At 37.0% G+C, this 144179-nt stretch overlaps 2 protein-coding genes and 3 pseudogenes across 3 annotated transcripts; 3 read left to right on the forward strand and 2 right to left on the reverse strand.

The window, feature by feature from the left end:
• The first annotated feature begins 12361 nt into the window (after positions 1 to 12361).
• LOC113070216 (membrane-bound transcription factor site-1 protease) lies at positions 12362 to 20726 on the forward strand. Its single transcript, XM_026243439.1, has 20 exons — positions 12362 to 12600; positions 12699 to 12809; positions 12967 to 13076; positions 13464 to 13580; positions 13748 to 13815; positions 13932 to 14034; positions 14692 to 14843; positions 15632 to 15793; positions 16060 to 16204; positions 16310 to 16498; positions 16655 to 16827; positions 17003 to 17118; positions 17235 to 17391; positions 18090 to 18214; positions 18360 to 18437; positions 18543 to 18683; positions 18815 to 18946; positions 19531 to 19657; positions 19785 to 19915; positions 20034 to 20726. Exons 1-20 carry the CDS (start codon positions 12423 to 12425, stop codon positions 20243 to 20245), a joined length of 2727 nt encoding a protein of 908 aa, XP_026099224.1. The 5' UTR covers positions 12362 to 12422; the 3' UTR covers positions 20246 to 20726.
• Positions 20727 to 20852: 126 nt separating this feature from the next.
• Positions 20853 to 23118, forward strand: LOC113070217 (putative sodium-coupled neutral amino acid transporter 8; annotated as a pseudogene).
• An 810-nt stretch (positions 23119 to 23928) lies between these two features.
• Positions 23929 to 25332, forward strand: LOC113070214 (putative sodium-coupled neutral amino acid transporter 8; annotated as a pseudogene).
• Positions 25333 to 25855: 523 nt separating this feature from the next.
• necab2 (N-terminal EF-hand calcium binding protein 2) lies at positions 25856 to 105492 on the reverse strand. Of its 2 annotated transcripts, XM_026243440.1 has the most exons (13): positions 105109 to 105492; positions 99135 to 99159; positions 75370 to 75478; positions 71704 to 71729; positions 71346 to 71443; positions 47299 to 47435; positions 46801 to 46925; positions 41929 to 42008; positions 37565 to 37621; positions 30498 to 30610; positions 28494 to 28571; positions 27641 to 27732; positions 25856 to 27345 (listed from the first exon to the last, which is right to left on the reverse strand). In XM_026243440.1, exons 1-13 carry the CDS (start codon positions 105424 to 105426, stop codon positions 27317 to 27319), a joined length of 1287 nt encoding a protein of 428 aa, XP_026099225.1. In that variant the 5' UTR covers positions 105427 to 105492; the 3' UTR covers positions 25856 to 27316. The 2 variants fall into 2 exon arrangements, with proteins under 2 accessions (XP_026099225.1, XP_026099226.1); XM_026243441.1 differs by lacking the exon at positions 37565 to 37621.
• A 7757-nt stretch (positions 105493 to 113249) lies between these two features.
• Positions 113250 to 144179, reverse strand: part of LOC113070236 (hydrocephalus-inducing protein-like) — a 41495-nt pseudogene continuing 10565 nt past the window's right edge.

The following is a 144179-nucleotide window of genomic DNA, read 5'->3' on the forward strand; positions in this document are numbered from 1 at the left end:
GCAGCAGGAAGTGTGTCATTTTCCAAATGCTTTGAATTCAGCATCTTATTTTTACTCGATTTACTTAAAACTTCATCAGAATAATGACAAAACACGGCCAATGAAAATCTGTTGTGGGGATATTGATATTTGATATAGTGTTGCCATGGCAACGTGTCAAACTTGAATGTTCTGTTATGGTGAGTTTGAGGCAGACAACAACCTCAGATTTACATGAAACTCAAAACACATATCAGTATTAGTGATAGCTAGACAATGGCAAAAGCTTTTAAAAGGGCGTGAATGAGGCACTCTATAGCGCCACCTTTTGTCAAAAGTGGGGGGGTTAGTTTTAGCTACAGACACCAAACTTGGTACATAAATTGTTCTTATCAAGACGGACAACTTTCTAATTCACAGTCATAAGCTACGATCAACAGGAAGTCGGCTATTTTGATTTGAATGTGTATTTTTGAGATTTTACAGTTGTGAATTAATGAATACTCCTCACAGGGGAAGTACACTATACACACCAAACTAGGTCTACATGAAGAAAAAACATCGAGGAACTTAAATTGCGAACAGATTTTGGTTAGCTGGAACGGTTTTGTCGTGGTGATTTTTTGAAATGACAGTAAAAAGGGAATCATTAATTGTCTTGTATTCTTAAATTGCAGCTTCCAAACACTTAAAAAAAAAAAATCATACAGAGATCAAATCATTCTGAGGATATATGCATAGTTTCATGACTTTACAACACTGTATGATTAAAAGAAAATAAAAAAACTGTCAGACATCTCAACTCACTCTGTCCCTCTGTTTGAGGAATGTATGTGTGCTGACTGAGTGTGTGTGTGTGTGAGTGGGGGATGGGCATGAGCTGAGTGGCAGACACAATGAGAGAGAGAAAGAGAGAGAGAGAGAGAGACTTAATCATCTCTTTAATCACCAGAAAAAAAAAAGTATTTTAAATTGTTATTTTTTGTTGTTGTTGCTAACATTGCTGTTTTCATTACAGCTTAAGAAATCTCTTAGGCCTTATCCTTTTCTGACAGTTTCAGGAATTAAAAACAAAATTCTAAAAATACTTATTTGTGCTGCAAATAATAATTTCAACTCATTTGATACTGACCTATTCCATCCTGTAACATGACATGTATCTACATTTTTAAAATATCATGGATGTAACAGTACATGTAACAAGACTAAGATGCTTTCACAAATGCTTATAAGTCATTAAAGGATTTAATAACACTGTAAAATAATGTCTAATTTGTTAACATTAGTAAATGCATTGGTAACACTTTATAATAACTGCACTCATTAGTAAATAGTCAGTTCATGCTTTATAAAGCCTTGTCCCAATATTAATAGTCAGTAGTAAGCAGTTTATAAATACAGCTATAAATAGCTTGTCCTTGGTTTGTTAAAAAGGAGAGTAAAGGGTCAGTTATCTTCCTATGAAAAATAAAAAAATAAAAATAAACAAACAACAACACTGATTGATACAGAACTCAGAAATGTTATTGTGGAATTATGATAAAATCAGACTGTAAATGAATTCATACTCCTCCAAGAAGAGTAGTTCACACCAAACTTTTTCAACATGATGCCAATATACTGAAGATGTTAAATTGTGAATGGGTTTAGGATACCTTAAATGTTGTGGCCATAGCGATTTATTAAAGTAACATAAAAAAAATACAATAGTTATTTTACTATATCTTTACAATTTTTCATTCCAACTCTTCATATTTTTTTATATAAGTAGAAGTCATCATTTGAAGGAAGCACAATAAGTTTCATAGCTTTATTATGTTCAGGAGCCAGCATAAAATTAAAACTATCATAACTTATAAATCAAGCTCGCAATTCTTAGTACCAATAATGGCCACTAGATGGAGATATAGGATTACTTTAAAATAATTATTGTAGAAACGAGTATGATTTAAATCATTTATAGAGATCTTTCAAAGAAAAATATGTATTTTATGTATTTTACTGATAAAATGACCCTCACTTAATTAGAATAACATGCTGAAGTATTGTGAAATACTGTATATTAAGTATAATTCTTAATAGGCTTTATGGACAGATAAGTTTTGAGTGACTCTTGAAGGATCAGCACCACATCCTCTTTTACCACTGTTTAAAGAATTTATCTTACAGAACAGTTGCGAATGAATTTGGATAGCTTAAATGGTTTTGTCGTGGTGATTTTTTGAAATAACAGTAAAAAAGGAACCAGTAAATGTCTTTTATTGTTTTAAAGTGCAGCTTCTAAACACTTCAAAAAAATGTACACATAGAAGACAAGTCATTCTGAGGAAATATGCATAGTTTCACGACTTTACAACACTGTATGGATAAAAGAAAATGTGAAAACTGTCAGACTTCTCAACTGACATGATCTCACTCTGGCCACTCTGTGTGAGGAAAGGGAGGGGGAGAGGGAGGGGGAGTGTGAGGGGGTTGGTGACTGTGACAGTGTGTGTGGACTGTAGGGAGGTGCTGTCTGGCAGAGAGAGAGAGAGAGAGAGAGAGACCTAATCATCCCTTTAATAATCAGGAAAAAAAAATCTATATTTTAAATTGTTATTGTTTTTGTTGTTGCTAATGGTGGCGTTTTTTTCCTTTCATTACAGGTTAAGAAATCTCTTAGGCCTTATCCTTTTCTGACAGTTTTAGGGATTTAAAAACATCCTAAGAACCCTAATTTGTGCTGCAAATAATAATTTCAAACTCATTTGATACTGACCTATGACAACATGTGACGTGACATTTATTAATCTCATGGATGTAACAGTAAAACTCTTCAACTGACAGATAAAGCTGCAATGCAAGCAAAACTATTTCACAAATGCTTATAGGTCATTAAAATCATTACAAAACACTAATAAATTATTTAAGGATTTGGTAACACTGTAAAATAATGTCTAATTTGTTAACATTAGTAAATGCATTGGTAACACTTTATAATAACTGCACTCATTAGCTAAGCATTAGTAAATAGTTCATGATTATAAAGCCTTTTCCCTTAATAATAGTCATTATTAAGCAGTAATACATCTTTAAATAAATATAAAAATAAGGTGTTACTAAAGTTCTATATATTGTTCTGTGTATGTGATTTCAAAGTCTAGATTGGTCGGATTAACCCTTTAACTGCCGCATCCCTTTAAACTTGATTGTCAGAGGGTTACTGTAAATGCTTATGCCCGCTGGGCACAGTTTTCCCGATGCCACCGGGGTGGCGTTGCACTGACGGCTTGAGCCCGACATCGCTGCTTGCAGCTATATTTATTTTTATTTTTTATTAAACCTTCCGGGGGTTTTTGGGGGCCTTAACATGCTCAAAAACTCTTGAAAATTGGCACACACATTGGAATCTGCGGCCATCAGGACGCCGCAGAGGCTGGGACCCGGGCGTGGCACAGGGGCTCTACAGCGCCCCCTGGAACACAGTCAGAAATCTTGAACCATAGCTCACACACACTTGCATGTATTTATATGAAACTCAGTAGACTTATAGATCTCATTGAGCTGAACAACTTTCACACTTTATGTCATAGGCTCCGCCCAACAGGAAATCAGCTATTCAGGGCTGTTTAAAAAAAGCATGCTCTGGAATTTGAAATACTCCTCTGAGGTTTTCAACCCGTTCGCCACGAAACTCGGTGAACATGATCTCAAGACATTGAGGATGAAAAATTGCGAGGGGATTTTTGATATCTCGAACGGTTTGCCCGTGGCGAGGCGTGGAACTTATGGCGAGAAATGAGAAACAGGAAATGTCTAATAACATCCACATACATTTCCTGAATTTGATCAAACTTCATGGGTTTGTTCGTTGTATGATACCGATTGTATATATGTGACTATTAAGAGTCAACGTTATAGCGCCACCAACTGGCAGCAGGAAGTGTGTCATTTTCCAAATGCTTTGAATTCAGCATCTTATTTTTACTCGATTTGCTTAAAACTTCATCAGAATAATGACAAAACACGGCCGATGAAAATCTGTTGTGGGGATATTGATATCTGATATAGTGTTGCCATGGCAACGTGTCAAACTTGAATATTCTGTTATGGTGATTTTGAGGCAGATAACAACCTCAGATTTACATGAAACTCAAAACACATATCAGTATTAGTGATAGCTAGACAATGGCAAAAGCTTTTAAAAGGGCGTGAATGAGGCACTCTATAGCGCCACCTTTTGTCAAAAGTGGGGGGGTTAGTTTTAGCTACAGACACCAAACTTGGTACATAAATTGTTCTTATCAAGACGGACAACTTTCTAATTCACAGTTATCAGCTACGACCAACAGGAAGTCGGCTATTTTGATTTTAATGTGTATTTTTTGAGATATTACAGTTGTGAATTAATGAATACTCCTCACAGGGGAAGTACACTATACACACCAAACTTTGTCTACATGAAGAAAAAACATCGAGGAACTTAAATTGCGAACAGATTTTGGTTAGCTTGAACGGTTTTGTCGTGGTGATTTTTTGAAATGACAGTAAAAAAGGGAAACATTAATTGTCTTGTATTTTTAAATTGCAGCTTCCAAACACTTCAAAGCATTTTTTCATACAGATATCAAATCATTCTGAGGAAATATGCATAGTTTCACGACTTTACAACACTGTATGGGTAAAAGAAAATGTGAAAACTGTCAGACTTCTCAACTGACATGATCTCACTCTGGCCACTCTGTCTGTGTGAGGAAAGGGAGGGGGAGAGGGAGAGGGAGTGTGAGGGGGTTGGTGACTGTGAATTTTTGGTGACTGACAGTGTGTGTGGACTGTAGGGAGGGGCTGTCTGGCAGAGAGAGAGAGAGAGAGAGAGAGAGACCTTATCATCCCTTTAATAATCAGGAAAAAAATATCTGTATTTTAAATTGTTATTGTTTTTGTTGTTGCTAATGGTGGCGTTTTTTTCCTTTCATTACAGGTTAAGAAATCTCTTAGGCCTTATCCTTTTCTGGCAGTTTTAGGGATTTAAAAACATCCTAAGAATCCTTATTTATGCTGCAAATAATAATTTAAAACTCATTTGATACTGACCTATGACAAACTGTGACGTGACATGACATTTATTAATCTCATGGATGTAACAGTAAAACTCTTAAACTGACAGATAAAGCTGCAATGCAAGCAAAACTATTTCACAAATGCTTATAGGTTATTAAAATCATTACAAAACACTAATAAATTATTTAAGGATTTGGTAACACTGTAAAATAATGTCTAATTTGTTAACATTAGTAAATGCATTGGTAACACTTTATAATAATGGCACTCATTAGCTAAGCATTAGTAAATAGTTCATGATTATAAAGCCTTTTCGCTTAATAATAGTCATTATAAAGCAGTAATACATCTATAAATAAATTGTTCTTGGTTTAAAAGCACATATATTACAAAGGAGTTTAAAGTCTCAGTTGTCTCATAAAATAAATAAATAAATAAACACAACCCAGTTTGATTCAGAATTCAGAAATATTTATTTCAAGATGCAATAAAAGGAAACTGTACACTTAAATAGCTTTTGAGCGATTCTTGAAGGACTAGCATCACCACTTCTTGTACGATGGTTTGAGGAATATATCTTCCAGATAGTACCGCCGCTCCCTATATGCAGAGTATGCAGTATTCGCAGGGCACCAAATCCCAGAAGGGGCACCATCCCAGTTGCTCAAAAAAAAAAAGAAAAAAAAGAAAAAAAACATGCGCCATTCTCCCATCCGCGCTCGTGACAGATCACACCACATGTTTGCGGCTGAATGTTCGTAATTGATGGATGGACATCTATGCCTGGGTATAGGACATCAGCAATCCGGCACAGAGAAAAGAAAACTAAAGAAAGAAAAAAAAAACAGGCATAAAGCTGTCTTGACATTGGACATTCGAGAGTCTCAAATTTAGGGACGGTCTCTAAAGTTACATGTGATATTGTTATACACTTTTCTAACGTCAGTAGCATTTGAAGAGAATGACTTACAAAAACAATTGTAATTGTTCATCTAGGTGACAGCTATAATGCACAATTAATTTGAATGTTTGATATTTATTACAACAAACTGTAAGTCATATGTAAATTATGCTACTATTTCACATGGGCTCAAATGCAAAGTTTTCAAAACAATTGTAATGTGTTCATATAGGTGATGGCTATAATGCACACCTTATAAATTTTTTATAAATATAAAAATAATGTGTTACTAAAGTTATATATATTGTTCTGTGTATGTGATTTCAAAGTCTAGATTGGTCGGATTAACCCTTTAACTGCCGCATCCCTTAAAATTGTATTGTCAGATGGTTACTGTAAATGCTTATGCCCGCTGGGCACAGTTTTCCTGATGCCACCGGGGTAGCGTTGCATTGATGGCTTGAGCCCGACATCGCTGCTTGCAGCTATATTTCTTCTTATTATTATTTTTTTTATTTTTTATTAAACCTTCCGGGGGTTTTTGGGGGCCTTAACATGCTCAAAAACTCTTGAAAATTGGCACACACATTGGAATCTGCGGCCATCAGGACGCTGCAGAGCCTGGGACCCGGGCGTGGCACAGGGGCTCTACAGCGCCCCCTGGAACACAGTCAGAAATCTTGAACCATAGCTCACACACACTAGCATGTATTTATATGAAACTCGGTACACTTATAGATCTCATTGAGCCGAACAACTTTCACACTTTATGTTATAGGCTCCGCCCAACAGGAAGTCAGCTATTCAGGGCTGTTTAAAAAAAGCATGCTCTGGAATTTGAAATACTCCTCTGAGGTTTTCAACCCATTCGCCACGAAACTCTGTAAACATGATCTCAAGACATTGGGGATGAAAAATTGCGAGGGGATTTTTGATATCTCGAACGGTTTGCCCGTGGCGAGGCTTGGAAATTATGGCTAGAAATGAGAAACAGGAAATGTCTAATAACATCCACATACATTTCCTGAATTTGATCAAACTTCATTGGTTTGTTCGTTGTATGATACCGATCGTATATATGTGACTATTAAGAGTCAACATAATAGCGCCACCAACTGGCAGCAGGAAGTGAGTCATTTTCCAAATGCTTTGAATTCAGCATCTTATTTTTACTCTATTTACTTAAAACTTCATCAGAATAATGACAAAACACGGCCGATGTAAATCTGTTGTGGGGATATTGATATCTGATATAGTGTTGCCATGGCAACGTGTCAAACTTGAATGTTCTGTTATGGTGAGTTTGAGGCAGACAACAAGCTCAGATTTACATGAAACTCAAAAGACATATCAGTATTAGTGATAGCTAGACAATGGCAAAAGCTTTTAAAAGGGCGTGAAGGAGGCACTCTATAGCGCCACCTTTTGTCAAAAGTGGGGGGGTTGGTTTTAGCTACAGACACCAAACTTGGTACATAAATTGTTCTTTTCAAGACGGACAACTTTCTAATTCACAGTCATCAGCTACGACCAACAGGAAGTCGGCTATTTTGATTTGAATATTTAAATTGAGCTCTGATTTAATGCATACTCCTCACAGGAAATGTTCACTATACTCACCAAACTTTATCTATATGTTGAAAAAACATTGAGGAACTTAAATTGCGAACGGATTTTGGTTAGCTTGAACGGTTTTGTCGTGGTGATTTTTTGAAATGACAGTAAAAAGGGAATCATTAATTGTCTTGTATTTTTAAATTGCAGCTTCCAAACACTTAAAAAAAAATTCATACAGAGATCCAATCATTCTGAGGACATATGCATAGTTTCATGACTTTACAACACTGTATGATTAAAAGAAAATTAAAAAACTGTCAGACATCTCAACTCACTCTGTCCCTCTGTTTGAGGAATGTATGTGTGCTGACTGAGTGTGTGTGTGTGTGTCTGTGAGTGGGGGATGGGCATGAGCTGAGTGGCAGACACAATGAGAGAGAGAGAGAGAGAGAGAGAAAGAGAGAGAGAGAAACTTAATCATCTCTTTAATCACCAGAAAAAAAAAAGTATTTTAAATTGTTATTTTTTGTTGCTTTTGCTAACATTGCTGTTTTCATTACAGCTTAAGAAATCTCTTAGGCCTTATCCTTTTCTGACAGTTTCAGGAATTAAAAACAAAATTCTAAAAATACTTACTTGTGCTGCAAATAATAATTTAAATCTCATTTGATACTGACCTATTCCATCCTGTGACATGACATTTATCTTAATTTACATAATCTCATGGATGTAACAGTAAAATTGTTCAGCTCACAGATGAAGACTAAGCTGTAATGCAAGCAGAACTTTCACAAATGCTTATAAGTCATTAAAGGATTTTATAACACTGTAAAATAATGTCTAATTTGTTAACATTAGTAAATGCATTGGTAACACTTTATAATAACTGCACTCATTAGTAAATAGTCAGTTCATGCTTTATAAAATCTTGTCCCAACTTAAATAGTCATTAATAAGCAGCTTATAAATACAGCTATAAATAGCTCGATCTTGGTTTATAAGCACATTTATTAAAAAGGAGAGTAAAGGGTCAGTTATCTTCCTATGAAAAATAAAAAAATGAAAATAAACAAACAACAACACTGATTGATACAGAACTCAGAAATTTTATTGTGGATTTATGATCAAATCAGCCTGAAAATGAATCATACTCCTCCAAGAAGACACAAGTAGTTCACACCAAACTTTTTCAACATGATGCCAATATACTGAAGATGTTAAATTGCAAATGGGTTTAGGATACCTTAAATGGTGTGGCCATACCGATTTATTAAAGTAACATAAAAAAATACAATAGTTATTTTACTATATCTTTAACATTCTTCATTCCAACTCTTCATAATTTTTTATATACGTAGAAGTCATCATTTGAAAGAAGCACAGTAAGTTTCATAGCTTTATCATTTTCAAGAGCCAGCTTAAAATTAAAACTATCATAACATATAAATCAAGCTTGCAATTCTTAGTACCAATAATGGCCACCAGATGGCGCTATATGATTACTTTTAAATAATTATTGTAGAAACAAGTATGATTTAAATCATTTATAGAAATCTTTCAAAGAAAAATAATATGTATTTTACTGATAAAATGACCCTCACTTAATTAGAATAATATGCTGAAGTATTGTGAAATACTGTGTATTAAGAATAATTCTTTATAGGCTTTATGGACAGATAAGCTTGGAGTGACTCTTGAAGGATCAGCATCACATCCTCTTTTACCACTGTTTAAAGAATTTATCTTACAGAACAGGTGCGAATTAATTTTGGATAGCTTGAATGGTTTTGTCATGGTGATTTTTTGAAATAACAGTAAAAAAGGAACCAGTAAATGTCTTTTATTTTTTTAAGTGCAGCTTCTAAACACTTCAACAAAATGTACACATAGAAGACAAGTCATGCTGAGGAAATATGCATCGTTTGATGACTATACAACACTATATGGATGATAGAAAATTAAAAAACTACCATACATCTGATGTCACTGTCCCTCTGGGTAATGTGTGTGTGTGTGTGTGGGTGTTTGTGTGTTAAGTGTGTGTGTGTTAAGTGTGTGTGCTGAGTTTGTGTGAATGTGTGGGAGAGGGGATGGGCTTGGTGTCAGAGAGAGAGAGAGAGAGAGAGAGAGAGAGGGAGGGAGACCAGCAGAAAAAAAAGCAATTTGGTGTTGTTGTTGTTTTTTCATCATTACAGCTTAAGAAATATCTTAGGCCTCAACATCAACTGTTGCTAGCCTACTCCCAAAATTAATAGTCATTAGTAAGCATTTTATAAATACAGCTATAATTAAATTGTTCATGGTTTATATGCACATTTATTTTGAGGAGATTAAAGGCTGTAATCTTCCTAAAAAAAAAAAATAAAAAAAAAAATAAACAAACACAGAACTCAGAAACATTTATTTCAAGATGCAATAAAAGAAAACTGTACACTATATATATATATATATATATATATATATATATACATACAATTGCATAAGTTAATATATTTTTTTTTTATCAAGTGTACAGCTAATAATAATAATAATAATAATAATAATAATGCATTTTATTTAAGGCGCCTTTCAAACCACTCAAGGTCACCGTACAACAAGTAACAACAGTAACAATATTAAAACAAAAAATAACAGCAAAAAACAATGTCAATAAAAAACCACAATAATATTAGAATAGCACAACATATTGTGCAATACTATATTAAGACTTTATATATAGGCTTTTTGAACAGATAGGTTTTGAGAGATTCTTGAAGTACTAGCATCACCTCCTCTTGTACGACGGTTTGAGGAATATATCTTCCAGATAGTACCGCCACTCCCTATATGCAGAATACGCAGTCTTCGTAGGGCACCAACTCCCAGAGGGGGCACCATCCCAGTAGCTCAAAAAAAATAAAACATGCGCCATTCTCCCATCGGCGCTCGCGACCGCTCGGACATTTGCGGATGAATGTTCGTAATTGATGGATGGACATCTATGCCCGGGTAAAAGACATCAGCAATCCGGCACAGAGAAAAGAAAAATAAAGTAAAAAACAAAACAAAAACAGGCATAAAGTTGGCTTGACATTGGACATTCGAGAGTCTCAAATTTAGGGAAAAGTCTAGTCTAGACGGGTCGGATTAACCCTTTAACTGCCATATCCCTTAAAATTTGATTGCCAGAGGGTTACTGTAAATGCTTATGCCCGCTGGGCACAGTTTTCCCGATGCCACCGGGGTGGTGTTGCACTGACGGCTTGAGCCCGCCATCGCTGCTTGCAGCTATATTTATTATTATTATTATTTTTTTTTTTTAAGCGATCAGATTTTCCTCTTTCATCACATGCATTTCACTTTCTCATAATGTGGCTAAAGTATATTTTTTCAGACAGCACCATTCTAGAATAATTCCCAGGGAGCTGCTTATGAGTCCGCTCCACCAGTCGTCACCCACACACGCTAGTGTATCTCACTCTTCATCCACAGTCTATACATAGCACAGCTTAGAGAAAGAGAGCAAACTAATAGCAGCTAATGATGTATTTTTGTTCTTATTACTGAAACCAAAGTGCCTCTAAGAATAACCCCTGGTCATAGTTTGAGAGCATATATGCAAGTAATTATCATTTAAATGATGTTGGGGTCAGCTCTACAAGAGCACGAGTGGGGGCTTGAAATGTAATATAATTACAGTATATGCACTAGTCTCGTCTGTATATCTTTAGAGGGAATTAATGAGCAGTAATGGGCCAGAGAGGAAGACTGACATGTCAGAGCTGGTCAAAGTGGTTTGCTGGCTTGAACACCTACGAATCCTATCCAAGTGTTGCACCTGCACTTTACAAGAGTGTTTTTATTTTTTATTAAATGGTTTTTTTATTAAATACCTGGAAATGTTTGATTGCTATTATTGCTCTGCTCTGTTTGAAAATCAATTGTAAATATTCTACACAATCTCTGGTCCCTCCAGACGTTATTCAAAGAGCCAATAAAAATGCAAATGAAGGTGTAGACGTTGATCATGTGGTTAGGTTGGTGTTCGACAGATGGACAGAATGTGATACGATGTAAGTTTTGTCATTTTTTTTTTTATTGGGTTTACATTTATTGTTACTTTTGGGCCAGTGTTTTTGAATTCAGTTGATTTGAAATATAAGTTATAGTTATCTAGCTAGTCTTAGAAACTGTTAGAATGGGTCATTCTATGACATCTTTTTCCAGCAAAAGTTTTACATTTTTATTTTTAGGTTCTGGGGTGATGGTGTCTACAGAGATTGCATAAAAGTGTTTGAGCTATGAGAAATAAATGTGTGGTCTTATAAAGTGAATAAAAATGGGGAACATGGCCTGAAAGAGTGATAAATTACACGATAGTTCAAAAAAATGGAAAGACATTTGAAGTGGGCATTTTTAATAATCCTCCTCCTCCTCAGGGCCTGATTACTTTACAGCATATTATATGGGTTGGCAGAAGTGTGTCACCTAGTAGAGGTTCTTTTTATATGTTTTATAACAAAGTATATCCATGGCACAAATAAAATGATCAAAAGTGAAAGTGACGTGACATTCTGCCAAGTATGGTGACCCATACTCAGAATTTGTGCTCTGCATTTAACCCATCCGAAGTGCACACACACACACACACTGTGAGCACACACCCGGAGCAGTGGGCAGCCATTTATGCTGCGGCGCCCGGGGAGCAGTTGGGGGTTCGGTGCCTTGCTCAAGGGCACCTAAGTCGTGGTATTGAAGGTGGAGAGAGAACTGTACATGCACTCCCCCCATCCACAATTCCTGCCGGCCCGGGACTCAAACTCACAACCTTTTGATTGGGAGTCTGACTCGCTAACCATTAGGCCACGACTTCCCACATCATAAAAAAATGAAGTGAATAATTTCTCAATCCTTTTCTCTTTCAGCGGGCACTGATGGGGCGTCCCCATGCAATGACACACGCTGGATGCAGAAGTGGCAGTCATGGCAGTCATCAAGGCCGCTCAGGAGGACAAGTCTTTCTCTGAGCTCTGGATTCTGGCATGCTACAGGAAGACACTCCAGTCGCCGTCTCCTACGGGCCATCCCCAGACATGTCGCCCAGATACTGCAAGCAGATGTGCTCTGGCAGATGGGACACACTGGTGTGTGTTAAAGTAAATGCTGTTGTAATTAATGTTCCACTCCTTTTGGAGATCAGGTTTGCGATGAAGCTTGTGTTCCTGTTTGTGTTCACATGCAGGCTCTGGGGTGAAGGTTGCAGTATTTGACACTGGGCTGAGTGAGAAGCACCCTCACTTTAAGAATGTCAAAGAAAGAACCAACTGGACCAATGAGAAAACACTGGATGATGGTTAGACCTAAAACAATGCCATGAGACAAGTTTAAACGCATTCAAACAATCATTATTGCACTCTGAGTGAAGTCGACTGAATCAACCCATATGAATTGTTCAGATTATGAGCGTTAATCATTCTTTTATCTTTGTCTGTCTGGCATTCCTTCGTCAGGGTTGGGTCATGGTACCTTTGTTGCTGGGGTTATTGCCAGCATGAGAGAGTGCCAGGGATTCGCTCCTGATTCTGAGCTTCATATCTTCAGGGTTTTTACCAATAACCAGGTAGCACACAACACTCAAATCCATGATCCTATACAACCACCTTTCAGGATTAAAAATGTCTTTACTGTCACTTTCAGTCAGTTTATGCATCCCGGTTGGATAAGCGTGTAAATTAATGTTTTAAAAAAATTGAAAAGTTTTCACAAGAAGTATTAAGCAGCGCTACTGTTTTCAACACTGATGATAAGAAATGTTTCTTGAGCACTGAATCAGGATGTTCGATTGAAAGGGATACTTCACCCAAATGGAAAATTTGTCATTTACTCATTCTCAAGTTGTTCCAAACCTGTATGAATTTCTTTTTTCTGCTGAACACAAAAGAAGCTCTTTTGAAGAATGTTGTAAGCCAAACAATTTCTAAACACATGCATATGTTCTTCTTCTTAGGTATCCTACACCTCCTGGTTCTTAGATGCCTTTAACTATGCCATCCTGAAGAAGATAGATGTATTAAATCTCAGTATAGGGGGACCAGACTTTATGGACCATCCTTTTGTTGATAAGGTATGGACAAATTAAATTGACATTTATTCATTGAGCATAAAAAATAATTTTGATAAGAGCCAACCAATTTTAGCAGGGTAATTTTAGGTGCCGTGTAAAAATACACTGTACATCAATGTTCATGCTCTCTGAAATGTAGTGCTCTAATAAAAAATCTGTTTAACAAGGTTTGGGAGCTCACAGCCAACAAGGTGATTATGGTATCTGCTATTGGCAATGACGGCCCACTCTATGGGTAAGAAAAGTAGACAAATTTTTAGACAAATAGATTTGGCCAATATTCCCAACATACCTGTTGATACTGATATATATATATATATATATATATTTATTATCTTTTGTGTCTTCCAGAACTCTGAACAATCCAGCAGATCAGATGGATGTAATTGGTGTTGGAGGGATTGATTTTGAAGACAACATTGCCAGGTTCTCATCCCGGGGCATGACAACATGGGTGCGTTCTGTCTTTTGGTGACATAACAGTACTGCATTTTTCCTGTGTAGCTGCGTAAAGAGGCCAGTTAGAACATGTTTGTGCATTTTGATCTGACCTAAAAAGGGCAGACAGACACCTCCTGCTACACAGAGTTGGAGATATCTAGCCTCCCCTGCTTCAGGAAGGAGAATAAATTGAAGAGATGTACTTCAAAAGACTCGGTACATTTACTGCACCTTTGAAGTTGTTCAAAGAATTACAGCTTTGTAGATTTTCAATAAAGTTGCATATAAATGAATGTCCTTGAGATATAAGATATTGAAAATGGATTTCCCAGTTAAAGAACTGAGTGAGATTACAAAAAAATAGAATTACAATAAAAGTTTAGACCATTTAAAATAATCAAAGCATGTTTTATTTATTTGAAATAATAAACAAGTGTTTACCTAAATATATTGAATTGTTTTGGATTTAAAAACAAAAAATTGGGCAATTATACAAATAGAAATATTAATTTGCGTTGTGAATCAGTTTATTATAAAGAAGTGAACTCTTGCTCGCCATGCTGAATTTAGATTAAATGTCCGCTGATGTAACATGCTGCTCTCTTTCCCACTCGTCCCAGTATCTGTCAGTCTGTCTTGTTGGCTCACTGTTTTGCTCTCTGTTGATCAGGAGCTGCCAGGTGGCTATGGCAGGGTGAAGCCTGACATTGTGACGTACGGCTCTGGTGTGCGTGGCTCAGGATTGAAGGAGGGCTGTCGTTCTCTCTCTGGCACCAGTGTTGCATCACCTGTAGTGGCCGGAGCTGTCACACTACTGGCCAGGTGGGATATATGATCAAAAATAATATGAAACTCACAGATTCCCCAAAGTGCTTTGCATTAACATTCAGAAACTCCCTTTCGGAATATTGTCCAATTGTAATTTTGTTTTGTAGGACTTAACAGAACTAAAAAAATAAATAAATTATATATACTCCACCTAAATTAGGGCTGTCTGATTTCAGGACTATATACTTAATAAAAGGGAGTGCACTTTAATTATGTCATTTTATATCCAATTTAATCAGTGATTCAGATCAGGGTTTCATTATTAGGTCTGTGTTCGCTGCTTTATCAGGGCGCTGATAGTGAGCTCATGTGTACTTTGTACAATTATTGCTATAAACACAACTGATATGAAGTTGAACTAAATAAATTGGTCCCCTAAGCCAATGGTTTCCTGCACAAGTGCCTTATTTTTTCCCCTTTTGTCTTTATGAGTGAAAAATAAATTGAAATTTCATCCTGAAAGAAAAGACAAACAAGAAACGAATGAATTGTCAGAATCAATCTTATTTTCCACTGGGAATTTAAAGGCATAGTTTCTCTTTTACTATCTTAGCTCTTGCTATATATTTGATGTAGTCTGTACTCCCAGACTGTGATGGGCTAATCCAATTTGTCTGTGTTTCCACTTTATACAGTTTTCATTTCACCTCCTTCAGTTCTTTCTTTCTATCTCTTTCATATACATGTCTGTTTTCCAGTCCTCAACCTGCGGTTGCACTAAAATGAAATGCCATCAACCCACATCCATTTAAATGAGCCATGTTTGTCTTTTGTCTTTCCAGCACTGTTTTGAACAGAGAGTTGGTGAACCCGGCCAGTATGAAGCAGGCCCTGATCGCCTCAGCACGCAGGCTGCCGGGCGTCAACATGTTTGAGCAGGGCCATGGCAAACTCGATTTACTCAGAGCCTACCAGATCCTTAACAGCTACAAACCTCAAGCCAGGCATGTCTCTGGCATACGCACAAATATAGTGTTCTGCTCTTTGACTACCATTCTGCTCACGTAGCATGCTCACATTATCTTATTCATGTATGCTGAATTAGCCATTTAAAATGTAGCCGGCACCTCTATCGCACGCTCTTCAAGATTTAATTATGTTCCAGCCTGATTATAGAGTAGACTTGACACGGTTCATTATCTTGCACTGGCTCTCAGTGAGGTCATTGTCCTCTAATGAATTTCTAATGGTGTTTTTTTATTTTCTTTAGCCTGAGTCCGAGCTATGTAGATCTGACAGAGTGCCCATACATGTGGCCCTACTGCTCGCAGCCTATTTACTACGGTGGCATGCCGACAATTGTCAACGTGACCATTCTTAATGGTATGGGTGTGACTGGAAGGATTGTGGACAAGGTAGGAAGTAATGGATCGATTGCAATGCAAACTCTTTATGTTAAATTGTAATTTCAAACAGTCGTGGTCCATTTGATTCAGCTCAGTTATGTTGTGCATCCGCAGCCCATCTGGCAGCCCTACCTTCCTCAGAATGGGGATTATGTGGACGTGGCGGTGTCTTACTCGCCTGTACTCTGGCCCTGGGCTGGATACCTGGCTGTTTCCATATCTGTGGCCAAGAAAGCTGCATCGTGGGAAGGCATCGCTCAGGGCCATGTCATGGTTACAGTAGCCTCACCAGCAGAGAATGATGTGAGTAACAGTATGGTCCCTGAAATCTCCAGTAAGGTGAAAGTGCTCTTCTCCTTAAATCATAAGTTAATTTTATTGGCTTATGAGCACACTTCTTCAACCTGTAGTAGTGAAATTTGAGATCATGACCTGTTGTCTTCATGTGTTTGTATCCAGTCAGCAATAGGTGGCGAGATGACCTCTACTGTTAAATTACCAGTGAAGGTCAAGATTGTCCCTACTCCACCACGTAGTAAGAGGATTCTGTGGGATCAGTACCACAACCTACGCTATCCTCCTGGCTACTTCCCCCGAGACAACCTGCGTATGAAGAACGATCCACTTGACTGGTGAGCCTCCACTACCAAAAATAATCTACGTTCAATTCGTTTTTAGAAAATGCATTGCACTGTGAAAAAGAATCTCTAGAGGGCAGCATTTCATAGCTTGAATCTAGTAATAATTTTACCCCGGTTTTTCTTTTATAAGTGTGTAGATGACATTGGTTTTTCTGTTGTTTTGAAGGAATGGTGATCATATTCACACTAACTTTAGAGACATGTATCAGCACCTTCGCAGCATGGGCTACTTTGTCGAGGTCTTGGGTGCACCAATCACATGCTTTGATGCCAGTCAGTATGGTAGGTGTTCATCTAGAGGAGTGTTTTCTGTATAAATGATTCTTTTTTTGAAGATGGATTGGTTTTATGGTGCAAGTAGTGATGGAAATCATCGGTCTCTGCGTGCATGATTTTAGGGACCTTACTGATGGTAGACAGTGAGGAAGAGTATTTTCCAGAGGAAATCACCAAGTTGAGGAGAGACATCGATAACGGCCTGTCTCTCATCATCTTCAGCGACTGGTACAACACATCAGTCATGAGAAAAGTCAAGTTCTATGATGAGAACACCAGGTACTGAGAAGATAAAGGCATACCGTAATCTTTTGTGTCATTGTCTCTATCGTTAAAAGATGATTTATCAGTCCACTGTACTGCATGTAATTCTGGGTAAATGTTCAGTGGGGTCCAATAGTCTGAGGTCTGTATGTTTAAAGAAAAAATGTAGGAAAACGTATAACATTTATTATAATAATAATAATGTGTTATGTATTTTTAGTTCATGGGAAATATTTTTCTACTTATTACTTTAATCCTGAATCCATGAACTAAGTCTTAAGGTTTAAAAAAATAATAAAATACTTAGTTCAGTTGTTTTGGACACCAAAGTATATGGCAGGAAACCTAACTAATGCTAGGTTACTGAAAGTTAGCATTTCAATAGACCTTAATTTGTGTCAAGACTGCCTTGCTAATTACTTGATTTAATTGTTTTCACCTGACATTTTTATTCACCGATGGGTTTGTCTAATTTTCCAATTATCTTCTGTTTTCCTGTCCTAATTCAAATAAATGGTGCTTCCCATTAGGGTATTTAAGCGCCCTAATTAAAAACTAATGTTATTTTGGGGGGATTCATTGTGCGGTTTCTATTATTGGATGTGACAAATGCTTTTAAATGGGCCTCTTAGTAAAGTGTCCAATTCAGGACAATCATGTTTTGTTTGTCAAATAAAGGCAAATTTTGAAACTTGTGTGTTACACATTTGCAGACAATGGTGGATGCCGGACACAGGGGGCGCTAACGTGCCAGCCTTGAATGACCTGATCTCAGTCTGGGGTATGGCCTTCAGTGATGGTCTGTATGAAGGTGACTTCACAATGGCAGATCATGACAGTAAGACTCTATAACTTCTCACTATAACTAGCTGTATCATAGATTCTCGTTAAATACATGATATTGAGTAAACTGTTTTAATAGCAATAAGTTTGTACGAAACAAAAAATAGATTTCAATAATATACCATATCTTTTGCTTCTAGTGTATTATGCCTCGGGGTGCAGCATTGCTCGTTTTCCTGAGGATGGGATTGTCATTGCTCAGACCTTAAAGGATCAAGGTACACGGCACCTGCTGTGATCGTACACCTCATATCACTGCTGTGTCTGTGGAGACCAGCTAAAGGCTGCCTCTAATCCTCGTGTTATTGTCTCAAAATTTCTAGGTCTGGAGGTCTTGAAACAAGAGACAGCAGTGGTGGAAAATGTGCCTGTGCTTGGACTGTACCAAACACCCTCTGAGGGGGGAGGCCGCATCGCACTCTACGGAGACTCCAACTGTATTGATGACAGTCATAGACAGAAAGGTAATGGGCATTTGGGTATAGAAACTCACAATTTGGGAAAACAAGTCTGAGTTTTAAAAAAACTAGCCACACTAAATGTTTGGAAATGTTAATTTAATTAAATGTGTTTGGGTTCTCTTTTCTCCATTTAGATTGTTTTTGGCTTCTGGATGCTCTGCTGCAGTACACTTCCTATAGCATGACACCGCCCAGTCTCACACACTCTAAAAACAGAGTGGCGTCCCCTATAGGCACAGACAGGCCATTACCACAGAGATTGGAAGGTAAAACTTTTTAAAATAATTTTTTTAAATAACTTTGATCAGTTCTTAAATCATTGTAATGCATTTACATTTCATTTTATTTTATTTGTAATTCTTTTTTTTTAATGCACTTTCAATCCATTCATTATTTTTCAGTATTTTCATTATTAATTCATGTATTTTTTTTAATGCATTAAGGGGCGGTCACACTAGACTTTTAAATTGTGAATTTTTTTTGGACGCCGCTGCAAATATGGGCAGGAGCAGGATATAACATTAGGCACTAGGGGTGCACGATAAATATCGGCCGATAATTAATGCGCATCTCGTCAGTAAACCCTGTTCTCTAATCAGCGGTAAATTCCATCAGGTGCGTGATTTCACATAGAGCAGCTGTTACTACACAGAGCCGTTGTTAACACATCTCTGTTATCACAACATGGATTTCGATGTACTTGTACTGTGTCTTTTGCGATGGTGTCGAAAGCTTATTATATTGTACTCTGTCTTTCTCTCTATATATTTAAATGTATACACACTAATTATTGGATTTAATCTGATGATGATGATTATGATTTATATTATTATTATTATTATTTCGATAGGTAATCACCTCTACCGTTACTCCAAAGTGCTGGAGGCTCATCTGGGTGACCCTAAGCCTCGTCCTCTACCTGCATGTCCTCATCTGTCTTGGGCTAAACCCCAGCCGCTTAATGAGACTGCTCCCAGGTCAGTACACATGAGACCGCTGCCATTCTCAACTACTGCACTGTCACTGGAAACCAATCTAAATTTGGATGCATTGTCTTTTAATATCAACATCTGACAAGGTTTGTTGACATTGATTTGTTCTCAGCAATCTGTGGAAGCACCAGAAGCTACTGTCAGTGGACATGGACAAGGTTGTTTTGCCTAATGTGAGGCCATATCGGCCTCAGGTTCGACCTCTGTCTCCTGGAGAAAGTGGAGCCTGGGACATCCCTGGAGGTGAGGAATGAACTTTTGCTGCGTGTTTAAGAATTAATCAACCAGATGTACCCCCCAAAAAAAGCCTTTTAGAATTCAGCCAGCACGTTGCAGTAATCCATGTCTGTGTTTTACTCAGGGATAATGCCCGGCCGCTATAATCAAGAGGTGGGCCAGACCATCCCAATGTTTGCTTTTCTCGGCGCCATGGTTGTTCTTTCCTTCTTTGTGGTGCAACTGACCAAGTCCAAGAGCAAGCCGAAGCGCAGGAAACCTAGAGTGAAACGGCCGCTTTACCTTCAGCAACAGCAACAACAAACCCCTCACTCAGGCAAAACCCCCACCGTATGATCCGCAACCAACCACATCTGGACAAACTAACGGGGAACAGTTTTCCCTGCGGTGTGTGTGATGCCATAACCCCATAATAATAATGAGATCTGAAGGCTGTGTCTGTACATTTCTGGAGATGAACCAGCCACCTGTGCCCAGATGAAGGCCTTGTTTGGACATCAGTGTTCCCTCTCTTGTCTTTATTCAACACTTGCCTTTCAGTTTAGTGACCAAATGGAGGAATGTTTCCTTTTTTTAATTTATTGATGAATAATTGACTATTGACCCTTGCTTTCTATGTCAAATTGGACAACCGAAACCAGCCATTCAGTTTTCTTTGATCAAAATATTGGACTTGTTTCCACACATTCTCATTTTTGTATTCAGTCAGACTGTGTTTTTATAAAACGGTTGTGTGCTTAAGTCTTTTGTAAATAGCATCATGATTTCACTGTGGAATTATCAATGTTTTAAATATATCTTATCCGATATGAAGCAAGAAAACCTGCCTCTGTCTTTGTAATAAATCATGTTACAATGAAGGGAAAAACAAGATCAAGAGATGATTTAGGTAAACCATCAGAAGTATATGTGCCTATGCAACGGTTATGTTTACTTTAGCTACTTTGGATGATGGATGAACCTATTTGTTCTTAGTTTGCGTAAAATACATGTGCATAAGATGGATGAAGCTGTCGCAGTTTGACTGTTAGGGCCACTTATTTGCCTGAACATTGTTCAGCTCAGCAGTAAAATCTCACTTCAGGACATTTATTTGGAGGAAAGCCATATTTGACTTGGTCCATGTTTGTGTTTATCTTCATTACACCTCATACAAACAAACAAACATGTGCTCTCATATATCTTTCTAACAGGTTACAAACCAAACACCTTTAATGAAATTATAATTCAATGCACATTCTTTAATTTAAATATGATGTTTGTTCCCAGAGGCTTAATTTTCAGCAGCTATTACTCTTGTTTTTAGTGTCACATGATCTTTCAGAAATCATTAGTAAGCTGCTTTGGTGCTCGGGAAACATTGCTCATTCGTGTTGAAAACAGTTGTTGCAGCTTAATATTTTTGTGGAAACCATGGTACACTATCATTCAAAAGTTTGGGCTAAGTAAGATTAAAAAAAAGAGAGAAAGAAAGACTTTTATTCAGCAAGTGAGACTGAAGACTGTAATTGGTGCTGAAAATGATGCTTTGTCAGCAGACTCATCGCAGGAATCAGTTACATTTTAAATTGTCATTATTTCATTATATGACTGTTTTCATGGAGTTTTTTGATAAATATATCTTTAAACATTTATCTTTTTTTTTTTTTTTATCCGTGTAAGGAATCATTGTTGCTGAAAGTGCAGAAAATATAACAAATTGAGTTTCCTGAGGTAAAAAACATTCTTCACAATCCTAGGCTTTTTGTAACTGAATACTGGTGTTCTTCAATCTTAATCGGTTCAACAAAGTCTGCTAAGCAGTCCTGTAGATTCCTTCTCTTTTGCTTCAGGCCAGAGTGAAATCGACTAATTCCAATAGAAGAGTTAGGGGCTGGGAAGTCTCTCTAAATCTCGTTCCTGATCCATTTTTAATGGGAAGATTAGCCTGTGAAAATGTCAACAGTCCCTTTCAGGTGACGCAACCTGATAGAGGCTAATGACATGAGGAACATGGGAACTAACCCTGACCAGTTATCTGTGCCTAAGTGGATTTCCCAAGTCTTGTCATAAAGGAGGTCACATGTTCCACTTGTCCCTCATATCTAGAAAGTTCCAAGCTTTGCTTGTGATTTTCTTGGGAACATGGAGGAACTGGCTAGAGAAAGCATCAGCTTTTTAACAAAGCCCTCTCTGGACACAAACGGAGAGAAGCTGGGCTCGTTTGGAGCGGTTTTCATCATGCTGAAGTCGTCGCTGGGTGCAGGGCTTCTCATCTTTCCCTGGGCTTCTGAGAAAGCTGGAGGATTCACTCAGCTGTCACTGTGAACATGTCAAGTAGTTCTGTGCGGTTGCAATGAAACTGATTGTTTAAACATTTTATGACTCAGGTTTTCTCATGGTTTCATCACTGTGGCTTATACCATATCGATCATATGCACACTAAAATAATTATCTTTCCAGTGTGTCCAATAATCATTTTTAATCAGTGGACTTGTCATCCTGGGCAGTTCGTCTTCAGTCATTGGACAAAACACACATCAGGCTGTGGTCAGAGAAGTGTGCGGTCCTGCCATAGACAACCTCTGTGAGATATGCTATGTTTTCAACCTCTTCTTTATATCTGTTGCTTTTCTGATCATAGTGGCCAACCAGCTTCAGAAATGTAAGCAAAGCTGTTAATAAGGCTTTGACCTTTTCTTTTTATTACTAATTGCTCATATAGTGTCCTTGTAAAGTAGCCATTAATCATTATCCATATCCTCACATTGATTCATCTCCGTTCATCTCTCCCAGTGTGTGAGTTAATTACAGGCTTTGTAGAATCAGAGATGCAGTGCTACTGATAGTCTGATACACAGAGCAGAGATTTGTCCTGTTTCTCCTTTGTCTCTTCTTCATTTTCCCTCTCTCTGCTCCAAGGGAGATCAGCATACAGAAGTAATTCCTATAGTGATTTTTTTTCTAGTTATACTCTGCTCAAGGTGTATCTAATCAGCTAGACATTGGTGTTTACTCACAAGTCAGAGTGATTTCTCTTTTATAAGGGAATGATTTTAAATTAGTTATTTTTAGTGAATTGTGTGCAACAGTTTACAAATGATTCTTTTGGGTCTCAGTCGAAATGTTTTTGGAAAGGGCATGGAATTTGATTGAAAACTTTGGGAAGCCTGTTAAGAGTTGGGAGTAAATAAATAAAACGATATGAATTTTATGAAGCGCTTTTATATTATTGCTTCTGTTTTTCATTAGGACTTTTATGGTCAATTGGCGTGAGAGTGCACAGCATTATGAATAGCTTTAAAATGACTCTCCTCTGACTAACAAGCAAAGCTTTCTTCCCCATGCATCATCCAGATCATTTGTTTTATGTCAGCCGCATTTATTTTCTCATCTATAGTCTTTGATATTTACTTTTGCTCCGTGTTCTAGGACGTTTTGCCGCCACGTATCTCACTGTAGCCATCACTGTGAAATAGCACATGAGGCCGATCCATGAGCTCAATCTGTCGCCTCTTTACAGAAGTTGGGTGAGTGTGAAGTGACAGAGCTTTCAAATGTAGTTGCAAATTGTATAAAAGATCCCAGCATCTCTAGAACCATCTTTCCTCTTGCCATGCCCCGACAAATCTTTCATCCGTGAAGCCACCTGCTTAACTATCATTTTTATTATTATTTAGATTAAGCTCATGGGCTTCTATGTTCAGTGTCATCCCGACTATTTGCTTTGGCTTTCAGGTGAGTTTTCTTACTTTTATCCAACATGCTGCCATTTCACCTTTGAGGAAAAAGAGAAATTGTTTCACTGAATATCTTCACTCCATTCCACAAATGAGGGGAAGCCAAATTGCTTTTGCTCTCGCTTTAATATTTAAGGTCAGGTCAGATGCAAAGCTTGAAAAATGGTGCATCTTTGAGGTGAGTTTTATTTGGCAACGCTGGGGGATTGTCAGAAATGTAATAAAAGTCCACTGGCATAGCAGAAGAGCGCTGAATTTCTCTGTGTCCGCTGCCCGAAGCTGATTGATTACAAAGCGGCAATGGAAGGAAGAGGGAAATGGAGATTTGAAAAGAGCTGTGCAGCAGGGGAATCGGTGAGAAATGGCCTAGTGCAGAAAGTTAGTTATTACAGGAAAAGCCTTTTTCGGTGCAGGCAAAGCGTGCTGGAGATCAGATGTTTGAACACAGCTGTGCTTGTGCTGATACTGTGTCTGTTTCCTGCATTGCTGTCTACAGTAGTATGGAGAACCGAAAGTTGTCCCACTAGGTCTTTCTTCTCTGTGGTATCCATGTTCATCTGCCTCATCATCTACTCTCTCAAAGGTCAGTAATTACAGCTCATTTATCAAAACTCGATAAGAGAACTTCAAATGGAATCATGCTTCCTGTACATTAACAAAATTATGTTGTGAATGCTAAATTTTACAAGCCACATTTAGCCGTCATTTAAATGTATTCACTTCAGAAATATAAATATAGAGATTTAAGTGACACTAAAGACAAAAACTATTCCATTTAAAATAAATTTGTTTCTATTCAAAGCATCCTGAAAAAAAAAACCCCATCACATTTATACAAAAATAACAAGCAGCACACATTTACTGAACCTGTTAAATTATTTACATGTTTTTAGATCACTTTTTTATTTACATTTTTATCAAGGAGAGTGTAATGGTTGACTGGCATACATACATTTTCTAATGTGCATATTGTTTAACAGATGAGCTGGACTATTTTGTAGGAGTCTTTTGGTATCTGCCATTTGGGAGGAACGTTGCTCCTGATTTTGTTTTGATGTCATACAGTGGGGGTGATGTGACCATGATCGTTGCCAGACTGCTGTTTGGAATCTCAATCATCACCATCTTCCCCATCATTGTCCTGCTTGGAAGGTATACAGCAAACTGTCTTCTGGCTATTAGGAGAAGAGTTACAGTACATTTCTAGATGAATTGACATGTCTGTGTGTGTAGATCTGTGATTCAGGATCCACTGCTGCGGCGACGACACAAACACACAGCGGTGAAAGAGTCTTGCCTTGACCACAGTCTGGGTCACAATCACAATCACTCTTCTCATCGCAGTGTTTGTTCCAGACATTAGCAAAGTGATCATTGTGGTCGGAGGAGTCAATGCTTTCTTCATCTTTATGTTTCCAGGTAATTGGGTCTTGTCATCTTGAAAAATGAATATTCGCAATTAAAAAGAAGTCATGTGTTTTATATTATTATTACATTCTGATTTATAAAAATATTCCTCTTGATGTGACAAATTTAAATAAGAATAATGGATTCAGCTTGATTCTCATAACAAAGTGTCTGTGCGTTTTGGTATAATGTAGCATGATGTGTATATTTGTATAATTTTGTATTCATTTGCACTATTTTTTTATTGAAGGACTTTGCCTAATATTAGTGGTGCAGTCTGTTCACACTTTTCACTAAATCACACTTTTCTGTGGTACCTATATATTTGGCCAGAGCACTTCTATTGCGATCATGCAACTCATAAGTGATATTTACATTTCTGGCTGTTACTGTTCAGCACAAGGACATTGTATTGTATTGGTTGACATCATTTTAGACATTGCTCCAATACTTCACGCATAGTTATGTTACAATCAAGTTTGCATGGAATGTCATGTAAATCTTAACTATTTATATATTGTCATTTTTTTCATGTTCTGCATTTGAATGGCCAATGTCACATTGGAAAAGATGTGAGCTTAGTTATAATAAAAGAGTATAGGACATGAAATTAGAAAAAGAGCAGAAGCTGTCTTTATATTTGGACTATTCTTTAGGGCTAATTGGAAACTCATTTGTACACAAGCAAGGTTAAAAATAAAAATAAAAAATGTCTGAACAATTGATCGTGAAAATGTAATGTTCTTTTTTTCCCGTTAATTCAAAATCAGTTCATTTCAACACCCATTGACTGAAAAAAGCTGAGAAATGCAGAGACAGATCCTTTTTCAGTACTTTATTGAATAGCAGCACTCTACATAATCTAGAATTTTAACAAATTTAAGACGAATATAATACTCTGCATCCCTTCAATAAATCTCTACACTCACTTATAAGAGAGAAAGCCAGTATACGGAAACATACATGGATATAAGAAGTAGTATTCTTCAAACGATGCCATTAAAATTGACTGCTCATATAGTAAGTTTTAATCATTTCATATATATATATAGAGAGAGAGGTTTTGGTTCCGTTACTGGAGTAATATAAAAGAAAATAAGAAATGCACAAAATCCATTTAAAGTAGCACAGCTAAATTCTACCGCAAATAATTTACTGGACATTCATTTGTTACATGCACTCACTGTGAGGGATAAACAAACCAAACAGAAGGCAGGATTGGTGGGAAAGCAAACGGAAAGGAACAATGAGGTTTGGGCCGTGTTGGTTTTGAGTCGTTTACACATTGAGCCAACCATAAATTCACACAAATACAACAGCCTTTGAGTTACTGATCAACAAATAAGAGCTGTGAAAGTCTGACCCACTTTGAAAAATCCTCTACTATGAGAACAGTTTTTGCTCGTCCTGAGAAATGACATGACGTCAAATGTTCAATTACAGAAGAAGCAATAAAACTAATGGAATAAGAATTTAATGCCACTCTCTAGCTCTATGTACTCTTCCTAGATCCAAATATTATCATTTTCAAAAATTATTAATGTAAAATATTCAATATAATTCTATTATTTCTCAGGATATTATCTCTCTCATCTATGCTTCAGGTACATTGTGCTTTTGGACCAGATGTTTATTTGGTGTGTTGTAAATGTAGGCCCTTTGACTGGCAGAATGCGTCATTGGTCGTGTTTAACAAAATTACCAGTCTCTCTCCGTGGCTCAGTGCATTACACAAATGCGTCATGAAGATACAGTTCAAAGCACTTATAACACTATAACTAATTTCAAATGACCTTTAAAGAAACACTATTGTCAATGGACGGCTGTAGAAATACTTTGCTGCACAGTTTTTGTCTTCTCAGAAGTTGTACCACAGGGAACTGTTTGCAAAGCAGCGGATGCATGTTTGAATTTGGATGAAATATTAATCAGCCTCATCTAGTTTGAAGAGGCTGTTTATGCAAGTTGATATTTCAAATGCAAATGCGACTCAACCAGGTGAGGTTCCCAAATGCTCTGGGGTGTTTTCTGTGTGTTGCAGTGAAGAGGGGAAGAGGGAATTGGTACTGTGTCTGGCGTTCTCTACAGCCGACACTACTTTTGGCTCAATATCAAATGGATACTGTGTAAACAAGTAATTACAAAAAGAAGGAGACAGAGTGGGGAGAGCACAGAGAGAAAGGAGTGGAGGAAGGGAAGTTAACAGAGGGAGGAAGAGGAGAAGAAAAGATGGTTTTCAGGCATAAGGCGGGACCGTTCCACCTGCAGACCGGCTCACTTCTCAGTCTCTGTTCAAGCTGCACCAGGCGGCTAGAAAGAGAGAGAAAGAGATTTACAACTCTGTAGGACAATTACACTGTTTGTGTATTTTGCAAAAGCTGTCTCCTGAAATACAGCTGAAATAAGCTTGAGAGATTTCGAACTTCAAAAGATATTAATGCAGAGATCGGGCACGCTGAAAATGAGAGTAATCCTGTAGGGCAGGTAGGAATACTTAATGGCTGTGAAATGTAAGGACATCACCCCACAGACACAAGAAGCTTCAAAGGCTGGCTTGGCACCAATGCCCACAGCAGCCCCTAAGGCTGGCAGCAGTGGAACGTACCAGGCACTGCGACAGCGGACACATCCTCGGGTTGGCACAGAGTATCCACTTTCACATGCTGGAAAGCCTTGCAAGCTGCAGTCTGAAGGTGCCTGAGAGAGAAGCAGAGAAAGTTAGAAAACGTTACAGCACCGTAATGACTTTAGATGCAAAATAGCACCAATAATATATTGGTAGTTTTGACCCTCAGATTTTCGGGCCAAGAGGATCTGAATGTAACTTTCATAAAATAAATAAATAAAAAAGGAGTATCTTTGATAATTTAGTTTGATACGTAAATAATAAAGCTCTGTTATTGTATAAAAACACTCAAAGGTGTGGTCACATTTTTAGAACAGAAAATCCAAATGTCTCTCTTGTAAACGCTGTAGAGATGTATGAACAAAGAAGTCACTTTTCAAACCAAGCAGCTTCCTGTTGGTCAGTGTCGTGAATTTGTGTAACCAAGTTGCAAGAATAACTTTTTCACCTTCATGTGAAATGCCTAATCAAACAGAATCCTATCAAAATGACTGATGACTGTGAAAATCTGCGGAGAAACGGTAAAAGTGACTGCACATTCAGTTTGGTGAGTTTGAGTTCATCATTTGCTGAATGAGAATTGCCATTATCTATCCACCTTCATGTCACTTGCAACTCATGAAACACGAATGGAGTTATCAAAACATCAAAGCTGCTCTTTTCCAAATAATGAAAAAGCATTAATTTGCAACCAAAAAAAACAGAAAATACAGTCCAATATGCTAGTTTTTTATTTTCATGTCTTGCCTCAGAATAATTAAGGTGCTAATGGTAATCAAGTAGAGCAGAATTTAGGGAAGATCGCACACAGAAGAAAGGGGTTTCACTGTACCTCTTCCATTCCTCCTCTCCATCCCAGAACTCATACACCACAAAGGAAAGGCCGTCAGGCAGCCGCACAGCCGTCACACTGGAGAGAGATGAACAGAAGTACAAAAGTGAAAAAACACACTACACTCTTTCATTCTCATACTTTTCACATACTTTTTTTTTTTGATTCAGCAGCTTGATGGAAAACATTTTATAAAAACAAACAGTAAGAATATAGGGAAGAAAATAGAGATAATGTGTTCGAAGACAGGGCAACTACTTCCCTTCTATAGAAATCGTAAACAAAACCATATTTATCTACTGTTCTGAATGATCCTCCACTTGATGGCAGTACCTCCTCACAATCCCTGCTCTGCTTTTTTATTGCCTTAAGGGCTGCAGCTGTAGCAATGATTAGCATTAGCTCGATAAATCAACAGAAGTCTAAACATTAGCCAGTTCAGACAATCCCTACACACTCAAACTTTCATTAAAGGCTGCAAAACTGCAGCAAGTACTGCTGTTTCTGGACTGCTTTCTGATTGGGGAAATGATTCAAGCTTTACTCAATCTTGGGTCGCCCACATGTTACAGAACCTGCCATGTCATGTCTCCAGCAGCTGTAGCTGCTTAAAATCAATGTTAATTGTTTCTGCTATCCACTTTACATTTGTAATTTGATGCATTTAAGATAGAAACAAGATATTCAATAACTAACAGAAACAGGACAGAAGAATCATTTGGATGGTGAAAAGTGGGGATTACATACCAGAATGCAGACTGAATGTGAGCTTTTAGACTATTCATTAGCATTACCCTATAGCCCGCATGGCGAAACAGCAGAAGGGAAAAGTTGTTTGAGAGGAAAGTTAGATGAATCCAATGAATCCTTCACAGAATGTGCATTAAGGGTCAATTGTGGTTTAATTTTGACTTAAGTAACTGTACAGTGGCTTGGTGTTGAGTTCAATCAGCATCTTCAAAAAAGGAAACTACATATTTCACAAACAGAACATGATAATAGAGTAATAGAGTGGAGGAAAGTTGAAAGAAATAAGGCAGATAAAAGGGAGGCTACAGAGATGACAGTTCAGCAGCAATGGGGTATTTGCAGAAGCTTGCAGATGTTCTTACTGATCAATTATTCACTAGTCTGATGTGAAGCACTACAAAATGCTGCCACACAAAGCCCTCTCTCAGAGAACAGACTCAGGGAGTTTCCTTGAGAACTCTACAAAGGACCAATTTTACTCACTGCTCTTACATTAATATTTCATCCCGTGAAGCAGAAAAAAAAAACTGCTCTCAGTTGCAGTCTGACCAGAAATTTCAAAACGAAGCAACTACTGTTCAAAAGTTTGGAGTCAGTGAGACTTGTTTTAATGTGTGTGAAAAAGGTCTCTCATGCCCAGTATGACTGTTCTTATTTGACAAAGCATACAGTTATAACAGCAATATTATTAATATTATTATAATTTAAAATAACTGGTTTTAATTTTAATGTACATTTACATAATGTTTTTAAGTTACTTTTTTTTAAATGCAATTTAAAAAAAAACTAGATGATGCCTTTTGAATGGTGGCAGGGAACAGAAACGTACTGATTTTAAAACATTCCAGGCCAATTTTGATATTTTAGGGCTTTGTAAATAATGTGTATACTGCAGAAATAGAAGCAATTGTTTAGCCGGTTTCAAAATTAATTCATGAACTAGAATAACAACACTCCCCTCTGCTCACCTGCCACCTTCATCCACAGGAGGCAAAATGATACAGTGTTGTATTTCCACACATCAGGGATAAATACACAATGCTGACACATGCATTTATGAGAGATGCACAGGTTTATTCTCTAAGAACTTCACAGCGGTATAGTTTTTGCTACTCTCCAACGAATAGAAAATCAGTAGACAAAAAGTAACTGAAAACACTTCAGTCTGACATTACAAAAAAGCAAAGAATACGTTTGGCACTGTCATAACGACTAGAAGGTCAAGTTTAAGACAAACACATGAACTTAACCCACTGGAAACAGTCTCTCTGAGCAGACACATTCTTCAGGTATTGTTTCAGGGCCTCGCAGAACTCTCCTAGCTGCTTCTGGGACACTTTCATCTCCTGGCGAATCAGGTAGAGAGACTGAAGAAAGAGAAAGAAAACAACAGGAATGCTTTGAATATGATCAACATTTGTCTTGATGTTAATATTTACTTAATATTCTCTTAAGGCAAAATAAATGAATAAAATCAGACATTTAGAGACTCAAATCACAGCAGAAGGGTTCAAGGAATCACAAGTTACGAACACTTAATTCTAACTCCATTTAGAAAAAGTAAACTGCCTTAAAGGCTTTGACCCTCATTTACTCAGAGTCATGGTCTATATTGCAGCTGAAGGGTTATGCAAGATCTGCATATGGCTACTCCTTTAGGAGAAGGAGAAATAAATATGACACATACCAGACTGTAAAATCAATGCAGTTACTCTTTTGGATCGTCGCCTAAGTAACTAATTAATTCCCAGTGTAATCAGTGAATGATGTAGAATTGTGGGAGTGTGGTTGGCTACCAAATAAAGTACAGTACTGGCTTTAAAAATGATCTTTGAAACAAGCACTTTGATAAAAATTCAAGAAGGAACAATCTCGAACTTAACGGGCATAAAAATGAACCTTTTCTGACTTGTCTATTTCACATAATTGCACCTCTCGTGTAACACGTCACTCAAGCCTCCCACTCCTTTCTAAATTAGTGCCGTCATCTTGAACCAGTTTTATTAAGTCTGAGAGATTTGATTAAATAACTGATATTACCTGGCAACAGACTAAGAAATGATAGGTTTAAATGTAATAATTGCTTGGCAGACTATTTCCACACTGCAGAGCACCCAAGGACCCTAACGTGTTGATTAACATTTGCATTTTTATATGCTGAACATCATAAATGTTTAAGATGTCTATATGCACGTCATTTCAACCTGAAGCAATATTCTCTCAAATGTTTATAATGCACCACAGTTCAAAAGTTTGGGGCCAGTAGGATTTTTTCAAACGAAATGAATACTTTTATTTAACAAGTATAAATTAATCAAGTGTCTGTAAAAACATTTAGGTTATTACAGATCTCTATTTAAAATAAATACTGTTCTTTTAAACTTTATATTCATCAAAGAATCCTGTAAAAGTATCATGTTTTGCACAGTAATAAGCAGACTTACTGATATATAAACATGAAAATACAGCTTTGCAATCACAGGAATTAATTATATTTTAAAATAGTAAAACAAAAACCATAAAACAGTTATTTTAAATTGTAATAATAGTTCACAATATTACAGTTTTTACTTTATTTTTGATCAAATAAATGCAGCCTTAGTGTGCCCAAACTTTTGAAAAGTTGTGTATATAATATTACAGTTCTACAATATCATTGACGTGATTGCAAATTAATGCACAGACACTATTTAAACTGAACAGAGATGACATCACCAGAGGTGGGTAGTAACGAGTTACATTTACTTCGTTACATTTACTTGAGTAATTTTTCGGGGTAACGAATACTTTTCGGAGTATATTTAAAGATGGGTACTTTATACTCTTACTTGAGTACATTTTTTGAGAAAAATCTGTACTTTTACTTCGTTACTGTGGGCGACGCCCCTCTCGTTACTTTATCTTAATGCAATAAATGCTTCAGTTTATTCCAAACGCGCCGTCTACTTTTCTCTCGACAATGAGCGATGCCCATTCGCGAATGATTCATTCTTTTGAGTCAACTCTGTTCAAAGGCTTGATCAAACCAATTGGCAAACGAGTGAATTGGTTCATGAATCAGTTTGAAGGAGTCGTTCAGTTCCCTGGAGAAACGCGCTGAGCGTCTGAAGCGGTTCACTCAGAGTTGTAACGTTTAAGATCATCAGCAGCGTTGAAAACGGGGCTATGGAACTGCACTGAATTGAAAGCTAATCTGCAAAGGCTATTCTTTGCTTGCGATGGAGATCCTTATTAGATGAACGCGTGTGCTGTCTACTGTTTAACAGGTAATAACTTGGGCTACATTCGATTACAGTACACGATACCACTGTGACATTAGTTTGTTGTACGTGTGTGGCTAACAGGTTGAATGCAGCTTCCAAAAGACAAAGAATAGCCGATTAAGATTTTATTAATTTTAATACAATCACACCAGTGCGAGTACGTTCAGCAAGTCATATCATCAGCTGCTAAATTCAGATCTGTGATCGCTTGCTGGCGCTGAGCCAGAGACAGACGCGTTTTTACAGCGCTGCGCATTAACCAATCACACACGGTTCTGTTGAGCTTTTGAATGCATTGGCCAATCAGAGGTGTTCCGATGAGTCATCGCTGAAATGCCGGTGCTTCCTTCACTCGCTCACTCACTGAATACCTTTCTGGCGAATTCTCTCGTCAGAAACAACAAAGTGCAGATGTGTGTACGAATCTATAATTAAGATATTGATTTCACAGTGTTAACAGTTTCAGTGATTTTAATGGTAGTTTCTGAGAGTGAATGAAATCTAGACTGTCAGTGAAAATTATGTTTAATAATGTAAATGTTATTTGCTCTCTTTCTGAACAATGAAAGATTAGTAGCAATATTTATATCACATTAACTTTCAATGTTAAATTCACATTTAAAATAAAGTCAGTCGTATTAAAAATATGTTATGGCATGACACCTATATTTGTTACTTAAATAAACAGACAGGGTTTTATAATAAATTACATAAATTGGATTAAAGGCTGATGAAATATATACATTTATACACACACACATACATTACATACATTTTTTGTCTATATATCTATATAAAAAAAGGCTCCGTATATATGACCCAAAGTAACTAGTAACTAACTACTTGAGTAGATTTTTTATCCGATACTCTTTTACTCTTACTCAAGTAACTATTCAAGGCTAGTACTTTTACTTTTACTTGAGTAAATATTTCTAGAATTACTTTTACTTTTACTTGAGTAAAGTTTTTGGGTACTCTACCCACCTCTGGACATCACTGAACTCAATGATGAACTGCCTTTAACTGTCATTTAGCATTATTAACACACTGCTTTCCTAATGAATGTTGTTCTGTTGCTTTTACACAATTTATTTTGTTTAAAGCGCTATATAAATAAAGGTGACTTGACTATAACCAGGCCAACCGCACCTGGTAAACTTTGCAGAATTTTCCCAAACAGAAAAGTCTTACGATTCAGTTTGGGTTTGGCTATAACTTTCATATGCCATTGTAATGATATTCACTCCATACTCATCGGGAAGAAGGAGGCGGGAACCGGCGCACAATCAAAAAGCATTTTAATAATTAGAAATAAACACAAAACGGCGCACCAGCCCCTCACGGACGACTGGTGCGCATAAATAAAAAGCAAACATACAATAATGTCCCAGGCCTGGTCCTCTCTCGTCCCTCACGGTCGTCACTCCAGTTTTATATCCTTCCATCTCCTACGTGGGACTCGATACTAGCGGTGGGGCTCAGGTGTAGCTCATCTCAAATCACTACACCTGGCCTCACTCCTCGTTCCCACGCCTCTCTGCCCCGCCCCACTCGCCACAGCCATATTACAACCAAACAACCACATCGCAACACAAATCATAACTTTACAGGCATTAAACAGTGAAGAAAGAGTGTGTTTTTAGAGAAACCAAGGTGTATTTTTTGTATGTAGGATATGCTATAACTAAGTTGTCACCTCTTTAATAGTTCATGTGCTGTTCCCCGGCAGGTGGGAAAGATAAAACCTGAGTGAAAACTATTAGGCCCTTTGATTTGAAAGCTGTCCTGTTCCCCGAAGGGGAGGGCAATAAAAGAGCAGAAGCGTGGCAATAAACCCTGAACTTAATCAAGAGCACTATACCACCAAACACTAGCCAGAATACAATCAGAAACACTACATTACACAACCTACGAATCATTCTGCCTTCCCATTCTCCTCCACTGGAGGCCTGATCTGATGTGCACATATGAATAATTAGAGAAAGGCAAGAGAATTCAGAATCCAATTTCCTCTGCATTTGGACATGTGACTGATCCAAACGCATTGCGACCGATTGCTCTAATGTCTTTCATTAGTCTTCAGTGTTTGTTTAAACAGCGAGGGGGCCTCATTCAGACTCAGTCATGTGGAATAAACTGATAAAACAAAGCTCTGTAGATGAAGCAAATGTGACCCATAGTCTTACCGTTAAGAGGCTTTAGGATCAGTGGGATATTGTATTATTAGATTCCTCAAATCTCTCGCTCTGATTGGAGCCAGTTTAAATTTCCTTAAGCAATATTTCTTGGGTGTATTGCAATGTCTCTCATTTGGGTTTATGTGGAATTAGCAATCCCTGATGTGGTCAATGTGCTTTGTGCATGATGTGTATTCACGTGTGTGTGTGTGTGTGTGTGTGTGTGTGTGTGAGCGAGAGAGAGAGTTTCTCTTTAGCTCAGAAGGGAACCTAAACAAATGAACCCTAAAGACCTCCATGTGGAGTTGAACTGCTCCACCTCTACATTATGTATCACTGTGAAACACATACAAGAAAGGAGTATTTTATGTGCACAATTTCCTACCATGCAAGTGAGTAGAATCTCTCAGGTACAGTGCGAGTCCATGAAAAATGATAGAAACCTCAGAGGGTTTGAGCAATTTCACCGTTACCATGGAAACTGGGGAATACCGTCCCATTTCTTTCTGATAGGCATCTTTCTACCCCCATTTTTCCTTTCACTGGTAACACAAACTAAATCACATTTTAATTTCTTCCCTTCTGAACTTTAGCATCTCTTTAAATGAGCTGCTTTGTTAAAGTCTGAGAGGCATAAATGAGAGCAGTTCATTTTCCCTTTCTGCATCCATCCAATGATAATTCTCTCTTAATGGGTAAAGATGGCTTTCAGATATGTAGTTGTATAACTCCTTCAGATAGCTCTCTTTTTCTCTTTCTGCCTATCTTCGGTGGTTTTATAAGCAGATGGCTGATTTATATTCCTCCTGGCCAATTAAAAACAAGCACTGCAGGTGGTCTAAGAGTTTATTTAAGTCAGTGAATAAAAAAATAAAAAATAGAAAGCTGTTGGACTGATCAGTATTTAGTCCTAAAAATGGCTTGAAGAGAAGCTAAGACCCCACCCTTCTTGTAGCATTTCCATGCTGTTATAGATAAAAGAAACACTTTCTTATATTATATATTATATATTTGGAGTTGGCAGCAGATTGTTGATGTGATGCCTGAACATGTTTTGTTTATATACGTGTGAAATGTACAACCTGTATGTAGCTCACTGTAAAGATTTACATAAAATTTACAGGAGGAAAACCAAAAACCTAAGCAGCAATAATCATATGCTAATATATGTACTCATACATATTCAAATATATGAGGGTGTGAATAAATACACTATTGCTATAATAAAAATCTACAGTTACCTGTACATGTCCCTTTTCTTTTAAATACTCGGCATTACTGTTCATGGGTCAAAGACGAAAAAGTGTTTAAGCATAAATAAAAGTGTAATACTGGTTTAAACGGTTGTAGTTTCCCCCCCAAAAAAAATGCAAAAAGTTTTTATCGGTTTTATTTAATTGCATTTTGTTTTTGTTTTTCTGAGCAAAAAATAAATATCATACATTTTGCCCTGATTTACAGAAGACACCCAGTAAAATGTCATTCAGTGTAACAATCTTGTCAGGCATATTTACAACAAAAATCTATTTATGACATATTAAAAGACTAATTACTTTCACCCCAAATACTAATGAGTTGTAATTTGACATTTTTAACATTTGATACCATCCTAGGTTTTGCCCATTTGTCAGTAAGAATTTTGTACTAATTTAAAACACAATAAAATTTAGTATTCTCCATTATTCATTTAGATATTTTAATATATACACATCAGAATAAGCATGTTGTTAGAATTTTTGCATAAATATTGTGTTACACTGAATGACAATGTAACATTATTTCAACCAAATTCTGACATTTTATTCTCCAAAAACTTATTTAAAACCTTAAAAGTAGACATTTTACTCACATTTAATGTGCTTTCTATGGACACAAAATCACTTGTAAATTTTTTTTGATGTGGACATCTTAACGTCTTTGACCCTCACAACAAAATGTTGTTAAAATGAGGTTAATTTCGTTAAAATGCTTTCTTCTCATCCAAATGTCAAAACGCATGCAATTTACTATAAACAAATGGAGCAATAATCACTTGTAAACAAAGAAATAACACGTCATTGTTTTAAAATGGCTCATTTCTGGTCTGTATTTTATTAACTGCAGGACACCCTGACAATATTGTAGGTGTGATTAATACAACAAATATCTTATTGGTCACAAAATAAAGCTTGTGTTAACCAACAAACACAGACGCACACACTGATGCTGTCAGGTGGAACCTGTTCAGCCCCCATCGACAAGGATTAATGGACAAAAAGAAATGATTCAATTAAACCTGATCCCTCCAATGTCAATAAGATGGGAGTCAATTTGAGCAAAGATCTCTGTTACACCCTGAACTCAGTTGCACTTTTTCCTATTTTTAAACAATGCAATCTTTTCTTTATTAGATCTAAAACTTTTAAATCACAAAGTTCTACAAGAGCTGAAATCCCAGCACTCCCACACTTTAACTGAACCGAACCGTATGATATTTCTGTGCATTCCCTTCATGTGCTGCTGTGTTTATCAATGGTCCACACAGAGCGGGACTGATTTGTGGCCTGGCGAGGTGTAGTGTGAGACTGCCTCTTATCTTTTAGAGGCACAAATGACTCCCGGAGCATGCTGGTATTAAACACAGTGCTGGTGCTTTCATATTGAGAAAGAAATGTGGCTGAATCCTGAGGAACAGGTGGCAGATTTGCTGCAGGTGTGTGGAACAGCATGAGGAGCTCTGGAGAGACCCACGAGGAGTCAATCTTGATTTGACACTGCTTGTAATTAATAACGCTGTTTTTGTGTTTTAACATGGAGGCAAACGGTGAAATTGGTCATGCATTTTTATTTTTTATGCATTTTTTCATGCTATTTGGTATGTAAGTTGTGCTTTAGTACTTACTGCGCTAGTTGTGCCATCAGTGTCTGTTAGTCGCTGATGTAGGTCAAACCAAACTGTCTGCAACAAAAACCAGAACAGAAAAGCCACTAGTGAATTCACTATCCCCCTCAGCTGCCCTTCACTGCTGCTGTCTGTCTGCAAACACTCAGTCAGGTGAGCTTGACAGATGAATCGCTTAAACACATCTGTCGGACTTTACAACAAAAAAAAAAAGAAAGGAAGGAAGAAACTAAAACAATTTTAATAAAAACAGTTTACGTATTAAGTAGTCATTTTGAATTAATATGTTTAAAAAGTTCATGTTTTCATAATTGTGTGTAATTGCCAATCATTCAGTGTGGGTCAATAACAAAAGAGTTAAAATAATATCAAATATTTATTGTATTTGTATTCAATGAATTAAAGGATGTTTATCACCACAATCAGAAAATCATACAGAAGCCTTTTAGTAATTCAGGTGTATATATTTATAGGACTTAAAATCTCAAATTTGACTGAGTTGACAAAGCAGAGAAAATGAATCATAATTACAAAAATAAGTACAAAAACAAATACAGAACTCATCAGGGCAACTGACTTCGATTTTGCCCGATTTTCCAAATGTTTTCATAAACATATGACATTGTTCACAGCGACACAGCTGTAAAACTAAAAAAGGTTTATTAATGTCTTTCTTCACTCCTACGGTTTTCTTAAAAATACATACAGTATGTAAATTTCTATTTTGAAAATGTTAACATTTCAAGATGAAAACACTGAGTCTGTGGCAGGTGGTTTTACAAGTAGAAAGTGATAAAAATGTCATGATTTTAAATTTAAAACAGGGAATTTCACATGAAATGGTACATTTGGGTTAAGATCATACTAGTTTCTTCTCAACTCCGATTAATTTCAACTAGATTTGTTGCTGACATATAATGGTAGGTAATGTTTCATGACATGTTTCACGTCAGAGCAGTGAAAGAAAACCTGCAAGTATTTTTTCGTTCCTCCATAGAGGCTATAAGCACTGTCACTGCCATGTAATGATATATGCAGATAATGAAAAAGCTGTAAACAAGAACAGTATATATTTGAAATATTCTCACTATATTCCAATACCTTATGAATTCATAAGGAATTTACAGCATCCCCGACTCTGAAAAGTTAACACCATCGCAATGTATGAATCATTATGTGCCTCATAAAAAGAGAAGCGCTGGTATCTCTTGTCAGTCCATCCATAAGCGAACAGGGATTGTGTGGAATATTCCTTCCCATCACAGAATGACGGAGTACATAATGACCGGTAATGATGCCACAAATTCATGCAGCTGTCTCTCTTACTGTGAAAAGTGATGGCGGGTTATCTCCCAAAAATAATAGCAAAAATGACAACCGCCTCACTGTCGAGTATGAATACTGCAGGAATGGCTTGAGTGTTAGTCTCCACAGAGATTGGAGTCTATCAGGGTGCCACAACCGGATGGAAAAGGAAATGATACATTTCCTAAAGCTGTGAGGGCACATTATGCAGACAACAAGAGCGTTCTGATGACTGATCCAGCTGTGACCCAAAGCGGGTCACCAAAGTCAGGCTGCCCTGTCTGCTAAAGCGACAGTGAGAATGGGGAACAGGACAGGACAGACGTACAGTGCTACATTTGACATTTCAATTAAAGCTGCAGTAGGTAACTTTTGTAAAAATGTATTTTTTTACATATTTGTGAAACCTGTCATTTATTTATTCCTGACAGTAGAATATGAGACAGATAATCTGTGAAAAAATCAATTTACAAAATGTATATAATAAGCGAGTACACCATGAATCCATTTTCCAAATTGTGTTTTTAGCTTGTCCTGAATCACTAGGGTGCACCTATAATAAGTGTTTATATTCTGACTATTTTCGATTGCTTCGTGGGTACCGCGGCGGAGTAACCCAGTACCTTTGTGATTCTTCATAGACATAAACAAAGAGAAGTAGTTCCGGCTACAATGTTCTTCTGCAAGACGCAAGCAGTTCTGTTTATTAACCGCTAGAGCGTCAAAAGTTACCGACTGCAGCTTTAAATGGAAGGCTTTGAGGATGAATGTTTAGAAGCATGCATTAAGCAAGCAATGCTGCATGTCTGGTTGTACTGATCAACAATGGCAGATCTCACAGGGGACTGAGCAGAAGAACAGTGTTCAACAAGGCAGCTGGAAAAATATGTTACTGATTTGAGAAAACTCCCAACAAAATTCAAACTCAGAATGAGTTTATAATACTATTGTGTAAAGCAACGCAGACAAGCAGATGAAAGAGAACCAAGTCACTAAAAGATCAAAAATGTTTTGAATTATTAAAAGTAACTATGCAGTAACTATTATATACATTCAGAAGTTTGAGGTTAATAAGATTTTCTCACAAAGGCTGCATTTATTTGACCAAAAATACAGTAAAAACTGCAACATTGTGATATACTATTACAATTTTTAATTAACTGTTTCCATTTATTATGTTCCTATGATGGCAAATCTGAAATTTCTTGTCTTCAGCGTCACTTGAACGTCCAGAAACCATTCTAAAAACCGATTTACGGATCAAGAAACATTTCTTCGTATTATTATTAATGTTGAAAACAGTTGTGGCACTTAATAATTTTGTGGAAACTGTGATCATTTTTTTTCAGGATTCTTTGATGAAGAGAAAGTTCAAGAGAACAGCATTTATTTGAAATGGACATCCTGTGTAACACTATAAATGCTTTTACTGTCACTTCGGATCAATTTATAGCCTCCTTGTCAAATATTTTCTTTAAAATTTTATTTAAAAAAATCTTACTGACCCCAACTTTTGAACAGTTTTGCATATCACAAATTAACATTTTCAAGTGAATTGATTTAAAATGAAGCTCTTCTAAAGATTTCTCTTCCTGCATTATAGAATTGATTGTATATGCATGTCTCATTGTTAATCTCTCTGGACCGAAATCAAAAATATCATCCAGTGCCACGGCATTCTCTGCTGCTCAACCCAGACATCCTCTCTTTCATCCCAGGATGTGTCAGAACCTCCCTTCCACTGAGATAGCAATAAACCAGTTGGGTAGGTTTGGCTATTCTTAGCTCCAGCAATAAGAACATGTCAGTTTCAACTGGGGACTCCATTAGTTCACGGTGCTCAATGTCTATCAGACACACATAATAAAATGACCAAGAGCAAAGAGACAGATGTTGAAATAATGGTTAACCAAGAAAGAAAAATTACATAAATGTCGAGTGAATAGAATATAATGGTAAAAACAGTCATCTACTGGTGCAGTACTGTGGCTGACAGGTCTGTTTAATTGCTTTCTTTGTTTCACCGTATCATTCCTGCTCTCCTTCACTGCTCTCCTGAGCAGTGAAAGTAATAACTATAGGAAGAAAAGATTACTGGCTTTGCTAAATGCAATTTAAATCACCTCTCAGTGCTTTACATATGAATGTGTGTAATTATTAGAGTGTGCATGTGTGTGCATAAGTGGATGTACAGTATGTGCAGCAGTAAAAGAAATTACAGAGCTGTATTTTAGGTAAAGGAAGGGGAGCAGAAAAGCTCTTTCCACAATAAAGTCAACAAGTGGTCGGATCAATCTGCTCAAGCAAATTAATGCTGTTCTAATTTTACAGATACAAACAGTTATTTCCTCTCACACAGCCACAGCCTGCAGATGTTAGTTGGCCGCTTGCTGTAGACGCTGCAATGTGTTTATGCGACGTGAGACAACAACACAGTCAGCTTTCTTAGTTGTCATTTTGGTATGTCATGGCCTTTAAACCAAATTTTTTGACTAATAAAAATATTTACCTACTCTGATATTTACAGGTTACCCTTATACTACCAATTTAAATTAATCATTTTCTATTTTAATATATTTTAAGACATAATTTATTCCTGTGACAGCAAAGCAGAATTTTCAGCAACCATTGTTCAAATCTTCAGTGTCATGTGACTATCACGGTACACACTTCTGCGACTTCATATTTTTGGGATAACCATGATACTTTTTTAAAGATTTCTTGACGAATAGAATTGTCAAAAGAACAGCATTTAATTAACTTACTCTAAACTTTTGAATGGTAGTATATACTTGACTGTCATCAAACCACCACTTATATAAAATTTGTTCATAATGATACACAATTTATTCAAATCAAGTCATTTTCCAAAACAATAACTACAAGAAACTAAGCTATATCTTTCCATTTGTTATCAACCATGTTTTCATTTTCAGTGTCTTAATAGTATACACTAGATTTCATCTGCACACGTCTGTGGATTTTGACCTCTTGCTATTATAAGACTCTTCCCAGGAGGAAGCACTTGACCTCTCAGTATTTTAAGACGAACTTCTTACCTTATTCTCCAGACGTCCAATCAGCTCAGCCAGTCGGCTGATCTGTGCCTCAAGTCCTTCTTTTCTCACCTCCACAGCTCCTGACAGAGACAGAGAGGCACAATGCATAATTTGCAGATAGTTTTAATGATGTTTTACTCTTCCAGGAACCTAAAACATCTCAGAGTGGCTGTCATAGCAATGCGACAGGGCGAATCAAACCTTTAGACATTATTAATGAGCTCTAGTTATTACGAAGACTAAAATGGACATTTACACATCTTTGCGAACTACTTTGAGTTTTTACACATCAAACGTGTTCATTAGGGCAGATGACACATAAAAAAGTCCTGAAAGTACTACCACGGTTTTCTGGAATTGTACCATAGTATTACCATCTGATACCATGAATGTACCATGGTTGTAGTTCCATTATGAATAATGAGTACATACAGTATTTTCACAAAAACAACACAAATGGAGAGTGATTAACATGATTTCTACCCTTCCTTTCTTTCTTTTATGCAATGACAGATCCTATTAATGAGGGAAAAGGTTTTCCTGCCTTTGAAATCATTCCTACTTGAGGTGCCAAACCAATTATGCCTTAACACCTCCCTTGTGTTGATGAGGCCAGGATAACGGGGAGGGGAGACACTTTGGAGCACATTAACTGTTACCATAGCAATAGTGGGATCAAAAGAACAGGGTCTGAAACCTTTTAAAAGCACAGTGAAACGGTCACTAAATCAATATGATACAGTACATCAATACTGATCTGAGTCCAGTTTGAAGTTTTCTAAAAATGAATAATATTAGGGCATACTGTAGCACAGCATATTGTGAAACATGCATCAGATAGACAGTAGATATACACTGCTCACGTAAACATGTTCCTTTCATGATGAGAAACAGTCCCATGAGAATGTCTGTGTGCAGAACTGTATGGAATGTTTATCAGATTTCAAAATCAATGCCTACACATCTACACGTCGCCCACCTTTTATTTATTTAGGAATATTTTTGCTAATTTGTTTATGTTTTTTATGTTGTAGCTCACTGTTTTTATGTTTATGTTGTTTATGTTTTCTACCTAAGAGTACTCGTAGATTCATTTAACTCAATATTACTCAATATTACAATATGCCACAGAATTCTGCATATTTTATTATGAAATCAGCACTGAAAATTCTAATATAGTTTGTAATGTTCAAATTACATCTCCATTTTTTTTCATAAGAACAGCAATATAGCCATAGACATTTCTTCACTCATACAGTAAAAATTGGAATGGATGAAGATAATTTGGGAGTCTTGCCACATGGTTTTCCTGCTTATGAGACTGTCATGTAAATTAGCTTGGGCGCTTTATCCACGACATACTGACTTGGAAAGAACATCATTTCAGACTCCAGTCAGGACCAAGCTGGGCCGAACCCAAACGCTTGCCTGACCGCCTGCTCCTTCCAGATTGAGTGCTGTCAAATGAATGACATGCCAATATGGTAGCTATGGAAAATTGGAAAAAGTCTTGCCTAGATTGAAACACCGTGAAACACAACGATCCAAAAAAGGCGAACTTAAGGTGAGACTCTCCAGGCACAACAGGTTTTTTTCCTTCATTGGTCAGTTTTGAGAATTTGGGCTATCTGGCTTTACATATAGTGCTGTTTCAAAATACGGTAGTGCAAAGAAATTATTCTAAATACACTTTTAAGTGTTGATCCGGGATAATGTGCATGCACAATTAAATATCCAATAATGGTAATCCAGTATCAGAAAGAATCACTGTATATCATCGAATTGTATGAATCAAACCTATAGAACTGTGCCTGTGTGTGTGTGTTTGTGCAATATGAGCAGAAATAAGGCAGAGAGTCGAGTAAGAGAGGGAAAGCAATTTGAGAAAAGCCTTTGATTGTCTGATGGGAGAAAAAGTGCCATGTGCAAAGCAAATCTTGCAGAAGTATTGATAAATATACTCATAAACTAGAGCTTGGACAGCACACTCCAATCACGGCTCTCCCTGCCGGAGCTGACTGCTAGAATGGCCCTTTTATTGTGAGCCGAGTCAGCTTTATCAGCGTCTAGGGGAAATTTAAAACTAGTGCCAGTGTTTGAACATCACCCATAAAACAGACCTCTTCAATTCAGCACTGTGGTGTCACTCGAACAATATTGGCATATTGGACAGGCCAACTCTATAATAAAACGAATGTAAACGATAGGGCAATTGAGATCTATATTATTAACCATTAATAAGGAGCTTTCCTTTACAGCTTTTTGTTCTGAAATGTCTTCTAACAGACCTGCTAAAATGCAGACAGACTAAGATCAGACAGCCACTTTTCCAAAGAAGCTCTGGATCTGTTTGAATGATAAACCAGCAACAGAAATGTATGTATTGCTTGGTTGATTTGGAGAAATTGACTGCATGACTATTTTATTAGCACTGAGAGGATGAGGAAAGTGAGATGGGCATTTCAAAAAGAATCATATATTTCCTTTCTCTCTGACTAGGAAAAAAAGAAAAACACTAGAATTAATTTGTTACCATATCTCCCGGCACCCTCTAACTCCTTTTTCTGACTAAAACTTGGGAACGCTTTGAGGAAGACCTTTTCCCACCCTCTCTCATTAAAAACTCACACATTTCTTCAGTTGCATCATGTGCTGACTTGGCACATGAATGGCGCTGTGCTGTTTTAGTGTCTCTTAAGAGTGGTTTCATAACTAACTCACTGGAGCTCAGGCCCAAATCTCATCAGTAATGGGAATGTGGAGTTTGTTGATACAGAAAACCCACGGGAAAGCCTGTTAACCACATCTTTGACAGACTTTAACATTGCCTTTGGCAATTAGACGGCACACAGAATGGTAAATGCGAATGTTTTGCATGATAATGTAGTTGGCCACCATGTCTGCACCACAAAAAAAGATTCTTACCAAATTGATTTATGCAATGTTTGGAAAAACAAACCCTATGTTGAATAGAAGTAATAAAGAAATGTGTAAAGTCTTCAAGTAAACCTCCACTAAAACATTGCAGGAAAATAGTACTGAAAGTGTAGCGCCTCTAATCTATGTGCCAATTGTTCTAATGGGGGTAATATTGCTAAAGTCAGTCTTTTCTCTCACAGACCCTGGCTGAGGACCAGCCATCATGTCTCAGTGGAGATTTCCCTGAGGTTTGCACTATGTCTCCATTTCCTTGTGAATCAATCATACTAGGGCAGTATAGTAGTTTTAGTCATTTTAAGTTTCATAGGTGAGGTACAGAATGTAGGGATTATAATTATGCTGTCTTTTAAAGCGGGGGTACAATGGTGTTTCATGTATTCAGAGTTGTTCACCGTGTTAAAGAGATGGATTCTCATGCTAAACATGGCCAAAGTTTTAAAAAAATAATTTAGAAGAATGACTGAGAATTTCTGTGCCGAAAATCTTACTTCTGGGTTGGTACAAGTTTCGGCTTGTTTTTTTCGATCTCGGATCTAATGACGTAGACGAGAACGGAAGTCCTTATATGAGCATTTCTCCCGGAAAAGCGTGCCTGTGCACACACATTTACCAGAGGAGAGCGAGACCGCGCACATCAACATGCTTCAAAATCGTTGCCAGCGCTGCATAGGATTTGTTCGAGAATGCCTCCAAATAAGTGCGTTTCTGCATTTGAGGGAAAGTTTACCGTGTTCAGCTTCCCCAAGAACCCAGCGTTACCCAACTGAAACTGAAAATTCATCTTTGCCATCATTTCCCATTACATTTTTACAATATATTAGAAAACAGCTTTTTAAAATTGTAATAGTCTCATTATATTACTGTTTTTACTGCAGTATGGCTAAATAATTAATGCATAAATAATAACTAATGCAACCTTGGTGAGCATGAAAGTATTCTATAAAAACATTTTAAAAATCTTGAGGACCCCAAACTTTTCAACTGTATAATAAAGTCTTGAACAGTTTTGTATTTTTATGCCTATTCTGCTGTAGAAGGCAGCTCTCTGTGTAAGAAGTAAACAGCAAGACAGCTTGCTAGGGTTTGGAACAGAGCTTATGTAAATGACAAAAATTAGAAGTTTCTTGGAAAAGAACTCTCAGGCGTATGGAATAAGAACCAACCATTTCATCATAACCCTGTTCAAAATGTCTCGTCACAGCTGGTTCTGCTCATATAAACAGATGCATGCTGCATTTATGCTAATACTTGGAAACTTAGTAGATTCAGTATGTAAAAGTAACTTTTGTAAGTTTTGTGAGACCGGAATTTTCCAGATTAACATTATTTCAGGCTTGAATCCTGGTAACATATCTACTGCAGAAGTACATACTTAACCCTATAAAGACTGAATTATATTTGATAGACAAGTTTTTAAGGCCTCTAAATTATCAACATGATCAAAAACTTGGACACAATATTCTACATTCCTTCTGTCATCTGACTGATACAGTCGTTAATACTTTTTTTTAGCAAGTAAAATAACTTTTATTATAACTGTCCACCTTACTGGTATAAATCAACTTAGGTGTACTTGATTATCTAAACATCACTTCACAATTCATGTTAAAAAGTGAGTATCAAATATGATGCATCAGGCTTTTGAGGAATGTTTATTTGTACATCTCACAGTTATCATTGTATTTCACTACATTATAGTTCCCCACCCCCTTTAATATCTTACTATACACATATTACTGGGAGATATAGAGTAACAAGATATCTATATGCACTGTAAGTAGTCTGCTATACTGGTATGAGGATCTCATTGATTAACATAACATGCTATCAGATTTTCCCCTAACTTTTCATCCATATAAATATCTGCAACTGTACCAAATTGCATGTTTTTACTCGGTTTGGGTTCGGTTCTGGGTTTTGTGATCACCTTACCTGCACCTGTGTTGATGTTCCTCATGCTCTCCTTTGCACTGACTCTGTTGTTGGGAGGATAATCTGGCACTGGGACCTCATAACGCCTATCTGGGACGCGTGGGCTGGTCTTACTAGGGTAGGATCTAGGTCACAACAGGGAGATCAAGGACAAGTTAAATGTTTAACTGAAATCAGCTAAATAATTAATTTGAGTATTTTTTTTACTTAAATACTTTTCAAATATACGATTGCAGCCCAATAATCAATTAAATAGACTGCTACAACAATGCATCCATTTTCTATCCCATACCCATGTGAGATCCCAAAACTGCTCTATTATTGTTATTGTCCACAAGCCATTTAAATCCTGCAATTACTGTAATGTAGACATAAAGCATTTGCTAAATTCAAAGTTTACTTAAGTTATGGGGATATTCATGTCCTAATGGATATGTATGTTTATGAAACTGTGGATCACATGCTTTGTGTCATGGTGGGACATGCTCTATTTCTCACCCCACTGATGAATGCTGCTCATCAATGGCATCCACAGCACTCTCTACAGAGTTCAGCAGAGACTGGATCTGACTGGCTGATTCCTTCAACAGGAAGCGGGTCACAAACTGCTCAACATTAGTTCCACGTTCATATACCTACAGTGAGTGAGAGAGAAAAAAGAGAGGAATAGGAGAGGAGCCAGAGAGATAAGAGCACATCAGCACTTTTCTGAGGATCTTAAGCATGTATATTTGATTAAGTTATGTTTGAGAAACTCTAGAGAACTTTGCTCCAGCTTTAAGCAAAACAACCAGAGGTGCAAATCTCCAGACGGGCCCAGGGGATAAACATATCTGGAATGAGCTCAAAGAAACAAGAAAAACAAGATGCGGTTCATGTAAGTAAAGCTTAGGGCAAGTTAAGTTCTGAAAGCTTGCAATATTGGACATTAGAGGAGCCAACACTCATTGATCTGGTGACATTTTGACCGCTTGCCCAAACACTCAAGGTCTGTTTTACACTGTAGAGACATAATGTCACACACAAGTGTGTTGTATTGAAAGAAATGCACTCTGAAAGTGTTAAAGACTATGGCCCTGAAGTAGCTTAAGTGCTGAATTTTAATCACTATTATTGCACATATAAACACATGGATTCTGTCAAACACTTAGAGTGGCGACTGTGGAGTCTCAGTTAGAGGTTTACAATCTCTCAACCACGAATGTCTCATCTTTTTCTGCAATTTCCTCATATGTTCTTGATCATTGTCCTACCTTGATATCATCAGGATGGCAAAAACCAACAATAATGCAATTCTCTTGAGCAACAGCCAAGACTAAAATCCTGGGCATTGTAAAAAAAACAAAAAACAAAAAACAAAAAGTAAACAGCTAGTCTTTCACTTGCTCAGTCATTGTCCATTGGCACTGATAATATGCACTGATTTGCAGAAAGATTGTCATGGTCAGCATTTTAACCAACCCTGGCCTTCACTACTGATTGCAACTGAATATCCAAATGGAAAGGCAGCATTGGCAAGGGAGTAAAATTGGACTGCAGTGCTGGTATCTCGTATATTATGCCGCATTGCCATGCAGATTTAGGATGACTGTGTATAAAAGACCATAACAGAAGGAGTAATAAAGGAGATCTGGGAGCACTGGGAGCCTGTAGTGCTCCGTCAGTCCAAGAAGAGAGAAGTGTGGGGTTGTGTTGCCTAGTGGTTAAATTTAAGCCCTGGAAATGAAAACTTGCAGGTTTGATCTATGGCTCAAAGGTATAGTTAAACCAGAAATTATATTTCATAATTTACTCAACCTCATGTTGTTCCAAATCTGTAATCTGACTTCTTTTGTGTTCCACAGAGGTTTGTTGGTTTGGACCACACTGACTATCATCAAATGATCAAAAATATAATTCTTAAAATATCATATTAGTTCTTAAAATATAATATTCTGTGTTCCACAGAAGAAAGAAAGTCAAACAGGTCTGAAATGACATGAGGGCGAGTAAATGACAGAATTTTCAGGCTACGGATGCATGAGATATACACAATATATATGTACACTTCATTGTTTTGTTGCCTAAATTCACATTTAAAATGATTTTTAGTGTTTTCATTTTTAAAAATAGTATAAAATATTATAGGATTTTAATATTAGCCATATATTGCTTATCAAAAATAACATGAAAATGATTAATTCAGTATCAATAAGATACTATTACAGGTTTTTACTTTTTTATATTTTGACATTTTCAGTTTTTGTATTTTTTTTTTTTTTGTACTAAAAATGATTGTGTCTATGTAGTTATAGGCATTTTTATTTAGTTTAAATTAAATTCAAATTAGTTATGTTGCCTTGGAAACTAGCTTAAATAAGTTTATTTATTTATTTTTTATTTTGAAGTAACACTTTTTTATGGTTTTAATCTTAGTTTCAGCTTTAGTTTTAGTTAAGTATAATAACCCTGACCTGTAACCCTGTTTGCTAATATAATTTTTGTGACATTGCATTAAAAAGTTGGTAGTGTGGTGATAAATAAAGATGTGTTTCTAAATGGAGGATGCTAGTTTGTCATGGCCACCTGCCTAAACAAGGAGCCTCCAGGTGGTGACGATGACGGCTGGGACGATTCCGAATGATTTATGCTAACGGTATGTCAGGTCAGCAGCTCTGCACTGCATTTTAGTGCCAAAGAGGGCCTTAACACACATCAGCAAGCATGGATGTAGTGCTTACCGTCCATGCCTAAATAAACATGACTTCTCAACAGAACTGGCAAAACAAATAACTTTTCAATCCTGCAAAATGCTTTAACCAAATGACAGAAATGATGATGTTAGAAGTAAATCAGGCAGTAAAACCAATAACCTGAAGATAATCAAAACTCTATATAACCATGACAGGCCTTTAAAGAGGTATGTGTTTAAATTCTCAGGACAACACCATGCTTGCAACGAATCTAATGACTTGGTGCACAGACTGCATGAGTGCATAAGGATATGGGGTTTAAACCTCGGTGTCATGAAATATTCATTCTTCTCTATTATGGCTCCAGCAACACATATACCCAACCACAAATGAACAAATGGTCTGTCACCCTTCTGTAAAATATGCTCTAGGCACTTATGAAAGTGTGACTGATAAGGTGAATTACTGAATAACAATGAGTGACATACTGGACTGAAGCGTCCCGAGACACCTGTGCTCAAGCTGAGACCTAAATAGTCATGAAGAGCATCATATGTGATGCGTAAAGACAGGTTTTCCACAAAATAAACAATGACACATACAGTACATGATTTTCCACAGAGAATATAGATCTTTGGTAAAATATAAATAAAATGAAAGCGCTGACACGTAACATTTTTGTCCTTTGCAGAGCAAGCATTAAATATAATGAGCGTGGCAAACGCAGACAAGTGGACAGTACTTCCACTTACGCAATATTTCATAGTTCAAAGGAAAACCGGGTAGCAAGAATCCCTCATATCAAGCTTAATAACCAATGCTGGTCATTTTAAACAGCCAACGGCAAAAGAACCCCAGAATAAAATGGCATATTATGGTGGGACAAGTAATTTGACTGATTTGTCCCAGGCTCTTTAAATGCAATTTTGCATATCACAAAATGCTGTTGCTAAGAAACATATTGAGTGCTGTTGCTAGGATACGATTAATTGGCTTATGTCTGAACAGAGAACATCTAGTGTTTTTCAAAATAGATAAAAGCTTACAGTTATAATAACATATCTACATAATTAAAAAAAAAAAGTTAGTCACACCTTTGTATTTGTTGACAAGGCTGGCTGATACAGATACACACAGATACAAGGTACACAGATACTGTGCAAGATAATTATACAACATACAAGCATTTGTTCAGCTCCATTATACTCTATCCAATACATTAAATTGCTATTTATCATTTTTTAATGTATTTTTGCACCACCATAACACAGTTACCATTGTACTAGTCTAAACTTTACAAACACACATTTCCAAAAGCTGGATTTTACCATTCAGTGCTAAGTAAAATTATATTTTAGATATATTATACATTTATTTAAAATTAATGTATTAAGTATAATTATCATACTGAATATGTAGTGCTGCATAGCTACTCTTTCTCTTCCACATTAAAAATATAAATATTTAAAGCAAATAAAATATATTATTCTAATCAGTTTGAGGATTTTATACAGGCTATTTAAAATAAATGTTATATTAAATTGAATTCAGAAATAACGTCAGGTCAGGTTTCTGTGTACTTTGAGTTGAAATCCTGCGAGCACCTCTGATTATCATTTACAGTCTCTTCTGCTTCTTGTTCTTCAAGTGCCAAATGAAAAGAGGGTTAAACAGTTCTCTAGAATAAGCCGAAAGGGTAAACAATTTGAAAAGAAAAACCCTCCCAAAATTACAGAGCACAACTGAGGCAGGCTAAGGTTTTCTCCCACCTACAGTCTAAACCTGCGGCTCAACCTAGTTAGACAAAGCTTCCGAGAATTGAGAGAAGAGATTCAATCACAATCGCATTAGCCAAGCCTGAAAACAGAAGTCGTGGCATAATGCAGTTATTCAGCCAGGGACACATCCATTTACAGGCCCAAATCACAGTTGCTGAGACTTTACAAAACCAGGATTAAATCCCAGTCTGGTAGAAAATGAAGAGATGAGAACACAGACTTCCTATTGTAGAAGAAGGATGATTGAGCTGTGCCTCCATTATTGTCTGAGAGTGTGTGGGAAATGGGTTGTTCAGTCCTACAAGATAAAGGCTTACACTTCGACTTCTGCTGTTTGCTGCAGGTGACTCAAACATCTTTCAGTGTGATGCTGAAGGTTTATCTAACTTTGGACATCACAGTTTCAGGAAGCCAAGCCTTTTGGGAGGCTTTCATCTGCTCCAGCTACTGCATTTTCACTTTCATCTCCCCCAGAGGGAACAGTTTAACCAGGAGTCCATTGACAGACTTCGACTAGGGTTTATATCCTTTAAGAACAGATAAAGTGTGACACTGCAGCTGTGAAAGAGATGCATAGTCATGCAATCAGCTCTTTCATATTTCTTAGACCCCTTTGACCCAATCTGACAGGCAGGCACGTACACAGGTAGGGCTCAACCTGTGCAGAGCACATGCCCTTTTTGCCCTTACACTCCGAAGTGCCCTTTTTTTAGTGGTGTTTTTTATTTTATTTTATTTTTTTATCAATGCTATTGGTCACCCTTTACGCCTGTCTGTCTGTTTTACTAATATTTCGCAAATGAAAGTTCTTAAAACGAGCTTGTGTAAATCTTATTCGATCCTCAAGCTGTCACCAAGCTGATAACTCCGCCCCCTCTATATTCATTGAATATTCATTGAATCAACTGAAGTTCCACAGCAGCCGCACAGTAGACAACAGCTGAACAGTTTTGCGAAGGGTAAATAAATATATTGTTGTTTGAATAAGTACTACTAAACACTATGTCTATAAAGGCTCATATTTTATTTATTTGATGTCTGACTGACTCACTGACTGAGACATGTGGGATGTCGCCTGAGAGAGAGGGCTAGCATTTGCCATCTAGTCATAGCCAATATATAGCCAACACTTAAATAGCCTGTGCATACAGTAGCATTTCATCTTTTATAAAATGCGATTTTGGCCAAATGAATTTTACCACAGGAAAAACTGAGCGCTCCGTCTATATAGCTACAAAAACTAGTTTGTAACCTGTAACGTTAGATGGAAATGTAATGTGATGCCAGCAGCGGCAGGCGCCGTCGCCGTTTTAATGACAAAAAAATAAATAAAAATCACATTTGCACACATTCGCTGGTCAAAAACTACATATTGATAAGTAATACAACAACATATAAATAGGTTTTACCATCTGAAAATCATAACAGGTGCGCCCCCGCGCTGTTTCGTACTGGCACTTACACAAAGAGACGAGTGATCCTCGTCACCTACATAACTATATTTCTAAGAAATTTCTTCTTTGATTTATGATTGCTGATACACTTAATTTATTAACATTTAGGCTAATCATGTTATGGTATACTCTCGCTCGTCCTCACATGTATAAAATGCAGTAAAACATGGTTTTACTACAGTAATGTAGTAGTAATTAAATTTTTTTTATATTTTATCATGCAGAATGTAATTCATGATTCATTCCAAGGCTTCATTTATTTGATCCAAAGTACAGCAAAAACAGTAATATTGTATAATATTTTTACAATTTTAAATAACTGTTTTCTATTTGAAATATATTTTAAAATGTAATTTATTTTTGTGATCAAAGCTGAATTTTCAGCATCATTACATCAGTACTCTTCAGTGTCATGTGATCCTTCAGAAATGCTTTTCACTGCAACTGTACTTTTCACACTATTTTTATTTATTTTTTCATTGCTGGCTTATTTTAGAGAAAGTGTAGTGAATAAGAGACCTTCAAGAGACCAACATCCCTGGTCCACCACAGTATAAAATTTTTGCCAGGTAGGCAGATACATGTTAGATATGTTATAGTAGCGGTATGGCTATAGTTTCTTATAATCTGGAATTGAGTTGGACATAATTACTTAAATTATATTTCAAAAAAGTTTGTCAAAAATACTTGACTCATTGCTCACCTTCCCCTCTTCTCAATGTCATTCATAATCATGTTAACCAAATAATACAAATTAGCTTATAAAAACAAACAGAATAGCTAAAAAAGAGAATATATATCATTGTTTTCTTTGCAAAGTTCATAAAAAAGTGCATAAAGTTCAATAAAAAAGATTTTGGTTTCTGTTTGGTTTTATAAGCTAATTTGTATTATTTGCTTAACATGTTTATGTATGAGCCAAGTATTTTTTTTTCTCTATAAATGCAATTTAAAAAAAGAGGGAGTACACAAGAGCAATTCACAAACACAGGACCCTGCAAATATTTATGTTTATCTATATTATCGAATTAAATAATATTATTATTATTGTTGTTATTAATCGTGAATAAATCTAAATCTTTTGAGACTATTATTTTGCGTTACTGAATTTGTCATGAAGATTTGACCATTTCTTCCTTTTATGCAGGCTTAGTAAATAATCTTGATATAAAAAAAGGGAGGGGGGTGCCCCTTTTCAGTTTCAGCACATGCCCCTCAAAAGGTCTGTGCACGGCCCTGCTGACAGGTAAAGGTTGGAAGTACATTTATAGTTTTTCCAAGAATTCAGTAAAAATATTCCTATTATATTCCAATTAATACATTTGTGAACACAGTAACTGTTAGTGTCTTAAATTCAGTTGATTTAGTTATGCTGGCAGAAAGCACAAACAGAAAAAAACGTTTAGGAACAAAAAAGAGCATAAGCTGAAAATGCACACAACAGTAATCTTCATTGCCACATATCCATATCTCAATGTGAGAGAATTTACTTAAGAAAAAACACCCTATAATAAATCTTTATTCACAAACCTTTTTAGATCTGCTCACTAACTACATGTCAATCAAATCCTCTGTGGGTTTGACCTTTATGGGTTTGACATTTAGATTCCTAAGGGCATCTCCAGAGGATAGGCTTTATGGCAGGCTTATAAGGGGACTTGTATAAAGAAGTTAATTTCTAGTTTACCTCAGAGAGCGCACAACAACAACAACAACCAGTGAACTTGAAAGTGCGAATCTTTATTCACACCCCACAGGCAGTGGGAGGCATCTGAGAACAATGTTATTCTCGAGCTGCAGCCACCACTAGAAAACATGAACAGGGCTACTAATTATAATCGCCTCTTGCTGAGTTTTCCAGGCAATTTTAATCAGGCGGCTTGATGCTGGAGAATTATCATCACAAAGGCAGGACTCGTTGTGACAGTGACATCCTTTGCTTTCGACACTGAAGAAACACAGGTCCATTGATCTGTGTCACGGTGAGAGCGTTTCGTAACTGCACTGATTGAGACAGCAGTCAGGAAATCTAGCGCTCCAGCTCTTTCAATTGTGCCCACCTCTATAAGCCATAATGGTGAGGAGGCAAGTAATACCATGTTCAAACACAAACCATCATCAGTGTCTTATTCAGCCATCTCTTCTACTTTATTCACAACATAAAATGACACAGGTTCCTGACAATGAAAGAATGGTTCACCCTATCTGTCATAATTTACTCCTGTCGCTGCAAACTTGCATGACTTGCTTTCTTCCACAAAAAGTGTAATTTTGTAGATGCCGGTCCCTCTTTTTCCATGCAATTACAATGAAAAGCACCCTTAAGCTATCATAGAGGTATTCCATATGTCTTTATTTAGAGTCCTCTAAAATACATTTTAAAGTTCACAGTTCACCCAAAAATGAAAGATTCAAGATGTAGATGGGTTTGTTTCTTCATCGGGACAGATTTGGAGAAATTTAGCATTAGATCACCTGCAGTGAATGGGTGCTGTCAGAATGAGGGTTTAAACAGCTGATAAAAACATCACAGAAATTCACACGACTCCAAGTGATCAATTAACATGAAGCGAAAAGCAGCATGTTTGTAATAAATAAAAAAATCCATCATTTAGACCTCAGTCTATAATATTGCTTCTCCAGTGATAAAGTAATGTGGTCTGAATCATGAGAGAAATGTGCACAGACGCACTATTTACAAGTGAAAAACAGTCCAAAACTGTTACAAATAAACAATCACTTTTCAGGTGTTGTTGCAACCTTTTTGAAGTTTGAAAGCTCCAGTATATTCTTAAATATTTCTCCATTTGTATCCTTTGGGAGAGAGAAAGTTTTGACATGTTACCAATGGGCCTCTTCCTTTAAACAAGGGGAGACCAAAAGAAAATGAACTACAATGTTCCCAAAAAATTCAACAAATTTATTGACAAATTAATCGATAACAATACATATCAAATCAAAAAAAGAAACTACCTTGTAGAACAAAACCATTCACCCCATGAAGGGCGTAAATAGCCAGCCAACCTCTTATGGACCCCTAAGTAAATGATACAAACCCCAAAATCATTTTAAATAAAAATAAAACATAGACCAACACCCAGAAATCAACTCCACTGCAAACTTAAGTCTCATGCAAATAAATAGTTTGTGTGATTTAAAGCATCAATATAGTACAAAGAGTACAAGAGTTGGCTGGCAACATGAAGCTGGGAAGTGAGGTTCAAACAAGAAAAAATAAAAAGAGGAAACACCCCACTAGCCAGTACGATTCACAACATCTATACACTCATAGCGCTGGAGGCATACAGCGCACACCTATCGGTACTGGCTAGATGGGGAAATCAAAACAAAAACTCCAGAAGAACAGCGATCAACTAAACCTGAAACACCACCACTAGTCCTGGACTAACTTCCAAGATGGATACGGGTGTGACCAGCGGCCTACAAATTCACACTATTTGGCGTCTTCTCAACCAGCCCACGTCTGTACACTAACACACCAGGGAAGGCTACCAAACAGCACAATTCCACACAACAGATTGGACCTCCTCTCTAGGCCTCCGTAGAGGTGCCCGCTTAAAAACCCTATACCTACCTGGCCATGCCCTCTACTAATTGCCACCTCACCGGCTACAGAGAGAAGTTAAATTTCATTTTACTCCACAGCACAATAAATAGGAGGAAGAAGGGCCACTCAGTCATCGCTCTTCACACAGGCAGTGAATTTCACCAGCAATGACACTTAATGAAAAGAATCAGTCAATAGAGCTCAAGATTCTCCAGCCATAAAACGAAGTCATAGACAAACAACTGGGGCTGTGGACTGCAGTTCATTATAAAATGCAGCAGCAGAGAGATTTATAGAAGGAGTCTCAGAAGTTTAATGAACAAGTGAGGACAAGCGCTGTGGCAGCACTTAGCTCTCACAGGGCAGGCGCAGAGCCCACCTCCGCGCTAGAGCGCATGGGCACAGACTGCGATTCACACACTAGCAGTGTAGAGATGAGTCTCAGGACAGTAATGAATGACAGACGGGAGTTCCAGCAACATGCCTGTGAAATTACCAGTTCACACCACCGATATAGGAAAGAGTCTGAGATGGAAATAGTGGAACATATTGGAAGAGCAGCAGCAATCTGCTGACTGTTTAAATCAGTAATGCATCTAAATGAAAATTCCTTGGATGTAACCAAAAAGCTAAATTGAAGGTACACTAAGCTGGAAAGCAAGTGTCTGATTTTTTTTCTTTGCTAGTTTCATTGGCTAAATTATTATAATATTGGGTTATTCTTCTGTGCCATCTTGATAGGGTTCACTGTGTGAATAGCGGGTTCATATCAAAGTGCCTTACCATGTACCAACAGTGACTCATTTAATGTTCATTAAACTGATTGCCTTCTGCATGAATAGAAACAGAATGAGCTATAAAAACAGGTATCACAAGCATTGTACACAGCCATTAAAAAGTTTATGGTCAACAACATTTATTTTATCAAAAAACGTTTTTATTAAAAACATTAATGTAGTGAAATATTACTGTAATTTAAAATCACAGATTTTTTATATACTTAAAAAGATATTTAATACTTAATATATCTTAATATACTTATTTTTAATCATAATTAATATATCTTAATATACTTAAAAATATTATTTACTGCCATTATTGCAGTTTTCAGTGTCACACCACTTCAGAAATCATTTTAATTAGGTTCTCATTAAAAATGTCAAATTATTATTTAAAAAAAATGTTTTTTTGTTTTTTTGGAAACAATAAGATTTTTTTTCCAGAATTCTTTGATGAATACAAAACAAAAAAAGCAGCATTTATTTTAAATATAAATATTTTGTAACAATATACAGTATATGTGTATATCATATCAATGCATATCACTGTATAATGAATATTAAGTAGAATTATAATTAAATACATTTAAGTATTAAATGTTTTGAAATGTAATACATTTTTAATAATGCATTTCATTATCAGTATGATGATAGTCACATTCATACAGTCAACATATGGGTATTACCAGATAAAAACTTATATTTGAAATTCAACACATAGAAACGATTAATGAATTATCCTACATTTTATGGACCAGAATGCCAGAGCAGATCATTTCTGAGAACATCAATGCTTTTCTTTTAATTGCATTGCAAAGGTTCTATTACATGAATGGAAAGGGGATATTTCCTAAATTCTTCATTTTGCTAGATTTTCTGTATTGGAGATTTGATAAACCAAGCATTATATCCCATGATACTTTAGTAAAACAATGATTAGACTATAAAACACTTCCTGTCAACTGATCCACAACAATTCCATTCAACAGTGACATTCTGATTCACTAGTGTATCCCAATGCTGTCCTCTCATTGTCTTCTTATTATATCCATGTTGTTGCTGCAAAAATGGTCATTTATGCAGATGAAAACATAGGATGTAAATTTAAATTGACTGGTGACAAATGGATTTTAAAGGCACCCTCATGTTACACAACACCATACTTCAAGTTATGCCAAAGCAGAAAGGAAAGTGCTTGAAAAGCAATTCCATAACATACAGCAGCTTAGTACATTGAGCCGGGCTCATTAGCACACAGCCTGCTCAAGGATGCCATTATGGCAACATACAGAATCTGAATTCCAGGCTCGCTGTCTCATAAATATTCAGTCACACTGTGGAGAAAAGCAAGGGAGGAAAGAATGAATCTTCTAATTGTTTTTGCTAGTATTTTTTTTATCCTGTCCCCAGTGCTGGGTATTACAATGCTCTAACAGGCCAGTAAACAGCCTGTACTGTATATGACAAATGTACATAGCAAGTGTATGAAACTGAAGCCCTGCACACTAACTGAATCAGCAGCAGCAACATTTCAATAAGCCCCAAATTAAATTACCTTCAAGGATAGTGGTAATGCATCATGGTAGGTTCCAGAAATCTGAGTTATGGTCTCTGTATACTGCAGATTTATGTTCTTGAAATTATTTTAGTTTAAGGTCCATGATGCTTTTGCACTCTCATATTGTCATTATTATGTTATTGCCATATGTGGACTATAAAGTCAAAAGTATGGAGACATCCCCTTTTTAATTTAGGCGTTCATGTCTAAATTGAACCAGATTTCTGCAAACATCATATAATGAAAACCCTTTATGAACAAAGAAGTTGTACGCAAGGAACAAAGGGAAACTGAAAATTGAAAGCTCAATAAGCACATTTAGGAGTAGCATTCAGATTTCCACATCTTTTTAGCAATATAACATTGTTCATTATTATCATTATCATTAACATTGTATTAAAAGCAACTGCATTAAATGTAACAGAGTTAAATTTTTTAATTACAGTAACAGATTTCAATGCAATCAGTAGAATAAAGTCAATCATTTAATTATTTACATAAAAAAACAAAAACAAAAAACAAAGTAACACTATGCAAAGCTCCTTAAGCACGCCATATGATGTTCTTCAAAATAACTCTCAAATGGCATAAGTGGTTACCAGGGTAACTAGGTAACCGGGCTGACACTGTGCAACCCGAAGCAAATGAGCGCAAGTGAGGGTGACTGAACACGTGAGGTGTGTAATATATAGGGCTGCTCTTGACTAAAGATTTTTCAGGCCGACTAGTAGTCGTTCATTTTAAGCATTAGTCGACTAATCACAAGTTTATTAATAAACCAAAGAAAAGCAAACCCTATTTGTTTTTATTATTTTACAAAAACGCAATGTTTTCTTGTTATTATAAGTGCACACAAATAAACGTAGAGGCTTTACAGATTCAAAAGATGTGATACTCTTATCAGTATGACCAAAATGACGGAGTATTTTAAAAGGATTAAATTACAGTTTCATTGCAGCTTCAAAGGGCTCTACACGATACCAGACAAGAAATAAGGGTCTTATCTAGCGAAGCTATTGTAAAAAAGTGGGCGTGGTGTGCAGCGGATTGGACGAGGGGAAATAGGGGAGACAAACAATACACACAGTTTTGTGTTCAGACAGTTTAATTTCCCTCCCATCGAGTTAAAACACAAATAATTGCACAGCCATTTGCATTCTGCATTGAAAACATATATATGAACATGCTGTTGCACCTCTATGTACTTTTAAGGCTTATTCTGTGGCATTTATATAAGCCTTTTGATGGGTCGTGTCACAGAGCTGTGAAAACAGTTGCTCACCAAGTGAATGAATCACGTTTGTGTGTTAAACTCTTATTTCAAAGCAAAAAAAAAAAAACACTCTTCTTCCATCCATGAATGTTTCTCTCAGTTAATGTGTGCGATGTCATCTCATAGTCTGAAAGATCTGTCATAGCAAATGAACACATGCTGTTAATAATTAAGTGAAGTGTCTTATCATAGGATAAGAACACACAGTCTCATAAGGGCCTTTCGCACCACAGGAACCTTTTATAGTACCAGAACTAATTGTGGAACTACCCAATTTTGGGTGTTTTCGCACCGCAAGAACTAGGTGGGATGTTAGTACTGGACTGCCTTTTTCGAAAACCAAATTAGATCTTACTCCGGAGCAGGGTCTAACCAGCACGGCTGGTACTAACCGTGACGTAAGTAGAAATTGATTGGTCAGACGCATTCAAAAATGCCCTCACCCGCCATGATTTAAAACGCTGTTTAAACATACTGTACAAATTTCGCTAGTATGATGAACAGCGATAAATATACAATGCTGAAGTGCAGGGACTTGTGGCAAATGTAACACTGCGAGTTGTCGTTGGAGATTCTTAGTCCTCCTTTTCGTTCTTTTAATCGATTTACGTATACGTGGACATTCCATGTCCATTATTGTGAAACCCTCGAGACACAACAAAAAATCTCTGATCACAGCATCCTCTATCCTCCTGTTATTAACGTTATTCTTCTTTGTTAACATTGTTGAACGCTGCACACAAATGACATCACTGTTAACCGGCTTACGTCACGTCCTAGTAAACAAAAAGGCCCTATTAATAATTTAACAGCACCAATGCGTCATTGACATACTATAGTCCATTGCCACGTCACAAATTGTGACGTAAATACAATGTAGATGTTAAACCCGGAAGATGAAAAAAGGGCAAAAAACGTCTCATGGTTTAATTCATGGTTTTGAAAGAAACCATGGTTCCCTGAGTAGGGAAGACTGCGTCCTCTAGGGGGCACTATGGGGAGCACCTCGTCGTGACCCTTGTCTGAAGCATACATTGAAAAAACACCAACTTGTTGGCCAGCGACAGCCTCTGATGTCACTACAGGCGTGACTGTAAACAGGCACCGGGAGAACACGTCATTTACTTCTTTGTCTGTAGCAGGGGGCTAGAGGATGCAGGGTATCGTTCCCTACTCAGGGAACCATGGTTACTTTCGTAACCTGAGACATTCCCTTTCAAGGGAACTTCGAACTGTGTCATCTAGGGAGTGCTATTGGGAACAGTATACCCATGCCGCCATGCTGAGGGGAGTGCAGGTCAGAATCATGGTGAACACTAAGTACCAACTCTACAGTTTCCATGGGAGTTGCAACTTGGACGTTTAGACTGCTGTCTGTGAAAGTACCCCTTAGGGCCAAAGGCCTAAGCTACATACCCAACTTAATTTTTAGTGCCTCAGCCCGGGGTAGAGCAGAGGGCTTGGAATCAGCAAAGATTCCTTTAAAGGGATACAGCTAAGAACCTATTATTTTATACTAAGTCTTGCCTTTCACACAGGGGCTACTGCTTGCTCTCTCATAAGCTTGCTGAAAGAGCTTTCTCAATGGATACCTAGTAGCAACACCCTGTTTAAATAAGTATCCAAGGATAAATAGGTGGAGTGCCGCCCAAGATGAACGGGGCCTTTACCAACTCAAGAAAGGGCATGAAGCAACTGTGCGAAGGCCTCACCATATAGGATTTTAGAAGGAATGCAGAATACTAGCTTGCGAACTTAATACAGTGTGGATGTGACGAGTGGGGCAGGGCCGAGAGCCGTGGGAACAGGAGCGAGGCTGGTGGAGTGATTGGAAATGAGCGACAACTGCTCGACCCACCAGTCTCGGGTCCCACGGGGGAGATGGAAGGATATAAAATAGGAGCGACCACAGTGATGGACGAGAGAGGACCAGGCCTGGGTTTTAGTTGTGTTTGGTTTTTATTTGTTTATTTGTTTCATTTTATTTGTTTTTATAATCAAAATAAACACAAAGCGCAGAGCGCAGTCTCAGGAGTATCCCCCGTAGCATGTTCATAGGCGACCTTTCTTGGAAAAGGGGAGCGCTGCTAAACTACCATGAGAATTGCCCAAATAGCCCCTCATGTTGAGGGAAGTGATGCTTGAAGTGTATAAACGAATACACACTGGCTGAATAGAGCCCAAGGAACCAAGGTCTAATCATCTCAAGAAAGGGAACAAAGCGGAGCGCGTAACCCTTACCATACAGGATTTCAGAAAGTGCGCAGAATTTTGCGTGCACACTTACCACTTCGTGGATTTTAGAAAGTGCAACTAAAGCCCCTTTCACACTGCCATTCCGGCAAATACACGGGTAAAGTGTTCCGGCAATTGTTCCCTTGTCGCTAGATTTTGCACTTTCAAACTGCTAGTGATTACCCGGGATATGTGCATGCTTTCACACACAACCCGTAAAGATCCCGTAACGACACGTGACATCAGGGTGTGAAGTGTAATGTATGAGTCGAAAACATTAGGCACATTATACTTTCACTGAAGCAAGCAAACGATTTTGGCGTCAGTGCGGAAAGTGAGGAACTAACTGATCTCTGCTTCATTACAGTTTGCACATATTTTTTCATCGCGAACATTGATCTTCCTTCAAAACAGCCAGTAAAAGAGTCGCGTGATAACGCATGTCATCACTTTGACATGGCATTAGATCTGGCTTTTGTTCACACAGCGCTCATCCCAGGATTGAACCCAGCAATGTTACTAGGTCCCCGACCCGGGTTCAATGCTGGAATCAATCCCGGGATGTGTTTGCTTTCACACAGAAGGCGACTCGGCAATGTTCTGCCAATTTGCCGGGTCCGACGTGCAGTGTGAAAGGGGCTTAAGCGGCCAGGAGACCCTTCAGGGTGACCTGGCCAGACATCCATGAAATTCCCTGCAGTGCTGTGCCAGGCTTGATGATCAAGGAGGCTCCCGCAGAAACCTGTGATCTCAGCTGCCAAATACCAGAACATGAAGCCGGATGGCTGGTGCTGGTGAGTGTTTAGTAAACACTGTAACTGAGCACTGCAAAGTAAACTCACGGAATTTATTAGTAGACACAAAACCACCAGGAATTTAATACACATAAGTATATACAGCAAGGGTTGCATACTCACCCACCCTCCTGCACTGGAGCCCCGCTCAAGGGGCCCCTCCTTTTAGTCCGGACCATCAGTAGGGTGGTTGTTATGAACATAGAACCAGCCAAAACCATTATAGGTCCAGCGTAGGAGACTGTTATGTGAGAGGTTTCCACCTAACCTCGATCAGGTGGAAAGCTGGTGGTTACAGGGGAATTAGAAAGGGGAGGATAAAAGCAGAAGTTAAAAATCCCTAAAGGGAATGAGTAGATACCTCTGTATCGCTCTGATTCAGACGAGAACGCTGCTTCATCTGGATCACATCCCTTATGTTCTGCTTACCTCCTTGTGACCCACAATTCCTCTTACCCCTGCCCGAAGTTGGGGGAGGAGCACGAGTCGTGACACCAGCCTTCTGTGCCCATCTTTGATCCTCGATTTGAGAAAGGCCAGGACCCCTATGTTGTTTGTGCTCAGACCTGGACCTTCGTGGAACGAAGGATCTGAAAGCAGCAGAGTGCGCCATTGTCTCCCTCAACTTCTCAATCACCGTCTCAACGTAAATACTGAAAAGTTCAGAATGCGAAACTTGAGCATCGAGAAGAGAGCCTTTTCTTTCTTCCCGATGTCTGCCAGGTTCATCCAGGGACGTCTCTCCGCAACCACCATGGCCGCCATAGTCCTGCTCATGGCAGAGGCGGCCTGCTTGGTAGCATGGAGAGAGATCTGTGGTGCGGCGCAGCTCGGATACCTGATCAGGAAAAAGGCCCCCGCCTCTATCAAGGTCTCTTATCAGATCAGTCTGACATGCTTGAAGCACCACCATAATAAAGTAATAAAGCCACAGTCTAACCTGCTGCTGCATATGCCTTGCCATTTAAGCAAGATGTATTTTTTGGAGCTTAGATGGCAAGGAGGGAGATTAAGAGAGGATGTCTCCCTCGCAGAAAGAAAGATCTTTCTACAGGGGGCATCCTCTCATAGCCGTTTTCACACAATTCTTATGCCGCAACTGATGGATGCGAGAAGAAAACAGCCTCTTTCATTTCTTTTCGATCTCTGAATGGAGATCAGGGAGAAATGGAAGGCTCACCTGAGCTGGAGGGCTATGGTCAGAAAGACAACGCTCATCAAGGCGGCCTCACGGTGTCACCTTGTTAGCGCACTTTCATGGCAAGTCCAACTTTGCAGTGGAGCCATCCATAATGGGTCACAACAAGGTGTTCCCCATAGCACCCCCTAGAGGACACACTTCAGAACTGTTTCAAATACTGATAATATAAAATGTTTCTTAAAGGTGCCATATGCAGAAATTGAGGTAAAAATATCCATAACATGACCTACACGCATCAAAAGAATGAGAAGAAATAAGGGAGATGATGTCATTAAAAAAATGTCAAGTTATTGTGCTGCAGAGATATCAACCTTAATTAGCATTAGCATTACTAGCCCCGGCCCGACAGGTGTTGTAATACCAGTTTCGGCCGTGGGAGGCGGTATGCGGGCAACATATCCAACAGCCAACCTACAATACACGAATAACTCGCAGGGCTTGTGGGCGTATACTTGAACCTGATGTCAATCGTGTGGAAAGTACAGCCCACTACTTTCAGTTCAGGGAAAAGAGCGGAAGGCACTGCTTTTAATCGCTGGAGAAAACTGATGGACCTGAAAGAAATGAGGTTCGACTCCGAACTTGCAAGTTAGATGCTGTTAGTATTTCGCTAGAAGTTTGTTTTATATGTTTGTGTATTTGTTTTCGGGAAGTTATAACATAGAAATGTATCGAAGGCTGTTCGATAAATGTGCTAATGTTAGCAATGGCTAACCGTAGCTGCGTTTGATAATTAGCTAGCTATAACCTTACGTTACCCATCTTATTATATAGGGCTGTGCATGTCTTTATTTATCATATTAAAGACATCATATTTAGCCCCTAAAATGCTAATTTTACCAGGGAAACCCTTCCCAAAAATTCATATTTTAACCCCGGGAAGCAATTTTTATCGGGGAACCTCCCGGAAACGCGATTGGGCTAGTTTTAAGAAGCAACTGGGCAGGATTTGTTGTGAAAATCTGGCAACCCTGATCTGAATGCTCGTGCTGGAGATATACTTCTAATTACAGGAGCGTCTTTACTGATGAGAGGTGCATGAAAATCGCATTCGATTTTTTGCACAGCCCTATATATCATAACTAACCTGCTCTTTCTAGTTTGTTGGTCTCCGTGTCCTCTTTGCTTAGTGGTTTTTCTGTGCATGAAAAATTGATGTGTGGCGTGAAAGCGTGTGAAAAGAGTCAATTGCGTGTGTCTCACGGTGAATGCTTGAGAGTTGGCACATTAGTTCTCAAGCAGAATAAAGGACAGGTTGATTATTGCTGTTAAGCGTTGTATTCATCTATGATGTGTCCCTGTTTGCCTACAGGGACATAAATAAATAAATTAAAAGTGATACGTGGACCAAGGTGTCTGAGATTGTTCATTTTAAGTAAAGGATCCTAATATTTCGTCCACAACAATATTTAATGAGGTTATAACGCCTTGTGGTTAGTCTGCACGAGATCAACAAGCTTGTTTGCTTTGCGGCCGCTTTAAATACAAAATAAGCATTCGATCTACATCAGAGCGTCTGAGCGCTCACAAATCTTTCTGCAGAGTCGTGAGCAGAGCGGCAAGAACGATTTTTGATGCTCTAGACGCCTGCGGTGTGAACGCACAGTTAGGCTTCTGCTATGGCTGTAGTGTTGTTGTGAAAGTAGGGGCGGAGCATTGAGACTATGCCGTTTCTCGTTTGAGGCTGTAATGAGGCATACTGCCCCCATCTGGTATGGAATGTGGAGTATGATTTGATTTTTTTTTGCCAAACATTACAGATGGCAGCTTTAAGCACCAATTTACTTTTTTAAATATAATAAGATAGATAACAGTTATGCATTGTCATAGATTTGAATATATTGCTGTTTTTCCTGTATTTTTTATCAAACATATGGAACTTTGGTGAGGACGAGCTTTCAAGACAGAAAAAAACAAATGTAAAACTGGAATAATAAAGTTCCCTGTCCCCCTCTATACCTGCCAAAATCCCTTCCTGTAAGCATAATTACTGTTTGCCATGTGGCAGGCTTATTAATATCAACCCTGGCATCAAACAAAGGCTTCAGAGTGCACTGCACAGCCAACCTGTTCAAAACATGACAGCTCCCAGCATAGCATCCTAATGAATTTCTGGATTTACATTTTAAACAACAGAAACTCCCACAATAACTCCTTTTTTTATCCACTGGCAAATGTGCTCACTTCGGCACATGAAAAAACACAGGTTACATTACTTGAAGCAGGCTGAAATGAGCTGAAAGACATGAAACTGAACTGCATGAAAATGATTTGAGAAGAGATGATAAGAAATTCGGTCTATTTAAACGTCTGTCATTGTTAACACTGCTAAACCCAAATCTTAGTCTAAAATAGAAAAAAAAAAACTACAGGGATTGAATTGAAGAGTAAGCATTCTCTATTTGAAGACTTAACAAGAAGCACAGTGTGTGAATGTCTGGGCAAAGTCCAAGTGCTTGAACTAAGCAGCAGCTAATTAGAAGAGCTCATTAAAACTGTGTGCAGGACAGGCGAATGAAAGATGAAATGTGTTTAATGAATTCTTGCTTTTCTTTTATTCCTATCATCTTTCCTCCAATAGCGTCCTGCTCCAGTTGCTAAATGGCCAATTAAAACATGTTCTTGAAGTATTAAGCTTCAACACACTATGGCACGGGTGATGATGACTCTTTTGCGCTTTTGAAAAACAATTGCCTTTATTTATTTGCATGATAGGATTTTGTTGGGTGGGATTTGGTTAAGACACTTCTGTTCACTTCCTGCAGATTTGACTTCAGTAAATGTTGAACCTTTTTACTTTCTTTTCAGTTGCAGAAAGTACAGTACATAACAGTAATGTTTTTTTGACATTCAGCTTAATTGGTATCATTCTTCATATTTACAACAATAAATCATGCATCTTTTGTAAAAGACAAAGAAAGCTCACATCAGGCAATGGTATAATATAGTCCATCTGCCATCCTATCTGTAAGTTTGTAATGATCTGTAGTGCAATCAGTAATTTGATATTTTGAACATGTGTCATTCGTATGTTCTCAGGAAATGCACTGACACTAAGTTTTAGAATTGTTCTGTTCACTCGAAAATACACAGAAGACAAGCGGCAAGCCGGTAACGTCAAGATGATGTGCGAACGACAAAGCAGTTGCTCGTAAAGATAACATGAGTCCGCTGACAGTGAGTGCGGGTGTTTTCGTCTCAGTCGGTGGCTCTGATCTACTTTTGCTCTCTTGCTCTGACAGGTTGAGACAGAAAGAGAGAGCTGTCCTCTTTTCTCACATCAGTGCTCTTCTATTGAGCTCATTTGTTCAGTGGGATGTCAGCAATTGCGGTTGAGAGACTTAATGAGATGCGAGGTTGAGATAACAGAGAGAAATAATCTTTCTTTCTCCAAGCATTCCCAAAAGACAAGCTGCAAAAAAATAAGCCTCTGAATAAGCCACAGTTAAAGTGTATGCCAATGTAATGGAAGAGCATAGATTTGAATAGAATTTTGGCAGTAACAGTAGTTTTTTTTTGGGGGGGGGACAATGCACAGGATAGACCAATGATTGATCTGTGCTACTCTTAATAAAATAATGTATATAATTAAGTAGTTATTAAGTCATTAAAAAACCTATAATAACTAAATATTAATTATTTCTAATAATACATTTTGTTATTTTTTTTACTAAAACTATTATTTATATAGCTTTTTAAAATATTGCAATTTTTTTGTGTGAAAATCTGAGAATAAAAATATAATTTTAAATTGGTTCTGCATTTCAGTTATCCTATACGGTACTTGCATAAACATAACCTGTATCAGTATTTCTCATAAAAAGGCAATATCAGTTGATTGCTGCTATATAGTGCAAACCAATAACCAGATTTTAACAACAATAATAATTATTATTATCAAATTCAAATACATTTGATCTTATAATAAACGTTTTTTTAAAGATTAGTTCTTTATTGTCATTTATTGTATTTTATATATATATATAGGTAGATAGATAGATATATAGGTTGATAGATAGATAGATAGATAGATAGATAGATTTTTGTGAATACACAAAACATTTTATTGTTTAGATTTTTTTCCTATATTTATATTTATTAATGAATTTATTTTATAAAAAAATATTTATATTGTTTTTTATTATATTTTATTTTTTTGTCTGAAAATCAGAGGGGGAAATCAGTTGATTCTGCATATTGGTTTTCATTTACTTATATAACATACAAATAACCTGTATGAGGGTTTATAAAAAGGCAACACGAATGAGCAAACTCAGAGCAGGAAAAAACAACAACAAAAAAAATAAAAATAAAATGCAGAGTACAGCAAGACTGCTTCCAGTGAAGAGGGGATATTGCTGTCTATAATCTATAAAAGATGGAGGGGATATTGCTGTCTATAATCTATAAAAGATGTTGGCCCAATGGCCACACCTCAGATCAATTCACCATGGAATAGTTAAAGCATCTGATCCAATTAGAGACCATAAAAATAATTATCTAGTCTATACACAGCACTTTAATAATCAAAATCTGCTTTAGGCGTCTGGGAAATGGGTTCACTTTATTTCCACCATTGTCTCAACAGAAGTGTGTCCCTCCATACACATTACACACAACTAAAAATCCACACAAGCTACAGTGCAAATTGATGCCTGGTGTGCAAGAACATGAATATTTCATAGGCTGTATGAAAATAACACATTTACATTAATAATTAGCAACAACCTTTAACCTTCTCCAGATAACAGAGGACTAGATTTTGAGTAATGAAGAGGCGTAAGGGGACACTTATCAATATCAATGCCTGTGGCAAACATCACTTTGATTTTAGGCTATTTGATTATCCGCCCTCAGACAGACATCAATCTCATGGATCTGCTACTCAGCTAGTGGAGGGGTATGAATCTCCAGAGATGTGGCTGTAATGGAGAAAACGGTGAATAAACAAAAGCTGTAGCTTTTGTTACTCAGTGTAATGTCAAAGTTCATGTAATGGGGAAGAGAGGTTACAGAATGCTGTTGTCACTCCAGTCCATTCACACACCATGTATATTTATATATAATATAAAATACTTGATTACTAAACTGTTGTATAAAAGTGTGTGATATTACTTCATTGTTAGTAAAATCAAATAGTTGTACATTTTTAACAAGCTGATCTCTCAGCCCTAACATATTCTACAACAATGCCATCTTCACTGCAGGAGAGACAGCCTGTGGTTTTGCTACTACCCTATATTAGATAACAGTTGCTGTTACACCAACACTTTGCAGAGCATCTGGTATATATCACATCACCACTACTGCGTAGATGACACTGTCTGTCTCTCCTTCCATCTCATCCACTCAAATTCACACACACAAACTCATATCTACAAACCCAGTGCAACAAGGAAAAATGTACTGGTCTTATAAAGAGCTGCTTTGTGCTTGCTTTTGTTTATCTCTACTATTATACTAGCGTATTAGTTTGTAAGATACAACTTGTGCTTCTTGCTATGTTTGTTTGTCTTATAGAACAAAAACACATAAATGAAATAAATAAATAAATGCAAAAAAATAATGCATGAATAAAACATTCTCTCTCATTTTACTTTCCTTTTTCAGACTTTTTTTTATATCCCAAGGGTCCCTTAAATATGATGTATTTATGTATTAAAGATCAATTTTAACTGTGAGAAAAAACATGAAAGACAACGTTTACAAAATTATATATATATATATATATATATATATATATATATATATATATATATATATATATATATATATATATATATATATACTGTATAAGCATTACCACAAAAGTAGTGATTAAAACATTATTTTTAATTTGTAAACGATATGTATATTTTATTTACTAACTATTAGAGTTATAATATAATAAATAATATATAAATATAATATATAAACCTAAAACTACGTTAGATAAATAATTACAAATAAAAATATGAAAACAAAACAGTAAAATTATCAAATTCAGAATTGCGATAATAAACAGATTAAATGATATCCCAAACTCATTAACTTTTACAAAAATACATTGAGTAAAATCTATCTCCATAGGACCCCTTTGCACCCCCACTTCTATATTACATTCATCTATACATTTAACAACTTATTTGAATTGAAAATGATGCACGGGTAGGAATGTAATGTCTGAAGATGCAAAAACACAAGCAGAACATTGCTGTGTTTGCAAGAGAGAAATACCGTACAACAGAATCTCAGGTGTGGCAGGAAAAATGATACAGAGAAAAAAAAGATTGAAGGAGAATTCAAAGACAAAATTATGCGCTTACACTAACAATTGTGAGTGGCTTTGGAAGGAAAGCATCTGTTGAGAACAGAAATGCAAATATAGACATGGTGAAGAATCACAAGGTGTAATAATTTGCTTTCTGAAATCAGTGTAGGGTTTGCAATCAGTCAGCTGGATTAAAACAGAAGTGTTTGTCAATAAGAGGGTTTTGGATCCCAGAAACCATCGCTGTGAAGCTTATATGTGCACAGACAAAACAAACACTAATAACTGTACCCAAAATGGGCTATAAATTTTTAAAGGGAAAACTCAGTTTGTATCAGGCCAGATATTTTACAGCTAACACTCAGCCAGGTATTTAAGAAGTCTAACCTGCAGTATTAACAAGGACCTTAGTAACATCAATTACATTCTCCAGCGTGCCGGTGGGGAGTGTGAAACACAAGAAGAAGGGAAGAATATGCTCAGAGACTGATACAAGAAGAGCTGGAGGAAAAAGAACAGAGAGCGACTGGGGTTTTACATCTTCTATAAATCAGATTACACACTCAGTTAGAAAGGAAAGAAAGAGAGAGGCACATATTGGTGATGGCCACAGCTCAGTAATCTGAAGTGCTGTCTAACTGAGCACCAGCTTGCTAATGAGAAGAAAACCACAAACAGAATATGCAAGCCAAGCTTTGAAATGAGAGGTTATATTTAGACAAGTAGGAGAGCCTGCAATAACATGCTCCCAGTCCTCGCTCAATATCTGTCCCTCATCTGAGGAAGGATTAACTGGAGTATGCTTATAGGAAATACAGTACATAAGATTCAGGCTATGATTAAGGAGCAGACGTTAAGCTAAACCAGTGAGGTTTTAATAGAAATATTCAAAAATCAGAATATATGCTATTGGACCTTGTACTGACAAAAATGCAGAAGGCCACTGTAGCAGAGACACTTTAGTCCGTTTTTGGCACACTAACCTTTTTGGTGAAGTCCATGGCTTTGAGAATGGCCAAGTTGAGTGTCTCTAGGGAGGCCAGAACACCTTCATAGTCCCCCATGTGGTTGGCAAAGTAGTCTAATGAACAGAGAAATGAGCCAGAACTGAATTATGCATTTCCTGAAAACTCACAAACAATATGGAAACTGCCAACGAAACTGATCTAAAAAAATCTGTTAACAGATATTAGAACTGAAATCAGGCTCAATGAATAGATCTAGGTCCATGTACTGTCTATCAGAAAATACTCTACACACATCTATTCAAATGAAAATATTTCTTTGCAAAGAAAATTCAATTCCTTACTATTCTTAACACACCAAAATACTGATACTCACCGCATAGTTCCTTGGTGTCAACATTACTAACACATCGCAGGAAGCATACAGAAAAAGAGAACAGAAGAAGCAGGAGAAGAAAGAGATAAGAAACAAGGAAAAACCCAGCACAAATCAAGTGTTACATCTGTGTCCTACAAGAGTGGTTATACAGAATCTCACTAAACTATCTATTTATATGGATCTTAAAGATAACACTACACAAAACTTAGAAATATGTGATTTTTGAAACCAGTACCTAAGCAGACCGCAAAGTTATATGCGCCATCACACTGAATTAATCAGCCAATTTGACACTGATCTAGTACTAATGAATGAAGAGAAGCATATATTTTGTGTTAGCCAACCAATCAGAATGTAGTCAGAACTATTTTTTTATATTATTTGAATGTTTCAGTATTTTTCATAGACTGTATAAAAACATGGACGTAGTGTCCGTGATGTCACCCATACAGTAGGTTTCAAAAGAGAGTTTTTGAAGCCAAAAGTACGCGGAGCCGGCCTTCACCATCTTGGCAGAGCATCTCCACCCGTCACTTCTGGGTAATCGAAAATGGCCTAAAAGGAGGGTGCTGGTTGCTGAAACCACGCCCACCTAGCTCGACCAGTCCACCAATCCACCAGTCACTCAAGTTGGCGCGTCTCTAATTATGCAGAACTTTAAGGCTTAATATAATTTAAACAGATGAGTTATAAAAAAAATTCACCCACCTCATAGTTGTTATGAAGGGCAAAATTAGCTATATAGAACAAAATATTTTTTTGCAACAGGCTTCAAATATGTTTTTTTTTTTTTTGCTGTAAAGTTGGGCATTTTAACATGGGGACTAGGAGTATATGGGATTGACTCCCTTTTGCAGTCAGCCTCTAGAGGCCACTCGATGAATTACAGTTTAAGTCACTTCCGTATGGGCTTCACGAGAGAGCGGGACATTGCCGCTTGGTATTTTTTTAAATACATATGACGTTTTGCAATTTGTATTGATGCCAGACTTAATTGCATATGAATAATCATATATTTTAGGTTGAATTTATCAAGTTCTAAACAAAAACAAAAAGGAGAAACAATCAGATGAGATGAAGCATTTACTATTTTAAAGCATTTAATAGACTGGATTATCCAAAAATAGGTAATGAAAAATGGTTATTTAAACTTTTTTTATTCTTAATTACTATGGGGATACAAAAAGTACTTATACTGTACACTAGGCACTACTGGAAAAAAAAAGAGGAAAAAGAAAGAGAGAAGCATGCTACAGAAAACCTTTTTTTTTCTTCTACTGCCCAGTTGTTACACTTTCTAGGCTTCATCCTATCCTCTCTCTATCTTTTTTGCTATTGGACTTTTCATCTCTCACTTTTTTATACTTTCCCTTACTTGTTAAAATGGAAGTTCCATCGGCAATGGGAATCACCAAAAGATATAAAGTATGACAATTACAGGTGTAGGGTGGGCACTGAGAGTGAACACGGTTAACAATCCTTTCTCCTTTCACTGGTACTGAGCTCTTGATGCCTGGCCTGTCAAATAAAGAGTACGGTAACCTCAGCGGAGGACAGAAGAGACGGGAAGAGATGCTGTGTATAAGACATCTGAATGTCATGAGTCTCTCTCTCTCTTAGTGGCCTATTCTATTCATACCCATTAGCTCTGTGCAAGATAAGCTATAGTGATCAGATTTATCAGTGTGATTATTTTCAATCCAATATGTTGATGAAAGGATGGAGTCAACATTAAAACAAAATTGAGCCTATTTACTTTCTTGATGCATGTTCCTGTTCTCACTGTGAATGATTCATTTGTTAAGAATGATGTAAAACTGTGTGAATGTCAGCTTGATATTCAGATAAATGGAAGACAAAAGATAAGGGCTCATGTTTCATCTCAAATTCAAAACATAAGTGTAAATGAGAAACGAGCACAAGAAGGTGACATGCATAAAGCTCTCAATTTTCTTCTTCCGTTCAATCTTCACCACCTCAACCTCTCTCAGCACCCCCACCCCATCTTTTCCAGCCCTCCCCCCATCTCATCATCTAGCCCTCTTGTCTCTGTCCTTTTCTCTGCACCAATCCTTATGGGCTCTGGTGGTTCTCTATTTAGAGCAAAGGCTGTACGGGACCTGAAGAGAAGCGACCGCATCCCAGCAGCTGCAGACTTCCCCTCCTTTTTTACATAATTCATTCTGAAATGTGATTAAAGACAATACACACACACATAACTGGAGCTGCTCTGCCTCCAGAGACCAGCTCACACACACGCACACACCTATACACAAAAACACTGAGAAATAGGGTGCGTGAAACACAGAGAACAGAAAGAGAGAGAGATCTGGCAGCAGATCACTATAGATGAGACAGATGCATTCCTGATGGCAGTAAGACACTTTCCAAACATAAAACTTTAAGCGAGACAGAAAGCGAGTAAAGCAATGTTTTGTGCCAAGAGAGGCAAATATATAAGCTATTCCAAGGGGTCTAGTCCCATTACAATTCAACCCCATCCCTTTATTATCCCTCATCAGTCACCATTGTCTTTCAGTTTTCCCCTTTTCTTGCTGTTCATTATCCTTAATTATGTCCACCACAACTGAAATCTGACCCATTTTTCTTGCCTGGTTCTTAAGAAACCATTACCTAAAGTCAGGGGTTAAATTGGGAACCAAGATCTGAAGATCCTGCCTACATGGTTATTTCTTCAAAAACTATATGCACCATTTATTTTCCATCTATGGCCCTGTCCTAGGCAGTGATTTTTATTACATATAACCAGACTTTCAATCTAAAAATGTGAATTTCTATCATACAATTAAATAAAATTAAAAAAACATTATAAAATATGCTAAATATTGTAACATGCAGAAGTTATCTTTTTTTTAATTCTATTGTGTGTGAAAAAATGGTTTGATACGTATAATTGATTATCCAATATAATAAATATAGTATTTATTCTTAATAAATATATTGTATCTACTTAAAACACATATTAAGTTTATTATTATTTGTCATTAGATTTATTACATTTAAATATATTTTTAATTCATCATATTTTTGTGTAATTTCCAGACAATCTGTAATAAAAATAAAAACAAATAACAAAACTTGTGAAAAAAATTATATATATGTATCTATATATCTATCTATATATCTATCTATAGATATAGATATATATTAATTACTTTAATATATATAAAAAGCTAGCTGTGAAATTAGCCTTAGCCAAACAAAAAAAGACAAAAGCAGACTAATTAAATAAACTAGAGAGACTGTGAGAAGTTAGATTTTTTTTTTCCTGCTGAAAATACACAGCTCCGAAACTGATGAAACAGTTACAGTGCTTTGCAAAGCAGCTTGCATAAGGTGATGCATGCGCTCCAGGGGAAATCACCTCATCCATTCCCCATTCTCATCTCAGTCCTATTAAGATCATTCTAAATATAGCTTTAATGTTTTTACTGGAACATGTAACAACATTAACAACTTGACCAGGATGAACAAACACAAAGTGAAACGAATTTAAAAAGTTCCAATCAATTTCTTGTTATTACTTTTGTTATTCTGAATCAATCCCTGACAATTAAACTAATGTCATGTTGTGTCCTTTTTTATTGCCCCTCTGTTGTCCTGTATTGTGATTGACTGTTGACTGTGTGTCTGTAGAATCACCTGGTGTTATCAGAGTCAATGGTGTGGAACAGTTTTTCCAGCTCCTCTTCATTCAGAGTCCCATCAGAGAAGAAAGCCTGGAACTCATCAAGGGAGAGCTTTCCATCATCTGCAAGGGAAACAGAGATTTTAGCTGCATGCCTCATTCATTTTTAACACCCCAGACAGTACTGTGTATCAGCACTGTGGGTATTTCTGTAACTACATCTTAACAGGCAGAACAGGCTGCCATCAGTCAGATCATCACAAATACAATCAGTATAATCTGTCTTAAATTAAAATACAACTACATGTGGGTTCCATAGACTCACATGGGGTCATGTTCCCTAAAAAGTGCGTGTGAACAAAGCATTCTTTATAATATGCACAGAAAATGTATGGGTTTAGGTGTGTTTCTTCTTAACCCTTGTTCTAATGTTGAGGAATCTGGATTATTCTTAATGAGGGAACGAGAGCCCACGGTTAGTAATTAACACAATACATGCCCAAACCTTTTCCATCTATAGGTCTTCTGCACAATATCTTCTGCATAGCCATCTCTCTTTGCAAGCATATACTTATTCAAGATCTCTGAGTAAACCTAGTGTCTCATAAGTAATTTTTATTACTCTGAATTTATTGTAACGTCATTTAGTTCAATTTCCAATACATAAATATGGGGTGGATATTTTTTAATTAGTCTTGTGTACACCAATGCTACTTTTATGTTGATCAAAAATACAGTGACAGGAATGTTATAAAATGTACAAATTAAAATACATTTTCTAATGTCATTTTATCATTTTAAAATGTCATTTATTCCAGTCATTCAAAGATGAATTTTCAGCAGCCATTGCTCCAGTTTTCAATGTCACATGATCCTTCAGAAATCATAATATGCTGATTTGCTGCTCAAGAAATATTTCTTATCAATGCTAACAGCTGTGCTGCTTAATATTTTTGTAGAAACAGAGACATTTTTTTTCCAGGACTGTTTCAGCATTGTTTGATTGCAGAAGTTCAAAAGAAGGACATTTGTAGTATTATACATTTGAATTAGATTAATAATGTGTCCCTGCTAAACAAAAGTTTTAATAATAATAATAATAATAATTAATACCTTACTGACTTTTTTTAAGGATCACGACTGATGAGAGACAGGAGGCTACTAGGTGGATATACTGTGGTGGCTTCTTCTATGGGGAAGGGTCAAGGCTGGTGAGAAAAGGGGGATGTTACAAACAGGAGTCTCAGCTGCAGTCAATGCTGGGAGAAATGAAATATTTATCACCCTGGATTCGTCCTTGGAGTTAGACCTGCACTTATTGGACAAACTACAGCCGAAATATAATATGAAAGCAAGTGAAGTCAATCAGTGGTTCAAAAGCAACTATTGGATTGTAGTTTCTAAATTCAAAAGCTTTTACTGGAAATGAGAACCACTTATGGCTTGTCATTTCAGTTCTACACCTCCAACACATGGCCATGTATTTATACATGACCTTTATCCATTCTGCTCTTTATAGAAAAACACCCTATACCATATCGGTGCATTTGTGTTTGTTTTCTTCCACCTCTATAATGTTCTCATTCTTTCTCTGTCACTATCACAGTTAGAAAGTTACGGTGGAATGGAAGCAAAATAGCTTATATATGGAGTGTGTGTTTCTGTCTTTCCCCATCTCTATGTGATCCTGAGGAGCACGGGGAACCCAGCCCTTAATTAGGCAGTGACCCACTTTTCTTCTCTTCCTCTCAGTAAGGAGTGCTTGCTCAGGAAACAGACATTTACTTGCCCAATTTCCACATTCAGCATTGTGCTCTAGTGACAGCTGATGCGTAACAGTAACATTACCTCTGTAATACAATTTAATGAGTCAATAAACCTCTCTGCACTGGGTTAAGCTGACTAATTTATCTCATACAACCAGCATTTTATGTCAGTGATAATTGTTTGCATGATGCTGGTTAGAATTAATGATTTTTATCTTCTTGAAGAGCTATTTAAGAGACTGAACAGTCCTGCTGTGCAATTATCTCAAAATTGCTATTCTCACCTAAACTGCCGGTGGGCCACTGTAATGCTGCTTGGTGGACAGAAATGGTTTATCTTCCAGATAATGTGAGTGGCCTTTCAGGGGGATTTAAAAGTGAAAAGTCTCATTTGAAACCGTAAGAGCGTCATGACAACGGCAGCTTTTCATTTACTCAGAACTTAAGCCTTATATATATGATACATATATATACAGTAAAAAAAATGCAAAATGCTTTATCTTATAACAAAAACTGTCTTTCAGTGGGACTAAAGAGTACAAGGTTTCATTTGGTGGCGAGGAAAACAAACAGGCAACTCGAATGTTGCTCTGTCTTGGACGCAGGGTAAGCAACTGATCAGACGGGTTTGGGGAGGTGGAACTGGACCAAAAGGTGAAGCTTGGTTAATTTGTGTAGGAAGGGAAGTGTCTGCAGGGACTGGACACTGTCAAAGACCTCGCTACTTTCAATGAAATACAGGCAATTAGCACTTTTCACAACCAATGGCTCCAGCACATCTTAGCACCTCCTTACAAACACGTCTCTTCCCATCTCACATCTCTCGCAACTCACACTGCATTTCAGGGGAGAACTGGGGTTCATGTTGCCATGGTAACCAAAAGAACAGGAGCAGACCTTTGGGATCATTAATCGTACATACGCTCACTCTCATCTTTTTCTCTTTCATTCTATTTGTCTCTTTTCCTTGCCTGCCCATATGTTCCACACCAGCAGCATTTGGTTGACTTCTGTAATCATATTAAAATGTTTGACCAATTAAATGCAACAAAATGCAATGATATAATTACATTCAATACAATAAAAATTACTCATTATTTTCATGTTACCATGATCAATGGCTGATATTAAAATTATATTTTGTCTAAATAAATGGGAAATAAAACAATATAAAACTAAAATCAGTAATTTGAATGCTACAAGTAAATTCAGATATCACATCAGTTATGTCTACAACATTTAACTGGTTGTTATTTTGAGATTTGCTAAAGAATAACTTTAACTAAATTTATTTTTCAAAGTAAAAAACAAAGATCTTTAGAGCATGTTTTACTATAAAATAACTTTTTCAGTTTAATTCAATGTGTTACTTGCCATTTGTTTGTAATTCTTTGTGAAATTTCAGTGAAAATTGTTTATATATTATATCACTACATTAAATATAAAACATACTGTATATCTTATATCAAAATCGAACTAAGTTTAAGTTTTTGAATATTAAGCTTTATTACTCTGAAATTGACAGTTTGATCTTATATTTTGCAAAATCTGAGAAAATATCCCTGATCCACACTCGTTTCAAATCACCTTGTAGTAGAAAAGTATTTATTCATTTACACTGCCCAAAGAAAACTTTGTCATTGTGACTCTGCCCATGGTTATAACAACCTCCGTATGAATAATAATGTTCTTTCTGCATCAGAAACATGATCACATATTCTGTGACCCTTTTCTCATAGAGAATGATCCTGGAGATTGTTGGGAAACTAATGCAGAAGTGCACTGCCCAGCCCCCCTCCATTGCCAAAAGAGTAATAAACTCAAAAGCTAAACTAATATGAAAGTCGCACACTCCCTCTGGCCCATCTCAAAGACACCACTCTGAGAGTAATGATGGATGAACACTAAAAGAGCTTTTCACAGGCCGGTCAGCTTCTCGTGCTCAGAGACATCGATCATCATGGAAAAAAACTCGACCTACCTGCCTGTCTCACTGTAAGCCTTGTCTGTCAAAGCATCATTTAATCTGTCTGCCTTCAGATTGCCTGTCTGCCCGCCCGTCTGAGGTGCACACCGGTACCTTTGAAGTCTGTTGGGATTTGATTCAGGGACAGGGTGATTGCAGCATGAGAAGACCCATCAGCACATGATAAACATTTACCCAACTCATCCTCCCACTTCCATATGTCTCCAGCAAAGACATGTTTTGCTTACAGTGTAACTGTGCACAATGAGCCAAATCACAAATAGGTGTTACTGAGACTGCACGACATGCTCAAGCTCTCGGGTGGCATCTTACTGGTTTAGCTCTAATACAAAGACGATCTCACTGATGACAAATGAGTGTAATTTAAAATCTGGCATTACAAGAACACAATTGGCTGTGGAAATAGAAACTGTGTTACAACTGACAGGGTCCTTGAGGTGTTCACTGCTCACTATTCCCGAAGCATGAGAATGGGATATCCGTCGACGTTCACTTCATTTGACGAAATGTGTAAATTTGGAAACTTCAGTAGTGCATATTAGAGATATTTGAGGTATTATGACATAATATACTTTATCATTAACTTGGAACATATTACACTATTATTCAAAACAATATCCCATCAATCAAACAAATGACATGCTAACAATTAAGGAACCATGTTTAAATTCCTCATTAAGAAGACATCAACTACTACAATAATAGCCCACTGCACTCTGTGGAGACGATAAGGGATGGCTGTATGAGAACTGATCCAGAATCTGATTGAATAAGAGTGAATCCTAATCCCGGCACCACTGACAGAATCAATTAATGCTTCATCTAGCAAATTTGATTCAATCACAATTCATTCAAATGAGTCATTAACCTCTGCTGCCTGAGTGGGCATTTCACATGGAAATCCTATTAGTGTGACCCAGCCACCAGAAAAGTGCATTAGCACAGAGAAACGAGGGCTACAAATCTGCAGATCTCAAAAGCAACGCTCTCAGAAGTACTGTGGCTCCGCATCAACCCAAGGACCTTCCCAAGAGAAACAGCCATGGAGAAATTAAGACACTTTTTTTGTTGAGAAATGAGCCTCGCTCTTTAGAGCTCTGTCCACAGACCACCCACAGTTTGTTCACTGTCTGATGCATATTTCACACAAAACTGGCAAGCACTATCAGAAAATCAGCAGGACCAATCTGATTGACTGGCTGCTATGCAATTTCCAGAAGTAAAGTACCAGTCTGCCTGGAAATTGTGTCTCTTGGATCTTGCTCGATGTTAAAGGAATAGTTTCAGTCACCCTCAAGCCATCTGAGGTGTACATTAGTTTTCATCTGAACAGATTTGGAGAAATTAAGCATTACATCATGTGCCCAATGGATCCTCTGCAGTAAATGTTTTCCGTTAGAATGAGAATCCAAACAGCTGATAAAAACATCACAATAATCCAAGCAATCCAATCCGACTCCAGTTCATCAATCAACATATGACAAGGAAACAAACTCATCTACATTTTGGCCTCAGGGTCTTTTTTTTTTGTTTGGTTAAAATAGTCCTTTAAATCATAAAGGCATTTTAGACTTAACAGTATGGTATTCTTTAAAGCTGCTTTCAAATGATGTTTATTGTGAAAAGCGCTATACATATAAACATGACTTGACTAAGTGAATGGTTTGATCAGAAAAACAGGCAATATGGACCAGACTTCATGCTGCAAGTTAAAAAAGGAAAACAGTGCAAGTTATCTAACACAAGTTATCTAAGGATAGTGAGAGCAATATATAATTTAGCTTTAGTTGATTTGTTTTAATAAGTTTCCTGTCTCATTTTAATTTTACAAATCACAAATATCTTCAAACTGGAACTAGAGAGCCTGTTATAATAACAGAAAGCATAATTTCCTGGCTCTCAGACAAAAGAGGCCAATTCAGAAGAGTGTTGGATGCATATTTCCAAATGGAGCTTGTTTGAGTATGAGTGAGTGTATCTGTGGGCCAGTGGGAAATGGGTGGGGCTCTATTAGTACTGCACCATTCAAAGCAATGCCATCAGTCAAGGATGAAGAGTCTGCCAAGTGACTAATGTAAGTTCAGTCTGTTTTGTGGTCAATAAAGTTCATGAATCCCATCTCTAATGTAATGCAGACTGCAGTATGATGAATATGCAGCTCACTGCTGCAGTTGGCTAATTATTAGGACAGAAGATTCATGACTGTGATCGCCAGAAGTGCTAAGGGACCATTAAAAAAATAAAACAACTAGCTTAAAGCAAAACCCTATAAATGTAGAAACTATAACAGGGATTTCCCTATTTAAATGCATTAATTAAAATGGATCTGATTGCTAATACACATCAGAAAAAAATTACAATGTTTGGTTTATTATCAGTTTGAAATTATTCTCTTTATAAAAAATGTGCATTACAGGTTAAGTTTATTTTTTTAAATAAAATCAAACAATTTTAGAAAGACCTCTGCATTGCACTAATATGTGGCTCTGGCAAATGTCCACTTGGTATACACACAGGTTCAATCTGGAAGAAAGCCATCCGGATTTTAAAAGAAGACAGACAGAAATTCACTCTTCAACATTCAGCATCAGAAGATGGATAAAGTCAGCAGGTATTTTATCATTTGCATGTGTACATTTCATTGGGAATGCATAACATGTCTTTTTTAGGTATCCTGAGGGGTTTTGCTCTAAATGTTTCCTTGAAGAAAGATGGTTGAAAGATAAAACTTACCTCTCTGAGAACTTTCCTTCAGAGATCTATTATCTTTCACAATAAGAGAGGAATACATTTTTAAGAGGAGAAATTGTCTATAACTGATACAGGAACACTATCCAAGATAAACTTACAAAAAGTCCTCTTAAAAGGTGTTAAATTAAAGAATATCTTACCGCTAACTAATCACAGCTATTTCCACCAACTATCTCATTTTCTTATATTCATAAAGTGTGAAAAGAGTTTAGTAAAATAACTTCATCCCTGTACTGCAAAATGAGTCGTACTTGCTAAATTTACTTAATTAAAATCAGCTAATGCAACACAACTATTCAGCATTCTGTAACTTAATTTAATTGCACCCAATCCATTGAAATTTGTAAAACAGAAGTTTACTTAATCCATTAGCACTGAGACTACATTAATAATTTAGGCTGGAATGAACACAGCATTACTGTAACTGATTTCTAGTTTCCAGCACAGACTGAAAAATTTGATGTGTACTTTGGAAAATGTTTTGGATGCAAAAATTGTTGGGCGAAAATGGCACTGGAAAAGTAAAGACTGCTCAAATAACACACTGACAGGACATTTCTATAGTATGCATTGTGCAGTAACATGGCAACACTAGTAAAATGACGCTACCCTCTCATTCACTGATCTGCTCCCTGCTATGCTCCGCTCACATGTTCTGATAATAATAGCCCCTTACTGTAGGACTACACTTTTTTCAACATCTCTTCTTTTTGTGTTCCACAGAAGAAAGTCAACCATAAAGGTTACGGATGACATGAGGGTGATGATGAATAATGAGAGAATTTTCATTTTTGAAAACCGTGGAGTGGAATGTTGCTTAACTCAAAAGCAATTACTCTACAAATGCCAGTGGAGTGACTCTTCGCGCCTCCCGTCAATATCATATTTTACATATGGTAAAAAGAAAAGTGACATTTAGTATGCTAATGTGCGTTCATTTGTTAATGGAGTTAGGCTTCTTTGACATGTCTTAAGATATTGTTGTTTAGGACATGTTCAAGATATTAACGTATTTACAGTATATGAAGCCACTGTCCAAAATTGAAATGAATATTTATTATTATTATATTTTGTAACACTAATTCTGCACAGACATAAAAGTTTATAATAGTAATATTTCATATAAACACTATACATTTGAAGAGAAGAGAAGAGAAGAGAAGAGAAGAGAAGAGAAGAGAAGAGAAGAGAAGAGAGTTCATTGGAAGCACCTCACACCCCCACATTCAGCTGCGGCAATCAAGCAAGTCTGCCTTATTTCCACTGAGGATTGGAAATTCTCAATTAATTTACACTCTTTTATGCTTCAAGGGACTCGAGACAAAAATCATCTGGCTTTGGGTGAGAGCCCAAGAAGAAGTATTTATCTTTTATTATAAATATTTGTCTTTTATTTTATCATATATTTAGCATAATTGAACACTTCTGGGTCAGCTGACTTAAGGGCTCAGAGGATGCGTGAAAGAGATGGAGACATGGATGTGACCCTATATTGGGTTTCCACTTGATTAAAGCCTTCAGCCATCTGAGGAAACAAGCTTAGGGAGAAGATGATGGCACCATGGCAACATCAGCAGCTAGAGGCCTAATGGGATATAGGGATCGCAGTTTGCTGTAACCATGGGTAACTGGCTACAGGGAGGCTGGTATGGAAAAACATTATATATTACACACCACCCCTGCTGATTTCTGCAAAATGTGCTAGAACATTTGTAGATAGTGGCTTTGATGCCATGACTGTCAAAAGTGGTCAGTTTGAATTTACTGTATTTATTGTCAAGAATCAAAACACTAGAAGCTACAACAGGAATGCTTTGGGAGAGATCAACGCAGTGTTATGGGAGGCCTTGCTCTTAACAAACCTTATTTCAGTTACAGTTATTGACATATAGGCTGATTTATGGAGAAAGCTGCCACCGCAGCACCAAATCTTGCTTTCACTGTCCTGATGCAATGCAGGAGTTACGATACGATAAAACCATGAAGACTTTGAAGAGCTTTATGTAGTGAACTGATCGCTCTGTTGATTTCAATAATAGATCCCAAAGATTAATGGGCTATTTTACCGAAAATTTTTATTTACTCACTCTAATGTCATTCCAAACCCACATTTCTGTCTTCTGTGGAACACGAAATAGTTTTTTTGTTTAGTTTTTGTGTGTGTGTGTGTGTCCAAACAATGAATTTCCAACGCTGTTTCGGACCCCCCTGACATTCACTATATGGGCAAAAATAGTTCTGACTTTTACTATATGGGCAAAAAAACTAAATATATTTTGTGTTCCAAAGAAGAAAGAAAACCCCTTTTTCAGATCATAAGCTGGTCCTCTTACAAAAAGACACTCAGCTTTACAAAGCACACATTCAGAAACATTCAACACACATTGTTAACATACATAAAGGCGCTAATTAACTGACATTTAAATGTCATTTAACAACGGACACCAAATATCACAAGCCTAGCTGCACATTTGGAGTCTGCCATATTATTAACAACTTAACTGGCTGTCATTAGTTAGAGCAGGGAAAGGCCACAAATTCACATATGCATGCAGAGTACCCTCACGATGGTAGTTATTACAAGAACAACCAGTGTGATATTATCATTATTAATGCCATATAAATGTATTCATGAATCAATAAAATGCCCTGCCTTTTGGCTACTTAATTTTGTCACAGTTGTTAAGATAAATTACATATTTTATAATTGCAATTTTGCAGTATTGCCAAATACACAAAGGACACTATATTAAAATACACCTGACACTCCCATTTTCTGTGCCACTACTGAATCTATAATGCAACAAAAATAAATGAATAACACTTTATCTGTATTTTTAGGTTGCCTTATAAACTGAATCTGATGAGAGAGCTACCGGACATTATAAAAAATGTTTTCATTGCATTGTCTAAAGTGGCTGCTTTAAACAATAAAATAAGTTTACGTTTACTTGTGTGTGTGTGTGTATACTGTACATATTTATTTCATATTTCCATAAGAGTTTTAAATTTGATCACTAAATAAAGAGAAAATGGTCATGGTGAAACTACAAAAAATCTGGGTTCTCTGAAAAGCCCTGAATGTGCTCTGTACAAGACATCCAGACTTAAAAAAACATGTAAGTTCTCAGAGAAATTCACTAAAATATAATGCCCTCTACTAAGGACAAAAGTCTATTATTGGGTCTCAGGAGGTTAAAACAGATGTCCAAAAGCAAGCATATGTTTGTATTCTCATCTGAATCAGACACCGGTTCAAAAGCTGTGTATGCAATCATAATCATAGTGGTAGGTCATCAACAGGTGCTTGAGACCAGGACTGAGATTATGAACAAAGAAGTACATTTATGATTAGTACTGATTAACAGAGATGATTTCTCCATGAAGAGATTTTTCTTGGCACTTAATTCAACCCATCTTAAAGTCTTTACAGCTTTCCATAAACAGGAGCAAAATGGTCACCCCTGATTCTAATAGCAGTGTGCTCGGTTTTGTGAATTGTGTGTTTGGTTCATTATTATGAAAGTCAGAGGTGCCGTCCATGTGGAGAGAGGTTTTAACGGAAAGGTCAGGTCGATTATTCAGTCCCACATTTTACACTTTACTCAGAGGAGTAGTGCGATCAGATAGCTCTTTCTGTTTTAATGAAAATAGCATCTCAAGGCTCAAGCTGAGAGGGAAAAAAAGGAATTATGTCCAACAGGTAAACAGGCCATGTGTTTCTGCTGTGGAGTGTTTTGAGTCAAGCAGTTCATGTACAAACCCGGTTCCAAAAAAGTTGGGACACTGTACAAATTATGAGTGAAAAAAGGAATGGAATAATTTACAAATCTCATAAACTTAGATTTTATTCACAATAGAATATAGATAACATATCAAATGTTGAAAGTGAGATATTTTGTGGAAGTCGTGGCCTAATGGTTAGAGGGTTGGACTCCCAATCAAAGGGTTGTGGGTTCTAGTCTCGGGCCGGATGGAATTGGGGGAGTGCATGTACAGTTCTCTCTCCACCTTCAATACCACGACTTAGGTGCCCTTGAGCAAGGCATCGAACCCCCAACTGCTCCCCGGGCCCCGCAGCATAAATGGCTGCCCACTGCTCCGGGTGTGTGTGTGTGTGTTCACTGCTCTGTGTGTGTGCATTTTGGATGGGTTAAATGCAGGGCACAAATTCTGAGTATGGGTCACCAAACTTGGCTGAATGTCACATCACTCATTTTTGAAATGTCATGCCAAATATTGGCTCATTTTGGATTTCATGAGTGCTACACATTCCAAAAAAGTTGGGACAGGTAGCAATAAGAGGCTGGAAAAGTTAAATGTACATATATCCGCTGGAGAATCAATTTGCAAATTATTAGGTCAACTGGCAACATGATTGGGTATAAAAAGAGCCTCTCAGAGTGGCAGTGTCTCTCAGAAGTCAAGATGGGCAGAGGATCACCAATTCCCCCAATGCTGCGGCGAAAAATAGTGAAGTAATATCAGAAAGGAGTTTCTCAGAGAAAAATTGCAAAGGGTTTGAAGTTATCATCATCTACAGTGCATAATATCACCCAAAGATTCAGACAATCTGGAACAATCTCTGTGCGTAAGGGTAAAGGCCGGAAAACCATACTGGATGACTGTGATCTTCAGCTCTTAGACGGCACTGCATCACATACAGGAATGCTACTGTAATGGAAATCACAACATGGGCTCAGGAATACTTCCAGAAAACACAAACACAATCCACCGTGCCATATTGTTAGCCGGCTAAAACTCTATAGGTCAAAAAAGAAGCCATATCTAAACATGATTCAGAAGCGCAGTCATTTTCTCTGAGCCAAGGCTCATTTAAAATGGACTGTGGCAAAGTGGAAAGTTCTTTTTGGAAAACTGGAACGCCATGTCATCCGGACTAAAGAGGACAAGGACAATCCAAGTTGTTATCAGCGCTCAGTTTAGAAGCCTGCATCTCTGATGGTATGGGGTTGCATGAGTGCGTGTGGCATGGGCAGCTTACACATCTGGAAAGGCACCTAGTTCTAGAACAACATAGACTGCCATCCAGATCTCGTCTCTTTCAGGGAAGACCTTGCATTTTCCAACATGACAATGCCAGACCACATACTGCATCAATTACAACATCATGGCTACGTAGAAGAAGGATGCGGGTACTGAAATGGCCAGCCTGCAGTCCAGATCTGTCACCCATAGAAAACATTTGGTGCATCATAAAGAGGAAGATGTGACAAAGAAGACTCAAGACAATTGAGCAACTAGAAGCCTGTATTAGACAAGAATGGGACAACATTTCTTTTCCTAAACTTGAGCAACTTGTCTCCTCAGTCCCCAGACGTTTGCAGACTGTTATAAAAAGAAGAGGGGATGCCACACAGTGGTAAACATGGCCTTGTCCCAACTTTTTTTTTAGATGTTTTGATTCCATGAAATTTAAAATCAACTTTTACCCCCCCTTAAAATTATAAATTTTCTCTGTTTAAACATTTGATATGTCATCTATGTTGTACTCTGGATAAAATATTGAAATGTAATACTTCCACATCATTGCATTCTGTTTTTATTCACAATTTGTACAGTGTACAACTTTTTTGGAATCAGGTTTGTTCCACATGCAGTCATATTAAAAGTAAATGTCCTTTTTTGCAGTCACAATCTGAATTAGATTTGTTGGTAATACATCAAAAATATTTCTACATAGAATAGTGGGCAAAGTTTAAGGTTTACTTTAGGGAGACAGTCCCTCAAAACTGCATCCCTTGTGAGATTTCAGCGCTACATCCCACTGCACCATGAACACAAGCACTAGCACATCATACATGATCCTGACATCAAGAGGCACTGAAGCAAACCTGACAAACAAAACCCTACAAACAAGACAAAGAATAGAAAGAACACAACAACTCCAGTAGAATAGCGTTGTTCCTGTTAACTATTAAAACTCATCATTTGTGTTAATCAAAATAAAACAATTAAAATAAATATATATATTAGATGAAAAACATTTTAAATGTTGTTTTAAAATATGTTTAGGTTGAAGTACTAAAATTACTCAAACCAAAATAAAATAAATTAAAGGTAAATAGAAATACAAAACAAAACACAAAAACTAGTAAGAATTCCAAAAGCATAAAGTTACTAATTCTAAAATATTAATAAATATTATCATATAGCATATAAATAACATTGTAGCATAAGATGTGATAGTACCGTGCTGAAAAGAATATCAATGCTCTTGATTGAGGCTGGTTTGTACTGGATTGACGAGCAGATCAGCAAAGTTATCCTGTTCAACAGCTTCACTATCTAATTTCAAATGAATTCGAATTGATGAAGCAGATATCAAGCATAATTGCAGTTTGAAATTGAATTTAAAGTATAATTTTTAACTAGAAAAGGAACATTCATCAAGAGAAACATTGAAATATGGCTTGACAAGGCATTTGAAAAACAAATCAGTACATTACCTAGGAAGGCTTTACCCGAACCCAATCTCCTTCTCCTGAAGCTGTCACAAACGCCAATCATTTTACACAGTCAACTGCCTGTCACCAGAAACAAAGATCTCCCATAATGCCCAGGCACCACAAATACCATACCTCTCTAAACCTGGGGTGTATAAACTGTTAAGTCATTCACTCCTTGTGCTTATTTTAATTTCCCATTGCATATGATATCACATTGAGTCATATGAAGCACCTTCTCTGTTCTCCAGCTGCTGTGTGAGCTAACTGATAATGCTGTCAGCATTCTGTGCATGTTCTCCTGGCAGACTGCACCACTGTGTTACAACTGGCATCTCCCCTGTGAAACAACTGCTAAGAGTGACAGTTAACATTGTGCTCCAGTACAATTCTTTTAGTACAAAACAACGACTTTAAAAAATGTATCAGGATACGCTACAGTAACCACCAATACCATAGTGATCACATTGCTTATGTATTTTAATCCTATTTAGTTCTGACAAGCTGAAGTGAAGGGGAACCTGGTGGTTAGCATACAATCTCAATTGAAAAAGCATATAAAAAGGCTTCTTTTTGATTCTAGCACACATACTATATGGACTCTGTACAATATCAACATTTTGACAGCATATAAAACATAAAACCTTTTAAAAGACAAATGTTTATAAATGCTTTGAGGCTCACGTACATTGGATATTTGAAACATACGAATAAATAACATTTATAAATATAATCTCAAAATGAACATACTAACTTCATAATGTACATTATGATTTTGTGATTCCTAAATTCACTTGTTCACCTGTAAATTCACTTGTTGCATTTTCATCCCTCCTTAAAAGCCCTAATTTAACGTCCAAATCAGTCAGATCATGTAACATAAATGTCACAAAATGCTACATAGATCAAGACATTTAATATAACATTTGCCCCAAACATTTCTGAACACCACTCTGCATATTCCCTTCATGCTCAGTAACAAAAAAAGCTTAAGACATCTTGAAGAAAAACACTGACATGCCACATCAACTCTTTCTCTGTCATGCAGCCAAGTTTAGCACAAAGCGTGGGCCGCCAGGTCAGCCAGGTGAACTCCCCCGAGTCTCTGCTAACATCAGAAATCAACCAATCTCCACTGCCTCAAATCCAATCCACCTCCTCCCATAATGCCTTGGGACATCCTCTGAAAGCACACGGATTCCCCTCTAGTATGCTACTTCCTTATCTGCAGTGCAGTCCTGTGACTGTGGCGCTTTCTAGCACATTAAAGAGAGTGTTTCCTTTGATGTGGCAGTGCACGGTCGGGTAGACAGAGAAATGTGGGGAAATACCCTCAGTGCACACAGAACAAAGTACTGAAACCGCTTCCTCAACTGGGCACAGTATGTGCCTATCTACTTTAAATTAAAGACTAGCACAAATTCAAGATTTATTTTTCATTCTCTTTCCATGTAATACAGTGGAAACTAATCAGATACTGTATCTCTTTAACCCTTGTGTTGTGCTGAAAATGCTTTCCCGTTACCTTTGCTGTAAATCTTACATTTTGCTACATTATCACTAAACTTGGATCTTTTTTCAACTTGTTTTCTTTTAATTAGCACGGGTTTCTTGTTTCATTTTGGAACTGACTGGTTTTAAGCTTCATTGATCTGAGCCGTGCACCTCAGTTTTGAGTGAAAAAAAATCATTTTTGTGGATAACTGTGTTTACTCATAAAGTGAGGTGCATAAGCTAATATCAACTGCCAACTAAAATAGAAAAGATTGCTAAAAAGATTGAATCCAACATTTGGTAATAATATAGAATAACAAGACATTTTTTTAACAACACAGGTGTAACAAAATTCCAGAAAAGTGCAAAAATTATCTTTTTTTGGAGGGGGGAGTTCTTATACATTGTGTGAGCAAAGTCAGTAAGCTTTATAGCAATGTTATAAATTAACTAGCATTTTCTTGAAAAAGGAAATCCATAATGACTGGAACACAACATGAGGGTTAAAAAAGACAAAATATCAGCCTAACTTAATTAGTCTAAGTTAAAGTTGGCATTAGCAGCAAGTACAGCAACGTGTAGGAAAAAAAGTGAGCTTGGGGTGGAGGTGGAAGACAAAATAATAGAAGAATGGCAACAAACCCAAATCTATTATCTGGAGGCCTTGAGTATTTTTAATTAGTCATAGTCTCCTGGGACGGAGCAGTGTGATTTGAACAGACCTGCGGGAACCAAACACATTTTCAAACACTTTCAAAAAGATTCCCTGCTGACTTCACTGTATTGCACTTTGCAACTGAATGAATGTAGCAAAGAAAGTTCTTCCCTGAATGTATTCTGGTGACTTTAAAGCTTCTCTTATAATATCTCATTGTATTATGGCAGATCTTCTGCAATAGCTTTCAGATGTGCGACAAAGGGAAGAACTTTTCAGAAAAAACTCGTACTAACAACAATTGTTCATGTTTAAGTAATTTGTGAGCGCCAGTATTTGATGCATTGCAAAAACAGACCCCGAAAAATGCATCTAAAACAAAGATAACAAAGCGCTACCTTCATAACCAACAGTGACTGAGATGCTATATATACTCCTCTGTGCTTTAATTAAACTTTCTCTAACTGCTGCCTCTCAGGAGCTGTTTTAGACCACTGTGAGGACTGATACAGTGTGCCCAGAGAAGCATATGGGCTCAAGATATTCATTTATCTTTCAGATCCATTTTTAAGGCAGCAGTTAGCTGGCATCAGACTGTGTTTTGCAGTTCAGAGGGACATTTCTTAAAGCGGAGATCTGTCCAGAAGCCCCAGTCAGGCTTTAATTAGTAGAGTGGGAATAGGAGGGGTCTCAGATCTCAGGCCAGCTTCCATCAAAGCAGGGTTCATCCTGAGGAAGATGTGAGAGCCGGCGTTCTCCTAGTGTTCTGTAAATGCATTCATAAATGAGTTGTGTTGGGACTGTGCCCACTGTGAAGAGCATTAGCTATGCCTGTGTTGTACACCAGAATAACTATGCTATGTAGACTTTGCCACATTAAATTTTCCTACTCATCCATTACAGACTGGGTGATAAGGCCCAGATCCAGTTTAAAAGATGAGAACAGTTGTTTACAGAAAGTATAGGACATACCCAAAGGCTCATCACTTTCTTAAAAAAAAAAACTATAACATGTATTTTATGCTATAAACATAATTTGCCACTTGCTATCAGGGAAGATTTAGAATGATTTCTGAAGGATCTTGTGACTGAAGATAGGAGTTATATTATATCATATATTAAAGGGATCATATGATGCAATTTAAATTTTTCCTTTCTCTTTGGAGTGTTACAAGCTCTTGGTGCATAAAGAAGATCTATAAAGTTGCAAAGACTAAAGTCTCAAATCCAAAGAGATATTCTTTATCAAAGTTAAGACTCTGCCACTCGCTCCTAAAACGCCTTATTCAAATGTCTACGTCACTATGTGGAAACATATGTGTAATGCCGCCCAAATGTTCACGCAAAGAAAGAAGTCGTGGTTTCAGTAACCACAGTTAGTCTTGAAGCAGTCATGTCAGAGAGATGCTGTGTGTTTCTATGTGAAAGCAAAAGCACTTTATTTGGCCTTCCAAAAGTAAATGCATTTAGGAATCTTTATAATTAATTACAACAGAACAGCAATGCTTTTTATGGACGAATGTTTCATGAACATAGGAGAGAGGGTAATTCTGACTTTGCTACGACAATCTGGCACTTCAGAATCAGCGACTGTATGTTTTGTTATCAGTTTAAGTATTTGCTATTGAATGTTCAAATGCAGAGTTTTGTGTGTTCCGTGTGTGTGCACGCGTACGTGTGTGTGTGTGTGTGTGTGTGTGTGTGTGTGTGTGTGTGTGTGTGTGAGAGAGAGAGAGAGAGAGAGAGAGAGAGATGGTCACACACTGGGTCAGCTGTCTTATCTGTCCGTGGCTTGTGTACTGCAAACACACACCGGCTTCATCACTGTGTCTGACACACGACTCTGTTCCCCTTTCGGGCTTGAACTGATGGTAAAACTAAGGACAATATTAACAGTCTTTACATTCATCATGAAAGATTAAGCTTGTGCTTATGGAAAGGGGCATTACATTTCTGATGAGTGCTTGCTGTCTTCGGCCAATCAATATGGACTGGGTCAGTTGGCCAATTTTTTTTATGTTTTTTGAACATTAAAGCATGTCAAAATATTGTGTTACACCATATACACAAAATAATAATAAAAAAAAGCATCATATGACCCCTTTAAGGTATTTTAAATTTTTTATGTATCTTTGATTAAATAAATGCAGCTTAAGAGAGTGTACATATACATATATTTGTAAAATGTATGCATCTAGCACACTACAAATTTGCACAACCTAACAGGGAATGTACACAACTATAAAGACCTGTTCACTGTATTTCAAAATGAGTGGCAATAATTGTCTAGGACAGGAACCATGGAGTTGCATAACTGTGTGGCAATCAGGTAGTGACTTGGGGGTAGAGGGGGGTAATAATTTGGCAGGGGGTTGAAATTGGGCACAGCACAATAATTAAATCCGAGCATGTTCTGGGTATAAGACAGGTAACCACAGTACAGCACATACTGCTGCTTGACAGCTATTTGTCATGACAACACAAACCTACCTGTGTTTATATGTATGTACATGTGTCAGGGGTTAATGGAGTTGATGCATTAAGAGAAGATGATTTTGACCTCATACAGTATGTGCATGAAACGTTACAGCATTTACAGTATGATATAGTGTTTTCTTTTTTGTCAGAACTAGGACATAATATGTGCCACTCTGCCACAGGCTGAATTACCATAGGTGAACATTTCTTTTATTTATTTTTTGCAGCATGCCAAAATTGGCAACACAAAAATGGCTAAATAATATATGTCCCTGCCCACTGTAGACCAAAGCACAGGCTTTGTAAAGTGTAAAGAGCCCTCGCACAGTACATTCATGCTCCACCGGCCAACAGCATCAGTGTGTGCCTTGCTATATGTCCAGTGGTCTAAAATCCCCAGCCCTTGAAGTTAGGGCAATTTAACTGTATTGCCACTCATTTAACTCACTTTGACATTATTCTTGACCGAAAACTAACCTGAGACATTATTTACCCATCATGCCCTTTTTACAAAACTTTAATGATTCATAAGGTCTAGATCAGGGAAGCCTCGGTGCTTGCATGCTGTGCGGGAGGCTGCTGTCAGCATGTTTATTTTCAGTGAGCACACACATAAACACTCATTTACTGCCAGCGAGAGCCCACAAACCTAGACCAGAGAGGGGGAAAGCACTAGAGGGGAAAAGTTTGTATTTATACATTCAAATCCATGAATTAGCAGTTTCATTTACATTTAAGCATGATAATTGGTTACTGTATACCAACTCTTACTCTTCGACATTCTGCTTCCTCTTGAAACACCAGAGGAATGTCTTAACATGCATTACTGCACAGAGGGGTTCTGTAATTTGTCAACGAAAAAGTCATTTGGCTCCTAAATGACTCATTTTAGTAGCCTTTTTTCCCATCTGTAGCCCTTTTGCTCTCTTTTTCCCCTGAGAGATATTTTTTATGTAAAAAAAATGCTGCACAGAGTAACAGTACAGATTTTAAAACAGTTGAAAGAACCAATTAAATTTCCATTAGATGTATCTGCACCACTCTTTCTCTCCCTTTAAACTCAGTGATATATTTAGGAGGGCGAACTGCAGATGCAGATAAGTCGGTGGGTCATGCAGGTCTGCTCTCATGTCAACAGCCCTTGCAGATTTATGGTCACAGACCAGGTAATCAAAAAGCAGGAGGCTGAGCCTGCTTGCATAAAAGCTCTTAGGCCAAGAGAGCATGTCATTTTCTCTATACAACAGACACTAATGATTCTCTCTGCCTGCACCGCACGCATAATGTAACCAATCACTTCTGCAGTAAGAGACACGCAGCAGGGTGGCATGACATTCTGTGTTTTGTTTGTGCTCAATAAGATGGTTTACTCTGGAAGGTAAATTGATCCATAAACAATAAATTAAATCATGTCATTATTCACGATGAAAAATAATTCACAATGTCCAGAAGGCATTGAATATAGGGCATCATTAGTATGAAGTACTTTTATTGATACCAAATATATACTTTTACAGACATTTTTTTAAATTATATATATATATATATATATTGTTTTACACTAGATTTTTTTTTTAGTTTCAATAATATATTTAAAATCTATTCCTGTGATGGCAAAGGTGAATTTTTGCATCATTACTCCAGTCTTCAGTGTCACATGATCCTCCAGAAATCATTCAAATATGCTGATTTTGTGCTCAATTATTATAAATAACTATTTGTACTTATTAATATTAATTATGGTTCTTATTATTATCAATATTGAAAACTGTTTATTTGAGACATTTTGAAGCATTATAAATGTGTATTTACTGTCAATTCTCACTGAATAAAAAGTATACATTTATTTTCATTTTCCCCCTAAATCTTAATACTAACTTTTGAATATTAGTGTACCATGTTTTCAACAAAAATATTTAGCAACACAACTATTTTTAACATTGCTAATAATAAAAATCAGCACATTTACATTTTGAACTATATTCAAATAGAAAACAGTTCTTTTAAATTATAAAAATATTTTAATGTTTTAATAAAAATATTTTAATCAAATAATCAAAATATGCAGCCCTGGTCAGCATATTGAAAAACATTTAAAAATATTAATTATTCCAAACTTTTGACCAGTAGTATATCATATCATATCATATATATTGGAATTGCTTGACAGTCGTGGTCACATTAAACTGTCAAAAATGAGAACTTTTTATTTTGTGTTCCATGGGAAAAAAATAAAGTAGTATATGTTTAAAATTATATTATAGGGTGAGTAAATGATGACAAAATATTATTTTTGGAGAGAATTCTCTTTTATACATGCAGCCGCCCTATTCGAAAAGAAAGAAGATAAAATCGTTATCTATAAATGCTGGAAGCAAATCAGCCTGTGCTCTGTTTTCTTGTTAGACAGTTGTGTGATTGAAAACCAAAGAGTTGCAAAATATGGCACCTATCTCCTGTGGTCGCGACTCTTGTTTTTCTTTCCCCCCCACCCTCTTGCCTTCTCTCTCTCTCTCTCTCTCTCTCTCTCATTAAAACTGTCACCAAGCTACTCTCCTGGGAGGGGTTTAAAAATAACACAAATTGTGCTAGCTCCACATATCAAATAGCCCCTACTTCTTTTAACCAGGTTTGTTGCAGGTTTTCGCTCTCTGCTATTTGTATCGACTCTCTTTTAGAACTAAAGTGGAGTTTTCCTTTTAAAAAGAATCTAAAATAAAGAAACAATGTTTTAAATATATATATTTCAATCCAAACATTTAGAACAGATGAGACTCACCTGGTCTCATGCCAATAATGACGAACAAGACAGAATCATACAAAAAACTTAATTACAGTATAATTGGATGAAATGTACTGTAGAGTAATATGTTTCTTCTTATACATGAATTTGAGCATTGCAAAATTTGTAACGAAGCCTTTCTTCATACTCATAATTGTTCTGTGGACATGAATATGGATAAAGAGGCTCATTTGCATAATGAGACTAATCTAAAATCAATTAGCAAATACATCTGAAAATTTTGCTGTAATTTAATTTGCAGTACAATAGAGTAAAAATCCTTTTAGAACATCCAGCAAATGCAAATCATTAGCTGGTTCATTATGCATCGATTTTCTTAGCAGATGATATTTAACTAATACTATGCAGAAATCATATTGGACAGGCATCTGAGAACAAAAAGAAGGTCTTAAGTTATGTATTTAACCCTGGTTCCTCAAAGGAATGAGACACTGTGTCGAGAACGCTTTCGGAAATGCCTCCAGCAAGACATCTCTGAATAACGTGTGTAATCAGTCCAATGGATGGGTGCGACGTCATAGGCGGGTGACGTCAGAGACCAAGAAGCATAAAAGTATGAGTGGCAAAGCTGGCATCCAGCCTCAAAGGATGAAGCAAGCACTGGCCAGAGTAGCCGAAAGTGTGGCACTGCGACACATCATCTTGTTCCTTCGAGGAACAAGGGTTACATATGTAACCTTAGTCGTTCCTCTTCAGGAACTCGAGCTGCGTCGAGAACACTTTAGGGAACAACAACCTCGGTTGAGAGACCGGAAGCTAAGAGTTGTGCCTCCTCATAGACCACACCTACAGCCTCTAAGCTCCATTTGGGGTTGCCTGCGGGAGGAGATCTCTCCTGATGGGAAACTCCCATGGAGTGCCGTCAAAAAGAGAAAACATGCCCAAGAAACATACCCGGCCTGGCCAGACCAGGGCTACTAACAGTGGCCGAACTCCGTCCAAAGAACCAAAGTTTTCTCCATAAGTCCAAGGCACGTAGGCATTGCTGCATGACCTGCAGTGAGGATACACTCGATCATCCCACACCATGCCCAGATAAGTGGTTCTGTACTGGAGAAAGCACACTTTACTTGGCATTAAGTCTTAACCCCAGCTCTTTCATGTGAGCGAGAACGACACCTTGATGCCGAACCTTCATCTGCTCTGATTGAGCTAATATCAACCAATCATCAATGTGGTTGAGTTGTGAAAGTGTGGGGTGAGAGTGCAAGGCCAGAGGAAGATCCGTATTGGTAGGCTTTTGCCCCCAAATGCAAACCTCAGGAACTTCAGATGAAGAAGGATGGAGATAAGTGCATTTTCTTGATAGATCATAACACACCAGTCCTCGGACTTGGGTGCAAGCGTGCTGAACTTCAGTCACACTGACAGAGTGGTTAAAAAAACACAGATCTAAAAAAAAGGACACAACACCTCATCCTTCCTCGGAACAGTGAAGTACCGGCTGTAGGACCCGGACTCTGCAACCCAAGGAGGGACCATCTCGATGAACTGGATTCTGTGGCCTCTCACTACAGTGTGCAGGACCCACTGAGACACATTTGGCAGTAGTTTTCACGCTGCCAAATAGTCTACTAAAGGAATCAGCCTCTCAAGACTGATCTTTGGTGTCATCAGAGCATTTAGCTTGGTGTCCTGAAGCTGCGCACTGACAGGACACAGGTGAACTAGCTGCTCTGGAAACCTCCAAAGGAAGTTGCAAGCCTCTTAGTACCACTACGTTTCCGGGTGGTAACTGAGAGAAGTGCTTGCCGGAGACCGCTGCGCCCTGGAACACCGGCAGGGTTGGCAGATCGATCTCCTGAGGGCACTGAGTAGAGACGGCCACTGTGACGGCCTCGGTGTACACTGCATTTCCCCAGAGGGGTCTGCCCTCCGAGGTCCTGAGCCACAGCATCAGGACTCTCATAGCTGAAGTCTCCTAAAAACGATGGTCCCACCGCCATGTGACCTCCTAAGGGAACCAGTCTCACGAGACTGGCCTCTGGTGCACCTAGAGCCACTAGCTCGGTGCCCTGAAGCGGCGGACTGGTAGGGGACGACCGTACTAGCTTCTCTACAGACCTCCGTAGAGGTAGCGAGCCTCTTAGCACCACTATGTTTCCGGGCGGTAACTGAGAGAAGCGCTCGCCGTAGAACACTGCGCTCTGGAACAAAGGGTTGGCAGATCGATCTCCTGAGGGCAATGAGGAGAGACGGGCACTGTGTAATGCATTCAGGGGCGTCAGGATGTTATGACAAAGGCTATCCAGTGAAAACGATGGTCTCCTTCGAGAGCTGATACTGCGCACTTCACTCTCAAGCAGCCAACACACGAACTGTGTGTCCTTACCACTTTTTTTTTCCTTTTTTGGTCGCAGGGAAAACACACAGCCTGCTCTCACCCAAGACTTCTCTTGATTGAAGCTTTGACAAATGGAGCTTATCAGTGGACAAACGACACTAAATAAGACTCACAAACAGATAGCGATTGACACACACGCAGAGCACTTGCTGAAGACAGAAGGCTGGATGCCGGCTCATGCTTTTATGCTTCCTGGTCTCTGACGTCACCCGCCTATGACGTTTCGCCCATCCATTGGACTGATTACACACGTTATTCAGAGACTTCATGTTGGAGACGTTCCCCAAAGCATTCTGGATGTAGCTCGAGTTCCTGAAGAGGACCTGAATTTCTAATAAGCCCCGCAAATGGGATTTTTTTATTATTATTATTTTGAAAGAAAATATTACTTCTATGTAGCACAGACACGTCATTTCAAATAAATGCTGTTCTTTTTTACCATTGATTACGATAAGAATTATTTCAAGAGCACCAAATCAGCATATAATTTACACTGCACAGTTGGCACAAGTGCTTCTGAAGTGGCATTTAGGCATCTTTACACAGACTCTTTCATGCTGCTCAGAGGTGGCATAAATACATTTACATACCAATTGCACTTTTATACAGTACTTCAGCTAAGAGCAGGTATAATTTACTCTGGCTTTTATAAAGCATTGTGTCTTTACACAGAATTTTCAGGCACAGAGCAGCCTTAACTTGGCTGTGTAAAGACTCCTTTAGAAGGATTTCTGAAGGATCATGTGGCACTAAAGACTGGTAAAATGGCTGCTGAACATTTAGCTTTAAATCAATGGAATAAATTACATTTTATAAACATATTCAAATAAAAAACAGGTATTTTGAATTGTTAAAATATTTCACAATAAAACTTCTTTCAAAATCATTTTTACGAAAAAATCTCACCAACCTCAAACTTTTGAGCACTAGTGAAGTAAATGAACATGATTTCATGTTTAGAACAGAACAGAGTCTGAGAAACACATTCGCATTAATGATTTAACATGACATGATATAAAGCAGATTACACTCACCATCCTTATCAGCTCTCCGGAAAATCTGAAATGATACACATACACACACATAAAGAAATACAATATATTAATACAAATTATTATTCATTTTAATAACATTATCATTATAAATCACCTAAACCTTCAAATAATTCATCCAGAAAACCTGATCAACTGCTAATCAGAGTTTAATATCAGAAACCTGTTTGATTTCAATACTAAACTTATTATTATACACCTGTCTAATCTTAAATTGACATACAACAATTATTTTTAGATACTGGCTGCAGAAAAATAAAGTACATGCTAGAAAAGACGGATAAAAAGTAATTAAAAAAGCATCTCTCTGTAGAGTTCAGTGTCAGTCAACCTACTCAGAAAAGCTATTAAATGAGACTCTGGTTCTATAGATAGGCTGACTGTAATTCAACTTCGTGACACCTTGGCCCTTAATATGGTGCAATGATTAATCTTTGCATTGCATTCAGAAAACCACCAACACAAATTATATTATATAGGCATTAGATCAGATAGAGACAAAAAAGCAGGAAAATCTGACCATACCCCCAAGCCATGCCCCCAGGACTTGTTATCTACAAAATATATTTTATAACATTAAAAGATATATATTTTATTGTAATAATATATACTGTTGTACAATAAAAATAAAAAGTTGTATAGCGTATAATGAATAAAATTATTATTATATATATTGTAAATGTAATCAATGATTCCACAAAAATGTTACGCAGCAAAAAAAATTTTTTAACATTGATAATAATAATAAAGAGTAAATGTTTCTTGAGCAGCAAATCAGCATATTAGAATGATTTTTGAAAGATCATGTGACACTGAAACACAAGTAACACATTTCAGTGCTGATTCTACTCACATAATGCCATAATGTATAATTTATAAAGAGTTTATTTAGTTAATTGCTTAAGACCATTTCGCAATCCCAATCACCATGTAGTAACCAACTTCACTCTGAACACCCCCACCCCATCCCACATTTTTTTTTATTACTTATCTGCATGATTCACGAATCATGATTTTATGCTTTAAAAAAAAGGAATTCTAGATCAATCTGGAAGAATCACATTGCTGATTATAACCTTTAAGTTCCTTTTTAAATCAAGACTAAGCAAGTTTGTATATTGCTAATGTGTTTGGTTGAACTTGTAAGAGACTGAGTGAGGTGCTACTTAAATCTGCAAGAGCAACCTGATCACACGGTCCAGTCAGATGTGAAATGGACCACTTAAGACTCTCTGGTAACAGGAAAATCACAGTCAATAGAATGTGCTGGGAAGCGTTTCTCACTACGGTCTGATTTTATGGTAGTCGATCCATTCACCCTTCAGCCTTTCTCATTTTCTAAATAAATAAATACAGTGAAGTGTGAATTGTTGTGATCAGATCTGAATGCCCATGTTAAACATACTGGCTGCTCAAGCAAGAATAGAGGTCCATGTTTTATGACTGTACATGCATGTTTATGTCTCGAAGAGGAAGCATCTGATAATTGAAACATGTATTGACAGCACACAATTTGATCTGCTTCAATAGAGTGATCAGCTTCTGCCGATGGTCTAAATCACTTCTCAGCTGGATTCAATTCAATCCTGACAGCTAACAGAATTCCACCTGTCTGGATCCTTCACCATCACAGAACAAAGGCAAAAGCCACACAGAAGGGATAAATGGACATTAGAACAACCACTGAAGCATCTGCAGTAGAACAACAATGGGATTTTTCATTCTCCTGAACTAAGAGGAGAGTGAATGTGGGAACAGTGACATGTCCGATCAATACTGTAATGTATTTTACAAAGCGCTTGAGAAGCACTATTGGTATTTAATCTTCCTAGCTATTTTATATCTTAAAGCAAAGGTGTCTGCAGCATTAATTGCCAGGTCTGGTTCTCAACTGGTGGGTAGTGACCCAAAAATTGGTTGCTGCAGGGATGCTCTGATTTTGTGGACTGTAGGAAGGAAGTAAAACAAATTGGAAATTATAACCATATAACCATGCATATTTAAATAAATAAATAATAAAAAAGGATTATAACTAGGATTATCAGACTTAAATTAGGGTTCACCTGCAATAAGGATAAAAATGCTTTTTGTGGTTAATAACTGGCTGCCCAGAATATGAATCCATTGCAATTCATGAGACATTTAGAAACTAAAAGTTTCCTACTCAGCTTACTGTACATTACCGTTCAAAGCTTTAGGGGTCAGTAATATGTTTTTATGTTTTTGAAAAAAGTCTCTTATACTCACCAAGGTTTGATAAAAAATACAGTAAGAAAATTCTACTTTGTCAACAGGACTCATTTCTACATTTAGAAGGAATTAGATAAAATATTTCTGGAAACACAGCCACATTTGACAAAATGTTGGGAAACTTTTTTACGTTTTTATATATTTTTTTGTTGATTATATGTTTGTGCACAGTATTTTTTTGTGATTCTTTTAGTGTGTATAATGTTTTTATTAAATCTGAATAAAAACAATATTCAAATATTGTAAAACATTATTTACATTTTTTTAAACTGTTTTAAAATGTTATTTATTCCTATGATGGCAACACTGAATTTTCAGCATCATTACTGTAGTCTTCAGTGTCACATGATCCTTCAGAAATCATTCTAATATGCTGATTTTTCTGCTTAAGAAACATTTCTTATTATTATCACAGTTAAAAATGATTATGCCGCTCAATATTTTTGTAGAAACTGCAATTCATTTTTTTTCTGGATTTATTGATGAATAGAAAGTTTCAAAAGAACAGCATATTTCACATTTATATTTTTTTGTAACAGCCTAAATATATACTGTCTTATTTAAAGTGTTCTTGCTTAACAAAGAAAAGTTTTTTAAGAAAAACCAAAAAATAATGACCCCAAAATATTTAATAGTAGTGTATGTAAAATAAAATCTGGGTCTCCTGCAAAACCAGCTGAGAATCACTAAACGACAGGATCCTGCTTTGTTATGACTGAACTGGATCACAGTAACAGAAGCAGACGATGCCAAATGGTCTAAAATGTAAAAAGAGAAGTTGAAAATAAGAACAGAACCACCATTAGCTGGGAGTTACATCACTATATCTTCATTGTGATTGTCTGCTTGAAGTTTTCGAGAATAAAGGGGGTGCACTAAAGATAGGAGGTTGTTAAATACCATTTGTATGGTCTGACAATATGAAGTCACTTAATGTAGGTGACCCAGTTTGTTTGCACCTCAGAAGATATATCGCTGTATGACAGGAAAAGGGGACAGCTACCAAAAGTTCTAATGTTCTAATGTGAACTACGAAGCTACAAGTTGATAAAAGGGTGAGAGAAGCAAAAATTAATTTACATATTCATGCAATAAATTGTTCATATGTATATAAATACAAAAAAAAAATGCTTAGACAAATACATTAAGGAGAAACCAGGTACAAAACAAAGTACAACTAGTGCAATTGAACCAAACCACTATCTATCAGAACAATAATCAAGTAAAATCCTGCAATTTGAACAAATCCAGATAACACAGGGAAAAAATAAGGCTCTGTTTCAAGACAATGACTTTGTGCCCAAATTTCCTCTTTGGCCCATGAAGGCTAAAAGACTTGTGTTGACAAAAGAAGATGGAACAAAGAAAGAGATGATGAGGTATTAGGCAAAGGGAGATAAAGATTTATAAAGAGTGTTTGAATGGAGAGAGTGTGACTCAACAGTGGACTTGTTTAATAGCCACTAATATGTGGACTCACATTTAGACTTGCCAAGTCAATTGGATTGATTCTCAACCTTTGGCTCAAATCCAGTTCACTGAACAAATGCCAGATATCTTTGTATTTTGAAGTTCAAATCAATAGCGCAATAAAGTCTTTAGTAAATGTCATGTGCGGTGACCATTTGATCATCTGTCTATTCTCACACATCCAGCATCTTACTTTTAAAGCGTGAACTAGAGCGCTACTGTAATTTAGTGCACAGCATTAAACCCCAGTGGAAAAGAAACGTTCAAAAAACATTAAATTCACTTAATTACTCCCTTAAGCCAGATGAGGTCTGGGACCTGAGATATGATGATGTAAGAATGAAATATTGTGCACTGGGAAACACACTTAGCCTTCTTTATGACAGCTTGTTAGTGCTCCACTGTTTTTACTGTCAGGTTTGGGGAAGCCGTGCTGAGAGAATTCAATATACCCTGAATGAATCCATAACTAGTCTAGCCGGTGAATCGAAAGCTTTCTGAAATGCAAACGGGGGCCTTTACAATTGCTCTGTGGCTCTGTAGTTTACCAATGCAGTTTTAAGGCCCGGTCAGGGCTGATGGCTGATCCTGGAATAGACGTGGCAGCAGACATGTCATTTGGAAGCGATAGATAGAGTTAAGTAATGGAATTCTCTCACAAAGCATTGGGGGAAATCAATTCCCCTACAAGCACCTGCGCCCCGTACCGAGGTCTCCAGGAGAAATCATGTATACACATGCTCAATATCCATAAAAGACAACACCTCATTATCTGCTCAACCCCCCCTCTTATTCATTTCCTCCACCTTCACTAAAGTATCTTGGGTGCATTGGCGCCTCTGGTCTTTTTCTGAGGTTTTTAATTAGTTTTTGTCCCCTCTACTTTATAGTCTTTTTACCTGAGACTGTATCTGGGTCTATCGCTGATCTACTTATCACTCTCTTAAATGTTTTAACTTCTCCCCCTAAAAGCAATGCAGAAACCTCAAGAGGTATGCCCATCAGATACACATAATTATCCAGCACCGATGAACAATACTGAGGCAATACTTTGACCTACTAAATCAATACTGCTGAGACCTCGCCACAGCAGCCAACCACAAAGTATAACTGCCGGGCTCACAGGAAAAGCACAATAAATTATTTAGATCCAAGTATGCTTCTCAGAGATACGGCCTTAAAATCAGAGCAAAAGAACTGTTGTATAACCTTAGAATGCTGAGAGGTACAGCTGGATGTTGCACTGCTTTTTCATGAATCTAGTGTATGTGTAGATTATTCTATAGTTTGGTGAATTATTTCAATGCACATCCTAAAAGCTCAAATGTATTTCAATATGACTGTGAATGTACAGTATGAGTCACATTAATTATTGACACTTAATCATACCCTAAACAGGGTTATCTTGCAACAGTGACCATCTGGCTGTAAATTATCCCACTTATTATGAAATAAATAACTACCAACTAAATAAAATATTGATTTGAGTTTAGATGAATAGTCCATAATACATTATAAGACTGCAACAATATATTACATTAAATTACCTAGTTATCTATGATTTAGATGCACTTGTAACTTATCTTTTAAGCTCTCTCTCTTTTATTTATTTTCGGTTTGTTGTAGCCTACTTCCGACCAACAGTTTTTGGTTTGCTGCTGGGGACTCTATGATCTTCTAACCATCCATCAAAGGTTTTATGCTCACAATGTAGGGCAATATTAAAATCAATTTTAATACATTTTTATTTCACGCCACAAACGTAGTGAGCCTTTCGAGTCGAACGGAGGCACGCGCCAAGAATCGTAAAGAACCAGTGCGCGGAATGATACGCGAGAGAAACGCCGGTTTGTTGCCAAAGGCAACAGCGAAATATATAATTTAAATTATTACACAAAACTTGATTGCTCACGATTAGCCAATCAGAATTAAGTACTCCAGAGAACAGTGTAATAAAGTAGGCTATATGACATAGAAATGATATAAGTGTCAAATTATGCAAAATGGTTGGATTGGATAAAAAGTTAAGTAGGTAGGTCTATGTAAAAATGTATAATTGGTGTAATGCATCGAGTTCCAAATGTTGGTTAGTTATTTAAGTAATATTCTTGGTCTAATTATGGGATTACTCAACACTCTTCTGAGGCTGTTTAAGGCAATTGAATAAAGTTTGTAAAACGAGTGCATGCATTTCATATTTCTTTATACATCAAATAATAAAATATCAAACACCTACATCCAAAATGACAGAAATGCCCTTTCGGGGCTCCGGTGCAAAGAACTGCTCCTGAGCCACCGCCGCCTCCTCCTTCACATATTCCCGAGTAGAGATGCTTTTATTGTCGCTCATCTTGGTGACTATCCAGCGGACGAGCCCGTCTATTCCACCGGGCTGAGAGCCGCTGTTTCCGGACTGTGCAGCCGTCGCTGTCTCGCTGTCCTGGGCCCCGGGATTGGGCTGGTCTTTGCTGTCCTGTGACCGGAGTTTGGCTTGTTCTTTGTGGAGCAGTTTTTGGACGCCGTCCCTGCAGTAGCGCGCTGCTTGTTCACACATCCTTTTGCCGCGGAGCGTTCATGCTGCGCGCTATGGGGGCGATCCCTCCCTCCTCTCTGACATCAGCAGCAGCAGCTGCACACATCCCAAAAACTCACCCATCCTGTCACACCTAATTGAAGCAGTTCAATGAGTGCCATCCATTTAGCTCAGATGCAGAAAAAGGAACAAGAAAAGCATTATTTGCATTTTAGAAAGAGAGTAGCTACTAGCACAATTGTTTATAGCACAATTGTTTATACACTTATTTATTTGCCAATTTGTAAATCTTTTTATTTTATTTATTTATTTATTTTTTTTCTGTGTTGTCTCTGTGTACTGGAAGCTTATGTCACTAAAACAAATTCCTTGTATGCGTAAGCATACTTGGCAATAAAGCTCTTTCTGATTCTGATTCTGATACAGCAGGAATCGATGTTAATGCCCATTGATCCCAGAAAATAACTTTTGAATTAACCATGCTGACGTGGTTTGGGTCTTATTTTGGCTTTGATTGTTGGTTTCCTACAGTAAACCTGAGTTTTAGACATTTAGTTCTACCATTCCTATATATACCTTACGAATTTTTTTTAGTACAAGTGTAATAACGTTTTGTTGGCGGATTGATTACCATAGTTTTACTAAAAACACAATGGTTAAATTACAGTTAGTGTAGCAAAACTATATATATATATATATATATATATATATATATATATATATATATATATATATATATATATATATATATATATATATATATATATATAGTAAAACCATGATTCGTTTTCGTATGATCTGTACCCTGTTAGCAAAGTATGCAAGTCGCTTAATCTGTAAAGCACCTGCTGTATACAAACATCTTATATATGTTTTTATGTCAGTTTTACACATTATAAACCATAAACAGCTTAAAGACAATTTCTTCATGTCTATTTGACATCTAATAGGAAGCATCCTATACATATTGCAGATGAGCAAACAATGTAAAAATACTTTTTTTTTTGTACTTATTTGCAAACGACAAAACGTAATCTCATGTACTATCAGGGTAGTCCATAACTTTAGTGTCTACTTAAACAGACACAATAAAAAACCCAGTTACATCCGTTTATACAAGTATCCCACAGGAACTATTTATAGATATAGATGAACAATTACAATAGTTAAATGCAGTGTTCGAATTGTCTCGAATTGTGTCAAAGCTTTTGCCCCTAGGTGTACCGAACAATCACTAATCAAAGAATAATTAAATATCTAGCCTAGGGGTGTGTGATATTGACAAAAAAATTATATATCTAGATTTTCTGGGATTTTATCGATAACAATCAATAATCAGATGATATTTTGCTGAGTGTGCGGCACTGCAGGAGTGCCATGGATAGCTGGTATGGTGGTCAGTTCATATATAGCAGTGACAGAAATTAACAAGTTTAAAATTAATTTTACCCTTTATAGACATTTTTACCTTTGTAAAGCCATTCTCTCAATAAAGTCATCAATAAAGTCAATTACAATAATAAGTCATTTGGGGCTATTAACAACACAATAAAATCATTATCAACAAAATTCATGCAATGCAGAGAAAACAAAAGCTGCATCTGAAGGGGCATTTAGATTCATATACACACTGTTTTAATGCAAGGCATGAATGCTTTAACCAGTTAAAAATGCATAAAAAATATTTTGATAACGGTAATTGAACTTCCGTTTATTCACCACAAGAGGTCATCATCCACAACACAGACTCTCACACTACACAGTACACCCTGGACTACTTTTCCCATGCTCCATTGCACCAATCACATTCACCTGATAACTATCACATACAGCTGCCACCAATAACACACACACAGAACAATCATCACACACTTTATAAGCATTGGACTTCCTCTCACACACTGCCGAGTATTGTTCTGCACATATCCATCTCCTAGTGATAGCTGCAATTCCAAGCCATCCGTGTTTGTTTTCTTCGTCTTGTTTCAGTTTCCTTAGTCTTGTTTCAGTTTCTAGTTTTCTTAGTCTTGTTTCAGTTTTGTAGTTTTCATAGTTTTACCTTAGTCTTTTTCTTGTCTTGCCTTGTTATTCATGTTTTGACCCTTTGCTCTGGCATCTTGCTTAGCCCTCTGGATATTGTTTATTCAACGAAGACCCACACTTGCCCTAGGAAGTGTGTCTTGCCCTCTATATACCTGTTTGGCAGTATTTGACCCATGCCTGTTACGACCACGTCTCTGTGTAATAAAAGCTTGCACATGGATAAGCATGTCTCACGACTCGTCAGCCCCGTTACAGATTCATTCAGGAACGAAAAACATGTTTTTCAGAAATGCAAAACAGTGCTGTGCTTTTGTTTGGAACCATTTTTGTTGGTGAAACATTAACATCTTGTTCATTGAACTGTTGTATAAAATCTATATCAGATTTGTGATTTATTTTTTTATTTTTTTTGCAAAAAATAAAAATGTCACTTTTCGGTTGATATTGATCAACTATATGAAATTATATAAATTTATAAATTTCCTGCCCCATAGCTTGAATTTTGGGAGTATTCTGAATGCATTTTATTATACATAATCATGCAGTGAAATAACACTCTAAAATGAGAATTCTAATGTTAGCTAGTGTTTAAGTTCTCATAACTCCGTGCCAGCCCAGGCTCTGTTGCTGCCCTAGGTGAGATTTCAATTTTCAGCCCCCCTCACTACATTTTTTTTAAATGCAGATTTTTCTTTACTATACTATAATATTACATAAATACTGATGAGTATTGACATAAATAAGTAGTTAATAAATTGTGATAATAATTAAATGAAGATGTTGAAGCGCCTTGTAGGTACAGTATTTTATGAGCGAATCTGTTAAAATAAATTAGCCTATTGAAGAGACCATGAGCTACTCCCACATCTATGCTCACAGTGACAACAAAAAGGAAATATGAGCAATATGAAATGCCTAAAATAGTCTAAAAAGGCTATAAAATAGGCAACAAACAAAGGCTACATTTTGTAATTTATTTGTTTATATTAGCTAACTAGTTAGCTAGTTAGTCTAATTAGCATACCCAAACCTTTCATTTAAATTTTATGCATAGGTACAGTGGAAAATAACATACTTAAACTTTATTTCATTTTATGAAGCCTAGATTATGCTATAGTCGTTGTCGGTGTTACTAGTTAAGATTTTCTAAAACATCAAAACAAAACAAAAAACACTTCACATGCTAATACACAGCAGTTAACTTGTGATTGTTAGCGCTTGATATTTTTTTACTCCTCTTCTTTGTGTCACTTCCTGCCTTGTGACTCTGTTAATTTATTTTTTAAATCATTTTTTTTGTTAGAAATGTTACTTTAAGAGCACATAAATGGCAAAACTATTTTAAATGCAAGTGACAAGCATAATTAATGTGTAATGATTATGTAGGCTTATTATAATTACATCATGACAAAATGTTTAAGGCCCGGTTTCCCAAAACTTTCTTATCGCTAAGTAGTTCTTAACCTATTCCTTAACCTCTCTCTTAACCTTATGGCACGATTCCCGACACGTTCTTATGCTAAGTATTTCTTCTGTAAGTCAAACTTAAGTAAGGTTGGTCTGGACCATTGGTAAGCTCTCTCTTAGCGTTGTTTGAGCTCAAGATGCTATTGTACAGCAGTCTTTAGAAATCAGCGGAGTGAAGTACAAGTCAAACTATGGTATGTTGACAATGTTGTGGCTCAACAATGATTTTATGTTATTTTTTAAGACTCATAATAAATTATGTTCGCAATGGATACAGGCCTATTTATGATGTTGACTTTATGTGGTATCAGAATATGGTATCAAAAATATATTTTTTGTAATGTAATTAAAGCGAATTGGCAATCAATTTTTTGATAATTAAAATCTGGCAAACAATTTGGCTCCAAATGGCTAAGATCTATAAATGGGTAATCATGGTTGTGTCCAGTAAGGGAACCAACTATAGCAGCGATCCAACGTGTCCTTGTATTGAATCAAAGACGTTTGCGGAGCCATTTAGTCCATGTCACTTTTTTTATTCGGCAAATCTTAAGCCCTTTTGACATTTTGCCTGATGTGGCAATATATATATATATATATATAAAATTAGCCTCCCATGACGACTCATTATGGAGCTACCTTCTCAGACAAAGGCGGTGGAATTTTGCTTTAAGCCCCGAACCCCAGCGCTATGTTTCTGGTTTTTTTTTGCTACAGAGAGCTTCATCGAGGTCGTGGGAGAGGGCCTAATCAAGACCTCGGTGTGGAGGTGCGTCCACGCTGTCACCAACACCCTTCTGCGCCATGCCGGGGATTACATCCTGGTGGATGGCACTCATCCCTATCGCCAATCCATCAGTGATTGATCAGGCGTACATATCGCGAAAGTATACGCGGCCATAAACGTGCAGGTTATCGTGGACCACAGGGGTGTGATCTCCGACCTGGTGGCAAGGTCCAGCAAAACTTCAAGTTCCCCTGACGAGAGGCTTGGTGCCCCTTTTTACGTTGCTTCCCCACCATATTTTGTATCTAACTCTCTCTCTCTCTCTCTCTTCATTGTAGATAGGTTGCTTTTTATTAAAATCAATACGCATTTAATCAATACGCATTAAACAGAAGTAACTGCAGCTGCTTGCCAATCAATTCTGATTGTAAAGTACCTTACCATTAATATAAAAGTGGATATATAATTTTTAAAAGTCTTTAAACCCATGTCAAGAAGCGGCACAAGTGGCACAACGGGATAAGGAGGGTGGATGATTAGCGAGGGATACCCGGTTCGTCTAACCGTCAAAACATATCGTGTGAACATATTACTGACCATTTGTTAATATAATTTATAGTCTATATTATACTGATAACTTAAACTATGTTAAAATTAATGTTACTGTAAACGTTGTCTTTCTTAACGCTGTATTGCACCTTCGCGTGAAGTGGAAAATCGATTCATGAGCAATCGATGCCAACTAATTCAGCACCTTCACTTTGGACAGCGCTCTTGTTACGTCGGACGTAAGAGGCAGCGTGCTAAGAAGCTTCCTAAGGAACACTTTGGGGAACACACTTAAGAACATAAACAACTTTGGTAAGATATATCCTTCGAGGTCTTCTCGAAAGTGAGCGTTATTGGGGAACCGGGCCTAAATTAGTTCAACATGACATATTGTCAGATCTTATGATTTTTCGTTGATGTCATTTTTTTATTTTTTTATTCTAACATTATTTTAATCAGTTTAATGATCGAGCAGTACTAAAAAAAATTATGTTAACTGTCAGAAATTATTTGACTTAATATATGGGTGTAGTAGCGCACGATGGTCACGAGGGTGTCAAAAAAAAAAAAACTTTCCTGAGTCGCCCCCCCGCCCCCCTCAGTCATTTTGCGCCCTAGGCAACTACTGTACCTATGTATCTTACGCTTATGTATCTATATACAGGTGCTGGTCATATAATTACAATATCATCAAAAAGTTTATTTCAGTAATTCCATTCAAAAAGTGAAACTTTTATATTATATTCATGCATTACACACAGACTGCTATATTTCAAATGTTTATTTCTTTTAATTTTGATGATTATAACTGACAACTAAGGAAAATCCCAAATTCAGTATCTTAGAAATTAGAATATTGTGAAAAGACCTGGTGCCACACTCTAATCAGCTAATTAACTCAAAACACCTGCAAAAGCCTTTAAATGGTCTCTCATTCTAATTCTGTAGGCTACACAATCACGGGGAAGACTGCTGGACTTGACAGTTGTCCAAAAGACGACAATTGACACCTTGCACAAGGAGGGCATGACACAAAAGGTCATTGCAAAAAGAAGCTGGCTGTTCTGTGAGCTCTGTGTCCAAGCACATTAATAGAGAGGCAAGGGAAGGAAAAGATTATTTTTTTGTTAGAAAAAAAGTGTACAAGCAATAGGGATAACCGCACCCTGGAGAGGATTGTGGAACAAAACCCATTCAAAAATGTGGGGGAGATTCACAAAAAGTGGACTGCAGCTGGAGTCAGTGCTTCAAGAACCACTTCTCACAGACGTATGCAAGACATGGGTTTCAGCTGTTGCATTCCTTGTGTCAAGTGGTCCTAGAGGTCCAGTGTAAAGTTTCCACAGTCAGTGATGGTTTGGGGTGCATGTCATCTGTTGGTGTTGGTCCACTGTGTTTTCTGAGGTCAAAGGTCAACACAGCCGTATACCAGGAAGTTTTAGAGCACTTCATGCTTCCTGCTGCTGACCAACTTCATGGAGATGCAGATTTCATTTTCCAACAGGACTTGGCATCTGCACACAGTGCCAAAGCTACCAGTACCTGGTTTAAGGACCATGGTATCCCTGTTCTTAATTGGCCAGCAAACTCATCTGACCTTAACCCCATAGAAAATCTTTGGGGTATTGTGAAGAGGAAGATGTGATATGCCAGTCCCAACAATGCAGAAGAGCTGAAGGCCACTATCAGAGCAACCTGGGCTCTTATAACACCTGAGCAGAGCCACAGACTGATCGACTCCATGCCACACAGCATTGCTGCAGTAATTCAGGCAAAAGGAGCCCCAGCTAAGTATTGAGTGCAGTACATGCTCATATTTTTCATGTTCATACTTTTCAGTTGGCCAAGATTTCTAAAAATCCTTTCTTTGTATTGGTCTTAAGTAATATTCTAATTTTCTGAGATACTGAATTTGGGATTTTCCATTGTCAGTTATAATGATCAAAATTTAAATAAATAAACATTTGAAATATATCAGTCTGTGTGTAATGAGTGAATATAATATACAAGTTTCACTTTTTGAACGGGATTAGTGAAATAAATCAACTTTTTGATGATATTCTAATTATATGAACAGCACCTGTATAGTAAGGCATCTGGCCAAACAGAAAAAAAGTAATCGGATGCATCTCTTTAATGTAGGGCAACAACCTGTTTACTCCTTCTTCTGTGGAAAGTGCAGGGGGTAAAACTACCAAACGGTGATTGCGGGTCCTGCATCTGAGGTTGGATACAAAGGCAGCCTGTCTACACTTAAATCTCATATTTTTATACATTTATATACATTGCTTAGGTGATTATAAATATAAAAATAAATATTAAATATATTTAAACTATATTTTAAAATATACAAATTTTATACTTTAAATAAAACCGGTATAATAAAATAAGGTAATTCAAATATAATCAATGAAGGAAAAGTGAATACAAAAATAAAAGTTTTAGTATTTAAAAAATATACTAATATACTATTTGTTTTCTATCTGGTATATCCACTATCTAGAAAATGCAAAAAGCATGCAGGAAGACTTGGCTGGGAAAATGAGAGATTCATACTAAAAAAATGAGTATGAACCAGACACTACTGCCAACACATACACACAAACACACAAACAAACACACACACACACACACACACACACAATGAAATATCTGCATCGGAATCATGAAGGGAATATGCCTCCCACCATGCCTAAGTAGATGGGACATGTTAAAGGTGATGTAGGAGCAACAAGTGCACCTCCTGGTGGACTAAAGAAGAGCACTCTGGAGCAACAGCCATTGACTTGATACTTGACAGGTATAATTCAAACTGCAAACTCGAGTGCTACAGAAATGTTTTTTTTTTTTTTTGTTGTTGTTGTTGTTTTCTTCAGTATTTAGAATAAACTTGTATTTAGTTTAAAATTGCATATTTCTTCTTACTGAAAGACTGACTAAAAATAAATGAAAACATCTTAATAATAACAATAAATTAAGGATAACTGTATAAGAAACTTAATTTTTTTCCCAAAAAGCAATGTTCAGTTAAATTAGTTTTAGCCATTTTAAGAACAGACTAAGAAGTAGTAAGTACTTTTAAGTAGTAAACCCATGAGATGCCCTGTCCATGGCCCTCCATACGTGGGCATAAAAATTGTCAGCTTTCCATGGCATGGGCCTCTGGAGCCTGTGGGAGTGCCGTCAAATGTAACCGTATGTGCTGCAATTTTTTTAGGTATAATAGTCTCTGCGCCCTTGACAGTGAAGGCAGGGTTGTCCACCTGAAAAGAGAAGGTCATTCTTAAAGGAAATCGAGACACTGGAACCTGAGCTGATGGCGAGCAGTGATGGGAATAACGGCGTTATAAATAACGGCGTTACTAACGGCATTACTTTTTCCAGTAACGAGTAATCTAATTGATTACTCTTCTCATCTTAATAACGCCGTTACCGTTACTGCCAAAAAATGCGGCGCGTTACTATAACTGATGATGAAGCTGTTTTTTTTTTTTCATCAGACCAACTAGATCTCTGAGCGAGAGGCAAATACTTTTTTTACTGTTCTTCCTTGGTTAGTGGGCAGAGCACGAGACAAGCGCATAAATGCTGACGATTGGCTGAGGTTGAGTAAAATTTCATTGTAAGCCAATCAGAGGTAGAGTTGGGCGGGTTTTCGAAAGCACGCATAGTAGTGATGGGAATTCGGCTCTTTTGACTCAGCTCACTGAAAAGAGCCGGCTCTTTGGCTCACAAACGGCTCTTTAAATGACTTTGACTATAATATTTCAATTTTTATTACATAATTATTTAATTTCTATAGGCTAAATTTAGAAAAATAGAGTTGGCTCTTCAGATATGCGAGCCAGCTCCCGAAGTTCAACTAAAAAAGCCGGCTCTTAGAGTCGGCTCATTCGCGAATCACGAACGACTCCTCAAAAGCTCATTCGCGAACGAGTCGATCCATCATCACTAACGCTCATTCGCGAACGACCCATCATCGGACAGGACAGGACACACAACGAACAACACAAGCCAGTCAGTCAACGAGAGACAGGTATGGCGACGAGCCCAAATAATCCAAAAGTAGCCTTCTCTAAATGGAAGTATATACATTACTTTTTCCTTCAAGAAATTAACCCTTTCGAGTCGATTAACGCATATATGCGTTTTGAGTCATTTTCACCTGATAACCCCGAAAAGAACTTAAATTACACTCTCAGTTTTAATCGTACAGATAAGAGCAATACATCAATCGAATCTGTAAAGGGTCTAGTTTTTTTTGGATACAGACATAATAACAAAAAACCTTTGTGCACTTATAAAATAAAGATAACAAACAAGGTGCGCTGTCTACAGTCTTTGTCTCCGCTGATCGTCATGTACAAACATTTCATTAAAATGAACTGTAACTCCGTGAATACTCAACAAAGAGACATGAGAGAGATATCTATAGAAAGCCTGAAATGTCTACTTTTAAACTAAACAAGTGCTGCCGAAAACAAATATTCTGAGATAAAGTAATCCATATGAAAACAACGCGATGTCTATTTTTCATATCTCCGCTCATTATATTTAATGTGACCACGCCCCCGCGCTGAACGCTCTATTCAGATTCAAACTGAAGCGCGCGGCTTGAATACGCCCACACAGAAGAAAAAGCAGCAAGACTGTTCTTCAAGTTTTTATTTTATTTTACTGTTTGCTTCGCGATGAGAGGACTAAGACATAATTCACCCCAAAAAGATGTGATGTGGTTGAGGATTTGAGAAATGGATTTCCTCAGAAAAAAGAATGAAGCACTTTATTCAGCAGAGATCATAAACAGAGTAAGTCTCTCTTTATTTATTTGTACTAGTTTTCACATAACGTGTAAACATTTTACTAGTTAGACTTTTTCCAAATACTTTTTCCAAACTATAATTCCTGACTAAATGTATAATCAAGTGAAACATTATGAAGTTTCAATAACAATATACAATACTATACCATTCAAAAGCTTGATGTAAATAATATAAATGTGACAAATAGAGATAACTCTAACAAATGTAAAAACAATGCAGTTCTTTCGATTTATTCCCCCTAAAAAAACCTGAAAATATTATCAGCTCTTTTCAACATTAATAATAATAATAATAATAATAATAATGATGATGATAATAAATGGGGTTTATTTGGTAGAAAATAAGATTGTTAAAAGGATTTCTGAAGGATTGTGTGACTAGAGAAAGGATGCCAAAAAAATTGAAAGTCAGCTTTGATTGTTCCTAATAAACTGTTTAACTGCTCCCCCAAGTGGATATTAAATTATGTTGTGGGATAATTAAATATATTCTTAATAAACTACAAACATAAAATTATATACTTTTATTTTGTTCTCTTTCTTGTAAGTCCTCCCTCAGAGTGGCACAGTTGAATGAGAGGCTCATTATGCAGCTCATTATGCGGGCCTTTGTCTTCTCAGGTGTAAATCACAATGATATTCATGATAGTTGACGCCTACTCGCATATGACTTTTACCAACAAAAAGTGTTTTAGAAAATTTAAATCAATATATTGTATTCTGTGAGTGAGTAAACAAGATGATTTTCACATCATTCAGAAAGAAAAATTCTAGGCTACAAGCTCCAGTTCTCAACTTTTCCAGCAACCAATTTTATGTATGTGTTTTATTCCCTTATTCAAGTGATTTAACATTTTTAGTTTTTCACTAACCATGCATAACATTTTTTTTCTCAAAAATACAATCGTGTACATGCATGGGTTTCACATATTATTATAGCCCAGTTTGTGCTGATTACAGTGATATTAGACTTTACCCATTTAGATATTTATAAGAAACTGAAAAAAGCACAAATGTCAGGGCATGACAAAACTTCTCAAGGCCCCAAAAATACCCTTAGACTCCAGAGGGTTAAAGAAACAATAAAAGGAAATATCAAAAGTTCCCAAAAATCTATCGTGTTATTTGCATTGATCCACTATATAAACATAATATCTACATACATGCCATTTGATTGGAGGCTAGTCTCACTTTGTCCCACAGCAACTTTTTTTTTTAGATGTGTGTACAATGTTTCATGTTTCTGTTAATAATGTATTGTATTAAGTGTCCATTTCATTGTAATATTCAGATTTATCATAAATAATTGAACATGCACATGTATTTTAAGTTCCTTTAAAGAGGGGTAGAGGTGGGGTCACGTTTGAGCATTTAAAATGTAATTTTACTTGAAAGTAACGCAATAGTTACTTTCTTAAGTAACTAGTTACTTTAAAAATTTGTAACTGAGTTACTAATTTAGTTACTTTTTGGAAGAAGTAACTAGTAACTGTAACTAATTACTTTTTAAAAGTAACTTAACCAACACTGATGGCGAGTGGACCCTGAGCTTTAGGTGGAGTGCAGATGACATACAGAGGGAAGACCAACTCCCTGCCAAAGTCTGAGGAGATGCTGAGCAGGCTTTGGATGTCTCCCACCTGGAAAGGCTTGATATGGACCATCACACTAATATCTGTGCCAGTTTGGTTACTGCAGCATCTTTAACATCCTTTTCCACAGTGAAGTTTGGACTGCCTGTCTGAAGAATAGGTACTCTTTTGTTGCCTCATTCTTGAAAGTAAGAAAATGTTTTATGGGTCCTATATTTGTTTTATAACCAAAGAACAGTAGTCTGCATTAGCACATTTTATATAGGTGCATGATGGCACTTGCTTTAGCATTGTACTGGCCCTATTTATAAGCAAAGAAGGAGAGTTTGTAATTTTTTGTATCCAGTACAGGCACATCAATGTATTCCAAGCCCTTCAGGAAAACAATGCCATCTGAACGATCTGGTTCGATGAGCTCGATCACAGCACGGAACCTGCAAAGCAGGATATAAAACACAGAATGATAAAACAAATTATAGTAAGAAGTGGAATATAATTTGCAACTGAGGCTTTACGTCAATAAAAGATTTTACAATCATTAGAAAAGCATATCCCAAGAAGCACTGTATTGTGCGGCTTTTTTTTATGATTATTTTCACGATTAACAATGTTTATGCATGTGCAATAAGCATATGTTTATGTGTAATGAATCAAGATGACAACAAAAAGGTTTTACTCAACAGGATTATATGGCATTTGCACGTTGCGTCAAATTATATAATTTCTTTTAGTGAATTCTAGAATTATTATCTGTTGATTTTGAAGTATTTGAAATACATTTTTATGGACTGAAAAATTGTGTTTTGTTTTCAAACAAAATGCTTATAAGAAAAAATAGCTTTTTTCATCAATGTGAAATACTGTTTTGCGATTATTACAATTGCATAGTTATGTTTCTTTTAGACGAAGTACCTCTGATGACTGGACAGCCAGTTACAAATAGACAGTTACTGTCTGTGTGTGGTGGCTTTTGCATTTTATCTATTCGGTTATTGTGCCTTCAACCTTCGGGGGCTCAGCTGTGCCATGCAATATGTACAATAATCCACTGCCATCAGGAAAGGAGAAGAACACAGAGCCCTGCACCACAGCAGAGGGAGGTGTCATTAACAGTGGAAAATAACATAGGTTTTTTTGTACACCCTTGTTTTTTTATAATAGCTATTTGGACATCTGTTTCAAAAATAATATTGGAAATAGTCATCTTGTGGAGAGTGTGTCATACCTCACGCCTTTCCCAATCTGCAGTCATGACCAGTGGCTTGTATGTAATCTCATAGGTGTCCTGCTGCAGGGGCTCAATGAGGAGAGTGGGCGGCCCACTCCAGTGCTCTCCCTCTATGACACATTTCAGAGTCTGGTTAATGCGGCTGAGTAGAGCCAGAGACTGAGTACACTGACTGCACACCTGACACACGAAATTCACCACCTGCTTACACAAAAGAGAAAACAAGCAAGAAAAATACAGTGACACAATGAATTAGCCAGGCTTTTTAACTTTATTTTTATCAGCACATCTCATATTAGCAAATGAACAAGGTTTAGTATTCACTAAAGAAAACTGACACACTGTATCATTCAGACCTATGTTTTTTCTTCTGTCTCTGCAGCCCCTTACCTCTGTTGCAACCCAAGGGACAATGCAGGAGCCCGTGAGGATGAGTTTTAATGGTTTGCCCCCCTCTATAGTACAGAGATCATCATATCACAGATCTTTACTCAGCTCAGTAGGGGCAAAGTTCACTTCGAGGGATACTTCCATTCCTGGGGTGATGTAGCCCTCAGCAGGAAAAATGATGGAATCTGGAGAAAAGCTCTTTACATCTCATTTGAATCTGAAGAGAACAAAGAAAAGCTGAAGATGCAAAAATATAAATGTATATCCCTATCTGAGTTTTTGTAATAGTTGAGTCTTTTTCACTCGGATTCATTCATTTTCAGAACCAGCCACACATTTTAGATGCAACTAGTCACTTTTAAGGTTTTGTGATCACGCGTGGATGTGTACCTCACACCAGTGTCTCTTGTGTTCTGCATGATAATGTGATGAAAGGCATGGCAGTGCTGGACCACAGCTCTGAAATCCAGGTAGTCAGTCTGTGTCCAGTCTGACCTCCACTCCCTGGAAACATCCCTTCATGACCAGCAGGGGGCAAACAGCACCAAGACACCCCAGCTGCAACTCCTCAGTGAAGGAAGGCATGGAATGTTCAGGAGAAAAGAGAAGATCCTCCACACAGTGGCAACCTCCCTCTTTAAGTGTCACCTCCCTTTCTGGATGCACTGACAAGATCTGAAAAGCACAATGAGTTTTTCTTATGTAATGTATGTAGCGCAGTGGAATGTATGCATGTATTATGAAATGTTTCTTGATTACCCAATTAGCACATTAGAATGTTTTCCCAAGGATTGTGTGACATTGGAGACTGGAGTAATGCTGTTGAGAATTCAGCTGTGCCATCACAGGATTGTTACATTTTTAAATATATTCAAAAAGGAAAAAAATAATCTAAATTGTAATAATATTTCACAATATTACTTCACAATTTTGTTGCATTTTTAATTGAATAAATACAGCCTTGGTTAGCATAAGATTCTTCTTTCAAAAGCATTCTACTTATAAGAGAGTGTGAGTGTACATGTGTTACCCTAGAGTTCTGGAGAGAGTTATCAGTGTCTGTGAAGACTTCTCGTCAGGGAAGCGTGGCTGCAGTTCACCAGAGGGATCAATTTCAGACTTTGCTGGCCAATCTGCACAGCTCCAAAATTGACCACTTCATGTGCTGAGTTCTCCAGATTAATCTGAAACAAAAACAGGGGAGGATGAATATATATTACATCAGAATGTAAATATCTGGTATCATCCAAAACTCCCACAACTTTTTTGTCTTTGTCACCTTCATTTCAACAACTTGTCCTGGGATCTCCAGTCCACCACTTGTTTGGCACATCTCAGAAACCACCTTCTCGTGAATCTCCATGAAGCCACCAGGAAAAAGGACTTGAGGGGTGAAGCTAACCTACAAGACAGGCATGTTAGAAAAATAAGCATTATTAAAATAAGCGTATTATAAAAAGCACACATTTCCGCTGAAGGCCAAAGGTGAAGGTGCAGGTCAACCTACTGCCACTGTGTCCAATTTAGGTTCCACCTGCAGGGGGGGCTGCAGCACTAATGGCCCAAGACAGGTCATAACCAACATCTAAACTGAATTTCCCAGGATTAGATACCACAAATGAGCATGTGGATTTATTATTTAGCTCCATCTATTCAGGGAACAGATGACAGGAAGTGGCAGAAAACTTGATCTAAACATTTTGTACTCTGCCAAAATATCTACTGGCACACACACACTAACTAAGGGTGCATAAATAACTTGATAGTCGACTTGATAGATCTGGTTTTTATATGAATGAAATAGCATACGTATCTTTAGGTGGAACTGTACCCTCCCTAGGCTCTAGCACCAAGCTCTCTGGTGGCCCTCGGAGTGGCATGTAGACTCTTGGACCATAAAATGAAATAGTTGATCTTCTCTGTTCACGTGGCAGATTCTCACAAGATGTGGGAATCACAAAAGTAAAACAGCAGTTGAAGAGCTGTGTGTTGGATGACTGATCTCATCTTAGGGTATGGGACTGTGGAGAATGTTATAGGTGGTGGGATGGGTGGACCTTTAGGTTCAAACCCTAACTCATCCAAAACCTGTGATAAAAACATTTTAAAAAAACTTGAACTTGATATTCAATGGATACAAACTTTGCGCAACAAAGAACTGTTTCAACAATAAATAGGAGCCGATGTACTTTACCTCCTGATAGGAGGGTAGTTTCTTCTTGCTGATGATCTGAAATCCATTCAGTTGTTCCTACTCTTTTTTAAGACAGCCAGATATGGGGTGTAGGCTGTGGAAACACCATCTTTTCTGAGCCCTCGGCACCATCAGTTGACACTTGAGTCTGACTGGGAGCTGGTGACTTCATATCTGCTGCCTCCACTTTCAGATTTTCTTTCTCAGATTCCTCCTTCTCTAGTTCCCTCTTGCACTTCTTGGCAAAGGGAGGAAGACAGTTTGTTACGGCTCCAGTCTCTTGGGCTTCAGAGGCCATGGGCTGCAATAAGAGACTCTGTGTTGGGTCCCAGAACTGAAGAATGTGTTGGAGCTCTGGCTGACTCTGTTCATACTTGGTGTCATCTCCTCTTCTCTTAAATTCTAAAGCTCCTGTTGTCTTCTTTCTCCTTTTCTTGGTCAAACTTGTCCTGAGTTTATTGTCTCCATGTCAATCACAACACCACGGTGTCAGTCGCTAAGCTATGGCATGGACAATATTACTATGTGCTGTCTACATATGCTGTGATTGACACAAAGTATCAGCCATATATCAGATATGTGTAGGGTATACAAAATATGTACACACCTGCAGTTTCTCTGACAGGATCTCTACCAACACATCATCAGGCAATAGGCAGCTAATCAGCCCCAGCTCTTCATTTTAACTGGCATTCTCACACAGAGGCCTGTGTACCTGACCACTTTTCTGCAACACACACACATTTGAGATATTTAGTTTATTTATATCTATTCATACATGACACATACATGACAAACAAGACACATACATTACAGATCCATATGTTTCATCATATGTTTGGTATTACTAAACTATCTTGCTATATTTACTATATTAATATAGGGAGAACCTGACACACATACACATATGTTGGTTTTCCATGTTTTATGGGGACATTCCATGGGCATAATGGTTTTGATACTGTACAAACTATATTTTACCGTACCCCAAACCTACCTCTCACATATATATACTAGGGTTTACATGCTTACACACACACACACACACACACAAACATTAATTATACACATTAATATACAATGGTATATAAACATACACTACCACTCAAACATTTATTGCATTAATTAACTGTATTGAAAAAAAAACAATAACTGCAAAATTAGTAATATTGAGAAAGAGTATTACAATTTAAATAACTATTTTCTTTATCAATATATTCTATTTCAATTTTAAATGTTCTGTAATTTTTTTATTTTCAGCACCCATAACTTTTTAGTTTCACAATGATTTTGTGCTCAAGGAAAAACTCAATGCTAGATAAAATTCTGCTGCTTATTTTTTTTTTTTTTTTTTTTTTTGGAAACTGTCATATGTATATATTTTTTCAGTATTATTTAATGAACATCATTTATTTAAAATGTAATAATGTACTGAATCATAATACCAATCTCATAAAGAATCCAAACTCATTTAAATTACTGTTGCCCTAGGCTGAACTATACCTTTCCCACTGAGTATCACCCTCAGATGGTGCAGCTGTGTCCCCCTTGTCGTCATCTTCAAGACCCTCCCCGGAATCTTAAAAACAAGTTAGATCTATTAGATTAATAATAATAATAATAATAATAATAATAATTTAATCTTGCCAAAAGGCAAAACCTGTGATAATGTACTTTGTCAGATTTGTTTTGTAGCTAAAAAGTAAAAAGAAAAAAAAGAAAAAAGCAGTCTAACACATAGCGGAGCACAAGCAAACATCTTTAAAAGCTTTTGTTTATTAAATTTCATTTCATTAAATCATTTCTAATTATATAGACTATGGTTTTACAAAATGGGATACATGGAAAAATGTATTATAAAGAGATAAATAAAGATAATTTTAAATAGATCATAAAAAAATAAGATTAAACTAAATAAATGTTAAACCATAAAAAAAAAAAACATTTAAATAAATAATTTGTGCCTTGAAATAGATTTGGGACTCTGAAAAAATGGAAAACCCTTGATATAGACCTCTGTTGCTGTATATGTTATCCTGTTTCTGTGAGCTCTGCTCTTTGTTGAAGTCCAACATTTCCTGGGGCAGAGTCTCGCCAGGGGCAAAGGGAGGTAGAAGTAACACAGCATCATATCCTTTTAACATTCGTCTGAGATCTGAGTAGCAGAAGAAAAAAAAAAAAAAAAAAAAAAAAAAACAATGTAAGAGGATGATTTTGCAATGGGAATGACACTGTCCAACACTACACTGATCCAAACAAATATTTGAAGGTCATTGTTGAGAAATAAGATACAGCACATATAAAATACATACAATAAGATATTGGGAGAACTGAAAATATATACAGTACACAGAAAATGAGACAAATGCTAAAATAAAGATCATATATTTTCGCATGAAATCATAATAGGAATTTTCATGTTGATACTTTCATATTGGCAGCATGTGATCTCATTACTGTCTAAGAGAAAAAACACATGAAAAACCCTATGAACTTATTAAGCTCACCTCTTCCTCTTCTATTTACTGCTTGTCAAAGTACAGAGAGTAAAACTCTATAGGGAGGGGGCAAGGGTTACAAACAACCACCTCAGCCACCTTCCCTTCACTGTAGGGCAAGACAGACCCAAAATCTAGCTCTGAGGAGGAAAACTCCAGCTGAGGCTCTTCTCCCTGACCGTGGGCCAGCAGCAAGATCTACTGAGTGCTCTGAGCCACCATTATCACTAATCTCTGACTGTACACCCCCTGAAGAACACACATCAGAAGGAAAACAACCAGGCCTTTGAATGAAGATGGCACACAATTTTATCGACTGCAGGCAACACAAAATATTGGAATTATTCATAACTCAATCATGCTACTATGACTCCCAATATAACTACAGTGCCTCCAACAGTTTAAGGAATCAAGTTCAACATATTAAACTGATTTGGGTTAGTATTTTATCTATATACTGTAAAATATAAATTGAATATAGATCAAATATAGCTAGATTTAACCTCTAAACTCTGATATTAGAAAGTCCCATTCATAATTATTACACTAAGATATGGTTTTTAAGAAGTCTCTTTGACCAAAATAATATTAATAAGTGCTGAAATGCTACATTTAAAATAACCATTTGCTATTTTAAAATATCTGTTATATCATTCATTTGTAATGTGTGTCATTTAGTTTTGTGAATTTTCAGCAGCCATTACTCCAGTCTTCAGTGTTTCATAATCCTTCAGAAATCATTCTAATAGGCGGATTTGCTGCTCATGACACATTTCTTATTATTATTATCAATGTTGAAAACAGTTGTGCTGCTTAATAATTTTATTTGATTCACGTTTATTTCTTCCTTAACAAAAGTATTTATCTATACACTTACACCAAAGTTTTGATTAGTAGTGTATAATAAGTAAAACTGATCAAAACTTTGTTGTAAGTGATTTTTTTTATGAAACACTATAATGTCTGTGTTTCATCACCCCCTCTGCTGGGCTGAATTTGATCTGCACATTGGTTCTGTCACCAGAATAGAGTGTGCCATCTAAGGGCAATTACTCAAAGACAACTGGAGGAGGCTGCTGTTTCAGATGAGCCTGTCGTCTGAGGTACAGTGGGATGTGCTTGTCAGTCTGTTCACATAACCAAACAGACAACAGCTGGGATAAATTCCCATTGAATTACAACAATAACCTGCCACAAAAAACATGCCACAAAGACGAATGAATCTCAGCTGTGGCCAACACCCATTAATATCCAGTAGATATATGTAAATCATTACTAAATCAGCTTATTAATGATGGAAATGAACCTCAAAGTCAACATAAAAATCAAAATGAACTCCATTACTTTCTTCCCCTTCCTTGTGATGAAATCCATCAAACTCCAATGAGAATAGCTATTATTGCAGCTTTGTAAATACATTTTTGTGTTTTCTATATATCTATATATCTATATCTATATATTTATATATCTATATATATCTATATCTATATATATATATATATATATATATATATATATATATATATATAGATAGATAGATAGATAGATAGATAGATATATAGATAGATATATATATATAGATAGATAGATATATAGGAAACACAAAAATGTATTTACAAAGCTGCAATAATAGCTATTCTCATTGGAGTTTGATGGATTTCATCACAAGGAAGGGGAAGACACAACATGCATTTATCACATACAGACTCACAGTAGGAATGTAGTCCTCTTCAGGTGGCATCTCCTCCTTTGCTGTGACAAGCCTGATCAACACCTCCTACCTTGATTTTTCATTGTCCACTGAGTCTTTTGCCTTCTTTAGCAAAGAACCATATATTTCCTCATCTAGCCAGAAAACACCTTCATAAGGTTTCATAGCCTCTTCTGAATGCCTTATTTAGATGGAATTTGTTTACAGATTTGTTTGAGATCTGAGTCATGTATTTAAGTTCAAATCTATTTAATCTCACTTCTTGCTATTACTGATTCAACAATCTTTAGTATAGGCCATTTTCAAAGTATTGACCTTATGATGTAAATATCTCTTAAGCAACAAAGCCTGCAATTTATTTTCCCCTTACTACAAACTGCCTGTGTTAGTAAAGCAAAGAAACCGATCAATAATCAGGTAATCAGAGAGCAACACAGAGTCCCTTTTCTTAGTAATAGTGGCACCATTTGCTCTATAACCACAAGACCTCAGTTCCAACTGAGAGCAAACTGCTTGTTTCTGAGATAAATAGCACTCCTTCAGACTGGCTGCAGATCAGAGAGGATTTGAACAGTTCTAGTGCAGAGTGTGAGCTAGTTCAAGGTCAAGACCATTACATCTGTCTGCAATCTGGAACCGTTCAGCAGTGTTTGATTAAAGGTTAGGTGAGGCAGGATGAAGGCCTGGACTACTTTCAAGTATATTTGATGAGAGTGAAAGTTGGATCATATTCAGGCATTTAAAACATCCTGTCTGAACTTCTCAATGTGTGAAGCGCTGTTGGCCTAATTAGCTAAACGGCTAATTCATTTAAAAGGTTTTTTTGTATTAGAATTGGACAATCACTTGTTTTAGAATCAAAATGTTTTAGAAACTAGCTAATTGAAAGTTACAAAAACTGGGCTATAACTAAGGGTTTTTTCTGACATGTTACCAACAAATTATATTCGGTTGCTACTGTAAACGAGTTCTTCTGATTGGTCCACTTGTTTAAAAATGATTAGCTGTGCTGTGTGTCAGAAATGTGGAAAACACTTCTTGAAAACACATCTTAATACTTGATGCTCAGGAGCAAGACGCTAAAAAAGCTGTGAGACAAGACGCAATGCATCTTCAGCGTCTACACTGAAACATAAATTAAAAAGCAGAGCAAGTGCAAGCAAAAACGCATTTTGTGTGCAAATTCGCCAAAAGCACACCTGTCCTCAACAAGCCATACAATTTGAGGTATGATGAATGTTTATAGCACAAAGTGTAATACTTTAAGAACTGTTCAGATTTCCAGATTACCAAAAGTTTGGAGTGTATAAGACAGTATTGTGCAATACATTACTATTTAAAATAATGAATTAATGTTTTCTATTATAATATTATTTTTTATGTGATGGCAAAGCTGAGTTTTCAGTAGTCACATGATCCTTCAGAAATCATTATCTTATATGCTGATTTGCTACTCAGTAATCATTTTTCATTATCAAAGCTAAAAACAGTTGTGCTGGTTAATATTTTTGTGAAAACTGTGGACAGTAACCTACTCAGGTTACACTTGGGCAACAAATTTGATAACCAATGTATAAAAAGTCATCAGGGTATTAAAACATGCAAAACATCTCACCTTGCTGGGCACAATATGTATACATATCACTGCTGAAATGATCCTATTGATCCTATTTAGGGGGCAGTAGTTGTCTAATGTTTAGAGAGTCAGGATTCTAACCCAAAAAGGTCATGGGTTTGAGTCTTGGTACCGCAGGGATACCAATACAATGACTGAGGTGACACCCTTGAGTCACTTGCTATTATGGTGACAGTGTGTAGTTACCTGTAATCCAAAACACTCAGTGTCATTTGTGTCCAGCATATACAAAACAAAGGAAGCCTGACCCTTGAGTTTGATTTCATAGATGGGCCCTCCTTCCACTTCACACAATGCCAACATGTATGCTGAAGTCAGCATGGCCAAGAAATGAGAAGGTCACCAGCTTGGTGTCAGTATAGATATCACTAAAGAGTTTCCATTTTGTTGTAGATCATTAAACTATTATGCTACTTTAGAGGTCTGTCCTAAATCAGTTTTCAGAGGTTATACCAACCTCTTTCACACCCACACTTGGATGCACATTGGCTGTGAGACTGATGGGTTTGCTTCCCAGCTCCGTGCTCAATGACCTTTGTGCTAAGTAGTTCCTATTTTTCTATTCTGCTCCTGTCTGTTAGTTACCATGATGCAATTCATCCTCTTCCAAATGAGGCACGATTATGTCAGCGTCCCTGCAAAAACAAAAACACATTATGAGGGGTCTTCAACAATCATCAGATCTCTATCTCTTACTTCACAATTTTGTTCTACCTAAAGGGTCAGACGGAAAACCAAATTGGGTCTGTCAAGATGGCCATTAATTACACAACGCATTAAATAATTGAATGGATCTAATTTATCAGAAGAAATGTTCACATGGGAAATCTCAGGCTTTAAAGAAAAGGAAAGGAATATAATAAGAGCCACACTCACTCAGAATAACCTTTGATGGAACCAGTGTCATAATATCTCCCTTTTGGCAAAAAAAGCAAATGAAAAATCTTGTAAAAACTATTCAGATTGAAAGTAGTATTGAAACTTGGCAGGTTGTAACAAGGGATGCTATTATAAAAGGAATCAGCAGGGGGCAGTGTTTATCAAAAAATCTATCTTTCTTTCTTTATTTTTTCCCACCCTCCAAAAGCCAGGAGGTGATTGCTTAGTACAGATAATGAATAAGCTCCACAAGACCCTTGGAAATTGAAAACACCAGCCACATATAGAAAAAAAAAATGGTATTCCTCTAAAATCCATCTGAATGATGTTTGTTTTAATATGTGTGTGAACAAGTATCTCCATCCAACATCCCTGTGAACCAGACTGTGAGCACAGAACAAATGACAGTGTAGAGATTTTTAGATACTAATGCAGCGAAGGGAAGTCGGGTGCAGGTGTTTTCAAAGGCTGAAGTCTCTCAAGAGACATGTGCTGCCAGAAATGCTCGCTACGCTCAACAAACAAATAGATAAGCCACACATTTACCTGCCCTCCTCGATATGAATGCATATGTGATGGGTGCTTGAGTAATCTAATGGTCTAATAAATACTCAAAGGTCTGCTAACATGATAAGATTCGAGTAAACATCTCACTTTAAATGTATCCTCATAATTCTTGCTTATTATCAGAGAGGCATCAGAGAGTTGTCAGCTAGTCTCACGCAGAAGCTCTTCTCAGACCTGTTTGGGTCCGTCTTGCCGTCAGCTTCTCTCTGCTCTAACAGCTCCCACTGCGTCTCCCTGCTCTCCCCCCAGCATCTCTGTCAGTCCCTTGACTCATCTCATCAAAAAAACCTACCAGAAAAGAAGGAAAAAGTAATCAGTCTCATATCAGCCACAGACACCATTAAAAAAAAACTGTCCATTAACAAGAAATCCGCTACGTGTTGAGAGCCCAAATGGATCAACGAAGTGGTGCAATAATACCAGCTTCGCTCTTGGTTTTAATTACTGATAGGCTTTTAATTAGCAGGCTGGACAATGCATGCTGAAGCCCCTGTGACATTGATAGAAAAGGTCATAGTCTTATTGGATCATGCAGAAGGTGGGAAGCGAATAGCAGTGCAGAAAGTGATTAATCTTCACTGGCTCGCACTGTAGCCCCATGGAGGCTATATCGATCAATCTGACGCAGGATATGGCAGCCACTAAACAACGATTTAATACTATAAAAACTCAACCCAAAGTTATCAACAGCTGAGATTTAAAATAAGGCTTTGTGCAAGCAATTTTTATTTTTTAAACAAGAGACCATAAGCGTGAATGTAAAGCTGAGAGGGTGTTAGATATATTGGCATATGGGATACACATGATTGCAACAATTAAAATTGTTTTAATTCAAACATATTGTCAAAAATGACAAAAATACAGTGGGAAAAGTGTTAACTGCAAGATATTAACACTAACAATGCCTTGACCTTGTTGTTTCCAATTGCATTATTTGATTATTCAAAAAAAATGCAATCAGAATGAGCAATGTCAAGGATTGTCCCACTTTAACAGTGCAAGCTAAATCTGAACAGTGAATGAACACCAGTAAACTGAACGGCCCTCCAGGACTGAGTTTGGTGACCCCTGCTATTCGCAAAAACTCTCTAAAAATAGATATGGTTTATACAGAAAAAAAAGGTTTTAACATCATTGTGTTAAATGCTGATACTTACATTAATATCTAAAAAATGTTTGAATAACTGGTTTCATTTTGCACTTAAAATACAATTTTAATTAGACGCCATTTTAGTCAGCGTAAAATGGACCAAAATGATTTAATATGACATGAAATAGTAACTAAATGTAATTTATATCTTCATCAAAAGAAAACAATATGAGTATAGAAGTGAACTAAAAATATATTAAATTAAACACATTTTTATATATATATTTGATATTTAGACAAATGTTGACTGTTATTGTAAGATGCTGCATTTGAACACCACAGAGACTGTAAATGCTGCTGACCCATTATTTAATCACATGCTTCTCCACTACTCACTTCCATCTGCAAAGTGTGAGCTGCCATACATCATTACCCATGTATTCAGTTATAGTAAGTTACTGCATTTCCTCCCAGGGCTTACAAAGCTTGACTGGACATCTGTCCGTCTTGAACAGCTGAGTGATGAATTAAAGCATTGACTGCTTAATCTTTTGGGTCTTTTTTGGGAGTCATTAGCTTATACACTCACCTAAAGGATTATTAGGAACACTATACTAATACTGTGTTTGACCCCCTTTCGCCTTCAGAGCTGCCTTAATTCTACGTGGCATTGATTCAACAAGGTGCTGAAAGCATTCTTTAGAAATGTTGGCCCATATTGATAGGACCGCGTCTTGCAGTTGATGGAGATTTGTGGGATGCACATCCAGGGCACGAAGCTCCCGTTCCACCACATCCCAAAGATGCTTTATTGAGTTGAGATCTGATGACTGTGGGGGCGATTTTAGTACAGTGAACTCATTGTCATGTTCAAGAAACCAATTGGAAATGATTCGAGCTTTGTGACATGGTGCATTATCCTGCTGGAAGTAGCTATCAGAGGATGGGTACATGGTGGTCATAAAGGGATGGACATGGTCAGAAACAATGCTCAGGTAGGCCGTGGCATTTAAACAATGCCCAATTGGCACTAAGGGGCCTAAAGTGTGCCAAGAAAACATCCCCCACACCATTACACCACCACCACCAGCCTGCACAGTGGTAACAAGGCATGATGGATCCATGTTCTCATTCTGTTTACGCCAAATTCTGACTCTACCATCTGAATGTCTCAACATAAATCAAGACTCATCAGACCAGGCAACATTTTTCCAGTCTTCAACTGTTCAATTTTGGTGAGCTTGTGCAAATTGTAGCTTCTTTTTCCTATTTTAGTGGAGATGAGTGTTACCCAGTGGGGTCTTCTGCTGTTGTAGCCCATCCGCCTCAAGGTTGTGCGTGTTGTGGCTTCACAAATGCTTTGCTGCATACCTCGGTTGTAACGAATGGTTATTTCAGACAAAGTTGCTCTTCTATCAGCTTGAATCAGTCGGCCCATTCTCCTCTGACCTCTAGCATCAACAAGGCATTTTCGCCCACAGGACTGCCACATACTGGATGTTTTTCCCCTTTTCACACCATTCTTTGTAAACCCTAGAAATGGTTGTGCGTGAAAATCCCAGTAACTGAGCAGATTGTGAAATACTCAGACCGGCCCGTCTGGCACCAACAACCATGCCACGCTCAAAATTGCTTAAATCACCTTTCTTTCCCATTCTGACATTCAGTTTGGAGTTCAGGAAATTGTCTTGACCAGGATCACACCTCTAAATGCATTGAAGCAACTGCCATGTGATCAGTTGATTCGATAATTGCATTAATGAGAAACTGAACAGGTGTTCCTAATAATCCTTTAGGTGAGTTTACATAAAGAATTACAAACTAGATACACTTCGTATTCAGACAATATGTTTAAAAATGTCCCAGTGATTTTATGCCCATACAGTGAATGTCATTGGGGTCTAATAACTGTGTTTCAAAGAAGAAAGTAAGTCGGTAAGGTGTGTATATTATGACATGTTTTTATTTCTGAATGAACTATCCCTTTTAGGTTAAATTTATAATTTGAACCTGAAATCAATGGCATCAGTGGTCCTACCAAATATGGCATTGCTGTTGATCTAACAAGAAGGCCCAATGGTAGGAAATGCAGAGTGGGCTGCAGTTGGTCATGGTGAGCTTGTAGCAAGATTTTGTGTTGTTGAGAACGCAGCCAAAGTCGAATGAGGTGCTTGAGAACTTGAGATTACTTGAGACTACCCTGTCCTGCTGAGGGTGGCCATGGGACCAGAACTCCAGCACATCCTCAACCACACGAGTGACAAGGTCCTGTTGATCCATGGTGTTGAAACACACCAATAGCTCTTTTTGAGCTCTAAAAGACATCACCAGACTCTAGAATTAGACTTGAAAAGACCTGAAAGACCAAAAAATCTGATTCACGGGTCAGAGTAATGGAAAGCATTAAAATCTTACTTGCATGCATAGATGTACAACAATAAGATAATGGCATTTTAATATCTTTATTTTTGCTTTTTGGAAGTAATAATTAATGAGTCCCATTAATAACTCTGCCATTAATGGTAAATAATCTGCATCTTAACTCAACCTGTTTACCTTTGAGGATGTATACAGTTCCTACCCATCATAATCACACAATACAAAAGGCTCATGCAGAGTCAGTTCCATTGAGAGGTTCAAGGAAGACACACTCTTGTCTTGAGAAACAGCCTCTGACACATCTGGAGCCTGTGCGTTAGATAAACTTCATAAATATACTGTAAAAACAACATATTAATTAAGCTAAACCAATAAAACACAATATACTACAGGATTAGAATGTGTGTTACACAAAATCTACTGTCTACCATACCATACAATATTTCATACTGAAAATATGTCTCCGTTCAGACTGAGAATTTCTAAAACTACACTAGCATTTGCTGAGGAAGTAATATTGAGACCAGCTAATATTAATGCTATTAGACACAATATCATTTTCAACACAAATATGTCATTTGTGCAATTCTACTGTCAACACTTAAAAGGCGAATATCATTCTCCCCTACTCTCTTGATTTTCCTCTTCCTTTACTTTCCTCTCATCTCTCTCTCTCCATTCCCTACTCGCTCTCTTTAATTGCTTTATTCCTCCAAGCTCTACTAGGGGAGCATTAAGTAAATCTAGCAGCACAGACTGTCAAAACACAAACGAATGGGACAGAATCAGATAAAAAGAATAGCACTGAAATACATTTGCATTTTTAGTTCTTAGTTGTTTAAAGTCAGGAGACATAAGAAGTGTTTGAAAATATGTAAGGCTGCAGCAAAAATGGGAGAGAACAGGAATCTGACAAGGGGGATGGTGTTGTGTGTGAAAAGGAGTGTGTGTGTTGAAAGAGAGATAATAAAAGTGAAATAAGGTGGACAGAAAATCATTTTCATCATAATGATGGTTCCCCAGGAGCTCACTATGCTTATTCTACAGCTTTTTTTTAAAAAACAGAAGAGGACCTGAGATGCCAGTGCTGAGCTGTGGGCGGGGGTTAAAATGAATTTGCCATCTCAGCTCACTTACAATCATTTTGCCAATGAGAAGTCAGTTAGGACGGCTCATTTGAATGAGTCGGCATAACAACTTGCTTGGTCTTTACTGTCAATATTAGGGACAGCAATCTATTTTCAATTTCAATAGACCATAACATTTGCCTATTCCTCTTGTCTTGTCTTTATGCAGTCCAGTGACTTACAAATGAATCAAAATTGATTGACTGGATGATAGATATTTTTTCTGTACCATTCATAAATTAGGCTTAATTCCTGTACAAGGAAGCAGTTAATTGCCTCAATCGAACCACACACTGCAAACTATTTTTTCAGCAGTATGGAAAGCATCTCGTACTTCATAAAAAGTGGAAGGACATTTGATAAAGGGTACATGTACAGCCACTGAGCTGAGGCACAGATAATGGACCTGACATTTAACATACACACACAGTACATTAACAACAAACGGAGTAATTTAAGGGATGAAAAAAAATGAAAATGGTGTCATATTTATTCACTCTCATGTCATTCCAAACCTTTATGACTTTCTTCTGCAGAAAATAAAAGAAGATATTTTGAAGAATATTTGAAATGGTTTTGATGACCAGAAAAATACATTTCTCGGAATATCTTCTTTCCACAGAAAGAAAAAAAGTCATACAGGTTTGGAAAGACAAGAGGGTGAATAAATGATGACATTTTCATTATCGGGTGAACTATCCCTTTTTAATATATAAAGTTTAATAATATAATATATAAAATAAAACACAAATAGACAAATTATTTTAATGCAAAAGTTGAAATTTTAGAGCATAAAGCATTTCTGACACCAGTTAGCAGATTAACTTTGGCACCCCTAAGAAACTAAATCAACTAGAAAATATACTATAATAACACTTGATGTTAAATAGAGGTTTTTGCTAACATTTTCCACATAGAAGTTGGGAGGAGTTACCACCTGCAATTAGAAAAAAAAACATTTTATACACAAAAAAGATCCTTTTCATATTCTCAATTTATGAATGGATGAGAATCATCTTTGATAGTCTCATTTTTAAAAAGCCTGCTCAACCTTGTCAGAAGTGCACTAAAACAGAGCCCTATGTTCTCTATGATGCCTGAGTGCCGGCACACTGACAGCCAACCAGCTGATAGCTATGCACTGCAGCAGTTAGGCGTGGGACGCAGAAGGGCAAGTCTATATTCACTTCTCACCTTCTCTCATCTCTAATTTACCATTAAATCAATAAGGACTCAAGGAGGCATGCATCTCTGTAATGCTCTAGAGAGGATGTCAATAAACAGTTACGTGCATCTCCACTAAAAGAGGATTAAGTGTGGCTTTCAGGACCTTCATCAGTGTAGTATTCAAACTTCAGCTGATTATGTCAGAACCACCGTTGGCTAATATATTTCAAATTGTTTCGCAGGATGTAGTCCAGTTATCAGTTAGAGATGATTAAAAGTTGATGCATATAAGAAAAAGGAACTGGAAGAACAGAACAACCATGAAGTTTTGTGAACAGTGGACACATGATATTGTTAAACTCAAAGACAACTGCATGAGATTGGTTGTTTTACCTGAAGTGAGTTCCCTAATTCAGGCTAGGAGCAAAGGGCTGACTATGGTGGTGCCCTTTTCTTTTGGCCGAAACAGGAATGTTAAAAATCATCATACATGCACATGGTATAGCACACAATCTTTCCATAGTAAAGTTTTAAACATATGACAGCAAAAGGATAACATTGAAACATTCTAATAATTCTATACATATAAATTAAATTTAAATTTTGCTCACAAGACATGTATACATAAAAGTGGTTACAAATGTGACTAGTTGGAAAACACACAGCCCCACTTTTTAATGCTACGCAAGGCTTAATTCATTTAATCAAAAATAACTTATCTTATATAGAGATTTTGTTTAACAATGTGGAAGTATTTACTGTCAGTTTTGATCAATGATCATTATTGATCAACGTGTCCTTGCTGAAGAATAAAACTTTTGACAATTTTTTTTTTGAAAAAAGCAAAAATTAAAACTGAAATGCTCACCTAGATAATAATAACTTTTAATTAATATACAGCAATGACACACTAAAGCGTCTATTACTTACAATATATTCTCCAACATAGGGCTCATGAAACAAAAATCCCAAGCACAAAACAATGGTAACTCCCTTATGTGTGTGGACTGATTCTTCTGTGTCTTATGTAATGTCCAGGGGAAATGATCCCACAGTGGATGAGTTTTCTTGTGGGGAAAGAGAAATATTAATGATCATTCCCTCCCGGTTGGCTTCAACACAAGCAAATGCCAGTCAATAGCCAACCGCTCAGCAAAATCTTATCTCAGTCTTGTAATTGAAGAGTTTTAAATAAACATCCATGTAGCGTATGTGTTTCTATGTCTATGTCCTGCCAGCAGGATTCTCTTTATCTAAAGGGAGAAGAAAAACTGGCGATAGTATAAAGGAATTGTGATCATGTATCAGTTTTATAATGAGTACTGAATGGCTAATGTATGGACACTGATTGTGCTTCAACTGACCCAGGAGTCTGACATCTGCTATATGCTGGGGTATTGACATTGAGGATATGCATATAAGCCGTTTTCCTCTGAAGCACCTCCTCTCTGTCCTACTTTTTCTCCCTACTTTCATTATATCCTTTCATTTTCTCATTACAAGAAAAACACAAATGAGAAGAAAAAAAAGAGCAAGCTCATCTTTGCATGCAAAAGTGCACCTCACCAGATGCTTAATTTGCACCACTACTTTTCATAACTGTTGGCTGAGGATTCAAATCAATTTTCATAATGCGGCCAAATGATTGATGTCCTGCACACCAACTTTTAATTGGGATTTTCTGACTGAGCAAAGAGAACGGGTGTTGGTGTGTAAAGGGATTCTGATTAATAGAGTTTTATTTATCTTAAGAATGGGGCTCATGGTGATGGCTGAGTATAGCTTTTGGCACATTTATCATCATTCTCATTACTCCCTCCTCTTACAGTCCTCATAGGAATAAAGAAGTGAGAAGACTGTAGAGAGGAAATTGAAGGTAGAATATTTCCTGTTTCAGTGTGCACAATGTAATACATTAATATAGTCAGTATTAGTAAAAAAATAAAAACAGTCATTTCATTATATATATATATATATATATATATATATATATATATATATATATATATATATATATATATATATATATGATCACAGAATGTAACAACTGTCCAATCAGAATCAAGTATTCCAGAAAATTGTGTGAGAATCTCACAAAGATGTATAGGCAGCTAACTTTTTCATATCCAACTCCTCAAACTGATATGGATTATGAGGCAAGCAGGACCTATATATTTGTGTTTGGCTAAGTATGTTTGTGAGGCTGACGGTGTGTTAGAGACTGATCAGGAGGAACCTTACTCATTTCTCATATTCACTGAACTGTGAGCCATTGCAGAGCCACATGAATAATTCTGGAGAAATATACTGACTATCAGAGGTGGTAAAGGGTTTTGGTAGCACTTTATATGAGGAGCCCTTTGAAATATATTTTAATGTATCCACCTTTTTTTTTTTTACACAAGAGTGTGTACGGCGATTTGTAACTTGAATGTGCAAGGCTACTGGTGTCTTCTGCCTCCAGATATTTTAACAATACACAAACAGTCTGCTATGCTGCTTGATACTGCAAACAGGTATTTGTTTTCATATTATTTAAATGTATTATGGTCATAAACAGACTATTTGTTTGTAGTGCAAATAGTTTTTCTGTTTACTGCATTTTGTTATTATTATAGTTATATACCTATAACTCCTAATGAATCATAATCTCAACCAATCACAGAAACAGCTGACTTCCACTGTTGTGAAATAAGGTGGATATACATACTGTGATTTCCTAAATGAGCACAACAATATCCATAAAATATTTTTGCTTAGCTATGAATTAAACTAAAATTAAAAAAATGTTTTTTTTTTTTTTTTTTTTTGCTTTTGAAAGTCTCTTATGCTCACCAAGGCTGCGTATATTTGATGAAAATACAGTAATATTGTGAAATATAATTACAATCTAAATATCTTGTCTATGTTATTATAAATGTATTTTAAAATTAAAATGCAGTGCTAACAAGTCAAACCTTGAACCCATGACATAATAGAATCATATTCCTGTTTATTAATGTATAGCAAAATATTTATGATTTAGTTTAAGCCAGTGGTTTTCAATCCTGGTCCTGAGCACATACCACTCTGTACATTTTGTATGTCTCCTTAATTTACCTTTCTAATTTTGAGGTAGGTCCCAGCACCAGGATTTAAAATAATTGATTTAAGCGCATATATCAATATAGTGCACCTTGTGTCAAAAAAGTTTAGTCTCTGCTGATTAGTCCCAGGACGGGCCAATGGTAACACAGTCATGATCAGCAGTAGGCTGCCCTTGGAAGAGGGAAACTGCAAATTCAGAATTCAGCAAGGAAGACACGCCTTTGAGCAGGCAGAGGAAAGAGGAAAGAGTGAGGGCCCTATCATTTGAACTCTGCCGGACTAAAGGAGGTCAGCTGGGAGGCATAGATCACTCCGTAAGTCTTCCTTTGAAAGAGAAGTGGCAAAGCAAGTGGGAGAGAGATAGAAGAGGGGAAGAGAGATAGACTAGCCGGTCGATAGGGAGCTAGATCGAGGTTGGGGCGATTTCCCCTTGAGAAAGGAATCAAGTGAAGAACAAGCCAGCTGAAATTTCAATAATAAGATCAGACCTGCATTAGACGGTTTAACACCATTGATTGCTTTAAACTTCATCATTGTGCTGTAGAGCTTTACAATGGAACCAAAAGCCAGTCTCATGAGAGACATATCTTTTGAAAAACTCACAATACTAGTTTATCACAAACTACATAAACAGATGGACGCATAACAGCAAAAGACTGCGTTTCGAGTATTTTCAATTCACATGGCACTCTTGTCAGCATCTGCCTGGCACTCGCACGCTATCGAGTGCCTGTAATGAAGTTCAGGATCGACTGAAGCTGGAAAATGTTTGTTAAAAACTCTGGGCTTATGAAAGTCCTCAGCCAAAGTGGAGAAGACATCAGTTTACCAATGAGTGTCGGTCCGATACTGCAAAAGAGAGAACAAAACCAAAAATGGAAATTAAAAGGAATTAGGATCTTTAAAACACATATTGTGGTACAACTCTTATTTAATCTAATTTTTTTTTTTTTAAATGGACATCAGGTGAAGAAACTAGGCCCTAGAGAAACAGTACTGAAGCTATTCATCCCTTCTGTCCCAATAAAACCCACCATTGGAGAACGAAATCTGGCTGGGATTGGGGAGTCGTTGACAGCTGCAAAGTCCTTGTGACATCAGCACAGGAATCCAGCCAAAGTTCAGCTTGGCAGCAATGACAGAGACAGAAGGTCCCTGTTCAACACAGGAGAGCAGGAGCTCCTATAGAAAAAAGAAATACATACACAGTATCAATAGCAATGACAGTCTTTCATCAGAAATGTAATGAAATCCATTTGTGATGTTTCACTGATATAAAACAAATATTTAAAAAATCATAAACTGAAACACTGCATAGAAAAATGCTATGAACCAGATCTATTAATAGTGAACATAAACTCTGACAAAGAGAAAAAGCTGTGTATGCATGAAATTATCCATTTTAATAATTTGTATGTACTGTACACCACTAGTACAGACAGAGGGAGGCTGTTTAATGCAGCATCTCATGTAACAGCTGAGGAGAAATATCCTGTCTCATGTGAAAATGTGGCAAGGCTTCTGCTCTAAAAGAGCCTTCCACTCTTCCTGTAATAATAATAATAAAAAAATAAATACCTTTTGCTCTTTACTGTGTATTATTTAGCATTGAGCTACATGAATTGTACATATATTTTAAAGTACTTAATGTAATTAAAATAATTATATTAATATAATTGTTTCACAATTATTGTTTTTACAAGTTTTGAACAGTAAAGTAAGCATTAATATAATATGCCCATACACTCACCAACGGTGGATCTTGGCAACCTTGTATAGCACAAATGGCTGCACAAAGAAACATAAATGTGTCATATACTTGAACATCAAAACACGTCATCAAATCTCTAATTTCTGATCAAGAAATTTGGAAAGGGCTGCAAACACATACGGAAACAACCTAAGAAAGAAGTCCATAGCAAGCAGGGAGTTCATTATCATTGATGGATCAGCTGATTGCTCTTAGGGACAACCCTAAACAGGAAACAGTCCTGGAACTGAAGAACCTGGTTCTTGAGGACCACATCTGGCATAACACATCTACAGGGATACTCAGAAATAAGTTTTGTGTGTGGAAACCACTTCATTTACCCTACAAACTATATATTATCTAGCTTTGATTGGGAGAGCCAAAACTTCCTTTCCAACACTTTGAATGTCCATCACTAAAGCATGATTGCAATTTGTGCTGCTTAATATTTTAGTAGAAACTGAAATACTTTTATTAGGATTCTTTGATGAATAGAAAGAACAGCATGTATTTCAATTAGAACTTTTTTTGTAACAATTTAAAAGTCTTTACTGTCACTTTTGATCAATTTAAAGCATCCGTGCTGAATAAAAGTATTAATTTATTTTCAATCTTAATTCAATTTTACTGACCCCAAACATTTAAATGTTAGTTAATAATCTTCATAAGATTTTATATCTCAGTTATCATATCATAAAACAAACTTAACTATAATTGTTTAAATCACAATTATAACAGTTTTGAACAGATTTAACAGCTGCTGGTCTAAATATAGTGCTCCACAATCAATGTTACTCCAAACAGTTCAGACAGCAATGTTCCTCTCCCTGCAGTGCTTTAAGTGTTTCTGAAACCGCACATATGGGATCACAGACAACTGTCACCAAGAAATGTAACCAAGAAGAAAGGCAAAGTACTCTCCAGGTGCTTTTTTTTTATGCTAACATGTCTGGGAGGCTACCAGCCAGCTGTGTGATGAATCTGGGAATATCATCCCATCCCACAAGCCCCTAATATGTATTCTTGTGCTGAGGCCTCATTAGAGCATGGTGAGCCACTCTTGTGTCACAGACTGGGAGAGGCACATTTGCACACTGACAGGAGACAGCCACATTCACAGGAAGCACAAAGACAGGCGGACACGTCCAACAGATTAGCCCTCCAAAGTGCTGACAGCTCCCACTGATGGGAAAAGACCAGCACATGACAGGTACGCAAGGTACCTGGCAACCAGTGAAAGGGTTATGGGCGAGATAATCACAGCCCTAGAACAAGAGAGAGAGAGAGAGAGAAAGAAAGAGAGAGAGAGAGAGGAGGGAAGGAGCCACTATTCTCATTTATCACTTTTTCCAATATATTCCACCTCCCATTTTTCTATTAATGTAATACAGAGACCTTTTTTCAAAAGTCTAAGCTGTCTGAGGTTTAATAGGGATTAAAGGTCTTCTCTGCAGTTTTAAAGACCCAAGTTTCAATCTCTTGAGAGAATGCTGATGTTTTGGCATGGACAGGTCATGGGAATCGTCTCGACTGGTCACTTCAACTTTTGCATAGGGAAATTGATTCAAATCACTTTGAGATATTCAGTGAGATAATATGTTGATGGCTCGGCATAGAATCAAAAAGACCAAATATACCTGGATATCAATCTCAGCCATAGCACGAACTGTGCCTGTGCTGGGTGATAAGATAAACTCTTTTAGGCTCCCTTCGGTTTTGTCTCCCGGTCCGCATTCACTTCTATTTAGCTGAGCGACCTGGTCTGTGCTGGTAATGCTTGCCCGTTCTGTACCATCTCCGGGAATCTGCAGTCCAAAGCTCATGGGCACCACTGAAGTTTTGCTAAAGCGACGTTTGCAGAAACCCTTGGGTCAGTGAGAGAAGATTACTGGTTACATAATTAATATGCAAAACAAGCATTAATCGCTAATATTGATCTTGACTGATGAAGTGGAGAGTGCACGTTCATTTACCAGAGGACACCTCTCAAAAGTTGAGCTCTGGGACACTGAAGAGGAATGTAGGTCCAATTAAACACCCACTGTAAGAGATGAAGGGATGCGGAAACTTTTTTTTTTTTTTAATCTACTCGCCAGGAATGAAGGTCATTGAAAATGTAACACTACAATGAACAATGGTAATTCCAATGTTAATCCATCTTAATCAAGGGAGTGCTAGTTTGTTTGAAAGATTTCAGCAGAGCTATGCTTCATTCATTTAATTAAGGCTCAGCCTGTATAGATTTATTTAAGCAGCCATAAGCTAATGATTAAAACAACGAAGAGTGAAGGAGAAACATTGGTGGTTTTTGCTAATGGTCATAAGAAGGGGTTGATAAAAGGAAGGGAAGTAAAATATAGGTCAATCTTTGCATCAGACAAAGGATATCTTCACTGCTCTAAAAACAACTCCAACTAAGCTTAAGCACTTCTTGGGCTGCATCTGAATATGCCTAGATTACAACTATTCAGTATACTTTTTTGAAAAACAGTATGTAAAAATAGTAGTATGTCTGAGATCAAAGTATTCCTAAAACTGTACATGGAGGACCTACAACTTCTGTTGAGATTCTGAAATGCACATCCAATGGCCACTTTACTGTCCCATGAGGCCAGGGGAGAGGATTTGTAAATGGAACTGAAGAAACGCAACTGATGCTGGTAGATCACATCATGATTTTAGTACATCCGGATTACATTCACACTACACACACTCATACCATACCGAACAAACTTTTTTAACAGTCACAAAGTAGCATAAGCTAAAATTTCTAAATATAAAAAGGTTTTACTATGATCTTTTAATAGTATGTTGCATACCAGGGGGGAAAATGTATGAACGCGACAGGCAATCTATTATATAACACGGTTGGGTTACTATTTTAAAACTGCCATTAGTACATAATAATGGGAAACAACGGGGACTGGCAGGACATTTTCAAGTGTTGTGGAAAATTAGCAATTCAAGACAAAAGAGGTTCATTTAACAGATACCAAGCAAGACTTTTGACTTTTTCAAATGTTTAAATAATAATTCATTTATGACAGAAGTGATAAACTGTGTCTAGCATGAAGAAAAACAAGTGTCTCTTCTGATAAGATCATGATTAAAATGCCTTAAACTACATATATTTAAAACATTTCCATCGTACTGTGTACAGGGAGCGATTTCACTTAGGTTTTAAATGTGATATGAGTGATTTCCTCATGGACAGCAAAGGGCAACAACACATTTAAATTAATAGAAAATAAATATTAATTAGTTGAAAATAAACAAGCAAACAATCTTTGTCTTGGCCTAAACTATGAACATTGATTAGGCCAGGGTAAATTTATGAGGTTTACCTGAATGTGACAATAACAGGCTCAGAGTTTCCCACCACAATGAAGTGTAACTCCTCAGAGAAGACACCCAGTTCGTCAGAAGAGAAGTGGCCTCCAGTGTATACAGTAGGAGGCTTTGGGTGGGATCATTCCTTCAGAGGGGTTGAAGGAAAAGCAAAGACCCAATACTGTACTGGGCTTAACTCGTTTATACGCACCGCTTATTATTGTTACTCAGAGGTAGCTAAGAGGATGAGAATACAGACAGAGATAACACAAAAGAAACTTCTAATTGTTTCATTCGTTCATGAGTGGGATCAGTTTATGTTGTTTAATCACTTGGATACTTCCTCATAAAGAGGCCCATAGAGACAAATAATATTCAAACTAAAACTTCCAGGACAATTATATCATTGGGATCATGCAAAAGCTCAAATGACAATAGGAATTGGAAAGCCACAATGTTTACATAATTGAGTGCATTCAGATTGAGCCAAATATTGGTCTATATCAAGACTGTAATAATAAGGGGCTTTTATTATTCAAATAAAACTGCCGATGAGTACGTGCTACACTTGGCAGATTGTCAGCAACATCCTGATTAAATTTGCTGTGAGATCCTGCTTTCTTTGACTTCATAGCAAATCAATGTTTTAAAGAGTTCTTCTGTTACATCTATATTTTTTCTCCCACCACAACTGCATGTTTTAGTCTGTGTAATGATCTGGAAGAGGTAACGTTAGGTGGTTTTGTTTTTTAGACTTAGCTGAAGGTTAAGAAATGGGCAATAACACTAACAACCTCACTTACTGACTCCAATATAAAACATTTATTTCATTACATTTAATTTCAGAATTTTGCACCTTTAGTGTGTCTTGCAGCTGCTCAATTACTGAATAATAATGATTAAATACAGGATTTAATGGAATGCAATGTAATTTCATCTCAAACTTTTGTTTTTAGCATTAAGATTAAAAGACGTTTTTCTACAATTGTACCTTATAGATCTGTTTTGAGCCTATGACAATGTTTCCTATGTCTAGAAATTGGAGTTGAACTGCAGTTTTGGGCCTACATTTTCTCCCTGTGCAGAGGGGCAACCGAGATTCACAACCTGTGTAAGTACAGAACATTCAAATGAGCAAACAAAAAAGAGCATGTTAGCATAATGAAACAGGCTGTGAAATTTCAATGGCTACAATATCAACAGTCTGACTTTCTAGGTCAGTACTAATCTAAACAATAAGAATATTGTTAGACCTTAGTCAAACATGCAAATAAATGCAAACCTGCAGATGGGCCTAAGCGCCACATGCAAATATACTAATGCATTGTTAGAAAACAATACAAGCATGCATAAGCATAGTGGTGACAGCAAACATTTATTTATTTTAACATGACGTGTTTTCATGATGCTACTGTAAGTACCAGTGATTTCACAGTAAACAGTCTGCTGGTAGATCCTGAATTCCTGTGGTTTGAAAATGATGTTCACCACTGCAGTGCTTTTGGGCCAGATTTCTCCCTTCTGTAAACAAAGCAGCCAAATCAGCTGAGAGAATACATAATTGTACCTCAGTCGCAATAAATTGATTTGTATTCATTTAAACATTTGATATTTGTTATATAAGTGCAATGTAAATTCTGTATAACTGTCTTTGTGCTGTAACCTTTAACTTACACTCCCGCAAAGTTTAGGTATACTTTTTATTTTTTATGTCTTTGAAAGATGTATCTTATGCTTACCTGGTCTGAATTCATTCAATCAAAAATTCAGCAACAAGAATAACATCTGTAAAATATTTTTTACATTTAAATTATTTTATTATTATTTAATTTATTCTAATTAACAAAAAATGTTTTAATAGTTTTAGTTATAGATTTAAGTAATAACCCTAAACTTTTTTAAAGTAGTGTATATTGTATATGAAGTTGCATAATATATAACATCAACTTCCACAGGTATTCATGACAAAGGGATTTATTATTATTATTATTATTATTATTATTATTATTATGGGAGGAATGATGTGAAAAAATGACCAAAAAAAACCCAAAACACAATAATCCCTGAAGCAGTGACACATGCAACGTGGTGAAAAATGTTGAAAACATTAGTCAGAATTGGTCACACAAACTTCAAAAGGTACCATCCCAGCAGGAGATGCATCAATAAACTTGGGATATCAAGGCCTCCTATCACCACTGCGCTCTTGAGCAAGCCACTTGCAATAAGGGTGCTCTAGTGGGGGCTGGCCTTCCAATTACATTGAATAAAATTATTTGCTAAATCACTAGTGAACAAACAGTATGTTGTGTCACCAGGCAGTGCTTGCAGAGAGTTGACGGAGCAGGTGCAATCAAGCTCTACTGCATGTCAACAGATGCTCATATCCAAGCAGAGGGGATACCGGTCTGTTTTGTTTTGCCTTGTCTCTATATGTCCTTGCCCAAGCCAAGTCCTGGTTTGTAAAAGCTGTATTTGCATGAGCAGACAATGTGAGAGTAAATTAGCCTACTATGTAAAAATAAGAGCAGAATGGGAATG

This window comes from Carassius auratus, unplaced genomic scaffold, assembly GCF_003368295.1.
Source record: "Carassius auratus strain Wakin unplaced genomic scaffold, ASM336829v1 scaf_tig00003529, whole genome shotgun sequence".
NCBI lineage: Eukaryota > Metazoa > Chordata > Actinopteri > Cypriniformes > Cyprinidae > Carassius > Carassius auratus.

Excerpts from the sequence above, each read along its gene's own strand:
- LOC113070216 (XM_026243439.1), top strand. The coding sequence starts at position 12,423 with ATGCAGAAGTGGCAGTCATGGCAGTCATCAAGGCCGCTCAGGAGGACA. Across the intron at positions 12,810-12,966 it reads TGAGAAAACACTGGATGATG|GGTTGGGTCATGGTACCTTT; the intron begins GTTAGACCTAAA and ends TTCCTTCGTCAG. Across the intron at positions 18,684-18,814 it reads TGACAGTCATAGACAGAAAG|ATTGTTTTTGGCTTCTGGAT; the intron begins GTAATGGGCATT and ends TTCTCCATTTAG.
- necab2 (XM_026243440.1), bottom strand. The coding sequence starts at position 105,426 with ATGTGTGAACAAGCAGCGCGCTACTGCAGGGACGGCGTCCAAAAACTG. Across the intron at positions 71,444-71,703 it reads TGACACCAAGGAACTATGCG|ACTACTTTGCCAACCACATG; the intron begins GTGAGTATCAGT and ends TCTGTTCATTAG. Across the intron at positions 46,926-47,298 it reads GAGCAGCATTCATCAGTGGG|ATCCTACCCTAGTAAGACCA; the intron begins GTGAGAAATAGA and ends GTTGTGACCTAG.